Below are 144,179 nucleotides of genomic sequence, written 5' to 3'. Positions count from 1 at the left end.
GACTTGCGTTCTTTTTCTGAAGTCATCGAATTTTATTCATTTAAAAAAGTTTATTACAGGTAATCTATCTTTGCAATGAAGTCCTAAAATGAGAAGGCTAAAATCGACACATGATACCTGTTCCATACTTGTAACTTTATCGTTTGGCTGAACGAGCACTTTCCTGCTGCACTTTTGTTATTGTGCATTTATTATGTTAATAATCCATTAGATGTAAAATCTGGCAATTGGAAACAATAATAAATTTAATCTGTGGTAATTGGTAACTGATATATTCCACTACATGATGAATGCTTCCTCACAATATGTGCTCACTGTAATAACTGCTTCTATTCTCACTAAGAATAAATAATTAAAGGGTAGAGTTAATAAACGCATCTTATTTCTTACTATGCTAAACTACACATGCTATCTATGTATCTGTGTAGTGAGTGCCTTAAGCCACATTAGGCTCCAGAACTGCAGAAAACCAGGTCCAAGGTTTCACTGAATATAATGAACACTGCAGTGTGTGATCCACTGCTGAGCTAAAATTTCTCTGGGATATCACCTGTACCCTTCAACGAGATAATCCAACACCAGTGGCCTTACCATGCAAGAATTATAGCATTCGCCGACAATGTGGCATTTGTGATCAATGGAACAAGAGACTCCCTACAGGATAACTGCAACAAAATGCTTTCCATCTTCAGTACTCTCTGTAAACAGATCCAATTTCAAATCTCTCAAACTCTCAAGCTCTAATAATTCCTAAACCTGGCCACAATAAAACAAGAACCCCAATTATCAAAACTGACATCCACAAAATCAAATGTGTTTGCACCATAAAATATCTGGGACTCACCACTGACCACAAGTTCACATGGATTCCACACCTTTGAGAAAAGCGTACCACCACTGCAAAAACTGGAAAATCTCTCAAACCCATGGAAGGATACCAGTGGGGGCTCAACCATCACATAATGAAGCTACTCCTTAAAAACATAATTAACAAGACAGTCAACTACATGGCAGCCATATGGGCAGACTCCATGACTTCAAGAAAACAAAAATTATTAAATTCCATCTAACGCCCTATTAAATATTACAAGAGCTTTTCAAACAACATCCACAAACACACTCCAAGTCCTGGCGGAAGTGACACCACTCACAATAGAAGCAGAAATAGAAGCCACCACAACTACCATATTACAATTGAAAAAACCAGCAACCCTCCAAGACAAGGTATTCTGTCCTGATCAATATGAATACAAGCCAAAGAAATATCAAACTCACCCAGCCAAGACTCTCAAAAACTTAAGATGTAATCTGATTCAGCCACCTTCAAGACACCAATCTCGTTGCCTCACAGATGGCTGCAGCACCACCATAAGAACAAGAAATAGACCCTACTTTGAATTTCAAAGCCACCTAAGAGCTGACAATAGTGTATATCAGGCAGAACTCAATTCAGTATCAACTATCTCCTACAAGAACAAACCAATAATATCCACATAGTGACAGACAGTCGATCATCAATATATGCGATTAAAAATTCATGCACCACCTCAGGAGTTGCAGAAGAAATACAAGATACCATCACCTCCAGAAACAAAATCTTTATCATCACCTGGACAAGAGCGCACAGCAATTGTGAAGGCAATGAGAGAGCCGATTTCCTCACCAAAGCAAGCCACAATGGAACAGCTTGGAGATGAAATAAACATGCCATGGCCACAATCGGCCCTAAAATAGAAATTAAAACAGCATGCTTAACAGAATGGAAACTATAATGGTCACAAGGAATAACAGGCAGATGCACGCACAGCCTTCTACCACAGATAGACGAGAATGGCACCATATCCAATTTTTACCTGTCACAGTATTATCTCCGGCCACAGCCCCTTCCCCACATATTTTAGCAAAAGAAATCCCTCTACATCAGATGTGTCTGTATGTGGGGAGAGGGGTGATCCAAATCATTACCTTCTATAATGCCCACTAACATCAATTCATCATGTACAACACCCCAGTCAATCAGGAGTAGAATTCCAAAGGTTCAATTAAACATCGATATTCCTATAATAACATTAAAGAACTAATTGACAAGCTACGTCAACATGATCTAGAGTTGCGCCAGCCCTAAAAAAAAAAAAAAAAAAAAGGAACATCAAACAAGATGCACAACATTACTCAATGTGGCTCAATGCCCCAGTTTCTCAAGTTTCCACGGATCCATTGCTTCACAAACGATGCAAAGCAATGGATAATATCAAAAATCAGTAATCCACTGCTTCATGTGACATAGTACTCAGAATCCCACTGATACCATGTTCCACCAATTCAAAGAATAGTGTCCCGGCCAATGTTTCAGTGATTATCATGATTATGAACTCAAAGTATTACTAATGGTGACTAACTGCTCAGCACCACTCAGTGATTCGGTGTTTGAGTGATTAAGTGAATACAAACTCAGTTTCATCAGAGGTGACATTCATCAATGCATTATTTCCACAGCACTTCTCCATATAAGGAGTGCCTTCAATAACAATAAAAGCACAAAAATAGCATACCCATCACCAGAGACAGTGAACTATTTACTACTAATATGAACTCAATATCACCTAAATACAAATTACCATAAATATTATATTAACACAGTGCAACAATTACGAAATCATGAATAATTTTTTATACTTGTGAGCTGCTAAGTGCACTCAATATAATCCAAAACTGTGAGCTGCTAAGTGCACTCAATATAATCCAAAACTGTGAGCTGCTAAGTGCACTCAATATAATCCAAAACCGTGAGCTGCTAAGTGCACTCAATATAATCCAAAAGCCAATGTAAAAACACTGCAATACCACTACAACCACTAACCAACGTAAATATGACTTAAATCCACTATAATCAATCAATAATGTATGCAATCCAGCTCCAATGTAAAACTTCAAGTACAGCAATGTTACCATCTATTCAATGTATTCATAGATGTAAAAATATACTAAAAATGTAGCCTTTTTATAAGATCTTAAATAAATGCCTGAAAAGGGCACTTGTGTTCCCCGCAGTGGGAACGGTTCTCTAGAAAGGTTAGTGCACGGGAGGTCTATACCATTTTTGTCAATGGCGATGTCATGGTGCCCCCCCCATACTTGTTCCTGTCCTACTGAGCTAAAATGATGAAATCCCCAAAGCAAGGACCACAACACTATCAAAGTGCCAAACCAAGGACCACAACACTATAAAAGTGTTTGTGGAGATACACGTATTCTTGTGAGGTTAGTGTGTTAACCTTTTGACAGTCATCCAATGAGTTATCTACATTCTAGTAATGCATCGTAGTAGGCGAAAACTTGCAACACAAATGTACGACCAACAGATATCATGCATGCTTAGGAAGAAATAATTGCTTAATCTTACAGCTATGGAAGGTTTAATAAATAGGCTTATTTCAAATCTTAATTTAATTGCGCTTATATGGTCAAAGGGCACAATAACGTCATCTCAATCTTCTTCCGTTTTTTACAGTTCTATGAACTGGCATGTAAAGTAATGTACAACTGGACACATAAAAATGAAGTGCATAGTTTCAGAATTATTTCCATTACATGATTTTAACATAATTGAAAGGACTCTTACAAAATGATACAATTTGAATATTTTTGTTGATTACCTGGTTCTTTCATTCATTTTGCATTCAGGATGTAGGTTATTGTATTTAAATGCTGTAAACCTTTAACTGTTTAACAAATCTATTTTATTTTTTCACTTTTTACAAACAATACACTCAAAAATTTATGTACATTGCTCTTGAAGATATCATTTACAATTTTTATTTTTGTCTTTTTAATTATCATATCACAAATATGCTAACCTGCTTCCTGCGCACGTTCCTCTTCCTCCTCTCGCTCCCTGGCGAGCTGTCGGAGCTTTATCATGATGTTGCTCCCTATAAATGAAAATTTATTCATCACCATTAATAACAAAAATTTTAACTAAATGTGTCATGAATATATAGTTGTAATTAAAACAAGATAATTACAAACTTCTTAATGTAAAAGCAGCAGTTATTTTGGGGGGAGGCGTTAGCCCAGAAGGGCCATTAATTTCATTTTGGCATTTTGTGTTGAAAACTGTTGAAAAAATGTTGGTTTACTTTTCAAACTGCTGTCACCAAATATTAAAGACTTGTACTATATTAAAAAAATTATGAAGAATCTGCATAAATGTATGCATGTTTCTTGCATTGTGATGAAACAACAGTAATTAGAGCTATCAAATTTCGAATAACGGACGTTTCCATCTGTATATGGGCATCTGGAAGGCCAAATTTGGATTTTTTTTTATTATCCATTTCATATTTTGTAAATTGTACATGCTTAAAATGTAGGTAAATTGTTAATGCTATTTAGCCCAAAAAGGGTTATTAGTCTCGAAATGAGATTTTGTGGTGATTCACTATAAATGACATATCGCGCTTCATATTGTTGCTACCAAATATTTTCACCCTGTCTCATTATTAAATATTGAAGAGTCTATATGTATGTATGCATATTCCTTGCATTGCCAAAAATATCGACGGTATTTACAGCCATCAAATTTTGAATAACCTAGTCCTCCACCCAAACGTGTACACCTGGAAGTCAGAATTTAGAATTTATTCAACTGTTTTTATTTCACATTTTATAAACGTTTAATGAATTTTTAATTAACTGCGTCAACAATTTGAATACAAACAGTGGAAACGCTGTTCAAATTAAAGCATTTTTATTTTTATCTGCAGACTGTTGTCATTCAAAAAGTGGAGGATGTTTATCTTTCAATTTTAACTTCGAAACTGGGTTCTACGAAAGTAATGTGTTGCTTCTGCCTCAAATAGAAAACTTTTATCTTCCACTTGCTAGCATATTGCCATTCAGTTAAGTCTAAAATACTTTCAAATTTGATCTAGACATTTATTGCATAATAAAAAAGCAATTTAAAAGCAATAAACACAGTTATGAATACATTTTTCTACTTTTTAATGATACTGATTTATAAAAACATGCATTAAAATCATGAGATGTCTAATTAGAAATATTCATTAGAAGAGAAGTAGAATTTTTATTATCCATTTCATATTTTGTAAAATGTTAACAAATTTTTAATTAAAAAAACTCAAGGATTTCAAAGCAAGCAATGGCAGTATAGAAAAAAAAATTATCTCCAGCATGTGAGACTGCATATCGATAATTCTAAAGGATCTGCTCATTTTAAAATTATTTTGGGATATTGCTGTTGAACTCAATTTTATGGTTTAAGTGCAAAGAACATGATATTTAATAATTGAAGGTAACCCACAAAATATTTAAAAAAATGCCTCTTTGGGCATAATGTAAAATCTGAGTGTACACTAATAATAATGCTTTATTCACCCAAAATATTTCTCGAAAATAAGCCCCAGCATTATTTTACACGATTCTCAAACTAAAAGCCAAGGCTTGATGAAATTTTAAAGGCAGTCAATGAAAGGAAAAGTCAGAGCTGGCTCCGGTGCTTCTTAGTTTTGGGAATAAATCCTAATTCTAGCCAGAGCACACTGGAGCTTTAAATAAGAAGGCTTTGGCACTTCTTTAATGTAACAGAACAGCAATTTCAGTAGAAATTTGATCTTGAAAATTTTATTTTCAGAAATAAAATTATATTAAAAATTGATTCTAACTTCTGAATGCATAATTCTCTTTCCTTGGGAAATGAGCCCTTGTATGGAGGTGAAGATTTTTAAGGAAAGAGAAGCCCCCACCAACATGTTAAGGGGTTATTCTCCAGAAAGTACAATTAATTTATGAGAGCAGGTAAATTTTTCGTTCCTACGCTAGTGTCTTCCTGCGGAAAATAGCACATGCAGACTTTTGGAATGATGTAATCAAAGACGGGAAATGAAAATTGTCACTTGTTACTTTTTTTTTTCAACTAACCTTCGGATTCGGTGAAAGTTTGTTCTCCTGTCATATTCTGCTTGACAGCTAGAATTATATTCAGAGGAAATCATAGTCAGAAAATGTTGGACACTTCTTTTTTTTCATCCGTCAAAATTTTCTCTATATTCTGCTGCTGGTTATAACATTCTCTATACTTTCATTCGTGACGCTTTAACTTTTTTAACAATTTTTATTGGTGTGCTGGAAGAAGAATGGTCTTCATTTCTATTAACCCTTGCAGTAGTACATTATATTCAGAGCTTAAATTAAACTGGAAACCAGTACAGCTAATTCTTATTTTTTGTGCAAAATTGTAATTCCAGCTGAAGCTCCCAAATAAGTCAAGGTCTCATACTTTATTTTAATATTTAATTATTCACCATTTATTTAATAACTTATTATGTTTATGTCTTTATATTTTATTAAATTTTAATATTAATTTTTAATTACTCTAATCATTAATTATTCAATTTTGATAATTAATTTATTAATTACTTTCTACCCATTTTACTTATTTATTTCATTTTGTTTTTTTCCTGACAGTCTTCCATAGGGCTCAGGTACTTCTAATTTTAGAAATTAAGCCTTGAGGAAAGTTAAAGGTCAAAGGAAGCCGATATTCAAATATGCATTGGCAACGCACCAGCATAATTAAGGTCCTATTAAATAAAGAAAATTATTGATAAAATTCCTAACTGTTTCTTGATATAAAGCTATATTGTTTAGCAAGAAAGAAATCATAAAATAAGAGGAAAAATATACAAACATTATTTAACACTAGAACGGCAGTAGGGGTCATTTTGACCACTGAACATTTTTTACCGTTGATTACATTTGCTTTATTGGAAGAAATCATTTGGAATTTTTTTTACTTTTCCTAAATATATAACAAATATTTGTAAAACAAATTTCAGCATTCTAGGTTTGTTAGTTTTTGAAATAATGGCATGTATTCCTAGAATGGCGGACGGGAGTCATTTTGTCCCCTTTACTTTTATCCCTCTTTCTGCTGGAGGCATTGTCAAATAAGCCGTGAAAAACATTCATATTATATTCAGAGCTTAAATTAAACTGGAAACCAGTACAGCTAATTCTTATTTTTTGTTCAAAATTGTAATTCCAGCTGAAGCTCCCAAATAAGTCAAGGTCTCATACTTTATTTTAATATTTAATTATTCACCATTTATTTAATAACTTATTATGTTTTTCACATAATAACTTATTATGTGAAAAACATTCTGATAAGGAATTTTCAATTGCATTCATACTATCTCCCAGAGGGATAAACCCTGGGTGGTCTCACTACTTTGTAATGTCTACATAAGTTGTTGTTCCTTTGTTTGCAATTATCTATTTATTAAGAAAATACTGCAAAGAAAGTAGATGCAGTCTTTTTCATGCTTACTTTTTTTTCAGAAATAGTTTATTTTATAGATGTATTTTACTTACTGCAGATGATAACAGTTAGGACAGATGTTTTCTTGGTAATCCCAAATCAGTATTTCAGTACATATGAATTCCGTCAAGTTCATTATCCCCTTTCCTTTACGCTGTGAGAATCATATGCTAAAATACATACATTCCCTATCATTTTCTGATAATCTGATATTTTTCTACTTTTTCAACTTTTACAAAATATTTCTAATAAGTAGAAAAGAGGTCTTATGAACCTCTTTACAGAATTGACAACTGGCAACGCACCAGCATAATTAAGGTCCTATTAAATACTGAAAATTATTGATAAAATTCCTAACTGTTTCTTGATATAAAGCTATATTGTTTAGTAAGAAAGAAATCATAAAATAAGAGGAAAAATATACAAACATTATTTAACACTAGAACGGCGGTAGGGGTCATTTTGACCACTGAACATCGTCTGTCTTACGACAACCCCCTCATTTATTTCAAATGCATGGAAACTTAGTTCATACTTTTGGTAGCAGTAAAACTCACTACATCGTCCATGGTATTAGGTCCAGGAGGTCAGCCTTTGTGGGAATTGAGAGAATTTACTGCATAAAATGCAAATAAAAAAATTGGCGTTTCAATCTTTATTACTTTTGTGCAAGGTGTAACAGTATGGCTCACAAATATGTTGAGGAAGTCTTTGATTTAACCTAGGCATGAGATGATGAGGAGGAACAAGTGAACACTGTATGCATGGTTCATATATGGTTTCAGAAGGTTCAGGTATGTTCTATCACGAGAGAACTCTCCAACAATGCCATATGCCTGAAACCGGTCAAGGACGAAGATTAGCTAGTGGCAGTAACCATATCTCAGCCTACAGCCTGTAACTCATCCCTGCCCATAGACATAACAGTGTGAAGGAATGGCTTGTTTCATGCAATTTGTAAAAGCCAAGAACACGAGAGGAAATGAATGCACCATTCTCCTGAAGAACTCAGTGGAGCACGCAAACGAATCTATCATATCTGCTTTGGAGTGGCAGTTCTCCATGGCCATACCTGTGAAAGGCTTTCAATACCAAAGAGGTCTGAGGCTAAAGAGTTAATGGAACTGTTCATGTCACTTTCCATCACAAAAGCTTCGAGTCGATATTATACTCCACGTTTCAGCACTGATCAGAACACCCAAAGATGGGAGGTGGCCATCTCGCAGGGTGGAGGTTGCCAGATCATGAGAAGCCACATTTTAGAGCACTTCAGATTTCTGCAGTGAGTGGTGGCAAAAATGGACTTTTTATCATGGGCCACATTAATGGAGTTCTTTCCAAAATGGTGATCGATACAGGAGCAAATGTTACCCTCATTCAGAAAGATTTATCTCAACAGTTTAAAGATGAACTCATTTGGACACCATTCTGTATTTTTGGATACATCCTGATCCTCATTTAGAAGCTTTCCTATATGTGGCATCTGGTGATAAAATACACATAGATGGGAAGTTAAATGTAAACATCATGTTTGGAAATGCTGCCTACTATCACATAGTATATGTGGCGATCATTATACTCGAACTGGACTTTCTAAGGAAATGTATTTTTCCTTTCTCTTTAAAAATAACAAACTGCATTCAGCCTTTGAGGACATAACTATCCACCATCAGAAGAAATCCTTCTGCTTAATTCGGTCACAAGACAAATTACAACATCAGCATTGGCTAATTGAGACTCATGGAGTGACAATGAAGTCAGGAAAATCCACCTAGAAAATGGCAAAATTAAACCCGACTTAAATGCAGTCTTCAAACACAAAATCTATCTGAAAGAAAAGTGTGATCTACAGTCCGAGAACAAAACAATATTCAGCACTCTGAGACTCATTCCATATTCAAAACAGTGTCTTGTACCAGAAATACAAAGTTGGATTAGTCATTTCAAGCCCCTAGACAGCCACCTAAGAAGTAAGTTCATGTTCATCATATTTCTGGATATCCAGAAGAAATCTTCTGAATAGTATTATTGCACCGATGCATTAGCTTTCTTCTATCCAGAAGATCCTAGCTATTAGTCCACGAGACTACCAGCTATTCCACATCTCAGATGCTCTTTGGTCATGACCTTCATCTGCCTTGCAATGTCTTGTTTGGTCACCACCTCAGGATGTGCCTTCAATCACCCGAGGAGTACATCCAAGATCTTGAGGCACAGCTTGAAGTGATGCACAATTTTGAGCACTAGTCAAGAGCAAGTCAACTTGGTGACGAAGAAGATGAAGATCGATGCGACACCAGAGCTACAGGACATCAATTCAACAAAAGAGACATGGTGTGGTTGTGGAATCTGATTCAATGGAAAGGACTCGGTCCTAAACTAGTCACCTTGGGATGGTCCTTACACAGTCCTAAACAGGCTGAGCGACGTCATGGTTCAGATCTGTAAGGTCATCGATCTCTGAGCCTAAAGTCGTTCATTGCGACAGGTTAGCGCCTTGCTATAGCCGTAGTACATGGTGTATATAATGTAAATAGTACAAGACCGTGGTTCCTTTTTTTGTTTCAAAATTTGAAAATTTTTACCCTCATTTATTGATTTAGTATTTGATTTGTTTTATATTACTTATTGCATTTATTGTTGATGTTGTCTGTTACTGCACTGTAATGTGTATTATTGCACCGATGCTTTAGTTATAAGCATGGCTTCCTATTCAGGGATTGTACTGCCTAGGGCATGCAGTCCTTGGCAAGGGAGCAGTGTTACAAATTTTGTACTTAGATAGCTAATGTCAACCCCTTCACGCCAGGTAGCGCAAACGCGCGCTTATCGCGTAGGCCGGCAGTGTCTTACGCGAGCGCCTGTCCAGGGTCGGGGGCTTTTTTGCTATTAAGCCTAAATCCATGAAATTTCCGAAGTATCAATGCATTGTTTAATAATGCTCTATAGAGTATTTAAACGGCTTATGCTTTATAGATATTTTTATATATACTTTAAATACCTTATTTCTTGTTTAAATGCATATTTTACACATTTTATTTTCATTACTCACCATTTTATGACTTTTAACATTATACATCTGAAAACTAAATATATTTACTTAAAATTCTCTTTTCGTATGAAAAATTTAAAAACAGATGTACACACAATCCTACATTACATTCCTTGCACTCATAATAACTCATTTGCCGTTTTGAAGGATTTTTTGGGGAATGTGAACAAACGAAGCATCGTCGTCTCATTTTCAGTCTCTTCCGAACAAAGTTTTGGAAAATGTCTTTCAGTTAATCTGAGTGGATTTAATAATTGTGGGTTTCTTTATAATACTCATCAAAATTGTTAGAGCAAAGAAAACAAACATTTCTTCCACTGTAACAGGTAAATACTTCGAAGAAGGTGCTCCAGATTCATCCTCAGGATATTTGCTCCTCTGATACAGATTAGTCTCTTCAGTAATTAATTTCATTATTGTATCATCAAAATATTACCTAAAGAAATCAATTTCTTTTTCAACCGAATTATCCACTTTAATTCCAGGAACAGCTTTAAATGGTAATTCTGATAAATTTTCTATTGTGGATGACCATGGAGAAGTACTTGCTTTCGACGTACTCGGCATATAGATGTCCGAAATGTTCTCATTATCATTAGATTCACCAGATTCTTTATGATCAGAATATATCACAGTATCACTATCACTACTATCAGAATCTGTTTCAAAATCAATATCTGAAATAATTTGCATCATTTCTGCTATTTCATGCTCTGTTAAACATTTTTGATGCTTCGACATTGCAACGGTAAAAACAGAAAGAATTCACGTCTAACAAGATCTAATTACTTTCTAAAAACTGAACTGCAAACCAAAATACCCAACGCTTTAGCAAAAATAAAACTTCTCTACTTACAATAAACAACTACCATGTGGGAGTTTAAAGAGATGTCATAAAGTATGCCATTCGGAAACATTTATTTCCCCGTTTGTTTATATAATCAAAAACACGTGTATGCGAGTCATGCTTCTCTCATTTCGAGTAGAAGGTCTAATGTACATGTATCTGAAACCATATGGACATACAGTGCCATCTTGTGGCAGAAATTATAATTTTTAAAACGTTCCAGGACACTGGCACAAATATGTGACAGTTGGGACTGAACGGGAAAACGCTCTGGCACGCCCATAGAGCTGTAATGTACTAGAGAGAGAAATGGCAACCCTGAAGGGGAACAGGAATGAGAACCACGTGACATTTGGAACATTTCCCAAACCGTATTTCCCGCGAATCTTCCTTACCATTACAGTTCTATGGAAAATTGGTGAGAAGCAAGTGTTTTGCGTGTAAGCGCATTGTTTCAGACTTCAAAAATGATACTTTCGTGCTCCGCATATGGATGTAATTCCAGATATATGAAAGATGGAAGAGTAACATTTCACAAATGAGCTTTTTCTAATGTTTTAAAACCTAATTTTATAAAATGTAGAGGTTTTTTTATCCACTCTACTTGCCTTTTTCTAATAAAAAATAGATTTTCTAATTTTATATAATATATGCATACTTGAAATAACATTTAAATAAAAGTATCTTAATATATATGTATGTTTCTAATAACTGTTTTCTGAAAAAAATGTTAAAATTTTAGTAATACAATATAATTTTAATTAGTCTAGTATTCTGCTTTGGCGACATTTTTTATACGCCAACAGACTGCTTTGAATGCGTTTGTTTATATATTCTTTGTATGCGTTTGCTCATGCGGACATGTGCGAAGTAGTAATGTATGTATTTAATACTTGGTAATGTTGATGTAACACTGTGTAACAGAATATAGGTTAGTAGACCTAAGTAACAGAATATAGGTTATTATTTGTTTAAACAGAAGAATTTATAAAGAATACTGCTCAGCAATTATGAAAACTACAATATAAATTATAACATTATTATATACTATTTTCTTACATAAATATTCAATGGATCAAGAAAAAGAGTTATTAGCATCAATAATTTGAAAAACTTTAGAAATTAGAGATGAGTTTATCAGCCCAAATGGACCAATAGTCTTGAAATTTTGTGTTGCTTCACCTTAACGTGTTGTGCATGCTCATTCGGAAAAATATAAGATATTTATGTTTTAAAGTTAATCTCTGTTACTGATGAATAAGTTAAGATATTTAATAGCAACAGATGCAGTCCTTAATTTTTTTTTACTTTTGAATCTGATTCAGTTAAATAAAAATTCATGATATAAAAATTAAAAACATTTCATTCACACAGAATAATTTATAATATATATTTTTTCACTTTTCAGATATACCTAATGTTCCCATATTAGTTTAAATGTATATTCATCTAGCTACCAGCACAGACTTATTCACCTAGCAATGCTTCCGATGCCGAAGATTCGGCGACACTCAAGGAACAACCCAGAATGCTGCCTAAAATACGGGGAAAATCACTTGAAAATGTACCATAACTAAAGAAGACCAACCTTCACATTTTTGCGTTGGCTACATCAAAGGCATTTGACTATGTTATGTTATGAATATGTTAAGATAGACAATTCCAGTTTTCTCTTGTTTATGAAAGCCTTTGTGAATGAATTCAACTACATGGAGTAACTGGTGTACCGTGGTGTTGTTGAGACCGAAAGCCAAACTTCCAGAATAATCGCATTTTGATCACAGCTGAATTCATTCAGGCATTTACGAGGGTTTTAAAAAAAAAGTTGTAATTGAGCTAGCCTGTAATAGAGCAGTACATTTAAATTTTGTCCTGGTTTAGGAATGGGGACAACTGTTGCAATTTTCCAACAATCAGGAAAGTAGCTTTTCCTAAGAATAAGAAAAATAATCTAAACTATAAACATTATGGAAAAGTTTATGATCATGCAATTCAAAATAGAATCTATGCCTGGGCCTTTTTGCACTTCAGTTTTTCAATAAATTCTAGAACCAACATGGGATCAGTAGGCCTTACGTCAGGCGCATGAATTTGAGTTAAAAATTTTTCAACACCTGCATGTATGTTTCCCTGTATAATCAGACAACTACACTAGGTGTTGTTACTTGATGCAAACTGTATAGTAAGGCTGTCAGCTAAGCTTCAGATTTGTCACTGTCTGTAAATGCCATCTGTGCATTATTGACCATTTCAAGGCATGGATGGGTCGATATTGTTTGCATAATTGGGTGGCAGTGTGCCTAACCGATCTGCATTCAATTGCTAGGCACTCAATGTTTCTACTCTGCCTTTTTATGCATTTGGGTTTCAGTTCTTATCTGTTTCTGTATTCTGAAAAATTGGACATGGATACTGGGATCACATGACATTTGCCAAAGTTTTCACAAGAAATCCCACCACTTCCTTGAGTACAGACTCCAAATTTTGTATGCACCTGTCAAACCAGAGCCTAAGACTTGTACCACTTTAATTTCATGCTGAAAATATATATTACGGAGAGCAGCCAGATGAAGAACTGCAGTGGACCCTCTGACACAGTAGTAAATCAGGAAGGTAGGAGCTATGATCTGTACATGGTTACTCTAACACCTGATCTATGATCTGTACATGGTTACTCTGACACCTGATCTATGATCTCATGGTTACTCTGACATCATAAATTCAAACTTCCTGTTCCTATTCAGACAAAGCCATGCAGTATGACACAAATTTAGATCACCAGCAAAGAATATGTGATTTGAAACATTTAACAGTTTGTCAAAATCACTAACAAGAAAAATAGCCCTTCCACGTGCAGCTGATTGTGGAGGCAAGCAAGCAAAAACAGCTATTAGTGAGTGGAAAAGAAATTTGAATGCAAATTTTGATTACTGTCGCTTCCAAAACATTGAAATCGGCTGTTTGAGAAGATCAAACATTTCACATAGATATAGGTGCCCCCATTTGTATTTCTGCCATATGATAACCTGTAAGTTGAGTACATAACCATAATTCCCAATTTTGAGAATTACCTTGCCATCGGGCAAGGTCAATTCTTGAACCAAAAGCCCGTCAAGATCATGGTCTGATCATGCTAGTTAGAATGCTTTAAGATCTATAAGCTATCCACGAATCCTGAAACTTGTACAGTCCTGTAAGATAAAACCACCAAAAATGCAAATCATTTCTAGAAGGATGATTAAACAAAGTCCAAACATCTTACATGAAAAAGCAAACAACTGCAATGATGTTATCACCTGGTTCCAAGTACTTGCATTTCAAAGCAGTTATTATAACAGTTCGATATTGCTCGTACCCAAGTAGCACATGACGTTGCAAACTGGTCCAAGTGGTTGCAAAATGGTCGTGGTAACTTTTACGAAGTCTTTACAATGTTGCGAAGACATATAATATTTGCCGTTGGATCTTGGCAATTTGTCGACGTTGCTGAAACATTATAATATGACCTCGTTAGCATTTTTTTCATAGTTCATCAGCGTAACTTTTAGAATGAAAAAAGACTAAAATCTGCCCTATCAAGAACCTGAAGTCCGCATAAGATTTATTTTGCAATGTTTCATTACTTTATTTCATCTAAATATATTAATCTAAGGTAGATTCATCCAGTGAAATATAAATTTAATATAAATACTTTTGATTTATTAAATTTAATTAGTACTAAAATATGTGCTAAATAATTGTTTAAAATTTTGTTAAAATAACTAAAAACTAATAAATATTATAGCAAAATATTTAAAAATGGAAATAATCTATAAAGTTATTAAGTTTGTAGGGTTTATATTTATTTTAACTAACATTTATTTCAAGTTTAAACTATCTTTCCTGTCAAGCCTTCACTTTCCCCTAGAATTGCCAATGCTAGAGTATGTAAATTGTAGTAGAGCACACAGTATATTCAAATTTTAGCAGAAGTAAGTTGAGTTTAAATAGAAGAAAAACGAGATTGTAGGTGTGCTTCTTGAATCGCGAATGTGAAGGTCGCTAGGTAGAAATTTAAGAACCGCGCATTTCGGCCTGTGTGCCTATCTCGGCAGTTTTTGCTGAATCTTCAACTGCTTAACACTTTACCGACCGGCCGTCGATTAATCGATGTTTTGTTCTCAGCACATACCGACCAGCCATTGATTAATCGATGTTTGCTCCCCAGCGCTTACCGACCAGTCGTCGATTAATCGACTTTTGATCCCCAGCGCTTACCGACTGGTCGTCGATTAATCGACTTTTGATCTTTCTGTTAGATTTGGTTAGGTTAGATTGACAAGTAGCAAGCATTTCACATTCTTTATTCAGATAATCGGTGCTTTTTTGTAAGCTTTAGCCCTTAGGAATGAATGGAAAGGATAGTCTCGGCGAGTTTTCTCTCAATGACCTGTCAGATTGTCTTGACTGCCATTCAGTAAGTAGTACTGATGACGAAAGTGATAGCAGTAGTATAGCCATTCAAAAGCTACGTCCTGTACCATTAATATACAGTGATTCAGAAGATGAGGACATGAATAATAATGTTGAAGACAACAATGATACATGGTCAATGAACGACAAGAGTACAATTTTGGAACTTTTCGAAGGCAGCTCTGGCGTAAAAATTGTGCCAAGTTCCTTCGAAAGCGTAATGTATATTGTGAATTTATTCATTGGAAGTGACCTGATTCAGCACTTCGTGAGGGGGTCTAATAGATATCATTATCAAATTGTGGAAAAATATAGAATTGCATCAAAAACGAAAAAAATGGAAAGACGTCACAGTGACTGAAATGAAGAAATGTTTGGGCCTGATCATTCTCATGGGACAAGTAAAGAAGGACATTCTCTACAATTATTGGTCTACAGACCCATCTATTGAAATGCCATTCTTCTCGAAGGTTATGAGCAGGAACAGATTTTTACAAATAATGCAAAGCTGGCATTTTTGTAATAATAACGATATTGCTCCCAATTCGCATAGGCTGTTGAAGGTCCAGCCTGTCATTGACTATTTCAAGGAAAACCTAACAACGTATATAAACCAGATCAACAATTGTCTCTAGATGAACGTTTAATTCCGTGGAGAGGTAGACTGTCAATCAAAACATATAATCCGGCAAAAATTACAAAATATGGAATACTGGTTAGAGTGCTGTCTGAAGCTCGTACAGGATACGTATCCAACTTTTGTGTGTATGCTGCTGATGGAAAAAAATTAGAATAGACAGTATTATCGGTCATTGGACCGTATAAGAACGTGTGGCACCATATATATCAAGATAAATATTATAATAGTGTCAACATAGCTAAAATTTTTTTAAAAAATAAATTGCGAGTGTGCGGGATGATTCGAAAGAACAGAGGTCTTCCTCAAATACTTCAAACGGTCAAGCTTTCAACAGACTAACATCAATTTCTTAGAAATGGTCATATTTTATTACAAGTATGGAATAATGGCAAAAGGAATGTAAACATGATATCGACAATACATTTTGCACAAATGGCGGAATCTAGAAACAGAAGCAGGAGATCAGATTGCCCCATACAGAAGCCTATTTCAATAATAGATTATAATAAATATATGAAGGGCGTAGATCACGCAAATCAATATCTGTCCTATTACTCCATTTTTAGGAAAACAAAAAAATGGACGAAACGTGTCGTAATGTTCTTCATCAATTGTGCACTTTTTAACTCCTTTAAAGTAGATACAACTCTGAACGGACAGAAGATTACATATAAAAATTTTCTGCACAAAACGGCACTTTCATTGATAGAAGACTGTGAAACTGAAGAACAAGGTAAGGATCTACCTAATTTCGAACCCACAAGAACCACATCCCCATTTGATGATCCCGAAAGACTGGCAAATTTCGGAAAGCATAAACTAGTAAATATAGTGACCAGCGGTCAATGTAAACAACCCCTACGACAATGCAGAGTTTGTGCAAGTAAAAAAAAACTAAGCAGAACAGGTTTCACTTGTAAATACTGCAACGTCCCACTACACAAAGGTAACTGTTTCGAGCGCTATAATAGTTTAAAAAAATATTAAACCACTTCTTTTGTCAACAAATATTGTTATATGGATTATGGTATATTTTACGTAAATAATAAACTGAAAACGAATGTAATAGATAAAATAAATATTGTTTAACACTAATATGATTAAAGTAAAAGATTTTATTCAATTTTGTTACCCTACAATAACACGAAGCATACAATTTTACCAGAGTTTAAGAAAAGCACATATATTCCCGCACGTCAGTCTAGGCCGAAACCGAGCCGGTGTCTCAGACGGTCTGCGGCTGAGCGGGAGGTGAAAGGGCATAGTATGTTCCAACCGCTACCGGTCGGTAAAGTGTTAATTAATAAGCTCATTGAATCTCAGTGGTATTTTAGAACGCGGTTAGGTTAGTTTAAGATCTCAGAGTCTCATGGATAGTGATCTTGCTATTTTATTCATCCAGTCATTATTGTTCAGTTTTATGTTCTGTTTCAGTTAACCGCCGGGTTGGAGTAGTTTGTGAGCGTCAAGTGGACGCAGCTGTTATTTTTAAAGTTGAATAAAAAGGGCTTTAAACCCTTCTTACGTGTCTGTGTAAATTTACACTTAGTAGCAGTCACTACCACAGGTGCTGACAAGTTGGCGCCACACGACACTACAAGTTCGTGCCCATTTTTTGGTAAATTTTTAAATAATATAAAAGAAACACAATATAACCTTTTAATCAATCATATATTTTCCTCCATTATCTACAATGTCTCGCCATCTTACAGGCAGCTTTTTTATGCCATTACTGTAGAAAGACTCCGGTTCTGATGCATAAAAACTTTAAAGTTCATAGTGTACATCCCGTTTAGAATTTTTTTTTTTTCCAAGTAAAAATTTTGTAAGGCACGAAATAAGTGAAAATCACTTGAGGCAATATTTGGGGAGTAAGCAGGATGTGGCAAAAGCTTGTCCAAATTAAGGGGGCGATAAATGAAGCCATTGTGAGAGCCCGTGTTTGAGAAGGAGACGAGGAAAATTCGAGTTTGAATCATTTTTGGACTCACTTTTTTGACTAAGACTTGGACTTCGAACTTGGGATGAGCAGTAGAAAGGAGAAAAAGTAGTTCGTCATCGAGCAGTGCTTCCGGCGGGGAGCGGCATTTATGCTCCCCGTCCGTGGGTTTTCACAAAAATGTGAGGGGAAAAAGAACTGTTGAGCGAATAACTAAAATTAACAGAGACTTTGGTCTATATCTGTGTCCGCAAAGGTCAGGATGATGTCCTCTGAACTTCGACTTGAAAACAGAAGGAATTGTCACCTTAGACAAATGAAAACCTGAGTTAGCTGTTCTCTAAAATACCTAGCTTAACTGTCTATGTTTTCCTTGGTGGAGCTGAGAGTCTAGGCACACAGCTGTGTGGTCCCAGCTGTTCTCTTGCTTCCAGTGGGAATAATTTCTTCTATGGAAACCAGTAGCAGGCGTGAGAATGGACGGTGTAGCTGATGAAATTTTTTGTCGTGCCGTTCGAGTCTCTGTGGTGTGGATTTGCCAGGTGTTGTAAGGATAGAGTTAAAGTTCTCCTTCACTTCAAGATGTCTACTTAAAGATAAGTTTTTCTTGTGTTTTCATTTATTCCTATGATCTTAAGAAAATTCCAGAAACTTTCTGTTGAATTTAAAAATGAATCTATAAATTAATTCTAAATGGCTAAAAATTGTCACCCCTTTTCCCTGTCTTTCTTAAAGGGACAAAAATGAAAATCTTAATAAGTTAATTATGGTATAAAAATATCATTTGTTTGTGAAATCCTCCTTAGTATAGATGTTGAATGTTGAATTCCAGAAGTCCAAAGGGGCTTTGTCCCTGAAGGACTATTGTTTTCGTTTTGCGATTTTGCGTCGGACTCATAAACGTCGGTTCACTTTTCAAACTGTTGCCACAAAATGTTAGAGTCCTGCATTATATTTGAAGAAATTAAATAATGAAAAATCTGCATAAATGATTGTCTGTTTCTCGCTGTCCTCTGTCCTTATGTACAAAATGTCATGCAGAAACATCATTCAATTGCCTTCGATAGCGGTCAAAATAGATATTTTCGTGGAAATTATGATACCCAGAACTTTTCACAATTACAATACTTCTTTTACTTACGCTTTAGAAATATTTTACAAGCACCCAATGAACTTGCATGTACTGAAAAATATTCTACATTTCTTCATAATCCAATTCAATTGCTACTAAATATGAGAACTTTGCTCTCATTGAAATGCTTTTGAACAGAAAATGAGAAAGGGTAATTTGTTAAAGGGGGCTTCTTTTCTTCTTACAAACAATATGGTTAAATCATTCATAAGGATATTTAAAGATACTGTACTAGAAAAATGTAAAGCTTTTAACAATGTGTTCTTTAGTTTCATTTGCATGCTTAGTTATGGAAAGTATTACATGAAAATAATGCTAGAATTTACAAACCATCAAATCACGAAACCTCCTTGTATGGCTTCTAAATTAAAAGCAAATGCTAAGTACTTAGATGTCTACCACACTGATCAAAACATGTACTATGAGTCAGCTTCTGAAAATGAAAAGACATTTTATACTATTTTGTAAGGCATGGAAATGTGCGCTTGTGCTACTGGAACTCGAGGAAAATTCTGCAAACATCTCTGGGCTGCACATATGGAACTGAATGTAAATTTCACAAATCTGCCGAAGCTGCTTCCCAAAGATTTCAAAGAAATTGTATAATATGGCAATGGGGTATACATAACCCGAATTTTTCAAAAGCATGATAAATACACCAATTCCTGAATCAGATGATACCTCATTTGCCAAAAATGTTCATGTGCAAAACAGTCAATTAGATGCATTTAAAATTACAGGTGCATGATAGATGTACATAGATGTAGTACAAGATAATGAATGCATCAAAGCATGTTCAAGATTTATCTATAGCAGAGAAAAACCATTCTGCATTTTCTTCAGAAATTAAAAAATTGAATGCAAACTTCTCTAAACTTGTTAAAGTTGCAAATGAAAATTATTCAGAAGGTATCTTAAATGCCGTTTCTAAAATTAATGTACATCTTGATAAAATATCAACACCAAAGCAAGTTCTATCTTTGTACTCCAATAAACTATATCTTAAAAAAACTGGTAACATTAAAGTGCAATCAATGGCAGAGTCCAGAAGAAAAATTAGAGCAGGAGCAAAGAAAATACAGTCTGGTAGACCAAGCAATGAAGAACTTAAATGAATGAATCTCAAAAAAATGAAAACATGCTTTTGGACAAAATATTTTAGCTAATCAAACCAAACACCAAATCTCATGGGATGTTTTACGAAATGTTTTTTATAGAAAACTAAAAACTTTGATTTTATTATACTTAATCTATTTTAAAATAGAAAATTTACGAATAGAAATAATATTTAAAACATTCTTTGATATTTCAGGTCAATATGCAGTAACATTTTGTTTAAAAATATTATACTACTTTCTCAATATGGTGAATTTGTTATCAGCACTTCTCTAGCTTACTGGAAAAAAAAAAAAAAAAAAAAAAACGACTTTAATTTAAATAAGCTGATTATATGTGTTAATTTGAATGGAACAGTACCATTTTCTCAACATTTCCTAGCTATCCAGTTATAAGATATTTCTCCTGCTTTCTTAGCATGGGCGCGTATTCCAAAGGTCCGTGGTTCGATTCCCGGCGAAGGCGTTGCTCATTTTCCATCTTTCCTGCTATCAAAAAATACCTAACGTCTCTACACAGTCATTTTGACAAAAAAAATCCTAGTTTCCTAGTTTCCGGTGCCCACGGGATTTGGCTACTTTTGGCGACTTTAGGATGAGCAGTAAAAACGGGACATATACGATGAGCAGTAAATGGGTCATTCAAATAATATAGTTATATATAGTATATATTATGTTATATACACACATAGTATATAGTGTATAAGTATATAGACGTTCTTTGGATCATTTTTGGTGTTGGCGATAATTTTCAAAATCGCGCCACGGCTGCACCGTATACTAGGATTTTACCAAAAAAAGTCATTTTCAAGAAAAGCTTTAAATATGCTGGTCTACTAATTAGTCGTAAAAGACAGAAGTTTGAAGAAATAGATCGGTCTCTATTTAGTTTAATAATCAACATATATGAGCTATGGGCATAATATATTATACCTTAATTCACTTGACACTAATTTTTCACATTGGACAGCTGATGTATATCCATTTTCACATTAAGTCGCACTTTCCCGTTTTGAAAATACTCTGTTGCATGTTGTTTGGTTAAAAAGATAAGTCTGAAATTATTTTTTTCAAATGCAATTGAAAAAAAGATAACTTATATTGTTTTTTTACAAAATTTAAACCACTTCAGAATTAATCAGGTTTACATGAATACAAAGAAACACTGAAAACTGGGAGTGGCGAACAAATTTTTGCGGATCGCTATATTCGAAAAAATTTTATTTGACAACAAAAAATGTACGGCATTTCAAAATAATTTTGGATGTTTAATGAAATGAAAATGGGAATGATGGCCAAACATCTAATTAAATTTCTTCTTTTTAGTTGTAATAAAAATCTGACTAAATATCAAGAAGAGTTTATTAGATACTGGGGGGGGGAGTCCAGAATCATTCACTGCTTGTTTTGAAGAGCTGCACATACTCGGTGTCCATGTACACATCGACCTATTTGCACTTAAAAAAAAATCCCAGAATTGCACAAAAGTGGCATTGCCCACTCCTTTGGCTTTATCGATGTTACACATCGACCTATTTTCCAGTGGCGTAGCTAGGGTGGGGATAGGGGGGACATCTGTACCATGGCCGACTCCTGTAGTTGGCCATGTCTGTACCCGGGCGCAGCATTCAGGGGCGCCAAATTGATGTTACGAAATTTCAGAATGAAATCTTTTCCATTCTTGGCACAGAGAAAGGGGCGCAAAATTGTCACTTGTCCCCGGGCGCCGAAAACCCTAGCTACGCCTCTGCTATTTTCACTTAAAAAGTCAAAGAAAATTGACAAAAATTCAATTCTTCTTACTCTGGTAAAAAGCGCCAAACAAATAAGTGGGCGATTCTGCACTTTACCCAAATACAGTAACGATTTAAACGGTACGAAACAGCAACGATTTTATTTAAATTCGAAAAGGAGGGATAGAATTCGGAAATATGTAACCGGTAACGATGAAAAAACAAATAAAATGAAATAACTAAATACACCAACATAAATACGTAAATAGATAAAAATTCCCTTACCTTGAGGAGCTCCTAAGTGCGCTCATTTTCAATCCAAAATTTATTAAATATACTCAAAAATTTAAAATACTTATAAATGAATAAAATTAAATATAATATAAAGCAAAAGGTTAAATACAAGATATAAAGTTAAATAAATATAAAATGTTCAATATATAGAGTTAAATAAGTAAAATATAAATGTTAGATATATAATATATACAGTTAAATAAGTTAGTAAAAAGTAGTTAAAGTTAGTTAAATAATCAGGTTATATATATAATATAAAAATAAGTAATATATGATAAGTAATAAGTTATAAAGTAATAAGTTATAAAGTAATAAGTAAAGTAATAGATAATAAAGTTAATCAGTAATTGCGCCCTAGTCGATCTCAGTGTTCGAACTAGAAATGAGCGGGAATTCTTTCTGCGTTTCCGAAATCGCTCGGAATCACTCAGAATGTCCAATCACATAGTATTGCGCACTTTGTAGCCAATTAGAAAAATTGGTTAAAAATATCTGTAAAATTTCATTGGATAAAGTAGTATCGCTTATTAAGCAGCAAATTCGAACCGAAGGCAGGTGGTTTTTTTCCCTAAAAATAAACACTTCGTTTTAGAAGTGTGAACATTGTGACAGATGTTTTTAGAGATTGACACGAGTTTCACTTTATAGTTTTAGACAAAGGAAATAATTTGATTAGCTGGGAAGGGGGAAAGCTTTACTGTAGCAAACATATAATAAATGGCCGGGAAAAAACGTTCTATTCCCACCTGACAAGAAACTTTCATTTAAAATTAAGAAATCTTAGTAATATCGAACTCGGAATGTATAATTATGATTTTAAAGATATTTACAGCAAAAGAGCGTATGGCCATTTTAAACCAAAGTTTTATTACTGAAACTTAGTATATTTTTTGCTTACTTTATTCTCTTATACTGTTTTTGGACTTCTATGTCTTGAGTTTTCCTTCCACTGTTTTATATCATTTATGGTCTAGTTAAAATCCTAGTATATGGTACAGCCTTGGCACGATTTTGTAAACTGTCGCCAAAATGACTCGTTTACTGCTCATAACTATTGCGTTTACTGTTTCATCGTAATGTCGCCAAATCCTGTGTGTACTGTAAACTAGAATTAAAACATGTTCTTTTTCTCTCTCTCTCTCTCTCTATATATATACACATATGTAAATTATATCTAGTTATGTTGTGCACAATTTTAGGAATTTTTAACTTGTTATAGAAGTGTTAAGGCAACAGTGCCTAGGCACCCTGTTGTGTCCAAACAGCGTTCCACCGAGATACGCTAAGACGCTCTTAAATGTGATCACATTTGTCCAACCGGGATAGTGGTTAGTGACTCTGAGTGCCGTACCGAAAGACCCGGGTTCGAATTCCGGAGAAGGCATGGATGTTTGTAAATGTATAGTGTCTGTGCGGCATGGAGGTCACTTTAAATACGCGGCGAGCCGAAAGGCCTCTCGAAAGATTGTAAGTAGAGGAAGAGGAGTGGGAAACCCCGGATACGTCCCGAGGGGTGCTCTCCTTCGAAACTGGGGGCGGAACTGAGCCGTACTGTCGCCTGTATGGTGCTCAAAGCTCTTATACCTGTATGGTGCACCCTGTATGGTGCTCAGATTGCGCCAACGACAGGCGCAATCTGGCATTCCTTGACACGATGAATTTCCTGGATTTGTTTTGATGTTACTGTCAGACAAATGAAATCAGTCACATCAACAATGTTTGTCCATGGCTATTTTGGTAACATTAACCGAATGATAACACTGAACACTAGGAAAAATATTGCCCTTCAAAACAGAAATCAGAACTATATAAACAGGTACTTACGTAAAATTTTAAATAGGAAAAGACTGTCCGCATTTATGAAGGGTTCATACGTTTCTGGAAATTATTTGGTCGATGCAGAGTGCCAAATCTTAATATTCGGACGGCATCCCTCGCTGAATATATATATATGTAAAAATATAACGTAAAAACTGTGACCTTACTAGATGGTTTCAAGAGGGCTTTTAGTCTCGAAACAGGATTTTGCGTTGTTTCACTTTTCATTCGAGTCAGTTGTCATTCGGAAAAACGACTGTTATTTAATAACAGTCGTTTTTCCGTTATTAATTAATTCTGTTCTGTTAGTTATTATTTCTGTTATTAATGTAAAGTATTTAAAAGCATATAAAATATTTTCTTCCTGCTCTAAGCATGTGTGTTCGTGGTGTAGCTGGAAGCATGCTCGACGCGTATTCGGAAGGTCCGGATTTCGAATCCCGTCGAGGGCACTGCCCATTTTTCCCGTTCCTGGCATCGATGTAACTTAATGATAATATATGCAATAGATGCATCAATAGATTTTTAGCCCAAAGGTGCGTTCGCACAGAAGGGCTATTAATTTTGCTTTGGCATTTTCCGTCGATTCACTATAACCGGCGAATCACTTTTGAAATTGTTGCCACCAAATATTATCGATCTCTATTGTACTGAAGGAAATTTAATAATGAAGAACTGCATAAATGTATGTATGTTTCTTGCATTGTGAGAAAACAACGGTACTTAGAACTATCAAATTTCGAACAACGTTCGTCTCCACCCGAATATGGCGTCTGGAAGACCATATTTGGAATTCGTTTCATTATCTATTTCATATTTTGTAAAGCAGTTATGAGTTTTTCATTAAGAAACTCGACGATTGCAAAGCGAGAAACGGCAACACTGTACAGAGGAAGAAAAAAAAAATATCTCCAGCACGCGAGATTGTGTATCGAAAATTCTAAAGATACGCTTGTTCTTTTAAATATTTTGCGATATAGCTCTCGGACTGAATTTTATGGTTTAACTGCGAAGAAGTTGATATTTAATAAATTAAGGTAACACACAAAACGTTAAAAAAAGCCCCTTTGAACGTAATATAAAATCCAGATTTTTTTAATTTTTTATTTATGAATCGGATTGATTAAAAAATTGCTTTTAATTAATGATATGTCTAATAAAAAACATTCAATATTTTTACAGAATTACATTAAATATATTTTCAAATATATAAAATATGTTATGTTAGTCTAAAGGCATATTCATCTAATATCTTCTAAATTCTGTCTTTATTCCACTTGACCCATTTCTACCAATAAACTCTACTGATTAAAATTTAAAAGAACCCTTTTTAAAAAAAAAATGCATTCCGTAATACTTTGATCATGTCAACCGATGTATTTTTCATGCTTCTGCATACAAACTGGAGGGACTTCGGCAATTCGATAACAGTATCAAAACGATAACGTTAAGCGACATCTACTCTACTTTACTATATACAAAATCGAATGGGCTGGCAACAGGATAGTTTGCGTGATGTTGTTTTCCCCAAAGGTTGGACTTCTATTTCAACCCCAATTTTAACGAAGAACAGCCCGTGGGGTGGTCCGAGGTTCTTCCGCAACTGACGTTGAGGTTGTTACTCAAAAATTCGTTTTACAAAGTAGGAAACAAATAATGAAACAAATTCGAAATTCAAAATTCAGGCGTCCAGGTACTCATGTTCGGGTGGAGCATTACATCAAAACTGGATGGCTCTCTAGGTACCGTCGTTTTTCCACAATGTGAGAAACATACATACATTCATACAGATTCTTCATAATTTAATTTCTATAAATATAATACAGGAGTATTTGGTGGCAACAATTTAAAAAGTGATTCGCCGTTCATAGTAAAACGTTTTGAAACTAAGCCTTTCTCGCACCGCACATTTGGGTTACAAAAAGTAGGTTACGTTAACTGAATACACACAGCACAGTAGGGATATCAGCCTCAGGGATCGGACTCGTGGATCGGATACGTGGAGGACTTTCTCAGGAAACTAGCTCATATTCATGTTGCAGATAAGTGAGAAACTACCAGAAGTAGTAATGTAGCTAACTAGTTCAAGTAGTTTGCAACTTTATTCGAACTACCGGTATTGAGCGGGCACTGGTGGGGTGTGGGAAAGACTAAGAAAAAGATTGAATTTAAAAAAAAAAAAAAAAAAAATGTCCTTTCTTATTTCTTATTTTCGCATTACGGGCCAATATTTCCTCCATTTAATTCAACTAATTTAATTTAACCAATTAACATTCATTTAATTTTACCAAGGTTAAATAGTCCCCCCCCCAAAAAAAACTGAAACTTTTTAGAACGTCTCATTTCTACTTCATTACTTGTTTACTGTAACAGCTAACTCAAAGATATGTAATTCTTAATTTAGAAAAATTTAACCTTAGCCGAAACTTAGTCTTTCTGTAGAAAATTGTTTGGCGCGTTTTGTCTTGTCTCTGTCTTTCTGTATGACACTGACTTTCTTTGGCCCAAAAAGGGCTCTTAGTCAGGGAAAAACAATTTTTCGTTGTTTCACTTTTCGTTCGAGTCTGTTGCTTTTCGGAAAAACGTAAGATATTATTCTTTCATTTATCCGTTATTAATTAACAAGCTAAGCTTTTTAAAAGAAATAGATGCAGTTCTTAAGACTATTCTTTTATTTACATTTAAATATGTCTGATTTAAGTAAAAATGGATTTAATTCATCATATGTCTAATTATATAGAATTGTATTTCCTATTTTTTTACATTTTAAATACACAAAAGATGCAGAACGTTCCCGTGTTAGTCTAAATGCATATTCATGTAACATTTTTTGAAATGTTCCAATATTCCACATGGGATATCTCTGCTCGTAATCTCTACTTAAAACAAAAGCCCTTCTAGATGATTGTTAAAATTGTCCCTTTCAGATTTAATATTCGCGACATAAACAATAAAAAAAAATTATAAACTGAAGCACATTTTGACACTAAATCCAAGTAATCGTAAATTCTAATAAAAACTACCTTAAGCCGACTGAAGTTTTAAAAAAAATTAAAAAAAAAAAAAGCTCAAGGGAGCTTTAGCCTAGAAGGGCTGTCAGTCTCGAAAAGGCATTTTGCGCCGGTTCACTATAAAAGACGTGTCACTTTTTAAATTGTTGCCACCAAATACTACCGCCCTGTATTATATTTAAAGAAATTAAATAATGAAGAATCTGCATGAATGTATGCATGTTTCTCGCATTGTGAAAAAAAAACGGTACCTAGAGACAAAATTTGAACAACATAATTCTTCACCCGAACATGGGCACCAGGAAGCAAGGAATAAGAATTTATTTTATCGTCTATTCCATATTTTGTAAAAATTTAAGGAATTTTTGATTAAGAAACTCAACGATTTCAAAGCGAGTAGTGGCAACATTGTAGGGAGTAAAACATTTTTATCGCCAGCTTGCGAGACTTTCTTAAGATATGCCGTTATTAAACATTTTTAACCCAAAGCGGCGTTAGACGAAATGCTCTTGAAATGTGTGTTTGTAAATGAAAAACAGTCCAATATGCGAGTAATATAAAATCTGGAAGCTCTCGGATTTAAAAAGAAAAATTGCTTGCATTGGTTAAAATCCGAAGTGAAATTGGCTCGTATACATGTTTAGACACGGAGAAAACACTCATGCAGTCATGCCTGTCGCCGGGACTGGAACCCCGGTCCGAACTACCAGTATTTAGCGACTTTACCGCTCGGCAGCTGGTGAACTTCCTACGTTAACATTTTACTGCTATGAATCGAATTGGCGTAATTGTTATTGTGTAATTTTACTCTGATAAAAAGATCAGTTAAGTTCGTGGAATCTAAAAAGTGAATAATAAAAAAGATGCAAGACTCATCCTTTTTGTGGTCAGTTATACTTTATACTGATTTGTACTTCCTTAATTATATCCCTTTCTTATTTCACATAATTATAAAAATGAGGTCAAGTCGTTATAAAATTATAATAAATTTGCATCATCTGTCTCCACGGAAAACTTGTTACTTTTATTCGATTATTGAGGACCATTAAGGAAAATATTCTCTCGACGTTTGCATTGTGGGCTGATACAGTAAATACGCGTAAAAAATTTTTAATACAATGTTCGTATTTGCATATCTTTATTAGATCCGATCAATATGCTTTGTATGTGCAAGAAACTTTAGCCATTTTCAAAGTAGCCACCACTTTAAATGGTACTTTTTTTTTTTTCCTCTAATTAGTCTTAGAATATGGCAACCCTTAGCTACTATGAAAACACTCGAAACGAAAAAGCAGATGTAACGAAATTCATGACTCATAATATTCACTTCACTTGGGAGCGTTTTAAAAAACCAGCTGCAAAGTTCATGAACAGTATGCATGTTTCAGCTTTGGCGCCTAGCGAAAGAAGCTAAGTCAGCAGAATTTTATTCGTATTTTCTGCTATTATATGAGACTTGTGCGACCGTTAGAGACTCCCTGGCTGGGAAATTCAACTTTGCTCTCGCTTTTGCTTTTCATCTCAAAAAAAGAACTCAAACAAATCTGTAACGAAATGAATTTTTTTTTTTTTTTTTTTTTTTTTTTTTTGGGTTGGCTAGGCATAGATTAGGCTCTTTGCACATTTCTTAGAAGATTTTCAATGTATTTACAGAAATATTTTACCAAAAATTTTTGCGTTTTAAATGTTTCATTTAACAACGCTTATTCTTCACTATCTTTCTACACCGTAATTTCCAAGACAATAAAATAAAGTCTTTTTTTAATATCGAAAGAGGTATTTTATCCCATTCTTCTTGTAGAACTTGTAATGTTGTAGGTCGATGTTTAGACAACTCGCATTGGCATTCTAACAGTCGAGCAAAATAATATACATCAGGAGATTCAGTAGAGATATGAGTGAAGAGTATGACCTTGATCCCGTTTCTTGTTCCATTTTTTCCAGAAAATTAACAATGAATTAAAAAAAGCAACCATGTATCTGCTTGCTTTGTCTTGATGCAGTTCTACTTATTGATGGCATTGTGGGTGAAGAGAATGTATTTCATACTATTTGAAAACTGGATGTAAAATTTTGTTCCTGATAATATGTGGAGTTCACAGTTTTCTCTACTCTATTTAATTCTTATTTCCCGTTATATGGTTATATGAAAAGCGTAAATCCCTTTGAAAAACTCTCTTCATCCTTTGAACAAGATTCTAAGATTTTTTTTTTTTTTTCTTTTCCTCTTTGGTGATAATAAATGGATCTGTTTCTATTGAAGTCCTTTAAATATATCCAAGATTCATCTATTGTGACAGCATTTTTCCATTTTTCCCCCCGATAAATGTTTGTATTTGGCGGTATGTCCTGGAGAAAGACGGTGCACATTACTTTGTAGAGACATTAGGTATATTTGGAAGCAGGTAAGATGAAAAATTTGAAACGCCTTCGCCGGGAATCGAACCACGGACCTCTGGAATAAGCGCCCCGCGTTCAGACCACCACACCACGAAGAAAACCACGAAGGCATGCCAAGAAGGCGGGAGAAATATTTTATATACTCCCCCGGTTTTTAGGGGACCCAATAGCCAAATCCTGGGTGTGGAGATTGATCATCTACCACCCTTTTAATTCGGGCATCACTGTAGAGACATTAGGTATTTTGGGAAGCAGGAGAAATGAAAAATTAGCAACGCCTTCGCCAGGAATCGAACCGAGAACCTCTGGAATACGCGCCCAGCTTGCAGACCACCACACGATGAAGGCATGCCATGAAGGCGGGAGAAATACCGTATAACGTTTTTTCGCGCGTTTAAGATTCAAATTAGCATTAATCACTTTGTTTACAGTTGATAATGAGGATTCTTATGATTTTGCACTGACCTTTGACTTGGCCGATTTTCTTTTAACATTAAAGATCTTACGTTTGATAAAATTCGAAACATTCCGTTTTTTCCTTGGATGTGTCTTTTGCACAATGTTTCTTCTTGAAGCCAAACTTTGACTTCCCACCCTCTTTTATTGCCAATATTATCTAGCGTTGTTTTAGATACCGAAAAATCAAGGCTTTCGCAGCACCTTTTAATAACTATATAAGAATAAGTTTCTTTGGAAAGAGCTCAAACATAGCCTTACGCCCAATGCTTCTTCAAAAGCGCCATTTTGCATGAAAACAATGTTTTTAAGTAGCGCACGATAATTTACACTTTTAAAAATATAGCTGCAGTTATTCCCGCCCCCTCCTCAAGCAGGTGATTTTTGTTATAGCAAAATCGTCTAAAAAATGCGTGAAATAATTAATATTCGAAAAATTCCTATGATTCGGAATCCAACCTCACATTTAAAATTCAACAAAAATTTGATTTATTAATTAAATAAGTTGGTCCGATAAATGCGTGATCCGAAACAGACACAAAATAAATTACACGAATACTGAACAGACACACACACAAATAAATAATCTAAAGGGGTTAAGATTTAAAGATCATCTAAAAGGGCTCTTTTAAAGTTCAGTATGATTTACCAGTAGAGATTATCAATAGAGATGGCCTAGATGGAATAGCAAAACATTTTATAGGATATTAGATGAATACGCATTTAGACTAAAATGGGAATGTTATAACTTCGGTATATTTAAAGAGACAAAATATGTAATGTATTCTAAATATTAAATTAAATAGCGTTTAATTAGATGTCTCCTGAATTTAACTAATTTTTATTTATATTAAGCAGATTAAATATTAAAAAAAATTACATTAAGAGCTGCACTGATTGCTTTTAAATAGTTTAGTTACTTGCAGACCAATTAAATATGAAAGAATCATAAGTTTTTCCAAATGCCAATAGACTCGAATGAAAAGTGAAACAACGCATTAATATGAATCAACGCAAATTATATTTCGAGACAAATAGCCCTTTTGGATTAATAAAAAGAAAGGGGGAAAGAGGAAAGGAATATAAGTTTAATAAATATGTAAAAAGGAAAAAAAAATTTCTAAACTCTATTTACGGAATAATATTGAATACTACTAATTAACACAAATTATTTACACTGCTCCTTAATCATCGCTCTTTAATTTGTTAGTTTTTGTTCCCCAATTTCGTTTTTCCTTCGGTATATTTCCGTGAGGCCGAGCGGTAAAGTCGCTGAACACTGGTAGTTCGCTCCGAGGTTCAAATCACGCGAACGGGCTGGCTGCATGGGTGTTTCCGTGGTTTTTCCCATGTTTAACATGTATAAGATCTAGTTTTGCCTTAGCAAGTGCTCCACTAAGGCATCCCTCCCCTTAGGCAGTGAGATCGCTTCTATTTACGATTAATTAATTGAACAAATGATTAGAATTACGCAAACCAGGTAAACGTTGTCTACCTAAAGGGTTAGGTTACAAACATTAGGTTTTTGATATGAGCGTGGGCAACCTGCCTACGTGAAAGACTTTCTAAGGTAAATGGGACAGGTCACCACAAAATTAGCCAACTCCCTCATATGTAAACATATACGCATGGGTTACAGCTAATTTTTTTAATATAAAAGAAGTAACAGATGCTGCAGGGAAAAAATTGATGGCATAGCAAATTGTGTACCGCCTTTTTAAGACTACCAACTGATTGCTCATTTTGTGGAAATATCTACTATCCGCTAAGACCTAGCTGAGTTGGCCCGGAGATCAGTGGATTTTTTTATTTTTTTTTTTTTTTATTAAAGTTTTGTTTGTCACCGTTATTTATTAAATATCATGTTCTTCGCACTCAAACCATAAAATTCGTTTCAACAGCAATATAGCAAAATAATTTTAAAATGAGCATATCTTTAGAATTTCCCATACACAGTCTCGCGCGCTGGAGATAAAAATGCTTCCCCCCTCCGTATAGTGTTGCCATTGCTCGCTTTGAAATCGTTCAGTTATTAATCAAAAATTCGTTAAAGTTTTACAAAATATGAAATCGATAATAAAATGAATTCTAAATCCCAAATTAGGGCTTCTAGATGCCCATATTCGGTGGAGGATTACGTTATTAGTTCGACCCATTGGCACAATTTTTGGACAGATAGCTGGATATTTCGCGGACAGCAAATATTTCTTGCGGACCGGCGTTTGAGAAACACTGGTTTAGAACGCATTTTGTGTCTTGTGCGAATTAACATACAATGTCAAATTTTCTTTTTTCCTTTTGTAGTATGAAGTTTACGTAGACGTCTAGATTACAGGCCTAGAGGTTCTAGATTACTGAGTGCGTAATCTAGAGGTTCAGGTTCGAATCCCGGCGACGGCAGTGCGTAGCTAGGATGGGGCAAGGAAGGACAACTGCCACCGGACGCAGCAACCAGGGGGCGACAAATTGATATTACCAAATTTTAGAATGAAATATTTTCCATTCTTGCACATAGAAAGAAGCGCAAAATCTTCAGATGTCCCCGAGCGCTCAAAACCCTAGCTACGTCTCCGGGAGAGGGCACAGCTTATTTTTCATATGTATCCTTCTTCAAAAATCCTAACAACTCTACAGAGCGTTATGCAGCGAATATACCTAAAAATTTAAAAATGTAATCTGAAATTACAGGTGCCCGTTATGCATTTGGCTCCACGTTGGGCGCCAATGTTATGTAGCCGTTCCTCAATAGACGCTAATGCCGGCTAGCTTTAAAAGGATTTATTAACAGAGCACACAGGAACGGTTACAAACAAAAGAAATATACATAAAAATGAAACATATACCAAATGGAACATCAAACATTTGAATAACATAACATAGTAAACTATCATCATGGCGGCTGGAGGTCGACTGACGTTTTTTCATATCGCCACGAGATCGCGTTTAAATAAAATAGTTCGGTTACAGTTCATGAGTTCATGGCGTTGAATAAAATAGTTCAATTACACTTAAATAGTTCTGTTAAAATTTTGAGTTATTTCAAAGTAAAAAATTTACTATCTCCTCGAACTGCGCTGTTTAAATTCCACCCTGCGCTGGTGTTTCACTGCATAGCCGTGTCTCTTCGGTACAGCGGCGCAGAGGCGAATCAGGTTTACATTGCGTCTATGGAAGCTTCCATTCTTCTCCTTAGAGATTATTTGGTTTTAGGGGACCCAATAGCCAAATCCTGGGTGAGCAGAATCATCATCTAATACCCTTTTAGTTCGGGCGCCACTGTAGAGACATTAAGTAGTTTTGGAAAAGCCGGAGAAATGAAAAATTTGCAACCGCCTTCGCCGGGAATCGAACCACGGACCTCTGAAATACCGGCCCAGCGTGCAGAACCGCTACACCACGAAGGCATGCTAGGAAGGCGGGAGAAATACCTTATATACTCCTCCTTTTAAAGGGCGATTGGGGCTTTTAGGGGACCCAATCGCCAAATCCTGGGTGAGGAGAATCATCATCCAACACCCTTTTAGTTCGGACGCCACTGTAGAGACATTAGGTTAATTGGAAAAGCCAGAGAGATGAAAAATGAGCAATCGCTTTCGCCGGGAATCGAACCACGGACCTCTGGAATACCGGCCCAGCGTGCAGAACCACTACACCACGAAGGCACGCTAGGAAGGCAGGAGAAATACCTTATAAACCTAACATTTTCATTTGAAGTTCAATATGGGGTTTTTCTCCATACCTAACACCATTCGATTTCTATCACTCCCAAAAATGCTGAATTCATTTTCACCTACATATATCATAGGGTTTTACTTATATAGAAGCTTATGTCAACTCAATGGTTATTCAATGCTTAACTCGTAAGACAATAACAAACTTGTAAGAAAACGGACTTAAGTGCTTAAAAGCTTAACGCAGTGTCCTATCCCAGATCCTATTATATTGACAATAAGTTACCGCTCCAGCTTGAATTCAAATGACAGAATATTTTTTAATGTTAAAATAACTTTTTTATTGAACTGTTGAAATTAACAGGAGGCACTGCTTGGGCTACAGATAAAACTCTACCACTTACGGTACTTAAAATAACATAGAACTGAGCGTTTAAATTCAAGTAACGAAGGCTGATACTACCATGGAGGTAGGAAGTACCTCCATGGATACTACACACAAAATAATTTACTTGAATAAATAACGGCGCGCTTTCAAAAGTCGGCTACCAAAATGTCTAAAGCCGGAATAAATTCTGGCAGAGCTGGCAATAATACGTAACTGTAAGCGAGCTCTAATTCTGAAACATTCAAACCATCGACTTAAATAATCATTAACTAAGTTTCATTTTGATGAAGATTAATAGTAAAATTTCAAATCGTAACTGGTTAATTTTAACATAAAATCCTACAATCTGAGTGAATACGAAGAACCTTGAAGGTTTTTAAAACAAATCTTAACGAAGTGCAAATTTGCTTTTCAATTCGCTTCAAAGAGAAATGGTTTATTTCAAACTATTTGGGTCATGAAAATTATTTTTTCTTAAAATATGCCCAAATGTTTCTAAATTAGCAGATTTTCTAAATATTCGTTCAGGTTAACTGCTATCGTTTTAAAAGATTACTAATATTATTTTTAATGATTCCATCTCCCATGGGGCTAGTGAAATGCCTTGGACGCTTTGTTCGCAATTTGTTTTTAAACAAATTTTTTCTGCGGTATTTCGAAATAATATTCTGAATAGTAGATTTCATGCGTGCTACTACACTTATTATTCTCTTTAATTTTCCATGATTCTAAAAGCAAGTTGTAAATTTTCTCTCGTCAAAAAAATATCTCAGAATTTTTTCGACCCATTTTAACAAAGAAAAACTAGAACCTTATATTTTCAAAAGCTTAAAATTCTTCCAGCTGTTTTACAAGAAAAGCCTATCAGAATTGGTTCTTTATCATATCTATTACCGCATTGTTCCAAGATATTTTTAACTTTAATTTTTCAAACGATAAGATAATTAAAATAACAAAATATTTAAATATACAAAATAACTAATTCCTTTATTAGTTTTATTTAATTTCATCCATCGTAAAAGATATAGTACAGTATTACCTACAAAAAACATTTTTTAAAAAATAGTAGTTGAATTTTTAATTACTAAATGTCCTGTGCCCACTACCTTTCTCTTTTTTTACTTAAAAGGGCTATTGGTCTCGAAAAGAGATTTTGCGTCGTTTCTATTTGTTTCAAGTCTGTTCCCGTTCGCAAACGTGACATTGTTATTTCAGATTTAATCTAGTATCTGTTATTTCATGAACAAACTAAACTGTTTAAGACAAATGTTACTTCCCTCCCTTTTTAACTCGACTGATTTAAAAAAATAAGCATTTCGTTTACGATATATCTAATTAAAAACATTCAGTATTTTTATAGAATTGCTTTACACATCTTATAACTTTTTTAATGTAGAGAAGATACATATCATTCCCATGTTAGTCTAAATGCATATCCATCTAATTTCTTATCAAATGTTTTGTATTTCTGTCTGGGACATCTCGATCGATAATTATTACTACTAAAAAATATTAAACTGTAAAATAGTCCATTTGCGCAATCATTAAAATCTGAACCTTTTGAATTTTTTTTTTAACTTCCTCTATTCAAACGCGCTTATTCCTAGAGATAAACACAATTTTAGCCCAAAGGGGTTAGCCAAGAAAGGCTGTTAATTTTGTTTTGTTATTTTGCGTTGATTCACTATAAATGGCGAATCACTTTTTAAATTGTTGCCACCAAATATTACAGCCCTGTATTATATTTAAAGAAATTAAATAGTGAAGAATCTGTATGCTTGTTTCTCGCATTGAGATAAAACAACGGTACGTAGAGCCATCCAATTTTGAATAACGCACGTCTCCATCCGAATATAGGCAACTGGAGGCCCAAATTGTGAATATGGAATTTGCTTTATTATCTATGAGAGTTTTTGATTAGGAAACTCAACGATTTCAAAGAGAGCAATGGCAACAACAAAAAAAAAAAAAAACCCTCCTGCGCGTGAGATTGTGTTGTGGAAATTCTAAAGATATGCTCTTTTAAATATTTTGCGATACTGCTGTTAAATTCAATTTTATGGTTTAAGTGCGAAGAACAGGATATTTAATAAATAAGGGTAACACACAAAACTTTAAAAACGCCCTTTGGGCGTAATATAAAATCTGAAAGCTTTCAGTTAAATAATGAAGAATCTACATAAATGTGTGCACGTTTCTCGCATTGTGATAAAACAACGGTACCTAGAACCATTCAATTTTGAATGACGTAATCCTCCAGTGAATACTGGCATCTGGAAGCCCTAATTTGTAATTTTTTATATTATCTATTTCATATTGTGTCAGACATTAAATAATTTTTGATTAACAAACTCAACGATTTCTAAGCGAGCAATGACAACACTGTAAAAGAAAAAAAAAGGACATTTTTATCTCCAGCGCGCGAGACTGTGTATCGGAAATTCTAAAGATATGCTGATTTTAAAATTATTTTGCGATATCGCTGTTGAAATGAATTTTATGGTTTAAGTGGGAAGAATACGATATTTAATAAATAAAAGTAACACTCAAAACGTTAAAAAAACGCCCCTTTGGACGTAATTTAAAATCTGAAAAATTTCAGATTTTTTTTTTTTTTTTTTTTTTTTAAACCCGATGCCTGGATATAATTAACTTGTTACGTTACTTAAAAGTTTCATCTGCATGGGTAATCCAAAAGGCGACGAAACCATGGAGGTAGGAAAGGGAGGAGGGGCCAACCCGCGCTAAAAGTGAAGCACTGCTTTGAAGCTTGGGTCACCAGCTGGGGTGTTCTTTGTTTACATTCAGAAGCTCGCTTGACAAGATTCTGATAGTATTTCGACACACGACAGTTCCATAGAAATCGAAAAAGGGACACTTTCGCATGAAAGAAACATTCATAGTGTGATGGATAATAGCAATTTGTATAGTTTAGTGACATTTACGCAAAAATCACATCTTGGTTATTTTCCGATAACTAACAACAGCCATTTTGATTATGAATTTGTTTTATAAAATTATAAGCTGTTGCACTACAAAAATATATATTTTAAGAAAAATGTTATGCTTAAAGAATGAAAAATACCTTACGGTACATTTAAAATTGTATACGTCTTTCGATACCCTTGATAGAGTATTCGCTACTTTTATTTTATTTTCCAAACGTCAAAATGTTTTAAATAAAACAAATTTTTTTCACATCCATATATTATTGTAACATGTACCTTTTAAAATTTTTTAGAGGAAAGGCTTTACTGCTGCTCATTTTAAACCCATCGTTTTAATTTTATATATCTGAAAAATAATCACTTTGGGCTTACACGTTTTATAAATATAAAATTATGTATGTTAAAATATTTGTAATTAGGCACATAGGTCAGATTAAGTTTTTATTAAATAGAGTAACGCATGCAAGGGCTATCTGCCTAAAGAGAGAGATGCAATCGTGGAGGAATTTTGAAGAAAAACTGACCTTTGAGTGGGTATTAAAAATAATACTTATAATTTTCATTCAAATTATATTCATATATATTTTTTATGTAAAACTTTCGGGTGTATGCTAAATTAGTGTAAATTACTTTACACGAAAAATATAGTGAATGCACAGAAATTAAAGATTTCCACATGCCGGAAATGAAAAATAGGAAATATGTATGGGTATTTGTGCATGTGCTTGCAAAAAGCTTTGACAAAATACTTAAATATTCATTAAATTATTTATAAATGTATTTGAAATGAATTTATTCACTTATAAACAACTGTGAAAGTAATGCGAAGAAATCTAATTATTAAATGTATCTAATTTATAATGATTATAAATGTTATCTAAGTATATAATAACCTTAATATTGACTTGTAAACATAAATTGAAATCCTGTTGACAAATACGTTATAAAACTATTTAAGCAAGAATTGTTCGTATTGGAATGCAATCTGTTAAAAGGTTTTGTAAAGCAAATGCTATGAGATGCGCACTTAAGAACGTAATAAAGAGTTTTGGAATATGTATTGTTGAAATGAAGGGTAAAAAAAAAAATCTGATAAGTATAATTAAAAGAATTATTCCCTTTACATTTTATAACTCAGTTACAAGTTTTAAATAATACTTAAAAAATAAAAATAAAAAATAAATAAATAAATAAAAAACTTATTTTTTTCCCTTTCAGAAATGTTCAGAGAAAGTCAAGTACTATTTAATACCTATTTAATTCTCTAATTTAAAATGAACCGAATAGAGGATTAATTATAAATTGACTTACATTTTTCGATTTAAAAGATGCCTCAGAAGCCCAAAAATCATGTCATATTTAAGAAAGTATTTTAGGAAGAAGCTCTATAAATAGAAAAGAAATAATGCATAATTTTAATATTAATAATACAATAAACTTTGATCTTAATTTTTGTACCTTAACCGAATAAAATCGAATTACTTTAATTTTTTTTAATGTAATTAACGAAAACTTGTGAAAATATTTCATTCAAATTAAACCATTCTGAGAAAACTGTCCTGTGAAATGTATAGCATTTAATTCCGTTCAGAATGAAATGTTGTTTAAAAATATGTTGTTTTCACATACTTAGGACTCTGAAGTGTTGTAGAAAAAGAAAATATATACATTTATATGTATATTTACGACGTAATTACAAAATATTTACATCCTTACTTCCTACCTCCATGGACGAAACGCAGGGTTGAGAAGAATGGGGGGAAGCAGCTTCAAAAGCAATGAGGGAAGAAAATGAAGGAAGGTCAAATCAGCAGTTACTTCCTGCATTAAAGGTCAACAGATACATTTCGAAGGTTTTTTTTTTTTTTTTCCCCCAAGTATTCCAGTATCATAAAACGAACTACTCGCAAAACAAAAATGGGCGGGAAGAGTGAATCATCGGAAAAGGGAGTGAAAGATTTGTTTATATTTGGTGAAAAATTGTCCATGGCAGCAACTTTGTTTAAAATGAGAGGAGTGAAAACACAAAGGTCAGATTCCACTCCAAACATTCAGAATAATCAATTCGGCTTTCGTCAAGGACATTCAACAACTAATTCTCAAGTTTAGTAGAAAAAATTGCAGCTTTTAATAATAAATTCTGTTTCGTTGCTTGCTTCCTGGACTTCGAAAAAGGCGTTTGACAAAATTTGGCTTACTGGTTTACTCTACAAAATCATCCAATTTAAAAGCGACATTAATAAAGCATTTCTGCATAAATGAATGTCCCAATATTCCGCTTTTCGTTCCCATCATTGTAATAAATTGTGTTTTCATTCGTCCAAAGGGGCAATTTGCCCAGAAGGATTATTAATATCGTTTTGGCATTTTGCGTTGGCTCACTATCCAAATTGTTGCCACCAAATATTAGAGCCCTGTGTTATTTACTTCTATTTATTTATTTTTTCCAAATGACAGATTGTGAACAATTACAAATGTAACCCAGTCCATTAATCTATACAAGGCCGGATATGGTGGTCTCTTTATTATGGAGGCACCTAATAGGTGGGCCACCATCGCCTTTCCTATGAAGGGACGGACAGTTACAACCATGCCTTCTCCAGGATTCGAACACAGGCCCTTCGGCATCGCAGTCAGCTTCCCTGAGCACTATACCGAGTGGGCGGCGAGCCCTGTGTTATATTTGAAGAAATTAAATAATGAAGAATCTGCATGAATGTTATGTATGTTTTTCGCATTGTGATAAACATCGGTACCTAGAGTCATCAAGCTTTGAATATTGAACATTTCCACCCGAATATGGGCATTTGGAAGGCCAAATTTGTAATTTGTTTTATTATCGATGTTATATTTTGTAAAACTTTTAACAAATTTTTGATTAACAAACTCCGACTGTACGAAAAAATCATTTTTATCTCCACAGCCGAGACTGTGTATTGGAAATTCTAAAGCTATGCTCACTTTAAAATTATTGTGCAATATTGCTGTTGATAGTGGTGTGGTGGCGTATTTAATTACACATGGGGAAAACCACGAAAACACCCATGAAGCCAGCCCGTTCGCGGGATTCGAACCTCGGACCGAACTACCAGTGTTCAGCGACTTTACCGCTCAGCCGCTGGTGGGCCATATTGCTGTTGAACTGAATTTTATGGTTTAAGTGCGAAGAACATGATATTTAATAAATAAAGGTAAGATACAAAACGTTAAAAAAGCGCCCCTTTGGACGTAATGTAAAATATGAAAGCTTTCAGATTTTTTTTTTAAATTTATATTTATTTTATTTTTTTTTCCTTACAATTATTATTTGAAAATTTTACTACTAATTAGTAGTTTTCTTTCAAATAATAAACAAAAGCAAAAGATCAGATTTTCACTTTGAAGGTAGGCCGTTAAAAATATGAAACAGAAATTTTGCAATCGACTTTTTTACAGCTTGCTAGAAAGAAACCTTGCTTATGGATGATACTCATAGGATAAAAAATAACACTCACTATAAAAGTTAAATGATACTTCCCAGATAAAATGAATTTTAAACCATCAATTTACGCTGTATTGAGCAACACACTTCTTTCATAGCACATATAAGTAAAAGATATTTTTTGCCGTTATAACACAGAAGAGAGAGAGACTTCGCGATTTTTTAACTTTTTTCCAATTTGATTCTTTATAGCGAAAGCGTATAAACCGTATCCTAAATGATCTAGTTTTCGAAAGATTTCTGTTAATTCCCAACAAATCTAGTGAATTGTTAATTAAACGTAATCGCCTTGAATGAGAAGGAATTAATACATTGCAGTCGAACATTTCAAAGAATTATTTTCAACTGCTAATTAACCACTTAATTAAAGGTTAACTAGGCAAATGGTTTATTTCTAGTTAACGGCATCTTGTGCACAATTGGCAAGGAAGTCTTTAGGCTTTTTTTAACGCAGTATTTTTATCTGGTTTTTACAAAATTTCGTATTAAAATGCTGCGCAATTAACTTTCTCTCACACAAAATTTCCCTTTTCTATTTCCCTTTGTTCTCTCTAAGCTTGATCTTTCGACCTGCAGGCAGAGGCCCACTAGCGGCCAAGCGATAAAAGTCGCTGAACACTGGCAGTTCGAGCGAGGTTCGAATCCTGCGAACGGGCGAGGTTTGAATTCGCTCGCTGCATGGGCGTTCTCGTGGTTTTCCCCATGTGTAAACGTGTATACGAGCCAGTTTCCCTTCAAAAGTCCTCCACGAAGGCACCCCTTCCCTTAGGCAGATAGCCCTAGTGTGCTTTACCGTAATCTCAATACATTAATCAAAGTCAACACCCTGCGAGCAGAAAGACTTCTCTGTGTCTTAGGTTGAAGCATAAACAGAAAACTTGCTACTTAATGTGTCGTCCAGCGCCACCAGCGGCCGAGCGGTAAAAGCCGCTGAACACTGGTAGTTCGTTCCGGGGTTCGAGTCCCGGCGAACGGGCTAGCTGCATGAGCGTTTTCGTGGTTTTCCTCATGTGCAACGTGGATACGAGCCAGTTTCCCTTAAAAAGACCTCCACGGGACATCCCTCCCTTTTCGTGTAGTGACTAAGGGCGGAGCACGTAATAAGTAAAAACAATATGTCGTGCGACTTTTTTAATGTTTAAACATAAACGATTAAATAATTATAATTTCCGTCTAATCACTTAATTAAGTAAATTACTAATCGAACGTAATCAACTTTTAGCTAACAGATTACAGTTTAATATTTCAAAGACCTTAGCGGGGACAAAGAGCTCTTTACGTTCAAACGTAAACAAAAAGTTTGCTCGTTACAAGAACCTTTAAAAACGTAATTTAGTTATTAATTCTACGAAATTGAAAGGAACTAGATCGGAAGAAAACGCAGCCGACTTTTGTTTTATTCAGGGAGAATTATCAATTATTTTTATCGCTTATGAAACTTGAGATATATAATATCAATTAATCGATGTTAATATAACTGATAGTGAGCTCCTAAATGTTATAGATATGGATTATATCAAGAACTTCGCTCCTATAGTGAATGAAACACACACGATTCTGTACTGTTATATTTAGTTGTCAAACTCTATATTTACAAACAATTTGTTGTAAGCACAGCATTAAAAAGTCTGAAGTGCACATGACTTGGTTTATTTGATTCCGCGCAAGGAAATCATGTGGACTTCCTTGAGCGGAATATTAAATTATACGCATATTTTATTCTGCATATCATTGAAACTTATTTCCTCGAATCTCATTAGAGATAGATTTCTCATTCAATTAATTCAGTTCTCACTTCGCGACAAGACAAAAATACATAAAACCACAAAATATCTTTATTAAAAACTGAAAAATATAGAGAAACTTAAAACACCAAATACAATTAAAACAATTTTTACAATTAAAAATTATTGTTTCTACGCAAAAACAAGCAGTTAAGCCAGCGAGCAAGAAGGCAGATTTTTCGGTGCACAAAACTGAGTTTACTTTGGATCCCACACAGGAAAAAGACACTAAAGGTGCAGAAACTGAATTCACTATTTTGCAAGTTTCAAATGTAAACAAATATGGCAGCTATAGGAAAAAAATTAGGCGTAGCCGCACTTAAAAAAACTTTTAAATTTCTAGTAATTCTACAACTATTGCATGCAGATTAACTAAAGGCATAAGAACTTTAACTGGAAGATAAGAACAACATAATTCATTCATTTTTAAAGCAAAACATGCAAAATTTACCAACGTATAAAAATAATTAAAAAAAAAAAAAAAACTGAGCTCACGCAGCCGAGTAACAAAGTGGGTATATCTGCATATTTATTTACTTTTGGTGCAACCAAAAAGGTAGGTGCACAACTACATGTTATATCATATGTAAAATTTCAACGTTTTTGAGTCTACTCGTTTTTGATTTATGCGACCTACATACATACCACATACATACGCGCGTACGTACGTTCGGTCCAGACGTCACAAAAAAGAAAATCTGTCCTGAATCCTTTTTGTAACCCGTTTTGGGAAAAAGAGTCCTTTATTCTGTTCTCACCTACAGATGTCAGGCAAAAACATCGTTAATTGTATCCGATAGTAGTCAATATGGGTATTTGCATTGAAATAGGATACCCGAAAATTTTCACGATTGCAACACTTCTTACCAAAATGTAACTTACTTCGTTCGATTTACCTACAACTTACTTCGTACGTAGTTTCGATTGCAACTTAATTCGTTACAAAGAAGTAAAAAACAGAGATAACGAATTTAAGAGAGGTAAATTAAATACTGCTGGCGATTGAGACAATAGTTAGTTCATTTGCTTCTTCTTTGTAACGCAAACGTGAAATTTATTTGAAAGTAAATTGTCAACAAATTTTCGAAGAGGGCATTTTAAAAACTCTTGCCAAATTCAACGGAAAAATTGCATGTGAAAGAAACGATAAGCATGAAACAAACAAAATAAAATGTATGTATGGAAAAGAGGTAGCGCCATCTTCTCTTCTCTACGTATAATTAAAGAAAGTCAAGGTGTGTGTGTGTGATTATGGCAAAGCCTCGAGGGCTATCTGCCTAAGGGGAGGGATGTCTTCGTGGAGGACTTACTAAGGGAAACTGGCTCGTATACACGTTACACACGGGGAAAACCACGAAAACGCCCGTGCAGCCAGCCCGTTCGCGGGATTCGAACCTCGGACCGAACTACCAGTGTTCAGCGACTTTACCGCTCAGCCGCTGGTGGGCTGTATAATTAAAGAAAGAGTCTGTCTGTCTGTGTGTGTGTCTTTCGTTCGCGTTGCGCGTAAGCTAATAGACCCACTGCTACGAAATTTGGCACATAGGTGCATCTAGACAAGAAACCAGTGCACCTCGAAGCGATTTTTTTCGAAATTCGAATTCGAATTTTTTTATTTTATGTTTTGTGACGAAATCGCGTCATTTTGAGACATAATAGGCTATAGCAAAGCGAGATTTTACTCTACACACTCCATTTCCACATCGTCATGAAACGTGGGCTATTTTACGAACTTAAAATAAATTTCGTGTTTCAATAAATCCATTTAATACGAATTTATTTAACAAAGTGAGCTTAACACCTTTTCAACGGGATTTTTTCTAAAAAAGTTTATGTTTGAAAATGTACAGTTTATTTTTCTTTGATTTTTGGACACGTTAAACTTTCATCCTTGCGACTGCTTTTACAAAAAAGAATTTTGGAAAAATGATAATATTTTGTATTTAAAAAATTTTTTTTAAATGAAGCTTCCGAGTACACTTCTCACATCTTTAAAATTGTGATTTTGGCATCAATTTTCTTTCTTATTGTTGTTGATAGATTTTTGATGAAATCGCATCATTTTGAATAGTTTCATTCTTTTAGAAATATGGGTTTCAACAATTTTTCATAGTATTTCTATGTCAGTGTTTTTAAGAGATTGGCATATTTCATTGTCATTTTTTATATATACGTATAATACATTTTTATTGATGTTTTTTATAAAGTTGTTCTGCAGAGTAAAATTGTGCGCGGAATGTTTATTTTTAGTCCAAAGGGATTTGAATCCCGAAGGACTATTAGTTTCGTTTTGGCATTTTGCGTCGGACGGATAAATGTCGGTTCACTTTTCAAACTGTTGCCACAAAATGTTAGAGTCCTGCATTATATTTGAAGAAATTAAATAATGAAAAATCTGCATAAATGTATGTATATTTCTCGTATTGTGATAAAACAACGGTACATAGAGTCATCGAATTTTGAATAACGTAATCCTCCAACGAATATGAGCTTGTGGAAGACCAAATTTGAAATTTGAAATTTATTTTATGATCGATTTCCTATTTTTTAAAACTTTGACGAATTTTTTGATTAACAAACTCAAGGATTTCAAAGCGATCAATAGCAACGTTGTGCAGAAAAAACATTTTTATCTCCAGCGCGTGAGTCTCTGTATAGGAAATTCTAAAGATATGCTCGTTTTAAAACTATTTTGCGATATTGCTGTTGCACTGGATCTTATGGTTTAAGTGCGAGGAACATGATATTTAATAAAGAAAGGTAACACACAAAATGTTAAAAAACGCCTTTTTGGACGTAATTTAAAATCTGAAACATTTCAAATTTTGTTTTTATAAACTTTTTTTTTTTTTTTTTTTTTTTTTTTTTAATTTTGAGTTTCTTTCATGTTATTTTTTGCTTATTTCACTGTTTGTAAGATATTGTCTATTATAAAACTAATTCACGAAACTCGATAGATTGCCAGTTGCGACAATAATAAGGAAGAAATCCCTTCTCTTAAGTAGATAGCTCTCGAGTGCTTTGCATTGATTTTAAATGATAATAATGCAGTTCTACAACTAAACCTTAAACTTCTTATGAACTTCGAATATGTGAGTGTTGCAAGAATAGGGATATTCTATTTATTGTAAAAGCAATTACTTCCAACTTTTTACAGCTGACTACATAATGTAGCTGCTTTAGAAACTAGTAACCAGAAAGTTTGTGTTGCCACAAATATTTTTGTTATTTAATCCTCTTTGTGACAAAAATTTTCGTCATGTTTCCACCTTGCGTGCATGATATTTTAAAAATAGCTAATGGTATATACTTGAAATTTAATGGAATTCTTTATATGAGCGCTATTTTCTAACTGAACCAAAAATGTGATGAATATTTTAGTATTAAAAAATTTATGCTCGAAAACATTGCAGATGTTTTTAAATAAAATTCATTTTATAAACTGAACTCCAAATAAAATAAAAATTTAACATGAAATTCTTAGAATTTTAGGTTCAGAGTAGTTTCCAAATGCTATAAAAGCTATATATTAAATATGGAATTAAATGATGCAACAGACTGTTTTAAACTGTGCGCGCAAGGTGGAAACTTGACGAAACATTTTGTCACAAAGCGGATTAAAGAAGAAAAATATTTGTGGCAACACAAACTTTCTGATTAGTATTTCAGAAAGCAGCTATATTATGTAGTCAGCTGTAAAAAGTTGGAAGTAATTGCTTTTAAAATAAATAAGTTATTTAAATTCTAGCAACAGTCACCTATTCGAAGATCTTATGGGTTTTAAGGTGTATGAGTCCTCTTAAAGCACAGCATGGATAGCGAACTCCCTTTTCCTGCCTAAAATAAAGTTGAGCCTGTCGCACACAGTACCGCACATTTGCCTATATTAGGCAGAACGAGTGAATACTTAGTTGGGCATTGCGGTGGAGTTATAAAAGCTTAAAACAGTACTTTACAATACATATTTATTCTGATGCTCTCTCGACCCTACAAAGCTTGGCAAATCCGGAAACAAGCAATAGACTTCTTTTGCATATAAAAAACATTTATAACAAAATAAGAGAGAAAAATGGTACATATTTTCATTGGGTCAAGGCTCATATTGGTGTTACCGGGAATGAGAGGGCGGATATGTAAAAAAGAGGCAGCCCTGGGAGAGGGTGATATTTATGACGCTATTAATGATTCCAGAAGAATTACCTTGAGAAAAATAAAAGCAAGTATAATTGAGAAATGGGCTCGGGAATGGAATGGTTCAAATAAAAATAAGGGTTACTTGAGGATTTTGACCATAAAAAAGAAAAATGGATTTATTTAATAATATAGATACTATTCAAGTTATCACGGATCATGGTAGATTCCCGGCCTATTTAAAACGTTTTAATCTCCAGGGCAATGATCAATGCTTGGCTTGTGGGAAGTACGGAAATGTAGCTCATTTTGTGGAAGAATGTAAACTGACCGAGAGTGTGAGGACGAGATTTGGAAAAATAAATGAACAGAATGTAATTGAAAAAAGAAAATTCTTGAATAGCTAGGCAACAGAAATTATGAGGATTGTGAATGAAAACAAGACTATCATAGGAATAGGACATTAAATATTTTAATATTTTAATCTTTTTTGTTTGTTTGTCTGCGTCGGGTGTGCTGCGTTAACCACGAGGCCGATTATTGTCGGCCAGGAGGGTTGCAGCATACTCGTAAACTAAATTAAACTTAGTTGGGGAGACTGTAGAGTAATGCCTAATGAATGTAGAAGCTTTAAAACTGAAAAGCAAGTTTATTTAGTATGAAGCAAAGACAAAGTCCTGAGAAGATTCAAATAACATTCTTATTTAACGCTCGAAAGCAACAGAAAGCACCACTTGTGCTACATATGAACCTCCGCTACTTGCGGTATTTAACGTAACATTAAATTGAAAATTACATAATGCAGTCTGAGACTACACGCTTAAGATAGCTCAGGTAATGAACGGCGCGTATTTTAAAAGTCGGCTACCACGATGGCTAAAGCCGCAATCAAATTTTGGCAGAGCTGGCGGCAGTACGTAACTGCAACGCGGAGGCTCCCTGAAGCTTTTCAAACCTTCGGCTTCAATATAAAACAATTCCTTTTTATTCTGACGAGGAATGCGGAAAAATTTAAATCATAACAATTGGTTGCTTAACGTAAAATCCTACACCTTTAGAGTTTATTTTCCTCAGCAAGAAATTTGAAAAATTAGAAATCTCCTCGTCGGGATTCCAATTGCGGATCTTCCGGTTGCTAGCCGGATGTACTACCATGAAGCCACGAACACAGAGAATGAAATGATTTCTTACATTTTCGCCAACTTTATAGGCAAACCGGGGAGAGCCCGAGACCCAGTTGACCAAATGGTGAGGCGTTATCATCCATCTAGGGTCGGTGAAACCGATGATGTTAGAAGTTAATGAGGCATCTGGCAACATATTTTAGAGCTGACAGGGCCAAAAAATCTAGGTCCACCAGATTTGAGTTCGGATGCCATGGACAGATATTAGACCCTTTTAAGATCAGGAAACATTAGATATAAGCAATGTCCTTGTCAGGATTCAAACGAAGAATTTTCCACACTGTACTCACACCATAAATGCACACAACGGGGAAGGACGCGAGATGCGATAAATCTTTATATTCTCATTTCCTTAAACAAGAATGGAAAAAGCCAGAAACCCATTCGACCAAATAACAAATAATACTCCACCACACCGCACGTCACAGAAGAGGCATTAGATCATCCATACTCAATCTACAGACCACATACAGCCCAGCGAACACACGTGTATGGGCCGAAACGATATTTATGTACAGTTTTCGAAGCTTTCCACATACCGCTACTGTAGAATTTTATATTTCTTAAACGCATGTTTAAAACTCTAGCTTTGCATATCTAATGGCAAGAATTTTGTGACGCTGCTATTATAATACTAACAGCTATTACAATACAAATAGCTACTATTGCAATACTAACAGCTATTACAATACTAATAGCTACTATTACAATACTGACAGCTGCTGAATGTACGAAAAGTACATGAAAGACCCGAACTGTTTTATTAGTGTAATTACGTTTTCGATTATAGTAAACGTCGTTTCATGTGATCGCGGGTAATATCATCATTCGGATACTGTCATCCCAACCGCCTCTTCGTTTGTATACGAAAATAAGAAAAATGCATTGCTTACTGGGATCAATGGTTCGGTTAGTACGATCAAATATTACAGAATTATTTTTTCAAACTGAAGTGAAGTTGTCAAATACGATTAAAATAGATTACAAAAATTTCCACGCGACAGACAAATGTCCCCAAATAAGGAATTAGATGACCTAACAGCTTGGTTTGGATTTTAATAAACCATTTAAAATTAAGCAAAAGAAGCAACCTTAGTTTGACATTGATTTTTGTGAGCTTTCAGACTGAAGTCTCTTTTCTTCAGGAGCAGAAAAAAAACTTTTAGTAGAATTTTCCTCCCTTTTCCTTCTTCCTTGGGGGGAACCATGAAAACATCTAATAAAAGGTTGCTTTTTTTCGTTTTTCATTTCTTTTAAAGCCCAAAGCGGCGATTTGCACAGAAGGGCTATTGATTTCGTTTGGCATTTTGCCTTGATTCACTTTTTAAACTGTTGCCACCGAATATTAGAGCCCTTTATTATATTTAAAGAAATTAAATAATGAAGAAACTGCGTAAATGTATGTATTTTTCTCGCACTGTGATAAAACAACGGTACCTAGAGCCATCCAGTTCTGAATAACGTACGTCTCCACCCGAATACTGGCATCTGGAAGCCCGAATTTGTTTTATTATTTATTTCATATTTTGTAAAGCATTTATGAGTTTTTGATTAAGAAACTCAACGATTTCAAAGAGAGTAATGGCAACATTGTAAGGAAAAATTTTTATCTCCAGCGCGTGAGACTGTGTATCGGAAATTCTAAAGATATGCTGTTTTTAAATATTTTGTGATATTGCTATTGAATTGAATTTTATGTGCTTTTAAGTATGAAGAACATGTTATTGAAATAAGTAAAGGTAACACACAAAACGTTAAAAAAACGCCTGAGCATAATATAAAATCTGTTTAATTTCAGTTAAATAAAAAAGCTTTCAGATTTTTTTTTAACTGAAATAACTAACCCAAGATATGTTTCTTAAATTTAGAAAAATCTGACAACAGTCGAAATGAACTGATGACGAAAGTATAATTTCTAGCTAGGAGTCTTAAGAAGGGATACGCCGCCTAATTTTGCGCCGCAACGAAAAAGATCCAACACGAGTTGTTTCAGAGAGCAGCTGCAAAAAACGTTATTCATTTTTGCTTTCAGGTTTGGCGGAGGAGATATAGACAATACAAATTACTAGTATTTGGAGACGAAATTAGATCTGGAGTCATCGAAAATACCGACTTCCAACTCTATTCCCTGTCGTTCATGGCGTAGGAATGATGGCGCATCTAGTATCATTCTGTTTGATGCGTGTTCAGCTAATGAAAAAAAAAACTAATAAATAAAGGTTTAACCTTTGCCCATACCATTCATGTGGGAAAGTTATTCGAAAACAGAATGAAAGAGGTTCATTACAGTAGAGGATGCTTGGTTTGTGATCACGTTTGTCCACCACCATTTTGATAACATTAAAGGAATGAGAAAAAATGCTTTTCAAAACAGCCACGGAAATTTATCTTAAATATAACTAGAAACATTTCGATAAGCAAAAAGTCTTTAGTCTGAAAATGTTAGGCTAAAGTTCCTTTATGAACTGTTTATATTCATGATGTTTATGGATGTTACCGTCACTGACATCCATAAGTTTTAGCATTTTTCGTTGATTCACTACAGCCCACCAGCGGCCGAGCGGTAAAGTCGCTGAACACTGGTAGTTCGGTCCGAGGTTCGAATCCCGCGAACGGGCTGGCTGCATGGGCGTTTTCGTGGTTTTCCCCATGTGTAACGTGTATACGAGCCAGTTTCTCTTAGAAAACCCTCCACGAAGGCATCCCTCCTTTTAGGCAGATAGCCCTCGAGGCTTTGCCTTAATCACACACACATACGTTGATTCACTACAAGCGTTGTTTCACTTTTCAAATTCTTGCCACCAAATATTATCGTTCTGTATTATATTTAAAGAAATTAAACAGTGAAGAATCTGCATAAATGTATGTATGTTTCTCGCATTGTGATAAAACAATGGTACCTGAAGCCATCCAATTTTGAAGAACGTAATCCTCCTGCGAATATGGGCATCTGGAAGCTCAAATTTGGAGTTTGTTTTATTATCGATTTCATATTTTGTAAAACTTTAACAAACTCAAGGGCTTAAAAAGTGGCCAGTGGCAACGTTGTACACACACACACACACACACACACAAAAAAAAAAAAAAAAAAAAAAAAAAAAAAAAAAAAAAAAAAAACTTTTATCTCCAGCGCGCCAGGCCGTGTATAGGAAATTCTTAAGATAAGCTCATTTTATAATTATTTTGCGATATTGCTCTTGAACTGAATTTTATGTTTTGAGTGCGAAGAACACGATATTTAACAAATAAAGGTAACACACAAAACATTTAAAAAAGACCTCTTTGGACATAATTTAAAATATGAAATCTTTCAGAATCCCTCCCCCTATTAAAATCCGGCCTAGCGTTAAATTCTAACAACTCATCTTTATTAAGCCCACTTTAGATCCACTATTTGGATACATGTCTTTGTCATTTAGCAATTTCTGTATTTTATATTTATTTCATGATTTTAACTTTTATTTGGTTACTTGTTTAATTCGGTTTAAAAAATCGATGTTTTGATCCCATTAACAGAATTGTTGATCACAATAAGCGATGTAGTTTTTTATTGTGTGTTACCTGTTTTCGTATAAAAATGGAAAGGACGTCGACAATTCGATAACAATATCCGAATAAGATTAACCGCAATCACGTAAAGCGGCGACTACTGTATTTTTGTTCCGGAGGAAACAGTATAATAATTATTATGCAAAAATTCTTGCATGTCTAGTTTTTATCACCTCAAATGTGTCACAAACTCTGTAAAATACGACAAGTTACAGAAATAAATAAGTGACAAATTAATTAAAAAAGAAGTAAAAGTCTGAAAGCTTTGAGATTTTACATTACGCCCAAAGGGGGGGGGTTAACTTTTTGTGTATTACCTTTAGTTATTAAATTTCATGTTCTCCACTCTAAAACCATAAAATTCAATTCAACAGCAATATCGCAAAATATTTAAAAGAGCATTAAAATTTCCGATACACAGTCTCCCGCGCTGGAGATACCCCCCCCCGTACAGTGTTGCCATGGCTTGGTTTGAAATTGTTGAGTTTCTCAATCAAAAACTCATACTTTACAAAATATGAAATAGGTAATAAAACAAATTCAAAATTCGGGCTTCCAGATGCCCATATTCGAGTGGAGACGTTCGTTATTCAGAATTGGATGGCTCTATGTACCGTTGTTTCATCATAATGGGAGAAACATATATACATTGATGCAGATTCTTCATTAATTAATTTCTTTAAATATGATACTAATGTTTGGTGGCAGCAATTTAAAAAGTGACTACCCGTTTATAGTGAATCAACGCAATATACCAAAACGTAATTAATACCCCTTCTGGGCTAACGCCCTTTGGAATAAAAAGAAAAGAAGAGGAATCGGAATGTTCTTAATCTCACTAGCAACCTACGGTATAATACTATTAATTAATGTAATTGTTTATAAAATCTTTCGTAAAGCTATGTTACCCTACAAACATACAACAATATTAAAAAAATCAAAGTTCTGTAAAACTATTTCTTTCAGCCCATTTCTGTGAATTTTTCTCTCTTTGAGGCTGGTTAGTAAAATAACAGTCTAAAAGTCTTAGCAGATCAAAGCACACCACGTAAGAGTTATCTGCCTAAACGGAGCGATGCCTTAGTGGCACATTTTCTGAAGAAATCTGGCTCATGAGAAAACTATGAAAACATTATACAACCCATTCGCCAGGAATTCAACTCTGGTCGAATTACCAGATTTAAAAGATCTCATCCACTCGAGAAATTTTATGAACAGATTGGCACTTTGTAAGGTAAGATCAGTAACTGAAAAATCAGCATTACATTTCTTAATATTTACCTTGGCTTTGAATCTAACAAATTCTGGCAAGTGACTTGTGGACTATGAACCACTTGGAGGAAATCATGGCTAGACTGTGCTGCAGGCAGACTGCAAGTCTTGTCTGTGATTATTTCATATATAAAACCTATTGTTGCGTGCGTACGGGTACGTTATGAAATGAATGCACAAGTCCGATGAAAAATGAACAAAAATTTATTATTATCACAACAAAAATGCTTAAATTTTCTCAAATTATCATGCAATATTACAATATCTCACAGTAGTTATCTTTTAACTACTCAAATGTCCAATAGAACTGAATTCCAAAACAGCTAAAGAAAGCTAATCCGCGAATTCGCTACAGTCAACAAGAGCAGTTTTCTAAACAACAAGCTAAGTAATTACCACGAACTGAGAGGTTTTCCTCCTTTTATAAGATTTTTAAATCGCGTGTGAGAATTTTCTGGTACTTTCTCGAAATCAAAAAGACATTTATTTATTTAATGTTAAATGCACGTGTTCTTGTATTTTCAATTTTTCCGGCTTAGCTTTCTTTTAATATTCGTCACGCGCTGCACTGCGCGGGAAATAAAACCATTTAATTTATAATTGAACTAACATTAGCTTTTTAAATACCAAATTCGTAAGACTGCCCCCTTCCCAAGGACTGCACGTCCCGGGCAGTACAATCCCTGGACAGGAAGCTAAACTTACAACTGTGGCATAAATGCATTAATAAGCATCACATTACAATACTAAACAACATGAACAATAAATACAATAAATAAAACAAATCAAATGCTATCAAATACAAATCAAATCAAAAACACATCTAAAAACAAAAAGGACCATGGTCTTATACTATTTACAATTATTTACATTACGTACTATGGCCATAGTAATGAGCTAACCTGTCGTAATGAACTACTTTAGGTTTAGAGTTCGAAGACTTACGAATCCGAACCACGACGTCATTCAGCCTGTTTAGGACCGTGTACGGACAGTACCTCCTATATACGAAGCCAAGCCTCTAGGGTTGCTTGAACGGTCTGACGTCATCTAAGTCGTCATTCCTACCATCTTCCTCGCGGCAAAGAATGAAAGAATATACTTCGGTGTCGTAGCGTAGTGAACTGACTGTTGTTTGAAAGTGTAGTGTGCTCTAATAGAACATTTTTCATTTAAATTTATTTATTTTTTATTATGCCACATAAATGCTGTGTTGCAACATGCAAAGGAAATTATAAGAATGGCCCGAAGGTGGCTGTATTTAGTTTTCCTACGGAAGAACAACTGAGAAAACAATGGATTTGGAACTGCAAACGAAAAGATGGATTCAAGCCTACGAAACATTCAAAGGTAAGCATGCATTTCATTTTTAAATTAGAAAATTCCTGAAAGATTAATGTCATTGAAAGAAACATGACTTGAAAATGCGAGAACAAAAAATTCTCAATGCAAGGGAAATAATTTACTAAAGTTCCATTGTATTCAACCATAGAAAATAAAACGAAGTTTTAATTACTTTCTATACAAGCATAGTTATATATTTATTTACTAGGCAGAAATTTCTCTTATCCCATTATGAATGAGTATTATTAATGAATTCTTTCAGTAATTTATATTTTCGGCGTCGGGATCTTTATAACACGCACATTGATTTGGGATTGATTAATCTTTCAGGAATTTATGTTATACAGAGCTTATACTGAATTTTAAAGTGATTATAAAATGGACCCTTTTCTCAATAACTAGTCAATAGAAAATCCACCAACCTTATAAAGTTCATATTATAACTTTAAGTAGATAAATATAAAATGCTTCAAGTCGTAATTTTAAAGCCGTTAATTTAAAGTTGTTTTAGATATAAGTATTTAACTGTTTGGGTATACTATTTCTTTTGATTTAGATAAGTCTCGTTTCACCTATTTTATTTTTATTTTTTTTCTTTTTAAAACTGAATGTATGCAATGCCCCTTTATTATATGCTAGGAGCATTTGAAAATGCATTTTGCTTGTAACTCATGTGAACAGGAAATTAATGCTAATTATGCAATGTTCTAAACTTTATTAATTCTAAAATCCTTAAAAAAATTATGAAATATATGTAAAAGAAAACAATCGTATAAATGGACTAGTTTTGACAGTAATTATTTTAATTTCTGGAATAAGTTACAAGGTGTTTAAATTAAACTGTCTTGTTCAAATAATATTGCCTAAGATTGTAAGCTTACTAGTTTTCACTACATGTTAGCATAAATCCTAATTAGCCTATTAAATTGTTTCATGCACACACACATCTATAAAAGTACGAGTTTCTTATGCCAATAACACCTACCTTGTTACAGTGGTTCACTTGCTACTGGCAGTAAGTTCTTGTGGGCTTGAAATTTACATTAATTTCTTATCTAAAAACACTTATATAAGGGGTTTTGTTTATTTATACTTGTTGCAGTGGAATATGAAAATGTTTCATTGTATTAATAAGTTATATAACTTTTAAAATTTTTGAAAAAAGTTAAGAAAATTATATGGAAAATAAGCAATCTAGTGAGCCTTCCACAGTAATATAATGTCAAACACGATTGATGAATGTGAATATTTCACTCCAAAATTACATAAGAATAGCCTAAAATATTTAATTACTGCAAATAAACTGTTAAATATACAAATTCTTGTTTTTTTCTTTGTGTATCATATTTTAGCACTTATACATGTTTTCAATAATTCAAGAAAAATGAATTTTTTTAATGACTAATGATGTTTTATGCTCTTAAATATAAACATTCATAGGCACACAAGTAAATTTGTACTTCTGGTTGTGAAATATCATTTGTAAAAATCATTTATCATTATATTTAGTCATATATCATTTGTAAAAATGTTTAGAAAAAGAGCCAGTAACTTTATATTTGAATGGTACGAATGAATGTGGTTAATCTTATTCTTATCCATCAACTGATGGTTAATCTTATTCTTTTTATAATTGTATTATCACCATTTTGAATGTAATTCCATAACCAAGTGTTGTTTTCAAATAACTGAAGAAAGAAATATTTAGGATGTAGCAATTATATATACATGAGCAATTGTATGTTACCTGAGGATGTATCAATTAAATATTACTTATGTTATATGCATTTGACATATGACAACAAACATGTGCTAATTATTTGCACTTTTCAAAACTTTTTGACAGCATCCATGGCTCTTTTTAGCCCAAAAGAGTTAGTTTTGTTTTAAGATTTTGCATTATTCACTCTAAATGGCTGCATCACTTTTTTGCGTTGTGCACTTTAAATGGCTATATCTCTTCAAATTGTTACCATCCAAACATTATCGCCCTGTATTATTTTTAAAGAAATTAAATGATGAACGTTTTCCACAATGGTAACCCTTCCCTTAAGCAGATAGCTCTTGAGTGCTTTGCCATGATTAAATAAAAATACATTAAAACCCTTATTAGACTGTGCATGTATTTAAAGGATGGCGAATGCTTAAGATTTTATAATTGTTTAACCTTTTGATGCATGTTTATTTATTTGTTCTTTTTCATATTAAAAGGTGTGTGAACTTCACTTCAAGCAAGAGGATGTTCTGAGGCAAACTGAATTCTTTGATGAGAAAACTGGAAATAAGATCATTATACCATTGTCATATCCTCGTTTAAAGAATGGTGCAATTCCAAGTCTGTTTCCTGATGGTCCGAGTCATCTTAGTTCCAGTGTTTCATCAAGGGAATCACCAGAGCATAAAAGACTCAAAAGAGAACAAGATGCACTCGAAAATCCTTAGCCTGTAGCTTAGCTGAAAAGGAAGAGTATGAACGAAAACAAATGTTTTATAATTTAGATGAACTAAAAATTTGTTTTAATACTGTGAATTTACCAGATAACTGGATAGTTATACACAGGCCTATACATACTATGATTCTTAATATTTCTAATGACAATCATCCAAGAATTCTAAAATCATTATTTATTGATTGTAATTTGAATATATCTGTAGCAATTAGAAATATACCTATTAAATCACTGAAGCAATATGTAATCCCATCAAAAATTAACAACCTTAAAGATCTTTTAAGTATTTTAGAGAAATTAGACCTATTTGCCTCAAATGATTCATCTGAAGACAGTATTCAAAATTATTTACAAATTGTAAATGAATTAATGACAATTTTAAAAGAGAAAATTCCACATAAAAACAATGAAATAAATTTTTTCGTTGAGCAACTATCAAACTTGAATTCAGAAAAACAACAATATAGGTATTCTGCAGACTTTCTAATATTTTCCACTTTACTTCACACAATTTCACCACATGCATATAATTTTATTCGAAATTCAGAAAATATTATTATGCCTCATCCACAGACCATTCAGAAAATTTTTTCAGATTTTAATATATATCCAATAAATGAACAATACAACCAAAAGTTCCTAAGCTACATAAAATTTAAATTTCAAGAACTATCAGAAAAAGATCTGCTTGTTATTTTAATGATTGATGAAATTCATCTAAATCAAGCATTTGATTATAAAGGTGGTAATTTGTGTGGAATGGCATATAATTGCAAAAATGCTGCGTCTAGTGCATATGTTTTCATGATTCGCAGCCTATTATCTGTTTATAAGGATGTTGGACATATTTTGCCGGTGAAAACACTTAGTGCGGATAATTTGTATATTTATATTAAAAAAATTGTTGTGGGATAGAAAATATTGGGTTTAAAATTATTGCTATTGTCACTGACAATAATTCGATTAATAAAAAGGCTGTCGTCTCTGTTTTCCGAACAACCTAAAGTTAGTATTGTTTATCAAAACCCTGTTGACAAATCTAGGCCAATGTTTTTTATTATTGATACAGTGCATATTTTAAAATGCATTAGAAATAACTGGATAAATCAAAAAAATAATAATCAGAGTATGTTTTTCCCAAGTTTTGATGATGCTTCACATATTGAAACTGCATCTTTTTCTTGTATTAAAAAATTACATGAATCTGAAACTGGTAAGTTATTAAAGTATGCTTATGGTCTGACAATAAAAGCTCTATACCCAACTAACTTAGAAAAACAAAGTGTAAAGCTTGCATTGCAGATTTTTAATGATAATGTTGTTGAAGCATTATCTGGAAACTTTATTAAAATAATAAACACATGGTGGTCAATTGTAAATGTGAAATCTATTTTTAAAGGGGTTCATAAAAATAATGTATTTGAAACACCTTTCACTGTGGCAGAAAATGATGAAAAATATGTTTTTATGAATAACTTTTTGAATTGGCTAGATAGTTGGAAAAATTTGAATTTAACCTCTGGTTGCCTAACCAAAGAAACTCACTTTGCAGTATACCATACAACGTATGCTTTAATTGAGATATCAAGGTATTGTATAAATGAGTTGGGTTTTAAATACCTTTTACTTGGAAAAATACAAACAGATATGTTAGAGGCTAGATTTGGTAAGTACAGGCAACTGGCTGGAGCTCACCATAATATTTCTATCAGACAGGTTTATGAAATAGAGGGTAAATTAAGACTTCAGAGTACATTACCAACCCTAATAAATTCTTCAAAATTTGGAAATATTCCTCTTCATGTATCTGATTTTAAAGACACTGAAGAACAAACTTTTGATGACATGATGTACAAACATTCATAGATGAAATAACAGTTGAAGATAGTGATATACACAACATAAAATTGGATGTACCTATTTTGACTTATATAGCTGGATATTGCTGTTATAGTATGCTAAAAAAGTTAAAATGTGATGTATGTAAATCCAATATTACTATTGATAAGGAGTTAGCTTTAGAAAACGATGAAAATATTCATTCATGGATTAAGGTTTTTGATAGAGGTCTTATGTATCCTCATCCTGTTACATACAATTTTATTGTTGTTAAGAAACTTATTTCAGATGAATATGAGCAAAAATTTTTATTTTCGGCAAATCCACGAGTTACAGTGTGTAAAATTACTCTAAATTTACTTCATGAAAAATTTTTTTTAGAGTTGAATGACTGTCCTAAACTTCATGACCCTCAAATTATTTTGAAAAACATCATACAAGCATCAACGAATATTTTTCTAAATAATTACTGCAAAAAGTTGAATGATAATCTTTTAAGTAACAATTTAAATAAGCAACGGAAATTGAAAACATTAAAAAAATAATTTATGCATACAGCAGAAATGACATATACTATGTTTATAAGTTAGTAAACTTTATAAAATAAGATAGTGACACTAATCTATTGTTTCTTATTATCTTCAGACTTAACTTGTAATTCATTTTATTTAAATGAATATTTTTTGCAGAATGTAGATAGTATGTTAAATAAAAAAATAGTGCTTTTTCTATTTGTGTTGTGAAATCTTTACCAACTCTTTCAAAATGCATGCACACACACACACAAAAAAAAAAAAAAAAGCATTTGTAATAGTTAACTAATTATGACAGTAAAGTGCTAAAGTTGTTAAGTCTCTTATATAATATCATTTTGTGCAAAATAGGTGTATTTATTGTAAACTAGAGAAATATTGATTTTTGAAGATAAAATACTTTGCCAATTAATATTAATATTGTTTAGATTTTGAAATCAGTATCTTGCAATTTTTAATGTTATTTTAATTGAAGCAGACATGTTTATTACATTAATTTTACACTGTAAGAAGAAAATAAATACAATTTGGTTTTACCTACAATTCCATATGAGTCATTTTTATAGATATTCATGCATTTTTATGGAGGAAATTCACTGTATTCTTATACAATATTTTCATTGTAATACATGCTAAATTCTGTCAAAACTAAAATTAAATACTTTGGAATTAAAATTTCTAATGATGTGGTTGTACATATACAGGGGAAAACTTATCAAAAATAAATTGAGTAAAAAAATATTTTTAATCCTTCTCAGCTGTAAGGCTTCATGCAGTTATACTAAACTATTTTGATATTAAAAAGACTTAACTGTAATAAAAAATAAGTAGCATCAAGTTACATAAATAAATAGTCATCCCACCCTTTTTCCCACTGTAGTATGCAATGCCATTTCCTATTACTTCCAGTTATAAATTTACTAGTACAAAAAATTCAGGCCAAAAAAAATAAATAAAATCCTTTTTATATGTTTTGCATCCTAATTGTGTTGCTTTCCTTTAATAAAAATCTGAATTATTTTGAAAATTTTAAATCTTACTTTACATCTTAACAATCAGGCTATATTTATTTTCATTTCTAATAGGAAAATACATAAAACTTGTTATTCTTTCAATTCTAAGAATTGAGGACATTTGATCTATTTAGATGTTTTAAAAGTTCCTACTGATTACCCTGATAAAAATTCCAGTAAGTACATATATAAACTTCATATTTATCATTTGCTAAAAAATTCTCAAATAAGTTACAATGAAATGCTTTCAGGAACAAAAATTTACAAGTTACAAAAAAAATTATATGCACATAATTAGACAAAAGGGATGTTACAAATAAGAATAAGAAACAATAAGAATTTTGAATTCCTAGCAAGTGTCAAGTTTGTTGAATTTTTACAATTTTTCTTTTTTTTTATTATTGGGGAAGATGCAGTTATGTATTCTCATATAATGATCTAATTTAAAATGCCTAAATATATGAAATGTTTTGCTACCGTATTTTAAAACTACCAATGAATAAATATTGATAGATGCTAAAAAATAGTATTTTTCAAATCATTCTCCAGGTTTCTCATCTGTTAAGAAATTCAGTCCCACACTGAAGTGAAAAAAAAGCGGAAAATGACTAAACAATTATGTGTAAATTTGTATTTACGAGAAACAGAAAGTGCCGTTAAAAATTGATTAAAATTAATTTAAGGATTTTTAGTGTTAATCAACTGTAAACTTGCTTAATTATGCGTTATCCTCTTTGTTAAGGAAGAAAATATTTAATAAAATATATATTCTTCAGAAAGCAAACCAGCATCAGCCAGATATTCAGTATATATTTATTACTACTAATCTGAAGTATGTTGAATTAATTTCTTTACTATACTGTTATTATTTTAAGCGTAAAAATATATAAGGAAAGTAAGGTTAGGTATTTGAAATTAGAAAATGCAGTCGATGAAATCAAATCGGAATATATATATTTGCACGCACACACACACACACACATATATATATATATATATTTAAAACCAAACGATATAGTAAGCCTTATGCAAGGAAATAAAAACTACTTTTCATTTTCTCTCCTCTTAAAGGAATAACAGCGATAAGTGGTTTCATGTGGCAACCATGCTTTCTGTACATAAGGACGACTTTAGTGACGTAGTGTGCGGCGTGCCGTGGCTTCGTTTATAGGAGGTACTGGAACGAACCATCCCAAGGTGACTGTAATTTCGGACAGAGTCCCTTCCGTCGAGTCGGATTCCACAACCACACCTTGTCTCCTTCGTGGAATTGATGTTCAGTAGTTCTTGTGTCGTATCGGGTCTTCATCTTCTCCGTCGCCAAGCTGACTCGCTCTTGTGCAAAGTTGTGCATCACTTCACTCTCTCTTGCTTGGCAAAAAGCCACAACTTAAGTACTTGGCGTTAGCAAGACAAATTTGCATAAATAAGTTAACGATTTTAATTCTGGCCGGAAGTAGAAAATTAGAAGTGATAGTAAAGATTTAAAATAAAATAAACGTTAGTAGAACTTAGGATCCTTACAACCATACCTCTAAATTTACTGCTTTATGTTTTGAAAAAAGTGAGATATGAAACCGCAATTGAAGCTATTCCCTCTAGATGCATATCCACCAAATCTCCTGATGTGTCTCCTATGGATTAATGTGCATTTGTACTTTTAAAACAAGCTCTTTATACGTGGCATCCCCAAACATTGGACGGACTGTGGAACATTGTGAACGAGAAGTGGCATAAAATCAACCTTGATGTTTTCAGGAAAAGGCTTTTCTCTTACAAATCAAGATGTAATATGATGGTTCAACAAAAGGGCTCTCAGCCGGAATATATTAGAAAATGAAATTATAACGTTTGTTTATACATATAATTCTTTGCAAAATCCTTAAAAGGATACCTGAAAACCCCCTGCACTCAGTCATTTGCGATAGTTACGTTAAATTTTAAACTTCAGACTAAACGTTTCAGGATTATTCATAGAGTTTCCTTTATTCTCATTTTTATTAATAATGCCTCATAAATATTTATTCAAATATATGAAAGTATATGAAAGGTTCATTTTCTAATTTATAAAATACGCTGTTTTTAAATATTTTTAACCCAGAGGGACATTAGCCCGAATTGTGTCCAACGTTTATGTCTGCAAATGAAAAAATGATGCCTTTGGGCGCAATACAAAGTCTGAAAGCTTTCAGTTTAATATTTGTTTTGGGTGTATCTGTGGGGTGTAAATTCTTTAACTTCCAGTATATATCCAATCGAGACATTTTTATAAAAGTTATTTAAATTAATTTCTTCCAAATTTCATGTCATGATTGATTTGTTTGAGTAAAAGTTAGGTTATTTGAAAAGGGCAAAGAAAAGGATGGTTACCTGCCTGGCGCGAGGGATGGCTTAGTGGAGAACGTTCTATGGGAAATCTTCTCATATACATCGAGATAAGGAAAACTGCAGAATCCAACCATGCACCCAGCACGTCGGCGGGGAATCAAACAGGGTAAAACTCTTAGCATTCTTAAACAGAGGGCATATTGCTATGGGACACATATTGAAAATACTTCGTTTGAAAAGAAAGCAGTATATTCTCATTTATTATTACTAGTAAGTTTTGACATGAAGGCCACAGAGAGAAAAACATGTAAAATACAAAATAACATCCTTATTCGTGTTTTAATGATAATCTGGAGGTTTTTTATACGAAATGCCGACAAATCACATAGGAAAAACGAAAAGGAAGTAGCAGACAACAAGGGAAAACATGCCTAAGAAAAATTTCAATAATAGCTACAGCTTAACTTAATTCAATGAGAAGTTATATTTAAAATAGAGCATACTGGTAAATCATAACTGAATATGGTGTGTAAACTAGTAAATTAATTTAAGAGCAGAAGAAAAACAAATTTAGCAACGGCATTTAACTGAAAATAATATTTTAATTTCAGGTTACCATATAATTTAATTTAAATTTTGCAGTTCTGAAATGTAGCTCTAGAAAAGAATTTTAAAATGATTTTCTGTTTCCATTTCAGCTGTAGCGCAATCGATTGGACTGAAAACATCTTTCCTCTCTCTTATCGAAAAAGGCAATTTCTTCCGTCCAAATCCAATGCTCAGTCAATAAGGACGTCACTTAGTCAGTCATTGGTCAGTCAATGTTCAATTTTTGTTCAGTCACTGGTCAGGCAAAGAGATCTTCACTTTCTCAGTCGATTTTCAGTGTATGTCCAATTTTTATTCTGTCACTGGTCAGTTAATCAGATCGTCACTCAGTCACTAGGCTGTCAATGAGATCGTCACTTAGTCAATGTCCAATTTTTATTCAGTCACTAGTCAGGCAAGGAGATCTTCAGTTTCTCAGTTCCTGTTCAGTGCATGTCCAAATTTTAGTCTGTCAGTGCTCAGTCAATGAGATCGTCACTCAGTCACTGCTCAGTCAATGTCCAAATTTAGTCAGTCTCCGGCCTGTCAAAGAGATAGTCAGTTAGTCAGTCACTGGTCAGACAATGTCCAATTTTTAGTCACGGGCAATCAAGGAGACCGTCACATAGTCAGTCAATGTCCGATTTTTAGGCAGGCCCTGGTCAGTCAATGTGATCGTCAGTTAGTGACTGGTCAGAAAATGTCTAATTTTTAGTCAGTCACTGGTCAGACAATGTCCTACTTTTATTCAATGAGATTGTCATTTAGTCAGTCACTGGTCAATGTCCAATTTTTAGGCAAGTACTGGTCAGTCGAGATTGGTGTCATGGCAAACAAATCTATCACGAATACAAACTGAAATTGTGTAAACTTATCTCAGATCTATATAATATGTTTTAAGTCCTTTGTTTATTTTTAATTTTTTAAAGCAGAAATATTTCAGTAATGTTTTTCTTATGTTTGAAATTTTGAAACGCTTGCTATGATTCGAAGAAGGATGTTGAGTGCACTCGTCATCAAAAAAGATAACAGGGCCGGTACCAACGACGAGATCAACGAGCTGTTCTTCAGAATCTTCAGTTGGTTTCAGTTCTGTTCTGTCTTCTTGATCCAGTTTGCCATTCATTTTTGGTTCATTATTTGTGTTAAGGAGATTACCAGAATCGATGTCTCTTTGTGTTCCAAGATCGTTATGCGATACAATGCATTCAGCATCCAATGATTCAATAGAGGCATTCAAACTGAATTCTTCCTGGTTCAAGATGGTTATACTGCTATTCGTGCCTATTTGATTACCTGAGTTATCAGGTTTGGAAAATCAAAACCCTTTTCTGTTTCCTGTTGGAGGTAATTAAATTGCTTTTCATCGCTGATATTGTGCACATCATAAGAATTATTATCGAAATCTTTGGAAAAATGGCCGATGTGGTCAGTATCACTATCAATATGCAACTTAAGAAGATTATTATCAAAAGCTTCGAGGAGATCGGTGTCACTGTCTATGTCCACATCAAAGGAATCATCATTAAATTCATTAATATCAGCATATGAATCAAGGAAATCTAAATTACGTACCGTGTTTCCGGCATTAAACTTGTGTTCATTACGGTTAATAAAGTTTTCCTCATTATTTTCCCGAATTCTCTCTTCTCTTCGAGAAAACAAAAGGAAGGCAGTCGCAAAACAAATAAGTATGCCCAATAGGCTGTCGATAAGGGGTGTTGGTATAAAAACATTACACAATACTGTCAAAAAAAAAGAACTCCATTTCTAAAAATGGTTGGAATGCGATTTCAGCATGAAAAATAACAAGCAAATAAGCTCCACACCTAAGATTTTAGCACCACTAGATTTGATATCTCTAATGATTATGGTTTATAAGCACTGTTAAAAATGTATACATTAACTTTGTTTTAATTCAACAAAGCCTAAAACAATTATTGGTAAATTCATTGTTCCGAACGTTATTAAAAGGATTCTTTGAATATGTAACAATGAAAGGTATTCTGATATATAACTCTACTCACAATAGAGGGAAGATTCTATGAGTCTGTCTTTCGTTCGGTCTGCGTGTAAGCTGATAGACCCAGGCCTACGAATTTGCTACATAGGTGCATACAGACAAGAGCCAGTGCACCTCGAAACGAGGTTTCCAAAATTCGAATGACTTTTTAAATTTTATTTTTTTATTTTTGTTTTATTCATTTTTTTGATGAAATCGGTAATTCTCTCTCATTACATCAGCAATAAGGGCACGCAACCATTATTGCTGTTGTATCCCTGTCGCCACTTGTTGATGATATCAGCACTGTTGCCATTCGGAAAAATGAGGACGAAAATAAGCGTTTTAAGAACTTTTAATTAATATCTCTGCTTTTTGCTATTTTTTGGGATAAAGGTGGAAGCGGAACACGAACCAACGCTAAACTGCCGCTGCCATACATATTCAAATAAATGTTTCTTTTTTGGGAGTTTCTTGCAATACAAAGCATAAACGTAATACTTATATGTACATATATATATATATATATATATAACCAGAGATTAATATTATTAAAACGAAAATACTTGAATACTCTGGGAAAATATTTTTTATACAAAAAGTACTTTCAAAACATGAATTTGTCTTGGATTTATTAGTGCAAAGCACAGAGAATCATGTTTACCTGCCACTCTGATGGAAAGGGTTCCATCTACCTTTGACTGGGTAAAAATGAAGCTAAATATATGCACAATACAAAAATATATAAAACTATTTTTAATTCTTTAATAGTCACCTCTTTAAGATAAAATCAACTGGTTAGCGTAACATGAACTTACGCTTTACAATTAGCGAGAACGATACACCAAAATGAGTTTTGGTGATCGACGTACTGAGTGTACATAGTGTTTTTTCTACTTTTCATTATTTACCCTTTATTACATTTACTTAATTATTGCTGATAAATCGATATGGACTTTGTGAAACCTTGGGGCAGCACATTGATGTTTATTATGCGTTACAAATTTCAACAACTGGTCTGTGCAACTATGCTCCGCTCACTCATGTTACATGCCTCAACAACTACGGCCACGATATTCGTTAGCTTCAAGACACGGAGCAAGGAGGACGCTACTGCCGTAGCACTAACGAGGATAAAGTTAAGCCAACGGGTTTATGCTACAGGTGTGCTAATTTGCTTTTACGATGTGAAAGTTACGCTTCAGATATTTTAAATCGCTATTTTACACAAGTTATCCCACTGTTACATATTGCCACATTGGATGTTATTCCGAACTTCAAGTGAAAAGGTTTGTTCCAACATTGGGATTTATTTTTGACTTTTATATGATACCCACTAAGGACAGATATAGATAGGTAACGATTTCAGGGTATTGTACCTCTTAAATAAGCGAAGACCTATGAACTATGACCTATATGTTATTAGAGGGAATGTAATTAGCGCTAGGAAGGCTTATAAATAATAACCTCAATCATATGCTTACATACGAAACCATTACAACAGACGACATTTTGACATCATAACAGGCGACGACATTTCATACGACCATCATAACAGACATTCTGAACATGGAAAACGAGTGAATAGAACATAACACTTCAATTCTCTACATTCCTCAATAATAAGATATACTAATTTGGAAAGATGCTCAGTAGAATTCAAGTCAGGGCTTTTAAGTAACCAATTTATGACAGAGAAGTCAGAGGAATGCTCTTCCATCCAACCAACCAGTAGCCAACCCTAACCTTTGAGAGGCGCAGTTATCTTTTTGAGATACTCCCTTTCCGTGTGAATGACAGGGACATAAATGGATGGAGATGATAGCTCATCTACTGCACGTACAGAATCATACTGAGGAAGGTAAGAACAAGTACTAAAGATCCCAAACACAACCAGAAGAAAGCATCCCAGACCATGATTAAGCCTCCACGGCCTTGTACAGTTCCAATCTGTGACACCGGATTCATACATTCATGATTCTCTCGCCATATTCTGAGCCTCCCATCGGTATTAATTAGAGGGATCGAAACTCATCACTCCTACACATTTCATAGTGTCTATTCTCTATATTCTGTTGGCCAGGTAAGAATGGCAACTCGATGGCATGCATTTAGGAAAGGTACCCTAGTGTGTCTACGGCTTCCGAAGGCCATATGGTGAAGGGAGCGATACACGATCTTTTTACTCACTGTACGACTGTCGCTTGCTTTAGCTAAGTGGTAATTTGGGCTAATATTTGGCTTCATTGACCATTGTAATATCTTATTATTTAATAAATAAATATAATTATTGTTGAAGTGGCAACGCCATATTTGTATCAAACCGTTACTCAGCAACGAGAGATATTGTTTTAAAAAAGATTTTGTATTCTGAAGATTTTACAGCTAGGAGTAGTATGAAATTTTGCCACTTAAGAATTGTATAAAATTGGTATATCACCGAGAACTAGAAATAAATTTTATGTTCTACTAAGAAGATTGTCTGTTTTGTAAATTACTGCAAAATACATTACAGTCTTAATAAATTGGAGGTTCCACCGAGATACTGGAAATTAGGAGTGCAATTATCAATTTCGATGGTGCTGGTCTCCTAATCCCAGAAATTTGCTGAATTTTTTAGAACAAGTTTGCTAATACCAATTGCCAAGTTTTTTTTTATTTCAAGGAGAAATGGATGTAAGAAGTCTGCCGTTATAAAGCCAGATTTAAAGCGGATCATTCAAAGGTTATCTTCTGTGCTTCTGTAACTTGCGTCCGAACAAAAACTGTCAAAAATAGGATACTGCTGATCTCTGAAGATAAGATTAACTTTTGGTTTTCTTAAAAAAGCTTTTATTGAATTTTAATACTTTATTTCAGAATTATAGTTTATCGTGTAAGATTTTGTTTAAAATAACTGACCCCAAAATTATTCAGCTTGAATTTATAATTGATATTTGTGGTATAGAAGTATTTTGAAATTATTATTTATGCTTTACTTTTATTTGTATTGAATTTTTATGTTGATAAATGATATTTTAAGCCATCCCGGCATTTATAAAAAAAAAGAACTGCTAGCTGAATTTTTGAATTTGTTGCCAATCAGGCGCGTGAAAATAAGTAATAACGTCAAACTGACGTAGAGTGAATTGATTATATTGCAGAATTGGCAAAGTCTGAGTTCTCGCCATCCAGGCGTGTATTAGATAGTAACGTCACCCCGACGTATTACAGATTGTATATTCTAAAAGTTGTATTGCCAAACTGGCAAAAATTGTTTTTGTTATCGCCAACCAGGCGTGGAGATAGATAGTAAAGTCGTCAAACTGACGTGGGTAAAATTCCATTGTATTGCCTAACTGGCAAAGGTGTTTATATAGTTATAACTAACGAGGCTTGTGAATAGTGAGTTAAAACGTCAACCCGACGTTGTATTATAGTATTTTGTGCCAATATGGCAAAGTTGTTTAAATAGCTCTCTCCAATTGGTTAGTGTGAATTTCGTATTCGAGAAATTAAATCTCGCCAGAAATTATATATTTTTAATACAAGTACGAGCTTTTAGATTTTATTTCAAAAGGAAGCCTATTAAAGGTAACTTGTGTCAACATGTCATTCTTAGCTGGGAGTAAAAAACAGGATTTAAAAGTATTAGCAGCAGAGTTAGGTTTAACCGTGTAACCTGAATTTAAGATTGCTCAGTTGCATAAACTGATTACTGAAAGTCCCGGTTATGATGAGGAGTTTACTCGAGAACTACTGGCTGCAATTAGAGAAGAAAGGGAAAAAAAGGAAGAATGCGAAAGAGGAAGAGAAAAAGAACGCGAAAGAGAAGAAAGAGAAAAAGAACGCGAAAGACAAGAGAGAGAAAGAGAAAGAAGAGAAGGACGCGAAAGGGAAGAAAGAGAAAGGGAACGCGCAAGAGAAGAAAGAGAAAAGGAACGCGAAAGAGAAGAAAGAGAAAGAAAAGAAGAGCGTGAAAAAAAAAGAAAGAGAAAGAAAAGAAGAGCGTGAAAGAGAAGAGCGAATTAGAGCCTTTGAGCTACAGAAACTTCAGTTGGAAGCAATGGCTGCAACAGTGCAACCGGTACAAACAACGCAGTTACCTGAGCAGCCTTTAAAAATCAGAATTCACGATGTCATGCCACGTTTCAACCCTAAAGAAGATGAAATAAGTTTATTTCTGGTGTTATTTGAGCGTCAAGCTAAAATAATGAATATACCTGCTGAAAATCAAGTGACTCAACTTATTTCATTGCTGCCTCCCGACATTGTTCAGCTTATTGCTAGAGAACCAGAAGAGGACGCGAAAAAGTATGAATACGTAAAAACTTTACTGTTACAACGATTTAAATTAAGTGCGGAAAAATTTCGACAACTATTTAATAAACATTAAAAATCTACTGAAAGTACTTGGTATGATTTCTACTATGAATTAAAAAATTATTTAAAAGGATGGCTTAACGGATTAAACATTAAAACTTTTGAACAGCTAAAAGATCTCATGCTGGTTGATCAAATAAAAAAGCGTACCTCTCCTGATTTCAATGAACATTTTATGGATCAATGGACAACCATCATTTCACCTACTGAAATAGTTAAGAAAATTGAAGATTTTGAAGATGTGAGAAAAACAATAAAACCGAAATTTTCTACCAATCAGACTGAGAAATTTAACAAAGGATCATTTAAACCGCGTTATGATAATTTTGTGAAAAAAATAGAGCAACCGCCTCATTTAAAGCATTCTGATAGATGGGATGATTCAAAATACAAGAAAGATCATCAGCAAAGGAATCAGTTCCAAAACAAAAACCAAGAGAATTTATATGACAAAAGATACCGACCACGTTGTTTCGAGTATGGATCATATGAACATTTTAAGCCTCAGTGCCCTCGCTTAAAACCAAATGAAAAGATAAATTGCGTATTTTCGAATGATGATTTGTTAAAGACGTATACAATTAACGGTTTAGTTAATGGGTATGAAATGCCTATTCTTCGAGACACAGGAGCCACAGTAGATGTTATATCTCGAAAATATGTAGATAAAGCAAAAATGATTGGAGAACATGTCTGGGTACAATATCTCTTAAATGACCATTTAGTATGTCTCCCGTTAGCTGAAATTGAAATTAATGGCGAACTTGGTCATATAAAGACAAAAGCAGCTGTTGTTACAAATGATCCTGGCAGATATGTATTGGGTAACAAAACTGCTCAGTTGTTCAAAGATAAACAGTTCTTAAATTTAGAAAGAATAAATGCGGTTTTGACACGATCTCAAGTGAAACGATCTCGAGAAGGAGATCGAAGTAGAGACACCGAAATGGGGAAAAAAGAAGAACTGTCTGTTACTGAGTCTGACGAAGCTATTTTACCGCAAGCTGATGAGAAAGACAAGGAAATTAAGAAAACAATTAATTCTAATTCAAAGGAATTAATTGAATCTCAGCATCAAAGCAGAGATCTAGCCTCAATGCTTAGCGAAGCTAAAGGTGAAAATTTCGAAAATGATTTCAAAGTAAAGGAGAAAAAGAAATTAGATAAAAATGGAAATGAAAGGGAAGTAATTGTTATTCCTGAAAAATATAGGGATCAAATGCAGAACTACACAACTTTTATTCAGAACCAAACAAATAATAGTACTAAAACTCAAGGTAATTGGGTCAATACTCACCCTCCTAAAAGTCAAGCTCCTGTCAATGCTTCACAGAAACCTGACAAACAATCTAAGCGTTCATCTCTTGATGAGGAAACTGAAGTTATTTATATGGAAGTTGACTCACCTTATTTACCTGGTGATTCATCTTCTATGGATCATGTGTATGATTATTCCTCTACAAGTTCCCCAGTTCCTTCTTCTCCGAAAAGTAAAGATGTGTTTGACAGTTCGTTAGGAGCAGATCAAAGATATTCTTATAAAAGAACTCATGAAGGTGCTTCTAAAGCTGAGAAATTAGAAATAAATTCAGAATATAAGCTCGCGTCAGAAACCTTAGCAAAGAGGCATAAACATGATAGAGGATACTCAAAGTTGCCACATTCAATGAGAATGCAAGTAGCAGATAAGAACAAAGAATCATCTCGCAAAGAGCAAAATCTATCTTACAAGAAAGAACTGACAAAATTAAACGATTCTCAGTTAAAAGTTCCAGATGAATTGCCAAGTTTTGGAGTTGAGATGCCAGTCAAAGAGAAGTTTTTAAAGAAACTAAACACACAAGAGCGAGTTGTTGAAGAAGAAAAACTGCCACAAAAGCCTCTGTCACACTCACCAGATTTCAGTAAGAAGTTTACAGAAACTGAAAAAAAGTACTCTACCACAGAAAAGGAATGCGCCGCCATAATATTTGTTGTAAAGAAACTTCAATGTTATTTAGACGGCCATACTAAATTCCTCATCAAAACCGATCATAATCCCTTAGTTTGGCTCAAAAATAATGTGAGTTTAAATCCACGACTTATGAGATGGGCACTAGTACTACAACCCTACAATTACACGATCGTTCATCGAAGTGGTAAAAACCATAAAAATGTAGACGCATTAAGTCGTACTCCCTGGCCTGATTAAATAATTTGTTTCTCTATATAGATAAAAAAATATTTTGTTCCTTCCTCTCTTCTTCAGTGTATGCTATTATGCTATTTCTTGTTTAATTCTCCTTTAAATGCTTGTATTTTAATTCTGTGTTGTGCTGATATTATTGTTTTAAAAACTGTAAACTTTAATTTATAAAAATATAAATTAAAGTTTATCTGGAGGGGGGAGACGTTGTAATATCTTGTTATTTAATAAATAAATATAATTATTGTTGAAGTGGCAACGCCATATTTGTATCAAAACGTTACTCAGCAACGAGGCATATTGTTTTAAAAAAGATTTTGTATTCTGAAGATTTTACAGCTAGGAGTAGTATGAAATTTTGCCACTTAAAAATTGGGTACTTTTCCGTTTTGCCGGCGCAAGCGATAAAGTCGCCAATAATGATACAACCGATGCCAAACGGAATATTTTCGCTGGTAACCTTTTACGCCTCATTTTGAAAACAAGTCGCAGCTTTTTCTTATCAGATTGATTGTTTCTTTCAATACTGGCATATAATTACACAGAATTTTTATCAGATAGTTCAGTTTTATGTCTAAGGCCATTTTCGGTAGTCATTAGTCATTAGTCAATTAGGATGCAATCACAGCGCTTACCCGAAGCCGAAAATATAGAAAAGGTAAAGTCAAGGGTTAAATTCATCAATTCTAATGAGAATGCATTAGCGAAGTAAAGCACTGCAGTTTTACATAATTTCTGAGTAAGCTATTCGTACGAATTGGAATATTTCTTGCATTTAAACTTAATTTCCAAATTTAGATTTAACTTGAAATTAATGTAGATAATTGCTGAGAGCATTAGATTTTTGTAGAGTAGTTTACGTGAGATGAGATCGCTTGGGGTCACGTGATATGAACGGGCGAATCAGAATGTTGAACCATGAAAGCATAGTAAATTTTTAATTGATGTCTTTTTAGAAATTTATTGTCTTTATTTATTGGCTTTTTATAAAATTTTAAGTGATATTAAAATGTTTATGCCTTCAAAAAAAGAATTCTTAGAACTAACATTTTTTAAATCTTTTTTATGTGTATACTGTATGCTGTCGCAATAAATTCTGCTTGGCGAGATTTGCGCCAACGAAACGGAAAAGTACCAAAAATTGTATAAAATTTGTCTATCACCGAGAACTAGAAATAAAATTTATGTTCTACTAAGAAGATTGTCTGTTTTGTAAATTACTGCAAAATACATTACACCATGTACAATACGGCTGAGACTTCTCATACCACGATTGTTCTAAGTTAAATGTGCTTTGCACTTTGCAGAGTCGCTACTTCTTTTTCCCACCATGCGTGTATTCTCGGTATGCTCTTGACACTGTCGACCGTTAAAATCCTATCCCGCTGAGGATTTTAGAAATTGTATAACCCATGCGACGAGAGATTACTATCTGCCCGATATTGAAATTTTACATATACTGGTATATGAAACAAGTGATTATCGACAAGCATAGTGTATGTGCATTTACCACAACTCCTTCACGTAAGCCCAGATGCAGCGCAGCGCTATTCAATTTGCATAGCCATGTCTATCCCTAATTTAGTGGCACTTCAGTGTAGTTAAAACTCATGAAGCTTGGGCATACGTGTAACGATTGCAAGAGATAAACATGAATTTATTGCCGAAAAAGAGGAGCAAAAGACTTAATATATTGGTTCCGAGAAAAAAAAAAAAATTTTTTTTTTTTTCTAAAGGTTTTATTGTTCTTACTGGATTCTTTTATAAGGGGAAACTTAAAATAAGGAAAGTAGAAAAAAATATCAAAATCAATTCGGATTACAATCAGAAATAACTTTAAACACCTATATGAAAAGACGAAATTCCATCTCTTTATCCAAACAATCTTGACTGTATTAAGTTCCATCAGGATAAGGCTACAAACCATACCTCTAAATCTACCGCTTTATGTTTTGCAAAAAGTGATTTTTGAAACCGCAATTGAAACCATCCCCTCTAGATGCATATCCACCAAATCTCCTGATGTGTCTCCTATGGATTAATGTGCATTTGTACATTTAAAACAAGCTGTTTATACGTGGCATCCCCAAACATTGGACGGACTGTGGAACATTGTGAACGAGAAGTGGCATAAAATCAACCTTGATGTTTTCAGGAAAAGGCTTTTCTCTTACAAATCAAGATGTAATATGATGGTTCAACAAAAGGGCTCTCAGCCGGAATATATTAGAAAATGAAATTATAACGTTTGTTTATATATATAATTCTTTGCAAAATCCTTAGAAGGATACCTGAAAACCCCCTGCACTCAGTCATTTGCGATAGTTACGTTAAATTTTAAACTTCAGACTAAACGTTTCAGGATTATTCATAGAGTTTCCTTTATTCTCATTTATATTAATAATGCTTCATAAATATTTATTCAAATATATGAAAGTATATGAAAGGTTCATTTTCTAATTTATAAAATACGCTGTTTTTAAATATTTTTAACCCAGAGGGACATTAGCCCGAATTCTGTCCAAACGTTTATGTCTGCAAATGAAAGAATGATGCCTTTGGGCGCAATACAAAGTCTGAAAGCTTTCAGTTTAATATTTGTTTTGGGTGTATCTGTGGGGTGAAAATTCTTTAACTTCCAGTATATATCCAATCGAGACATTTTTATAAAAGTTATTTAAATAATTTTTCTTCCAAATTTCATGTCATGATTGATTTGTTTGAGTAAAAGTTAGGTTATTTGAAAAGGGCAAAGAAAAGGATGGTTACCTGCCTGGCGCGAGGGATGGCTTAGCGAGAACGTTCTATGGGAAATCTTCTCATATACATCGAGATAAGGAAAACTGCAGAATCCAACCATGCAGCCAGCACGTCGGCGGGGAATCAAACAGGGTAAAACTCTTAGCATTCTTAAACAGAGGGCATATTGCTATGGGACACATATTGAAAATACTTCGTTTGAAAAGAAAGCAGTATATTCTCATTTATTATTACTAGTAAGTTTTGACATGAAGGCCACAGAGAGAAAAACATGTAAAATACAAAATAACATCCTTATTCGTGTTTTAATGATAATCTGGAGGTTTTTTATACGAAATGCCGACAAATCACATAGGAAAAACGAAAAGGAAGTAGCAGACAACAAGGGAAAACATGCCTAAGAAAAATTTCAATAATAGCTACAGCTTAACTTAATTCAATGAGAAGTTATATTTAAAATAGAGCATACTGGTAAATCATAACTGAATATGGTGTGTAAACTAGTAAATTAATTTAAGAGCACAAGAAAAACAAATTTAGCAACGGCATTTAACTGCAAATAATATTTTAATTTCAGGTTACCATATAATTTAATTTAAATTTTGCAGTTCTGAAATGTAGCTCTAGAAAAGAATTTTAAAATGATTTTCTGTTTCCATTTCAGCTGTAGCGCAATCGATTGGACTGAAAACATCTTTCCTCTCTCTTATCGAAAAAGGCAATTTCTTCCGTCCAAATCCAATGCTCAGTCAATAAGGACGTCACTTAGTCAGTCATTGGTCAGTCAATGTTCAAATTTTATTCAGTCACTGGTCAGGCAAAGAGATCTTCACTTTCTCAGTCGATTTTCAGTGAATGTCCAATTTTTATTCTGTCACTGGTCAGTTAATCAGATCGTCACTCAGTCACTAGGCTGTCAATGAGATTGTCACTTAGTCAATGTCCAATTTTTATTCAGTCACTAGTCAGGCAAGGAGATCTTCACTTTCTCAGTTCCTGTTCAGTGCATGTCCAAATTTTAGTCTGTCAGTGCTCAGTCAATGAGATCGTCACTCAGTCACTGCTCAGTCAATGTACAAATTTAGTCAGTCTCAGGCCTGTCAAAGAGATAGTCAGTTAGTCAGTCACTGGTCAGACAATGTCCAATTTTTAGTCAGTCAACGGGCAATCAAGGAGACCGTCACATAGTCAGTCAATGTCCGATTTTTAGGCAGGCCCTGGTCAGTCAATGTGATCGTCAGTTAGTGACTGGTCAGAAAATGTCTAATTTTTAGTCAGTCACTGATCAGACAATGTCCTACTTTTATTCAATGAGATTGTCATTTAGTCAGTCACTGGTCAATGTCCAATTTTTAGGCAAGTACTGGTCAGTCGAGATTGGTGTCATGGCAAACAAATCTATCACGAATACAAACTGAAATTGTGTAAACTTATCTCAGATCTATATAATATGTTTTCAGTCCTTTGTTTATTTTTAATTTTTTAAAGCAGAAATATTTCAGTAATGTTTTTCTTATGTTTGAAATTTTGAAACGCTTGCTATGATTCGAAGAAGGATGTTGAGTGTACTCGTCATCAAAGCAGATAACAGGGCCGGTACCAACGACGAGATCAACGAGCTGTTCTTCAGAATCTTCAGTTGGTTTCAGTTCTGTTCTGTCTTCTTGATCCAGTTTGCCATTCATTTTTGGTTCATTATTTGTGTTAAGGAGATTACCAGAATCGATGTCTCTTTGTGCTCCAAGATCGTTATGCGATACAATGCATTCAGCATCCAATGATTCAATAGAGGCATTCAAACTGAATTCTTCCTGGTTCAAGATGGTTATACTGCTATTCGTGCCTATTTGATTACCTGAGTTATCAGGTTTTGGAAAATCAAAATCCTTTTCTGTTTCCTGTTGGAGGTAATTAAATTGCTTTTCATCGCTGATATTGTGCACATCATAAGAATTATTATCGAAATCTTCGGAAAAATGGCCGATGTGGTCAGTATCACTATCAATATGCAACTTAAGAAGATTATTATCAAAAGCTTCGAGGAGATCGGTGTCACTGTCTATGTCCACATCAAAGGAATCATCATTAAATTCATTAATATCAGCATATGAATCAAGGAAATCTAAATTACGTACCGTGTTTCCGGCATTAAACTTGTGTTCATTACGGTTAATAAAGTTCTCCTCATTATTTTCCCGAATTCTCTCTTCTCTTCGAGAAAACAAAAGGAAGGCAGTCGCAAAACAAATAAGTATGCCCAATAGGCTGTCGATAAAGGGTGTTGGTATAAAAACGTAACACAATACTGTCAAAAAAAAGAACTCCATTTCTAAAAATGGTTCGAATGCGATTTCAGCATCAAAAATAACAAGCAAATAAGCTCCACACGTAAGATTTTAGCACCACTAGATTTGATATCTCTAATGATTATGGTTTATAAGCATTGTTAAAAATGTATACATTAACTTTGTTTTAATTCAACAAAGCCTAAACAATTATTGGTAAATTCATTGTTTCGAACGTTATTAAAAGGATTCTTTGAATATGTAACAATGAAAGGTATTCTGATATATAACTCTACTCACAATAGAGGGAAGATTCTATGAATCTGTCTTTCGTTCGCTCTGCGTGTAAGCTGATAGACCCAGGCCTACGAATTTGCTACATAGGTGTATCCAGACAAGAGCCAGTGCACCTCGAAACGAGGTTTCCAAAATTCGAATGACTTTTTAAATTTTATTTTTTTTTATTTTTGTTTTATTCATTTTTTTGATAAAATCGGTAATTCTCTCTCATTACATCAGCAATAATGGCACGCAACCATTATTGCTGTTGTATCCCTGCCGCCATTGTTGATGATATCAGCACTGTTGCCATTCGGAAAAATGAGGACGAAAATTAGCGTTTTAAGAACTTTTAATTAATATCTCTGCTTTTTGCTATTTTTTGGGATAAAAGTGGAAGCGGAAAACGAACCAACGCTAAATTGCCGCTGCCATACATATTCAAATAAATGTTTCTTTTTGGGGAGTTTCTTGCAATACAAAGCATAAACGTAATACTTATATGTACATAACGAAAATACTTAAATACTCTGAGAAAATATTTTTTATACAAAAAGTACTTTCAAAACATGAATTTGTCTTGGATTTATTAGTGCAAAGCACAGAGAATCATGTTTACCTGCCACTCTGATGAAAAGGGTTTCATCTACCTTTGATTGGGTAAAAATGAAGCTAAATATATGCACAATACAAAAATATATAAAACTATTTTTAATTCTTTAATAGTCACCTCTTTAAGATAAAATCAACTGGTTAGCGTAACATGAACTTACGTTATACAATTAGCGAGAACGATACACCAAAATGAGTTTTGGTGATCGATGTACTGAGTGTACATAGTGTTTTTTCTACTTTTCATTATTTTCCTTTTATTACATTTACTTAATTATTGCTGATAAATCGATATGGACTTTGCGAAACCTTGGGGCAGCACATTGATGTTTATTATGCGTTAAAAATTTCAACAACTGGTCTGTGCAACTATGCTCCGCTCACTCATGTTACCTGCCTCAACAACTACGGCCACGATATTCCGTTAGCTTCAAGACACGGAGCAAGGAGAACGCTACAGCCGTAGCACTAATGAAGATAAAGTTAAGCCAACGGGTTTATGCTACAGATGTGCTAATTTGCTTTTACGATGTGAAAGTTACGCTTCAGATATTTTAAATCGCTATTTTACACAAGTTATCCCACTGTTACATATTGCCACATTGGATGTTATTCCGAACTTCAAGTGAAAAGGTTTGTTCAACATTGGGATTTATTTTTGACTTTTATATGATACCCACTAAGGACAGATATAGATAGGTAACGATTTCAGGGTATTGTACCTCTTAAATAAGCGAAGACCTATGAACTATGACCTATATGTTGTTAGAGGAAATGTATTTAGCGCTAGGAAGGCTTATAAATAATAAGCTCAATCATATGCTTACATACGAAACTATCACAACAGACGACATTTTGACATCATAACAGGCGACGACATTTCATACGACCATCATAACAGACATTCTGAACATGGAAAACGAGTGAATAGAACATAACACTTCAATTCTCTACATTCCTCAATAATAAGATATACTAATTTGGAAAGATGCTCAGTAGAATTCAAGTCAGGGCTTTTAAGTAAGCAATTTATGACAGAGAAGTCAGAGGAATGCTCTTCCATCCAACCAACTAGTAGCCAACCGTAACCTTTGAGAGGCGCAGTTATCTTTCTGAGATACTCCCTTTCCGTGTGAATGACAGGGACATAAATGGATGGAGATGATAGCTCATCAACTCCACGTACAGAATCATATTGAGGGAGGTAAGAACAAGTACTAAAGATCCCAAACACAACCAGAAGAAAGCATCCCAGACCATGATTAAGCCTCCAGGCCTTGTACAGTTCCAATCTGTCACACCGGATTCATACATTCATGATTCTCTCGCCATATTCTGAGCCTCCCATCGGTATTAATTAGAGGGATCGAGACTCATCACTCCTACACATTTCATGTCCACTAGTGTCTATTCTCTATATTCTCTTGCCCAGGTAAGAATGGCAACTCGATGGCATGCATTTAGGAAAGGTACCCTAGTGTGTCTACGGCTTCCGAAGCCCATATGTTGAAGGGAGCGATACACGATCTTTTTACTGACTGTACGACTGTCGCTTGCTTTAGCTAGGTGGTAATTTGGGCTAATATTTGGCTTCATTGACCATGTACAATACGGCTGAGACTTCTCATACCACGATTGTTCTAACTTAAATGTGCTTTGCACTTTGCAGAGTCGCTACTTCTTTTTCCCACCATCCGTGTATTCTCGGTATGCTCTTGACACTGTCGACCGTTAAAATCCTATCCCGCTGAGGATTATAGAAATTGTATGGCCCAAGCGACGAGAGATTACTATCTGCCCGATATTGAAATTTTACCTATACTGGTATAAGAAACAACTGATTATCGAGAAGCATAGTGTATGTGCATTTATCACAACTCCCTCACGTAAGCCCAGATGCGGCGCAGCGCTATTCAATTTGCATAGCCATGTCTATCCCTAATTTAGTGGCACTTCAGTGTAGTTACAACTCATGAAGCTTGGGGATACGTGTAACGATTGCAAGAGATAAACATGAATTTATTGCCGAAAAAGAGGAGCAAAAGACTTAATATATTGGTTCAGAGAAAAAAATTTTTTTTTTTTTTCTAAAGGTTTTATTGTTCTTACTGGATTCTTTTATAAGGGGAAACTTAAAATAAGGAAAGTAGAAAAAAATATCAAAATCAATTCGGATTACAATCAGAAATAACTTTAAACACCTATATTAAAAGACGAAATTCCATCACTTAATCCAAACAATCTTGACTGTATTAAGTTCCATCAGGATAAGGCTACAAACCATACCTCTAAATCTACCGCTTTATGTTTTGCAAAAAGTGATATATGAAACCGCAATTGAAGCCATTCCCTCTAGATGCATATCCACCAAATCTCCTGATGTGTCTCCTATGGATTAATGTGCATTTGTACTTTTAAAACAAGCTCTTTATACGTGGCATCCCCAAACATTGGACGGACTGTGGAACATTGTGAACGAGAAGTGGCATAAAATCAACCTTGATGTTTTCAGGAAAAGGCTTTTCTCTTACAAATCAAGATGTAATATGATGGTTCAACAAAAGGGCTCTCAGCCGGAATATATTAGAAAATGAAATTATAACGTTTGTTTATATATATAATTCTTTGCAAAATCCTTAAAAGGATACCTGAAAACCCCCTGCACTCAGTCATTTGCGATAGTTACGTTAAATTTTAAACTTCAGACTAAACATTTCAGGATTATTCATAGTTTCCTTTATTTACATTTTTATTAATAATGCTTCATAAATATTTTTTCAAATATATGAAAGTATATGAAAGGTTCATTTTCTAATTTATAAAATACGCTGTTTTTAAATATTTTTAACCCAGAGGGACATTAGCCCGAATTCTGTCCAAACGTTTATGTCTGCAAATGAAAAAATGATGCCTTTGGGCGCAATACAAAGTCTGAAAGCTTTCAGTTTAATATTTGTTTTGGGTGTATCTGTGGGGTGTAAATTCTTTAACTTCCAGTATATATCCAATCGAGACATTTTTATAAAAGTTATTTAAATTAATTTCTTCCAAATTTCATGTCATGATTGATTTGTTTGAGTAAAAGTTAGGTTATTTGAAAAGGGCAAAGAAAAGGATGGTTACCTGCCTGGCGCGAGGGATGGCTTAGCGGAGAACGTTCTATGGGAAATCTTCTTATATATATCGAGATAAGGAAAACTGCAGAATCCAACCATGCAGCCAGCACGTTGGCGGGGAATCAAACAGGGTAAAACTCTTAGCATTCTTAAACAGAGGGCATATTGCTATGGGACACATATTGAAAATACTTCGTTTGAAAAGAAAGCAGTATATTTCTAGTAAGTTTTGACATGAAGGCCACAGAGAGAAAAAAATGTAAAATACAAAATAACATCCATATTCGGGTTTTAATGATAATCTGGAGGTTTTTTATACGAAATGCCGACAAATCACATAGGAAAAACGAAAAGGAAGCAGCAGATAACAAGGGAAAATATGCCTAAGAAAAATTTCAATAATAGCTACAGCTTAACTTAATTCAATGAGAAGTTATATTTAAAATAGAGCATATTGGTAAATCATAACTGAATATGGTGTGTAAACTAGTAAATTAATTTAAGAGCACAAGAAAAACAAATTTAGCAACGGCATTTAACTGAAAATAATATTTTAATTTCAGGTTACCATATAATTTAATTTAAATTTTGCAGTTCTGAAATGTAGCTCTAGAAAAGAATTTTAAAATGATTTTCTGTTTCCATTTCAGCTGTAGCGCAATCGATTGGACTGAAAACATCTTTCCTGTCTCTTATCGAAAAAGGCAATTTCTTCCGTCCAAATCCAATGCTCAGTCAATAAGGACGTCACTTAGTCAGTCATTGGTCAGTCAATGTCCAATTTTTAGTCAGTCAACGGGCAATCAAGGAGACCGTCACATAGTCAGTCAATGTCCAATTTTTAGGCAGGCCCTGGTCAGTCAATGTGATCGTCAGTTAGTGACTGGTCAGAAAATGTCTAATTTTTAGTTAGTCACTGGTCAGACAATGTCCTACTTTTATTCAATGAGATTGTCATTTAGTCAGTCACTGGTCAATGTCCAATTTTTAGGCAAGTACTGGTCAGTCGAGATTGGTGTCATGGCAAACAAATCTATCACGAATACAAACTGAAATTGTGTAAACTTATCTCAGATCTATATAATATGTTTTAAGTCCTTTGTTTATTTTTAATTTTTTAAAGCAGAAATATTTCAGTAATGTTTTTCTTATGTTTGAAATTTTGAAACTCTTGCTATGATTCGAAGAAGGATGTTGAGTGTACTCGTCATCAAAGCAGATAACAGGGCCGGTACCAACGACGAGATCAACGAGCTGTTCTTCAGAATCTTCAGTTGGTTTCAGTTCTGTTCTGTCTTCTTCATCCAGTTTGCCATTCATTTTTGGTTCATTATTTGTGTTAAGGAGATTACCAGAATCGATGTCTCTTTGTCTTCTAAGATTGTTATGCGATACAATGCATTCAGCATCCAATGATTCAATAGAGGCATTCAAACTGAATTCTTCCTGGTTCAAGATGGTTATGCTGCTATTCGTGCCTATTTGATTAACTGAGTTATCAGGTTTTGGAAAATCAAAATCCTTTTCTGTTTCCTGTTGGAAGTAATCAAATTGCTTTTCATCGCTGATATTGTGCACATTATAAGAATTATTATCCAAATCTTTGGAAAAATGGCCGATGTGGTCAGTATCACTATCAATATGCAACTTAAGAAGATTATTATCAAAAGCTTCGAGGAGATCGGTGTCACTGTCTATGTCCACATCAAAGGAATCATCATTAAATTCATTAATATCAGCATATGAATCAAGGAAATCTAAATTACGTACCGTGTTTCCGGCATTAAACTTGTGTTCATTACGGTTAATAAAGTTTTCCTCATTATTTTCCCGAATTCTCTCTTCTCTTCGAGAAAACAAAAGGAAGGCAGTCGCAAAACAAATAAGTATGCCCAATAGGCTGTCGATAAAGGGTGTTGGTATAAAAACGTAACACAATACTGTCAAAAAAAAGAACTCCATTTCTAAAAATGGTTCGAATGCGATTTCAGCATTAAAAATAACAATCAAATAAGCTCCACACGTAAGATTTTAGCACCACTAGATTTGATATCTCTAATGATTATGGATTATAAGCATTGTTAAAAATGTATACATTAACTTTGTTTTAATTCAACAAAGCCTAAACAATTATTGGTAAATTCATTGTTTCGAACGTTATTAAAAGGATTCTTTGAATATGTAACAATGAAAGGTACTCTGATATATAACTCTACTCACAATAGAGGGGAGATTCTATGAGTCTGTCTTTCGTTCGGTCTGCGTGTAAGCTGATAGACCCAGGCCTACGAATTTGCTACATAGGTGCATCCAGACAAGAGCCAGTGCACCTCGAAACGAGGTTTCCAAAATTCGAATGACTTTTTAAATTTTATTTTTTTATTTTTGTTTTATTCATTTTTTTGATAAAATCGGTAATTCTCTCTCATTACATCAGCAATAATGGCACGCAACCATTATTGCTGTTGTATCCCTGCCGCCATTGTTGATGATATCAGCACTGTTGCCATTCGGAAAAATGAGGACGAAAATTAGCGTTTTAAGAACTTTTAATTAATATCTCTGCTTTTTGCTATTTTTTGGGATAAAAGTGGAAGCGGAAAACGAACCAACGCTAAATTGCCGCTGCCATACATATTCAAATAAATGTTTCTTTTTGGGGAGTTTCTTGCAATACAAAGCATAAACGTAATACTTATATGTACATATATATATATATAACCAGAGATTAATATTATTAAAACGAAAATACTTGAATACTCTGAGAAAATATTTTTTATACAAAAAGTACTTTCAAAACATGAATTTGTCTTGGATTTATTAGTGCAAAGCACAGAGAATCATGTTTACCTGCCACTCTGATGGAAAGGGTTTCATCTACCTTTGACTGGGTAAAAATGAAGCTAAATATATGCACAATACAAAAATATATAAAACTATTTTTAATTCTTTAATAGTCACCTCTTTAAGATAAAATCAACTGGTTAGCGTAACATGAACTTACGTTATACAATTAGCGAGAACGATACACCAAAATGAGTTTTGGTGATCGATGTACTGAGTGTACATAGTGTTTTTTCTACTTTTCATTATTTACCCTTTATTACATTTACTTAATTATTGCTGATAAATCGATATGGACTTTGCGAAACCTTGGGGCAGCACATTGATGTTTATTATGAGTTAAAAATTTCAACAACTGGTCTGTGCAACTATGCTCCGCTCACTCATGTTACATGCCTCAACAGCTACGGCCACGATATTCCGTTAGCTTCAAGACACGGAGCAAGAAGGACGCTACAGCCGTAGCACTAACGAGGATAAATTTAAGCCAACGGGTTTATGCTACAGATGTGCTAATTTGCTTTTACGATGTGAAAGTTACGCTTCAGATATTTTAAATCGCTATTTTACACAAGTTATCCCACTGTTACATATTGCCACATTGGATGTTATTCCGAACTTCAAGTGAAAAGGTCTGTTCCAACATTGGGATTTATTTTTGACTTTTATATGATACCCACTAAGGACAGATATAGATAGGTAACGATTTCAGGGTATTGTACCTCTTAAATGAGCAAAGACCTATGAACTATGACCTATATGTTGTTAGAGGAAATGTATTTAGCGCTAGGAAGCGTTATAAATAATAAGCTCAATCATATGCTTACATACGAAACTATCACAACAGACGACATTTCATACGACCATCATAACAGACATTCTGAACATGGAAAACGAGTGAATAGAACATAACACTTCAATTCTCTACATTCCTCAATAATAAGATATACTAATTTGGAAAGATGCTCAGTAGAATTCAAGTAAGGGCTTTTAAGTAACCAATTTATGACAGAGAAGTCAGAGGAATGCTCTTCCATCCAACCAACTAGTAGCCAACCGTAACCTTTGAGAGGCGCAGTTATCTTTCTGAGATACTCCATTTCCGTGTGAATGACAGGGACATAAATGGATGGAGATGATAGCTCATCAACTCCACGTACAGAATCATATTGAGGGAGGTAAGAACAAGTACTAAAGATCCCAAACACAACCAGAAGAAAGCATCCCAGACCATGATTAAGCCTCCAGGCCTTGTACAGTTCCAATCTGTCACACCGGATTCATACTCGTACATTCATGATTCTCTCGCCATATTCTGAGCCTCCCATCGGTATTAATTAGAAGGATCGAGACTCATCACTCCTACACATTTCATGTCCACTAGTGTCTATTCTCTATATTCTCTTGCCCAGGTAAGAATGGCAACTCGATGGCATGCATTTAGGAAAGGTACCCTAGTGTGTCTACGGCTTCCGAAGCCCATATGGTGAAGGGAGCGATACACGATCTTTTTACTGACTGTACGACTGTCGCTTGCTTTAGCTAGGTGGTAATTTGGGCTAATATTTGGCTTCATTGACCATGTACAATACGGCTGAGACTTCTCATACCACGATTGTTCTAACTTAAATGTGCTTTGCACTTTGCAGAGTCGCTACTTCTTTTTCCCACCATCCGTGTATTCTCGGTATGCTCTTGACACTGTCGACCGTTAAAATCCTATCCCGCTGAGGATTATAGAAATTGTATGGCCCAAGCGACGAGAGATTACTATCTGCCCGATATTGAAATTTTACCTATACTGGTATAAGAAACAACTGATTATCGAGAAGCATAGTGTATGTGCATTTATCACAACTCCCTCACGTAAGCCCAGATGCGGCGCAGCGCTATTCAATTTGCATAGCCATGTCTATCCCTAATTTAGTGGCACTTCAGTGTAGTTACAACTCATGAAGCTTGGGCATACGTGTAACGATTGCAAGAGATAAACATGAATTTATTGCCGAAAAAGAGGAGCAAAAGACTTAATATATTGGTTCAGAGAAAAAAAAAATTTTTTCCTAAAGGTTTTATTGTTCTTACTGGTTTTATTGTTCTTTTATAAGGGAAAATTTAAAATAAGGAAAGTAGAAAAAAATATCAAAATCAATTCGGATTACAATCAGAAATAACTTTAAACACCTATATTAAAAGACGAAATTTCATCTCTTTATCCAAACAATCTTGACGGTATTAAGTTCCATCAGGATTAGGCTAGAAACCATACCTCTAAATCTACTCTTTATATTTTGAAAAAATTGAGATATGAAACCGGAATTGAAGCTATTCCCTCTAGATGCATATCCTCCAAATCTCCTGATGTGTCTCCTATAGATTAATGTGCATTTGTACTTTAAAAACAATCACTTGTACCTTGCAAAACATGCCCACCGTCAAAAACAAGTTCACCGCTCCTCAGCATCCTCCCCGGGGGGCGATATCGTCCCAATTGAGAACCAATGTTCAATCACTTGACTAGCTAATATTTACTGCATTTTCCCCTCGTTTCTTCTCAGGTTACTTGGATCATAGCAAAACACACGCGGGATGCTTTCGTGGAGGAAACTTATTCGCATTTACTTACATATGAGAAAAATCACGAAATTTCTCTTGAAACTAACTCGTTCGCTGGGATTTGAACCCCGGTCGAACTATAAGAGTGTTAACCGATCCTACCGCTGGAACGCTGATGGGTATGTATTTTCTTTAAGAATTTAGAACACAAATGACCTTCAGTTTCCTTATATCACCAAAGTCTTCTACCGTTTCATATAAAAATAAAATTACTAAAAATATGTGTGAAAAGACATGTAAATATTTTGGTTGAATTTGGATTCAATTTAATTACCTTCATTTCAGGCTATAATTTACGTAATAGCACACTAAATATTTGAATTTATGAACTCATGAGGATTACCCGCCCCCAAAAAGTTCGAGAATAATAAAAGTTCATGATGGCCAAGAGCCTCGAGTGGCCGTGCGGTGAAGGTCGCTGAACTTTGGTAGTTCGAATCCCGCGAACGGGCTGGCTGCATGGTCGTTTTCGTGGTTTTACCCATGCATAACGTGTATACGAGCCAGTTTTCCTTAGAAAGACCTCCACAAAGGCCTCCCTCCGCTTAGGCGGCCCTCGAGGCTTTGCCGTAATCATATAAACCAAACCATCATGATGGTAAAGCCATTTAAATAAACGTACATTGTTCTACGCCAGTGCTGTAATTCGACATTCCACAAAAATGTGTCTCGCTCAGATAACCAATATCGACTCACTAGCGGCCGAGCGCTAAAATCGCTGGACACTGGTAGTTCCGACCTGGGTTCGAATCCAGGCGAACGGGCTGGCTGCATGGTCGTTTTCGTGGTTTTCCCCATGTTTAACATGCATACGAGCCAGTTTCCCTAGGAAAGTCCTCCACGAAGGCATCATTCCTCTTACGCAGACACCCCTACTGTTCTTTGCCATAATAATAAACTAGAATATGTATTCATCTCCTGCAAAAGGGAGAAAATTACAGCCAGTGCAGAAAATTTTTAGATTCACTTTTGCAGATTAAATTTCCCATAAAATAAAGAAACAGTTTTCAGTACACATAAATCATTATTTGAATGGATGTAAATACTTACTGTAGACTACATAAACCTTATTTCCAGCTTAATGTAAAATATTTTCCCCTTAAAATTTATATAATAAAAAACAGTTAATTCATATTACTTCGAATACTTGCTTACTTACATAGTTAAAATAAAATCGGGTGTAAAGTTTATGCATATTTATCATTAATACTACATTTTACCTATTAACATTTAAAACTATTACAAGACTAAATTACTCCTGAATGCTTATTTATAAGCCTTCAGCCCTTATATTTGATCAAACTCGACTCATTTGGAAAGTATTAAATCATGTGTTTGTTCTCTTGCAAAATCCTGTGAACTCTGTGATTTCTTGAAAAACCGAAACTGAAAATTATACTTATGATTGCTAAATATTATATTCGTAAGATTATTAGCTCAGAAGGGCTATTCATTTCAAAACGCCATTTTGCATCGATTCACTTTTCAAACTGTTGTCAAGAAATATTATCGTAATGTATTATATTTAAAGAAACTAAATAATGAAAAATCTGCATGAATGTTTCTCGCATCGTGAAGAAACAACGGTACCTAGGGCCATATAATTTTGAAAAACGTAGTCCTCCAACCGAACACGGACCGGAATTTTTAATTTGTTTTATTATCTAGTTCATATTTTGTAAAACTTTAACGAATTTTTTATTAACAAGCTCAATGATTTTAAAGCGAGCAATGGCAACACTGTACGGGAAAAAAAAAAAAAAAAAAATCTCCAGCGCGCGATACTGTGTATCGGAAATTCTAAAGATATGCTCATTTTAAAATTATTTTCCATTATTGCTGTCAAAGTGAATTTTACGGTTTAAGTGCGAAGAACACGATATTTAATAAATAAAGGTAATCCACAAAACGTTAAAAAAACGCCCCAATCTACAAAACGTTAAAAAAAAACGCCCCTTTGAGAGTAATGTAAATTCTGAAAGGTCATATTTTTTTTTTAATTAAAAAAAATATTAAATTTAGTTTTCTTATTTGGACTAATTTTACTATAATCTTAAAGACAGCCTGAAATTCTCAAACGTACACATTTTCAAAACATAAAGGTATAAATGCAATGGGACTCGGAGACAAGAAACAAGCAGTGCTATTGGCAAAATAAAGTCGGATTCCCCCCCCCCCCCCGAACAGGGGCACCTTGAAGCCCGAATTTTTAATTCATTTTATTATGTTGTAAAGTTTATTTTAATTTTATAACAATTATTTTTAATTTTTAAACCCTTTCCTTTAAATTCTTGTTTCCCCATTACAAACCCCCTACCAGAATGAGTTTTTAGTAACGCGTTGCATGTAAATGAGATAGAAGGAGTATTTAAAGAAGGTTCAGTCTAATCGCGGCATACATTATATATAATCTTCTTTTGTTATTTATTACACTGTAATGTATTTTGCTTACTGCACTTTTGGATGAATTCAATCCAAATCGCGTGATACACGCGATCATGAACTCTGATTTGATATGCTGTCATCAGTAATGATTTATTACGCTGTCCAAGTTAATCTGCATAGCCATTAGAACTAACTCTTCTACTCTTCTAAGACTGTTTTATGTATGGCTTATGTATCAACTAGCCAACGAACGGAAACACCAAACATTATATTTAAAAAGTGCACAGAATTTTACTCTGCGGAAAAACAACTTTATCAAAAACAAAACAAAAAAAAAAAAATTTAATTAAAATGTATTACATATAAAAAAATCACAATGAAATAAGCAATACCCCTTAATACAGACATTAATTATCCTAATAAATAAATTAACCAACTTCCTTTGTAAGGATCCTAAGTTTTACTAACGTTTATTTTATTTTAAATCTTTACTATCATTTCTTATTTTCTACTTCCGGCCAGAATTAAAAGCTTTTAACTTATTTATGCAAATTTGTCTTGCTAACGCCAAGTACTTAAGTTGTGGCTTTTTGCCAAGCAAGAGAGAGGAAGGAGTTATTAGAAGCAGGCCGCTGGCCATAGTAGTTTTACTCGTTTGCTGGTTGCCTTCAAGGCCAGAGGTTTAATCCTCTTGATAATTTTAAACGTATCGTAGTTTTAGCAGCTCTTTGTACTACATACGGCTTTTTGTTAATTAACGGCCAATCTTAAAGTAGGCACTTGTATATTAATCCAAAGTTAGTTTAGTTAGAGTTTTAGTTAATATTTTTATATTCTTACGTTCAGACCACAAGTGGTTGGTCTCTGTATTCCGAAGTTCCGGAAAGCTCTGTAAAGATAGAAAAATAAAGGGTTTCGTATACCCTTCCTGTGTGTATTGTCTACTTCACAATTTATCGAGCATAGCTTGAGTAAGCTCCCTGTTCCGAGTCAGGACAGTTCATGTTTCCAAAGCAAGTAAAGAGGAATACCAGTCCTGATACCCTTGCAAAATCCTAACAGTTCAAATGGTATAAAGAATGGGTGTGTAAAGTGCGGCCCAAACGCAAATTATGAAAGTATTTAAATTTACACATTTTTATTTTTAAAAATGTTTGAATTTGATTCATATATAATCGATTCATTCACATTGATTTTATAAAGATTACTTACCCCACAATAAATATCCTAATTTTCACAATCATGCTTTATTAATGTCTTCAGCTTTTGGAAGTACCTATATTTGTGAACAATTATTTCAAAAATGAAGCATACAAAAAACAAAAATAGGACAGACAAACATCTTGAAAATGCATTAAGAATTGCAACCTCGTCTATTGAACCCGATATCGATTTGCTTGTTCAACAAAAGCAAATTCATCCATCTCATTAGCTTGAATTTTTTCTATCTTTATGAAATCCAAACTAAATGAAACAAAACTTTTACAAATTAATCATAAATATGTACCTATACATGCCTAATTCAAATTTAAAAAAATCAATAATAAAAAGAAGTTAATTTGTTTTAATAAAACAACATAGAGCTCATTTTTATTTCAATTTGTTAAAAAATATATTTCATAAAAAAATCATGCAAAACTTTTTATATAATTAAAACATAATATAAAAAATTGCAATGAAATAAGCAATAAATCTCCATATTTTCAAGAGAAAACAGTCAGTCCAATATCCAAAGCAATGAATGAAAAACTGTTGCCAAAACCCCATTTCCAAAAGAATAAAACTATCATCAAAAAGCTTTCAATCTAAATTCTGCTTTGTAGATGACATGATTCAAAATATACAAACCTCTTTGCCATTAGCTAATAAAGAGAGAGAGAGAGAGAAAAGGAAATTCTTTCTGTTGTGCCTCGCGAGAATAAGAAGATTGCGATGTGAGTGTTGGGCGTCCAAAAATCAAAAGAAAATAAGCAGCACTTAATCTCATATTTTCAACAATCAGCAGTCCAGTATACAAAGCATTGAATGAAAAACCACATTTCTAAAAGAATGAAGCTATTCAAAATTATGCGATTTCATCAAGAAAGATAAAGTAAAACAAATCTGATTTGAATTTTGAAAAAATCGCTTCGAGGTGCACTGGCTCTTGTCTAGATGCACCGATGTACCAAATTTCATAGCCCTGGATCTATCAGCTTACGCGCAGCACAAACAAAAGACACACACACAAACTCTTTTTTTTTTTCTTTTATTACATGTAGGTTTGGTTTGGTTTATTTAATTATGACAAAGCACACTAGGACTATCTGCCTAAGGGAAGGGATGCCTTCGTGGAGGACTTTCTAAGGGAAGCTGGCTCGTATACACGTTACACATGGGGAAAACCACGAAAACGCCCATGCACAGCACATGCAGCCAGCCCGTTCGCAGGATTTGAACCTCAGACCGAACTACCAGTGTTCAGCGACTTTATCGCTCGGCCGCTGGTGGGCCTCTAGTAGAGAAGAGATTAATCACCCTCCATCCATCCTAACTGTCCTCCTAGACTCATTGACCAAGTAATCGCTCTAATTCAAGCGCCCACTTGTACACACCAAGACAGCCGGAAAACAACATGCATTTAGCAAGTTAATCATGGTGACTAGCGGAACTTTGAACTTCAGCAGGAGAGCTTAGACCTTAGTGGGGCGTGTTTGCCGTCCGGCTACTCAGTTATTAAGCCCAATATCCTATGCTCGGCCGTATTGTACGTATCTGTTGATAATCGCCAGCTAATTTAATTTAGGGCCAACTAGTTGGGTTATTGTGTCTAGCTTCGGCTACGTCTGTTTAATTTAGTGTTAGGTTATTTTCTTAGAGCTTGCTTTAGAAGGCCAAATGGAGGCTAGTAGAGGAAATGAGAGTTCTGGATCAAGAGCTTAGGGAGCGGGAGTTGAGAGAGCTCCCGAGAAGGAAGGCTCAGCCGTGGAAGGGACGCTTATCTGAAAATGGGGACAGGGAGCCTTATCAGGAAGTGGATGCGAGTAGAGTAGTTGCTACGTCACAGAAAAAGGACGTGTGCTTAGATTATTTTCTTTTTTTAATTTGGTGATTATAGGCATTTAGTAGTTATATGATAATTTGTAAACTTGCTTATTTATATTGAGTTCTTAAAAACGTATATCAAGTAGGTGTTTTAAGTGACTGATACAGATATTATCTTGAAACAGATATTAGCATATAATAAAATGTTTCCTTCACAGTGTAACCTCTTCCGAAGATAATTATTTTCTTACTTTTATTTATCCTATGACTGAATATATGCAAAACTGCTACATGTCATCACAATTTAATAAGAGATTATATTTTACCGATTTATCGGAGGTGATTTCCCTTCGTTAATAAATTTTTAGCCTTTGTGTTTTTTCTTCGTATTGATTATCTCCTAGTTACCCTGAACGAGGATTATTTTCGAATTTAATGATTGAGTGATCCTATACACTCAGAATTTTACCTTATTTCTTAAATCTTCTGTTCATAATATTACATATACTTTCCGTAATCTTCATTACATTACTCATTTTTATTCTTAAATTCATTTTACCCAGAGTTTTTTCAGACTTGTTAGGCAATACTTTTAACTTACTCGTTATATTTTATGAGTGCAATTACTAAAACACGCATTTTCGTGTATTATATTATTCAATGTAATTTTTAACTTTTTTCGTTCTTTTCAACGTTAGCGATCTTCAACATATTCTGTATTTTAACTTATTTCATGCATTTTCTAATCATATAGATGACTTGTATTTAATTTTAGATGTAACATTTCTAGCTTGTTTTGTACATTTTAACCTTCACACTATTTAATATACTCAAATTTTTAACCAGTTTATATTTTCACACTATATACATGACTTTTACTTGATTTCTCTCATACATCTTAACCTCCATGATTTCCAATATAGTCCTAATTTTAACATAATTGCTATATTTTCACATCATATAGACTTTTATTTAATTTTAGGTGTAAATTTTAACTTCCAACATACTCTGAATTTTAACTAATTTGCTATATTTTTACACTATGTACATGACTTTCATTTAATTTATAGCTACTTTCATACGTTTTAACCTTCGTAATTTCAAATATACTTTACATTTTAGTTTAATTCCTATATTTTCTGACCATATATATGAATTTTGTTTAATTTTAGATGTAATTTTTAACTTGTTTCGTACATTTTAAACCTTCGTAATTTTTAAAGTACTCTAATTTTGAACTTGCTTATTACATTTTAATACCATATAACTAACTTATTTAATTCTAGATGTAAATTTTAACACCTTTTCTATTTTTTATCGCTTTTAGTTTTCAACATTCTAAGAATTTTAACTCATTTGTTATATTTTCACATGACTTTCCTTTAATTTGTAACGACTTTCATACGTTTTAACCTTCCTAATTTCAAACAGGCTCTTAATTTTAGCTTAATTCCTCTATTTTCTTACCATGTATATGAGCTTTATTTAATTTTAGATATTATTTTTAACATGTTTCGTACATTTTATAACTTCATAATTTTTAGAGTACTCTAATTTTGAACTTTTTTATTACATTTTCCTGCCATACGCATGAACTTTAGTTAATTTTAGATGTAATTTTCATACTTTTCCGGCACTGGGTTTCTTTCTAGTTTCCAACATACTCTAAAGTTTAACTCTGTTTTATAATTTTTTATTGTAATTGCGCTTGTGATATTACTATTTCAGCTAAATTAACACGCTTAAATTTCTTAAAAATAGAGATCGATTTCAATTAAGCATTTTATTTTACAACCTTTAACTGTTATTCATATCCAATTCGTTGAATAGCCCTTACTTAGTCCATATTTTATAGTACTATTTTAATTTGCCAATTCTACAATTTATCATTCTGTAGTACTCTTACCATGACTTATCCTACTACTTTACTTCATTATTAACTTCATTCGCATTTTCAAACTTTAACATTTCCTGCATATTCTGGCATTTCCTTTTAATTCTTAATACCCTTTATATCTGAATATATGTTTTTATGCTCTTCAGTGTTACCAATGTTCAGTTTTGAATCTTGATTCTCATTAAGCTAGTTTGATAGATTCCGAATTTTTAGAATGAAATCTCAACTTTCATCCATAATTTTAGACCCATATTCATTCTTTCATGTACTCATAGAAAATTCTTTCTCATTATTTTGAACGCTCAGTACCTTTTAATTCAGTAATTTGTACTAATTGAATGCCTTCTACATCACTTTAAATGTCTTGACTATGTAAATTTTCACTTTATTACCTTTCCCTACACTAAGTACGGATATTTCTGCCTTCATGAACGGCTTTCATGTGAAATGGACGAAATTTGACGTTACATGTATAAAAGAAATTTCTAAAATAAATATTTCCAGTATTGAATAAGAGGTGAATGACCATCGATTTTATCCATTGGTTACAATTTCATCTCTTGAAAGTTTGTTTTATTGATATGCATTTATTTCTAACGCATAGTGTTAATACATTTTTTTTAACTTAGCCCAGTTCCAACTTAATTCACTAGACAATTTCATATATAGACTATTTTTCAATTTCTTAGACTAAAATGTTCTTTTCGCAAATGTCAGTTTGCATTAATTTATTTTCTTATGAATGAAATCTTTTGAAGTACTTTACAAAACATATATCATTACCAATATTTACAGAAGGAACCAAAGAGTAAGAGACATTTTACCCAAATCTCTACTACAATTTCGAATATTTTAACCTTCTTCATCACAAATACAGAAATTTCTTCGTACAATACTCACCATAGCAGTTAAACATTCCTTACTAATACACATTTAACAAGTAATAACTCATTTTCAATAAAAAATTACACCCAAATAAGTATTACGTTTTCTTATAATTGTACATATATGTTTGCATTACAGGAACTTTCTATGCATTTTCGAGAACTGTAATTTGCTAAATATTACCTTTTTCTGAGTGAAAAACTCCAAAGACCACCTAAATCATTCATCTTTTCCTGCAGTATTCCCACAGTACACAATAACTATCTTAGAACTATTTTCTTAATACTAAGAACTAAATATGAAATAAACATTTTTCACTGTAGAATATTTAAGCTTTTACCCAAATCAGAATATAATCTTTACTGAATTTAAGTTATTTACCCAGAATTCCCAAGAAAATGTGCGATGGAAAGCAATATATTTACCTAAAAATGAGTCTTAATACATTTTTATTGGTTCCAGATTTACTATCAGTGGGAAAAACCTGAAGTTCACTTTATATACCCTCGTCAGTATACACAGAAAAGTCATGAACCTTTCTGTAGTACAATTAGCCCTTTACATACGTTTAATATTAATCTAAATAATTTAATTAACTTTCAACTAGGATTTTTAAAAGAAAAGAATACTTATGCGATGCATTATTAAATTACTCCCACGCGTTGTTAAGGAAAATGCAATTAAATATTCACGTACACACTAAGAAAATTCCACTCGTTAGGAACAGTAAAACCTTACCAATACTTAAACGAAATGTAAAATCGTGTAATGCATTAATATAAAACCTGAGTAACAAATCATATCTTATAAGCAGTATACGGTTAAAAAGAATTTTCTTATAACTTATCAACTTTTAAGAAGTAAGAGTAAGGTAATGAACCAACTTTTTAGAAATGCTCTTTTATTTTCTAAATCTACCCTTTTGTAGTAACAAGAAAATTCAGTGATACCCCTATTTTATTTTTATGTAGCATGTGCATTTCTCCTAACAGATGAAAATCCAGATATCTCACTTTTCCAAAGATTTAGCTTTAGACTTACTTTCATAGGAAAAGGAAAATAATTTTACTTAAAAAACAGAATATCTTCTACTAAAAGACCTTGAAAAAAATCGCGATCACATCTGTATGTAGCACTCAGTGATTTAGTTTCAAACCAAATTTTGATATTGTTTAATCCTGCAAGCAACAATTTTCACCTTCGAGTTAAATTTTATACGACTGCAACAGATTTTTCAATAACTTTCATACTCACAATGTGTAAAAGACTTCTAGTTTTGACTATTTTTATTTCTAATATTGAGAAATACATTGACTATTTTCAGGAAACGTCATTTCACAATCATATTTTACCACTCTGAAACTTTTTAATAATACTTTCTATCATAACGACAACCAGATACTACATTATTTTTTTTACAAAAACATGAACATTTTTTTTTTTTTTTTCTCTTCTAGAGATACTAATAAATTCTGCTATAGAAAGAAGATTCAATTCCTATTATAACTCTATATACTATTTTCAAAGAGAAAATACACTCTAGATGATAACATATCACCCATATATTTTTAAAAATTTAGAACAATTTCAGTAAGGCAAATTATCTACAGAGTTTTCAAACGCGGATATATTTCTGAAAGAAACTACCTAACATACCGCTCATTTACTTCTAAACCATTTAAATAAAACCAAACAATTAATAAAATATTTGAATTTTTGATAAAGTTTAGTACATCTATCTATACAGTTATTTAATTCATGAAGTACCAAATTTTGAAAATAATAAGAGTAAAAACATCACTATTTTAGAATTTAGGAAGAGATCTTCAATAATGAGAGTGAACATATACCGAACTTCATGCAAGATTTTTATCGTTTCATACCAAACATTTCACTATTTCGTAGATTCTAAGAACATAGCCCAATCTTTTTCAAAGAATATATATCATTTCACATTAATTAGAGAGTGCCATACGAGTTTAATTGCAGGTGCTTACTGAATGACGCTAAACCTTTCAAGGAAAAAATCAAATAATTTTCATCTTTCATGAAAATTTTTGAATAACAATATTTCATAAGAGCTAGAAGACTTAGTGCAATGAAACTGTATCAAAAATAGAAAACTATTTTCCAAAATATGAATTTCCATTGGAAATTTTAGATATTCTTATGTAAAGTTATATCCGAAGTTATATCACTTCAGTCGAACTTGAAGACCAACCAGATTTATTACATGATTTGATACATTTCTCGTATTTTTTCCGAAAATAGAAGTTTATATTTTTCATACGCAAACTATTACAACGAATTACTGACATTTTATTCCCATATTACTTACCATTTTTTACTGCACAAAACTATTGTAAGTTCCATGTTCGAAGCTCAGCATCCATAAATTTCACATAATACTACAGTTACACAGTGCAAATTATAAGATTTAAGATTAATTTCATACGTAAGCGATGATACAATAGAGAATATGGAAAAGGCATTAGTGATATGGATAAAAGACCAAAATCAAAAATGGATTCCAACTGATACTAATGCTATTACAAATAAAGATTTATAAAACACTTAAGAACCAGTAACAGTCGACTTCACTAGGAGGGCGGAGAAGGAAAGTATCTTTTTCTGTAAGTCATGGTTGGTTTGAGAGATTTAAACAAAGACATTCTTTACATAATCTAAGATTGAAATTAGAAAGCACATCTGCTGATTCGGATGCAGCACAACAATATCCAGCAAAATTTGGTGAAATCATTGGTGTCAACTCCTACACTTCTGATCAGATCTTCAATGCTCATGGGTCTGGGTTGTTCTGGAAAAAAATGCCTGAAAGAATTTATTAGCTAAAGCTTGCAAATCAGCTAGTGGTCATAAGGTAGCGAAAAGTCGTATTACAATTGTTTTCTGTTGCAGCACTTCAGGCGATTATATAATGAAACCATTGTTTATTAACAAATAAAAAAACTACACTCATTTAAAGGAATAAACATAAATAACCTTCCCGTTTATTGGATGGCTAATAAAAAAAGCATGTGTCACAGCCATAGCTTTCAATGAATGGTTTCTTAACATGTTTGTCCTAGATGTTAAAACTTATTTAAGTAAAAACGGATTGCCTTTTAAGGCTCTTCTATTAATTGATAATGTACCTATCATCCTCAAGATTTACAACACAAAAATATAGAAGTTGTCTGTTTACCAAAGAATACAACTTCCTTATTACAGCCATTAGATCAAGGAATAATTTTGACTTTTAAGGCATTGTATGTCAAACAAATTTTCAGGTATATTTTAGAACAAATGGAGAATGATGAATCTCTTACTCTTACGGATGACTGAAAGAAATTTACAATCTTAGATTGTGTTAAGCATGTTGGACTGTCATATACTTAGATTAAACAATCAACGCTTAACGCAAGCTGGAAAGCAATGTGGTCGGATGGTGCTAAAGACGAGAATGATAGATTACCATTAGATCACGAATATTCTCAGACCTAAATTGGTCCAAACTAATAAGAAGGTTTTGAGGATTTAGCTCAGGCAGATATTAAAGAAATAATGGCTGGTGAAGAACTAAATGAGGATGAGTTAGTTAACATAATTCATGAAACAAACATGATGAAGACAATGATTCTGATGAAGAGCAATCTTAACCAGTTGCATTCACAGCAAGAGCCATCAGCGTAGGACTTGAATTGGGAAGAAAATTAGGTAATCATTTTTTACAATATGATACAAATGTTGAATGAGCTCTCCGATTCCAATGGGAGCTTAGTAAGTGCTTAAATCAATATGAGGAGGTTTACAAAGATTTAAGGAAAAACCATAGGCAATTGTTAATTACGGATTTCACTACAAAGTCTTGTTGATCTGAAATCTTCCCTAATCCGTCAAACCATTGAAGCAGAATCTTATCAAGAATGATCGTGTGATGAAAATGACATCGTACCAATCAAGAAGAAAAGTGATTAATTCATTAAAGTGATTAAACTTATAATAATTTTTTGAATGATCTTATATTTTCCTAATGTAAAATAAATTAAATATGCACTTCTATTATCTACATATATTTGTTATTTTATGAACAAAGAATAATGCTATTTATTTTAAGATGTCTTAATTTTGTTTTATCTAACTAAATTATGCACATTTAATGTTTTTCTCATTTTACATAGCAAAATCCAAGATTTCGATTTACATGGTTTTGTGCGGAAACCATCTTCCATGTAAATCGAGGGATAGGTGTATATAACGTGCATCTGATTTTCTTGCAGACGTTGGCTGATGGGCTCGGGGTCCAGGTATATTGTGAATTTTAGGTTTCGTTCGAAGTAAATTCAAAGCGATTTCTCTTCTAAAATTCATGCAAATGATTTCTAATATGGAGTTTTTGTGTAAATGTGTGCAAAATTCACTCAGCAGCCACAATCATATTCAGCATTTTGATAAATAAGTTCTAATACCATTTTTTGCTACGAAACTGGTCGATAACGTCTAAGAAGTCAATCCAACAGGTCTACTCCACCCATTCCTTCACTATATAATTTTATAACGTGAGGTTGGAGAACATAAACTTCCTTTTTTTTAAGCTTGGACACATCTTTTTGCTCTTTCTAATGGTTTGTGAGTGATAACATTTGATGAAATAGTTACAACAGAACTGTAGTTTCAACGGCACATATATACAAATTACCCAATTTGAAATTTTGACATTTCTTTTGCTGTTTTAAGAGGAATTTGTTCCATTCTCGAATCTTGTACTGTGCCATTTGCCTTTGTTAGACAAATCTGTCAGCAGACTGTGCGATGAAAAAAAATTATGGAAAAATACTTTGTTTCTCTAGATTTCAAAGACAACTTTTGATCTAAGCTGCAAATTTACATTTTTCAACTTTTCGGAGAACCTAATAAATCCTTATGAAGCAGATGTGGTCATTTCTAACAAAAGAAACAAGCAGATATCGGAGCTCAAAACAGGGAACTACAGCTGAAACCAATTACCACATCCTCCTTGGTGAGAGAGGTCATACCCTCTTCCAGTCCTCTGCCCCATCCTTTCTACAGAAATAAATGACACACCATTAATGCCTCTAAAAAAGGGCATGTTTACGAGATACGAGCACTGAATGTATTTAAAAATGTAATAAAGAAAAATATACGTGTGATATCACTGATTTTGCATATCATTACGTGCCAATTTTACACAGTCTTGAGGAAATATTTCTCATTATTATTTGAATTTCTTTTATTAACTTATTAAACTTGTCCTTTTCAAGTATGATGGGGAAATGTTTGGGTGGATTTGAATTTTTAGGAATTTTATAAAAAATTTTTGTTAAGTACTGTAAAAATCGTAAAAAAAGCTAATTTTTAGAAATTTTTTTATGCTGAAATATTCATGTTTAAAAAATAAATCATACCTTCTATAGTAAACGGCAATTTTTTCAAACTGACAGATATATTTTATTTTTTAAAAAATATTAAACATGATGTTCCAAAAAAGGAACACTGGCATGTAAAAGGTTAATAATTCTATTTTAAATATGCTAATGAGTTAATTCAGTTCATAAAATTCTAACTATTGTTTTCAAAGAAGATAATATAATAAACAATATACTAGAAAACAAATTACGATTTTATTACTTTGCAACTTTAGTGCAAGAGGCAATTAATTCATTACTTATAATTACCTCATATAGATGTAGTAAAACTGCTCCATTATAGTGATAAGACTGCATTTTTATTGTAATAAGATGACTTGGTAGAAGTAAGTTGCAATGGACTGGCGGTGGTTCTCTGCATCATAACCTGAAGACATGATTGCATAGTTAGAACAATGGATGCATAAAAAAAACTTGCAGACATGGCCTAAATTCCACAAATAATTTTAGTTCTGGATAATGCATATTATCACTGTGATTGCAGTATGCACCTCCCAGTTTTGTACAGATTACATCATTTTAAAGGATGAAAATTAGAAAAGTAATCTCTGTGGCAAGGCAAAAATAACAGAGCAATAATTTTTGTAACTAATCAAAAAAACATCCGTCATCTAATCTGCGTTGCGCACTCATCGATGAAGTTTGAACCCAACACCTGTACATTAAACTGCCATGTGATCTGAAATGGAATGCTGTATAAAAGCTTAAATGCGTTGCAACTCTCTCTTTTCTGTCATCCCTTCTGCTTCCAGAAGACTGTGCCTCCTTGCTGCAGAGTTTACTTTTCACATCGATTTTGTGTGTCTGCGCATACTGAAAAGTGTGCACATCTTCTGAAAGATTCTAACAGTGTTTATAGTGAAAAAAGTGTCAGCGAATATTCAAGTTTGGTGCTTTAATTTTGTGTTTAGTACTGTAAATTCTTCAGAAAAATTATAATTCAATGGTAATTATTTTGCAAATTTTTCAATGTTCAGTTTTCAGAAAAAAGTAAAATTTAATAATGAAAACAAGATCACATTCAAAAGAAAATGAAGAAGAAACTGAAACTGACACAATCAGTGTGGATAAATTTCCGTGAGCCATATTCGATGGAACAAATCATGACATTCCAATAAATAAATACTTTTTATTGTTTGAAAAGAAATGTGACTCTAAAAATGTCACCGCGAAAGATAAAGCCTTACTGTTTTTTTGAACGTTTAAAAGACGAGCCCTTAGCATTTTATTTAAGAGAATATGTTGAGTTAGAATGGAAAGAAGTAAGGAATAAATTTCTTATGTATTTTGCTAGTGCAGAAACCATCACTTTTAGTGACTTTATTAACTGCACTTACTCCAAATTCACTGAGATTGACAAATATTATAGACAAAAGTTAAAATTGGCATCAAGTCTAAAATTAGATAACAAAATTATCATCAATATGTTAAATCAGGGTCTGCCTGAACAGCAGAAAATGTAAGCACAATCCAAGATTAGATCAACACTGCTAGGAAATTGTTTCTTAGTTCAAGTTTGTCTACCTCAGCTTCATTGGGAGAACAAAAATTTGCAATTCCAAGACCAAGTATACATCCAAGTTTTTACAAGTTTAGATGTAGGTTTTTAAGACCATTTTTCAATCCTAGGTATAATGTTCCACAAACATCGAGAAATTCCCAGCCACGTCAACTGTCTTATCTGCATAGATCATTTCCTTCTTTAAGTCTAAACAATCAAAATTGTCAACAAATCAAACCAAAAAAAGAAGTGAAATTATTTTAAAGTTAAGGTATAAATTAGTTAAAAAGAAGTCCTCGCAATTCTGGGCACAGGGTCTCAGTCAGGTAAATGTGCTATCTGAAAATATTTAAAATTCTATTGATGCAAAAATTAAACTTACTCAAAATAATCCTAATACTAAATTATGTTTATTATCCACAGGTCTTGTTGTAACTAAAGTAATTAAATTACTATGCAAAATAGGTAAAATTAGTAATACTATAGTATTTTATGTTGTGAATTCTAATTTATCTTATTTATTATTATCATTATCTTGTGTTTCCTTATTTAAATAGCAATTAAATTTAAATAATTATGAAGTGTATCAATTTAAATGCATGATAAGTAAAGTTATTCAATTAAATAAACATTCTCAGACTAAATTTGTATGTAAGAATAGTGTTAAGTACTAAAAATTTTTATAATTATGCTGAAAATAGTGAATTTGATCAATAGCAAAAATTATTAAGTAACTATAATCATATATTTGCTAAAAACAAATATGATGTGGCTGTATGAATATAGAACCTCCATGAGTATTCTTAACTTCAGAATTACCCATAGCCTCTCGATCCTATAGAGCCCCTAAAGATAGTGAAATTAATAGATAAATAGATGAATTATTACATTGCTAGTATCATGAAAACCATCTTTTAGTCCTTATGCTGCACCTGTAACTTTAGCTTTGTTAACTGATGATGAGAGATGAACAAGTATAATCCAGGTTATGTATTGGTTATTTGAAACTTGATCAAATTACCAAAACAGACTGTAAACCTATTCCTAGAATTGATGTTGTGTTAGATAAGTTAACAAATGCAAACATTTTTTCCACATTGGACTTAACATCAGGTTATTAGCATATAAAATTAAATGATAAAGTTACTGAAAAATTGGCATTTACTACAAATTTTGTTATTTATGAATTTACTAGATTATCTTTTGGTTGGAAAATTTTCTCAGCTGTTTTTCAAACAGCTCTTGGACAAATTTTAAACAAATGTCAGATTCAATTTCCTTTAAATTATTTTGATGACATTATAGTGTTTTCCGCACATTTTGATGAACATCTTAAAATAATGTTTGATATATATGAAAAACAGAATATAAAATTAAAACAACTAAGTGTAATTTTGCTAAAGAAAAAATAAATTTTCTAGGATATGACGTTCAAACAGGAAAATATTAGCTCAGTAATGCAAATATTGAGGTTATTAAAAAATTACAACCCCCCTAAATATGTTAAAGAATTACAAAGATTTTTGGGAAAAGTATATCATAAATTTATTCAAAATTATGCAATAATTAGAGCTCCTTTAACAAATTTACTTAAAAAAGATACTCCTTATAAGTGGACTAACGACTGTCAAATAGCTTTTCAAAAATTAAAAGATGTGTTCATTTCAAGACCCAGTCTAGCTTTGTTTAATCCAAAATATCCCTGTCATGTATTTTTAGATGCATCTAAAGAAGCTGCTGGTGCAGTTTTAGAACAAGATCCAGATGTTAACCTACATCCAATTGCTTCCCATTCTAGAAAATTAAGGTCTTATGAACAAAATTATGCAATTACTGAATCAAAATTTTTAGCAATTATTGATGCCATAGATAATTTTTATTATTATTTACATGATAATCATTTCACTGTACATCCTGATCATGCTGCTTTAGTTTGGCTTAATAATATTAAACATCCTACAGGTAGGTTATTCAGATGGTCTTCGAAATGATCTATGTATGACTTTGATATTAAGTACAAAAAAGGTTTTACTAATGTTGAAGCTGATACGTTAACTAGAAACCTTATTTGTCAACATTTAAGTTTGCAGGTTAATTTATTATCATTAGAAGAAATTAAAGAACATCAAAATTTAGATAATGTCTCTAATCCTAAGTATAAGAAAATTAATGATGTATTAATTACTAAAAAACAAGGATTATATAAAATTGTAATACCCATATCTCTCAGAACTAAATTACTCGAAAGGTTTCACTTACAATTTGGTGATATTGTGTCCTCAATGTCAAATTTATTATCTCTTCAATTATTGACCAGGAACTGTTCAAGATGTTAGAAATTACTGTAAACATTGTGAAGTATGTCAGTTTAATAAGAAAAGTAACAAAAAAGAATTGGGTTAATACAATTTTTACCATCCCTTGAGGAACCTTTTGAAATATTGTCTATTGATACTGTTGGTGGATTAAATTATTATAACTCTACTAAAAACTTAACATTATTATCGACCATGCTATTCAGTATACTTGGACTTTTGTTTCCAAAAGTGTAACTACTGATTCTTATACAAATTGTTTAAGACAAATTTTTCAAATTCAAATACCAAAGAAAATTTTAAGTGATAGAAATGCTGCTTTTACGTCTTCAAAATTTAAGCACTTGCAAGGTATATCCTAATTTTATAACAGTTATTTTTAAGTTAAAGCTAATCTCCTGTCTCTTGCAGCTTCAGCTTGAGTTTTTAGAATCATGTTAAATACAAATTACAAGGAGTACTATTTAAGTCGATGTTCCACTGACTTCGAGAGAGAGAATTAGAATTCCTGAATAGCGTGTGTTTGCTTACGTCTCTCTAAGCTGTTACTATGCTCCCGTATTACGTGCCCTTGATAGCTTCGCTAGCTAATTTAATATTAGAAGCCAACTTAGAAACTGTGTTAGCTTTGGCTAAATCTCTTTAGTTAGACATTAGCTAAGTTCTTATTTCTTACATTTTTGAGTTAAGCCTAAGGCTTTGTTGTACGTCCTGAGAAAAGGACCAATTTTATTTTGAGCAATAAAGGATAATTAACCCTTCTTGAGTTTAAGTTTCTATTTTTAGACTTGAGCAATTATTCACTTAGTAGTTCACTAGGTTTTTCAACACTTAGTTAATAGATAAAAGCAAGGAAACCTACAGTGATGCCCTAAGCATTTTTGATGAACCATGCCGTTGGAAAATGAAGACCTTCCAAATGTTGCAGTCACCAGCAAACCTTATGGAGGGATTATGTTTCATCGTAGAAACCATGTGAGCAGCTATGAAGCTAGCAATAACATTCGATGGCCAATGTTCCATGATGACTTTCTTAGAGCAGCTGAATCAGCATTTTACTTTACATCCCAAAAACCAGCTGCAGAAAGTTACATTTGCTACAGCTAACCTAAAATGCCAGGCCCTGAGTTGGTTCAAGGGTATCGGTTCAAGGGTATCAGGTTCAAGGGTATTGCTCGTTCAAGGGAACCGAGCAAAGTTGGAGGCAGAGCTAGTTAGTAAATATCAGACAAGCGTCGAAGCTTTGATGGACTTTATTCTTTGAAAAATTAAAATATTTAATTTATTGTATGGAAAAAAGCCAGATAAGGAATTAATCAAAGTGATTTTGCCTAGCCTGCTGCCGTCGATTCAAGATTTCCCGGAGGTAGAAAAATGGCCAGACCTTGGAAAACCTATTTCAGCTGGCTGTGAAGTTCCAAAGTAAATGAGCTGCTGAAAACACATGTTCAGAAAACTTCCGCCAGTATTCGAGGTTTTCGCCTTAACAGAAACCTCAAAGTAAGCAGAATTCTTACTGGCAGGCGGGGAAAGCTGAAAAAGAAGATAACAAGAAGACGGGTTAGTCGAAAGTATTTGGAGATCACAGTAAGAAGCTGCAGAAGCAAGGGATTTAAACTGATCAGGGCAGCCGAGAAGAGGGCCAGGTCAACCCCTGGAACAACAGGGGGAAAAAAAAAAAAAAAACATTGGAAATTAAATTAAATATGGTAGTTATACAAAAATTGTTCCTTGCCGGAAATTCATATTTTATTGAACAACGTCCCTACTACTGCCTTACTGGACACTGCAGCGCAATGCAGCTTTTTGGAGCAAGACTTCTTTAAAAGGAATTTTCGCCATTACGATAGTTTAAAACTACAAGACAAAGGGAAATTGCTGCCTAAGGAAAACAGTGTTGTCTGCATTGGAAAAGTAAGGCTGCACATGCAAACAAAGAATGAGATATGAAAAGTTAATTTTCTGGTAGTGAAAGACCTATTAACTTCAGTTATTTTGGAGGTTGACTTTTAATGCACAGCAAGTGCAAAATTTAATTTTAAGAACTCTATTTTACAGGTCCAGATGGATACTGTTGAAGAAGAAGAGCGGGCCATGCCAGATGTTGACCTCAACCATCTTCAGGAAGAGGAGAAAAAGAAAATGAAAAATTTGGTAAGAAAATTTTGTAAATTATTCGATGAGAAACCTGGTTTCTGTCAGGTCGTGCAGCACGAGACAGATGTAGGAAACACTCCCCCAGTCCGGTCTAAGGTGTGATCTTAGCGATAAGACCACGTGAAGGAAGAAATCCTGGAACAGCATATTAAACAGATGCTGGCAAATAAAATAATTGTTCCGATTAGCAACTCCTACGGAAGCCCGGTAGTTTTATATAGAACGAAAAATGGCCTTGCATACCCAGATCTGAATTCATGGAGTGTTTTTTTAATTTGATACAACACTTACAGGAGAGTTAGAGGCGAGTCTGTTAAATTATCTGTGGCTTAAGCAATAATATACAAAATGAATCAATAAATTTGATAAGAAATGCAATTTTATGCAAAATTGTAGAAATAACAAAAATTACTAAATATTTCCCATTATTGGCAATTGTACTACAGGCATAAGTGTCTGTACGCCAACGTGAACTGTCTGTGCAGTCGATATTTGTGGTGGCAGAAAACTTTCATTAAAACCCAATACATTTAAATTTTTACACCAGAACAGTTTATTAACGATGTTGTTCTCTTTGAAATTGCAGCAACACTTTTGAGCAGATTTCTTTAAGTACCACCACTTCTTTTTAACTTTATTTTAGACTTTTCACATTATTGTTTTTCATTATTGGATACTGCAGTTTTAGGTCTAATATGGACTTTTTTCTTTCTTTCTGAAAGGGAAACGAAGTTTAAATGAATGCAGTTATAAAAGAATTTCAAAGTATTCGATAAATATAAAAAATTTATTTACATGGAAAAGTTAAGGCCAATAACTGAAGTAATTCTTATATATACAAGTCTTGTTCGAAACATCATAACAGTTTCAGTTCCCGCTTCAGAAGGCTGCCGCAGATTTTCTGCACAAGGGACAAGTACCATTCTGTAATTGAGATTTAAATTATACAAAATAATAAATAAAATATACTTAAGCATGGTTAAAAAAATTATGGGAGAACAGAGACAAAATACATTGAATACATGAGATTGCATATGCAAGCAGATGTATGAACAATATCCACATACATTTATCTTTAAACGAGGATGGCATTTACTTACCATTCTAAACCACTGAAGAATACGTTCCTTAGGATAAAAATGGCTGCATGGCAAACATTTCGCTTTCTCCGTTTCACAAAGATCTTTTAAACACACACGAAAATTTATTCTCTTATCTGAGGAAGAAATGTAATTAAGAAATTTTTAAAAAAAAACCATTCTATAAAAGAATTGTTTCATATAATCTATAAAGGAAAATATACTTGTTCTAACTTTAAAATTAAACTGATTTATTGAACTCAGTAGTAGTAAAAGAAAAATTATTCAGATTTCTACCATAAAAGTAAAATTTATTAAAAAATTTTTTCAATGTAACAAATTTCATGAATAAGTAAATCTTTCTTTATTTATAAATCAAAACAATTTCTATTATAAGCATTAATATACCATCAAATGAAAACAACACGAGCGTTCTTCCCTGCCTTAATGATCTAGCACCTCTGTTTTTGGAAAGCATAATTTAAGTATACAATTTTCTAACCATTATTTCTTATAATAATTAATAGCTGTATCATAACGGTTTAATGCTCTGTGCCCTGAAAAGTCCTTACCTGGCTTTTATTTTTGTGTGGGTTGTACACATATACTTCCAACTACAAAACTGTTTAAAATGATGCAAGTGTTCATATTTTGCAATTTAAAGTTGAAAGACATCAATTTGGTAAAAATTATGAAATTTTACTTTTCATATCTCCCTCCAGTTCCTATACTTGTTTGAAAAATTTCAGAATAAAACAAAAAAAATGCTTGAATCTCATACAACAAAACTGATAAAGATATTCGATATTAAAATCGGAGATCCTAATGAGGAGCTGTACACAAATGAAAAAACAAAATTTTTATATTTGTACATAACTAAAAATAAAATTTCAGTTAGGAAAAAGATTCTTAATTAATATGCATTTCTATGGATATTATTCTGAAAAATACTGATCAATATAAAATTTTGCAAAATGCAGATCTCGTATACAAAATCTTGTAGAATTTCTATTATATATAATTTCCATTACACACACATATAGACTATATCGACAAAAATCTTTACGTAGTACAGTACTCACAACTTATTAAAATTATTTTCGTTCCAAGCACATTCGAGTTTTATTACAAACGATATCAGTTTTAAACATTCAATGTAAAATAATAACTACCAATTAATTAATTAATTTAAAAGCAATAATTCAAAATTAACACAAAAATTAAACTATTTATGTAGTTTTGAAACTTGTTTTTTTACAAAACTATTTTTATAAAACAGGTGAAATTTTATCCCATACAAATGACTGTTCTATGTGTTCATATCCCCCTCAAATTGTTTAAAAAGTTTTTAAATTGCACACTGTAAAAAAAAAAAAAAAAAAAAAAAAAAAGGTCGCTCTTTACAGGCAAAAGTTTTGTAAAGTTACAGAAATTAAAACGTTACATGAGAATTTCCTGAAACGTAAACAGACCGAAATATAACTGTGTTGGAAGCAGACGATTTAAGAGTACACTTACAGGCAAAGACTAAGGTTTCAGTTTGGAACACTTGGATCAGGTAACCGATTGGAGAGCGGAGCGGGGGGATCTCAGCCAATCAGGAGAAAACAACAATAATTACTTTAAAGATAGTAGCAGATATATACATGGCTGCCTGTGTGTTTGTAACGTTCCTGAGCGTTAAGTAAATCTTTCATAATTACTGTTTGAAGTATTGTTATTTATTTTATGGATAATTCTTATGCACTTTACACTGTTATATATATTGATCCAGTATTTTAACATTTAGCCCTTGCTACTAGTACATATCAATACCCATAATATGTATTCTATTTAAGATGCTCGTAATATGTATTCTATTCTTTATACTTAACCAAAGAATATGTGTTCTATAAATATTCTTTGGTCTAACGGCAGGATGATTTGTACTAGAACGAGTATCTAGCAAGCACATGCACTATCTACATTGAATATAGTGCAAAATACTTATTCTAAATATAGATTTAATAATAGTATTTGTGATTGTGAATCCAATAAATTCAGCCTTCAATTGACCATTTTATTTATAACCAGTATTTTTTATACAACCAGCAGTAATTAATTGAAACAGTGATATCGTATTAATTTCGTATGAAAATTTTATAATTCCAAAATGAAGTAATTACATTTGATTAAAAATTTATCATATGATAATTTTCGTAATGTTTTGTTTTCCTGCCTAGGGGCAACTTCGTTATTCTATATATTTTAGTATATTAATATCAACAGGGAAAAAGTGAAAATGACCTAAAATATTTTTCTAGCAATACGTTAACCCATTTATGCCTAGCGCTCCATTAATGTAACGGTAGTTGTGAACAAAAACAACATATTGCACTTTATTCCCCAGAATATCATTTCATTAATATTTTATAAACTACAAGTTTTATTAAACTCTGTAACTGCCATTGCATATTTATAATGTTTTAAACATATAATATAACATGCAAATCATAAAGTAACTTCTTTTAAAAAAACAAATTGTGACTATGTGGAATTTTAAACCATTCTGTATGTGTATGTCAGTATTAAAAATCAATTAATAATAATAATTTTTTAATAAAACATTAATTTTAGAATTAACAATATAAACATACATAAATACAATGTCAATTCAAGCCACTTTTCCTTATAAATTCCTCCATAAGTACATGCGTCCCTTTAGGCAACTAGCTTTACATGCTTTGCCATGTTCCAGCAAACCAAATTATACAAATATGCAAAAAACTGTACTTTTAAGTTAATGCAAGATATAAAATTCTACATATTTGTAAGCTACATTAGTTTACTTACAGCTTGGCATTTAGTTATCCAATGATTTGCTAGTAACAACTAATGTAGAATGCAAATATCTTTTAAATAAAAGAAAATTAGAAGGGTCTGATTTTTAGATATTTTTAGACCTCTCGAATACGCATCGAGTGTGCTATCATTACATAACAAAGGCATGATGGGAGGAGGGAGAAAATACCTATACAGTAACTGAAGGTAATATTTCTTGCTTCTGTTATTGCTAATGCAAAAAGAAAAGCAACGGTATGAAAGACCTGAAGTGTATTTATAATTTAAGCAATTTGCAGTTGCAGAATGTCCAGTATTCCAAGGGACCTTTCTTAAAAATATTTATTTAAAAAAATATTTAAACATAAAATTTACAAACTTTGTAGATGTGGAATATCACTCTTAATTTATTAATTAATTTAATAGTATTTTGCATAACACTGGTAATAATTATTAGTTAAATTTTATGCAGTTTCTGATCTGAGTTTAACTTTGTAATGTTAATTTTATATATAAATTCAAATGTTCTGTTTGGTAAAGTAGAAATTCTGGAATATTTCAAAAAGAACAAAAATGTACTCTATCTACTAGGACAAGTGAATTTTTTTTTTTTTTTTTTTTTTTTAAGCTGAAAACAAATTTCTGTGAAAAATTAAAATTATAATTCTAAATGCAAAACGAAGGAATAAATTTGAAAATTATCAGATAAACCCCAATGTTGGTAATTTTTGCAATTTTTTAGAAAATTTTTTATACTTTTCTGAATGAAATACGCTATTTTTTATTAATATTAATTACTACAACTAAATTACTGTGATTTAAATACATAATTTGGCTTAAAATTTATTTGAATTTAATTTTCTAATTTATTTCAATTGAGTATATTTCATATAACATAAGTCTAAAAATAAACTTAATTCTCATCCTGTTTACTGAAATAATTTTTTAAAGATAAATGTCATTTGTTTTCCTTAGATTTTTTTCATGAAGATACATGTTTATATATGTGGGGAGATAGAGGTATTACCATATTTACTCACAGAATTTTTTCCCTTTTTTTTATTAATTTTATAGTAAGAAAATCGAGAGAGGAAAATTGTTCTATCAATTTAATTTTGAAAGACGTGATTACAGTAAGAATATACCAAATAAAACATATTTAAGGATTTTGTAACTAATTATTTATTTAAAAGAAACCTACTTTAATGCATTTGTAATATTAGCATTTCAGTACCTAATAAGATAATTTCATTTCTGCTTCCCTCTGCTTTTAATTTCATCCACTGCTATTATTGTCCAGGGCTATTCCCTACATCTCAAAGCATTTACTACTTCTAAAATTGCAGTTTGTGTCATCTTCTGAAGCATGCAAGTCATCACCATTCAGTCTGTCTTACCACATGCAATAATTTTTCAAACTTTTAAAATGGATTCGTCCACATACTCATTGTTTTTGTCATGCTAAGAAAGACAAACTTTTGCTTATTACCTGCAAAGGCCATGCTGAACCTTGTCATATCTAAGTGTTGGATTTTATGCCAGCCTAATACAAAAAATTACCCTTAAAGTGAGCAAGCACCAATCGATACTCACTCTGCAATTTTGCCACATCAGCTGCATAGTCAAATTCTCTAATTATTTATATAAGATTTGAGGCCTAATGAGTAGCAAAGATGACAGCAAGAATGGGAGAAATCAGAGTTATAGAGAAGTAGAAATGAGATAACTTATTAAATGTTGTAATTATGTGGATTCTTATTGAAATGCAAGTTTTTTTTAAAGAAATAAAATTATGATAGTTACTAGTAGCTTATCCATGATTACTTTGCATTTATATTCTTACTTTACAATTTTCTTTGGAAGTTAAAATTGTTTCCTAATTTTCCCCTCTCCATTTCAGATGATAAAATTAGTATATATATATATATATATATATATTATTAAAAAAAAAAAAAAAAGGAATACTGCACGAACAGCATTAGATAGCCCCATTTTTCTTGAAGCTGTTCACTGTTATTCTTTTATTAATCAGAGCCCATGCACCCAAAATCCAAGGCAAATTAGTTATTAAGATGAAAACGACACCTACATGAATGAATGTTTTAAAATTTAAGGGAAACTCACTGTATGAAAGACTGAAGGAAGGTGAAAATTAGGTAAATAATTTTAAAAATTTCAGAAGCCTGTGATAAAAAGAAAGCTAGGAAGAAATAAGTGAGTAAATACATTACTTAGGGTTTGAGATTCAGTGATTCATTTGGCACAAATTTCTAATATTGCTTTAGAAATTTAAAGGTAATAGATAATTTAATATTTTTTCAATGCTAGAAAATTTTTTCTGAAATTAAGTATACTCAGGGTTCGTACACATTTCTGCACATGGAAATTAAGCACTTTTAGGGACCATTAATGAAAAAAATTAAGGACCTATGAGCAAATGGGAACTGAATAAATTCAATTAAAAATATTATTCTATGCCTGAATTTCACTTTTGTAATACCATCCTAAAAATAAAATAGATCCCCAAGTAGTATGCATTATTACTAAACATGAATTAACATAATTATTAATAAGTTTAAGAATAAAATAAAGTTCATGCAGTTTATCAAGTAGCATTAAATATTTTACACTTATAATAGGTTGGACATATTTGAAAGATGATAAGTGACATTTACGTTTTACTAATAGTTAGCTGTATGTTGATTTTTTTATGTGTTATTTTGTCACATACTTGATAAGTCTAGATCAAAGGTTCTCAACCGGTGGTATGCAAGAAAAAAAATAGGTGGTACACAAAGAAGAAAAATATTTTTAACTATTTATTTCAAAAATTAAAATCCCAACATCCTAATTGAGTTTTTTTCTCTAACACTCGTAAATTTATGCGATCTGAGCTTTGTTCAAGATTGGTGGTGGTAGTAGTACTTTGTAGTGGTGGTACTAAAGGTTTTCAATTTTTGTTTAGATGGTACACATTAGTCAAAAGGTTGAGAACTGCTGGTCTAGAGGTTTAGTAAATAGCAGGTAGATTTTATGTCAAATGGCATAAGTTAAAATGAGAAGAAAGATCATAATCAGCATGATTCATAACAAAAGACTGAATGTTATCACCGCTACTGCTTGTCTAAAGAGAGACCTGCTAATTAGAACAAACTCGAAAGACCTGGTGTAGGCACGGTTAGCAAGTGTTGAAAGTTATTTAGACTCTGTTTGATGCAGTTAGTGTCATAGCTTTGTGCAGAATTCCAGGGATTGTAACACAGTTAATATACTTTCAGGTTCCAATAAGCCATTCAAGCACCAGAGGTAATAACTTATTTTGTATTATTTTAAGTCTTACTAGATGCAAAGAATAAGTTTTACTTGAATTTATGCATTTCTGTGTTTTATCTTGTAACCACAGTGAATATTAATGAAAGGAAATAATTCGCTTTAATATGTAGAGATAATTTTTAAGGGTAAGCAGTTAGTTATAAATAATTAAATTAGGTAAATAGGTAACCTTAGTCATTATGGATTTACATGGCCACTATTATTATTTTTTAACAATATTTGTTAAAAAAGCCCTATTAAAATCAAAATCTAATAAAATTTCACAGTTTAAAATACATGTAATTTATGACACTGATTCTTAAATGATATTAGAATAATTACACATTAAAAGCTACAAAACACTTATGTTTTGTAACAATAACACTTAATATTTATCCGTCATTTTAATTTGAAGACTTCTCAAAAACATTTTGGCTAATTTATATCGATTTCCTTCTCTTTAAGCATCTTTTCTAACAATAATTAAAGATTTGCCTCAATATGCAAACCAATGCTCTCACTAGTTTCTGCGTGCTTTATCTCCTAACTTGTCAACCACTCCATCATGTACCTATGAGAGTTTACTTGATTTGGTAAAAGTTAAATAGTCCCAAACCCCGATAGATGTGAAGCAAATTATCACTATGTCTGAAAGTAACTACAATATCAGACAAAGGTTTAAATAAGCCTCTTATTTAAAAAGAACTTCGAACAAACATAAAGGCATGTTCTGATGCTAACAAAGTCAATCACAATGACGTAATTAAACAAGAACAGTCAAATTCAAACTAAAAATGTGGATTAGTGGTCAAAGATTATACAATTTAATTTAATCTGGCTCAGTAACTCTACCATATAATGAAATAGAAATGGAAAATTATAGTAAAGGCTGAAATCATAAATAATTGGGTAATTTACATAATAATAACTGCACGTATCTTTGAAGAATAATTTTCTTTATGTATTCAATTTCTTTCTTCAACACGTTTCCTTTTCATTTTAGAATTTTTGGATTTAATTAAGGATTTCTGTTATTCTAAAAAACACTAAATGCATTTAGAATGTACAGAAAAAGTGGCTAATTTTATTTCTTTAGTAACGTGAATACTCAGAAGAAATGTGAAATATATATGGTAAAGGCCAGTTACAGAGCTGATGTAGCAGAATTTTTAGAATTAAATGACACACCAAACAACAAAATCTAGAAATGGCAAAACTTTTAGAATTTAGAGCTGGCATTGGAAGCATTTAGAAAGGCACTAGGCAACAGAATATATATCCAAAGAGATTGCATCAAGTGGGAAAATGCCTATGTGTATTTTGTATTTTGCATGGGCGCAGCCCCGGCCCCCCTAGCCGATTTAAATCGGCCACATGGCCAAAACGGGACAGGCCCGTCCAACACAAAAACGAGAAGCCACCGAGCCGGCCATGCTCAAAATTTACACAAGGAAAACCACAATTCAAAATTTACCTGAAAAGACTTAATATTTAAACAACCGAGAAACCAAAGCCCGAGATCCGAGTAACAAAAAAGGTTAAAAAAGGAAACATAACAAACACAAAATTACGAGAGCAAATGGTTGCAATTTTATTGCCTATGTGTATGGTATATTAAGACATATTAGATTAATCTTTTAAATTGCAAGTTTTCAATTTCTTTATGAATAAAAAAATCCCTTTCTATAATGCCTGCCCATGTGAAAAGATTAGAAGCATTTTTGATATTTTACATGCTTGTGTCTAGTGAAAAGTAGAGAAAATAAAGAGAAGATAAACATGTTAAGATTCTAATATCAGAAGTAAAACATTCAGATATTATATATTTTTTTGTTGTTGTTGTTCTTCCAGATGTTCTCTAAAAAGTAAGAAACTCATTGCAAACTTTCTGTAAAATACATCCATTACGTGTTGATACCATGGAGACATTTTTTAAATCTTCTAGAATCGTGGGTCTATAAATCTTGCCTTCAAATCCTTCTAAACTGCAATGTCTAAAACGCTAAAAAAAATTATCCCTACCATTTCTGTAACAGCAAAAAATCAGAAATAATTTTTTTTTTTGGGGGGAAAAAAAAAAAAAAAAAAAGGAGGAGGGAAGAAGTATAAAATTAATTTTATAGAGAAAACTGATGCACATTCTGAGAATTTTGAATATTCTGAGACAATTACATGGGAAAAACTCTTACTAAGAAAAAATTAAAAACAAGACATGTTTAATTAATTACATAACTAATTTTGCTTTTGCTAAGAGCTGTTTCGTAAATTGTGCTTTATAGCATTATACCTAGTTTATTTTTCAGATTCAAAATATTGTATAATAAGTTGCCAAAATGAAACTTTATAATATGACACCAAAAAATAAAAATGTTTTATTTTAATGTTATTTTTTAAATATTTCAATATATTACCATCATTTTATTGAAATTTATCAATGCTTTAAAAAAAACGTCGAAAAAGCCTCAAATCTCGGAATTAAAAAGTTTCTATAGAAACTAAGCTTAAAATCGCCAAAATGTTGAAAAGTCGCCAAATTTAGAACCGTTTTATAAAAGAATTCACATTTCCAAAAGTGAAAAGTTGTTTAAGAGCTCTTTATTAGAAAAAATGAATTTCGAAATGCTTATATTTCACTTCTTGCTTAGAAACTCGAGTATCCCATCATTTATATTAGAAATAGAAACAAATTGTAACTCATGAACGCATTCAAAAGATAACCATATATACAGCAGTGAATCGCCAAAAACATTCCTCCAAAATGCTAATTTCAAAATGGCAGTCGTAAAAACAGAGAGAAATTTCAGATGATTAAAATTAATGACCTTCTGCTAATTTTGGCCATAATTAAGGACTTTTAAGAACCAAAAATTGATTCCAAAAATCTAAGGACTCTTAAGGATTGTAGAAACCCTGAGGGCCACACAAAGAGTCGCAAAGAATTTATGAATGATAAAAGAAAAGATCAAAGTAGTCTATTGAATGTTTTATAGATACGGGATGCAGTACTATTCTAATGAAGACTTCCGTCTTCGAAATTACGATTGCCGATACAAACGGAAAGGGAAAAAAAAAAAATATTTGGAATCGAGAATGTATATCCCACATCTGCAGTGACCTCGTGTTAAAGCTCAGGTTTATCAACAAAAATCAAAACAACCCCAAATTTGTTTATCCTAAATGATCAGACACAGCTGCATGACATGTATCAGAAGAGATATTTTAATTTATAAATATCTCTCCCGATACATGCCATGCAGCCAACATTTATGTCATTATTTTAACATAAGGGTTGGCTTATGTCACAATAAAGTGATATGTCTAACATACGATACCCTAATAAAATTCCATTTGTGCAACTGAAAAACGAAATGGAGTGTGAACACATTAAGAAACCAATGCTATGAATGTTATATGCTAAGAAACCAATGGAAGTAACAGGATAAACTTTGTGCATGCTGTAACCCCATATATAAATCATGAACTGATATTATTTCAAAACACACATGGAAGTCCGGATTCAGTAAAGGAAGTTACTAATTGGTAGGGTAAATATTCCCAGTTATGAACACAGGACACAATTGCAGATTAAAAGGAAACCAGGGTAATAGATATAACAGAAGATTGGGAATTAAAGGAAATAGATATGCCTAGTATAAACAAAGATGATGAACAAAACCATGTATATTCTATTTCTCAAAATATTCAACCAATTAAGATAGCTGATATAAAATTTGCTGATGAAAGAACTGATATCTTGAAGTTATTAAATGAATTTAGAGATTGCTTTGCTCTTAATTTAAATGAATTAGGATGCATGGATGTAATAAAAATGGACATCAAGGAAACGGACGGAAGGAAGCCTGTAGCTTCTCGCCCCTACAAAGCAAATACAGCTGAACATAATGTGATAAAAGAAATTGCTAAATGGAAAGATAATGGGATAGTTTCCGAAACTAGATCCCCTTATGCTTATCCAGCGTTACTAGTAAAGAAACAACCGGACAACATTGAGTGGTGATTGATTACTGCAGACTTTACAATTAGACAATAAAAGATAAGTTCCCTTTCCCTCGAATATTTGATAGTTTAGAGTGTTTAGGAGGATGTAAAATTTACACTACTGTGGATTTAATCCATGGCTATTTGCAAATACTGTTTAGAAGAAGACATTGAAGACAACGCTCAGTACTCCTGATGAAACAGGACAGTCCGAAAGAATGACATTTGGGTTTGCAAATGCTCCTGCTCAGTTTCAGCATCAAAAGTCGCATGTCCTAGGCCCCTTGTTGAATACTAAGGTGTTACGTTATGTAGATGATATACTTATTCCTGCAAAATCTTGGGAAGAGATGATTTTCAAATTACAAGAGGTACTAGAATGCCTAAGATGGGCAAATTTAATCTTGAAATTATTAACATGCGAATTTGTGAGTAGTTGATTTTTTGGGTTTTATTACAAAACGAAGGTGGTGTAAGACCAGACTGTTGAAAAATAAAAGCCATAACATAATTTCCAGAACCAAAGAATATACACGAAGTGCGAAGGTTCTCGGGTCTAACTGGATTTTTCAGACGATTTGTGCCGAAGTATGCAACATGGTGAAGATGGAAAATGGCAATCTTGTTTTGTTGCATTAGCAAGAAAACAACAAAAGCAGAGAAGAAGTACCATTCCAGCAAATTGGAGTTAATAGCAATCGTATGGATGTTAGATAGGTTAAAACAGTTCTTAATTAGCATAAAATTTACAATTATTACCGACTGCCAAGCCCTTATGAATGTGAATTCATAAGGGCTTGGCATATGAATATGAATATGAATATGAATGCGAGGAATTCAAATTAAGGACTTCCTACCGAATTTGGTCGAAATCAATAACTTTTAAGGACCAGAAATAGATTCCAAAAAAATCTAAGGACTCTTTAAGGACCATACGAACTCTGCTGAGGCTTATCCAGGGCCAGTGCTAGACATTTTGTGGCTCAATGCAGTCTCTGTGGGTCTGAAATTCCACTGCCAAGCTTCTGTCTAAATTCTGAAAATTTTGCAAGCAAAAAACAATTATTCGCCAGGTTGGCATCAGTGCCAAAATGATATTACAAATTAGGATTCTCCACATATTTTATTATGGAAAAATATAAAATTTGTAAGCATAAAAAAATGACAAAGTGAAGAGAGGGGAAGGTTGCTGGTGATCGAAATATTTGGATTTTAGATCATTCCGGGTATCGGATATCAAGATTTTGTACTTTCTACTGAATTTTTCATTCCTACACTCAGTAAGAAAATTTCCTATTATATAGTATTCTCAAAAAGACCTCACAGAATTACAATTGAAGGGAAAAATCCATGTTGAATCATTTTAATTAAATTTATACTTTAAGGCCAAAAATCATGAATATTTCATTTTAAATATTTCAAAATATTTCATTTTAAAATTTGAGATTTTTTGCCAAAAATCTCAAATTTTAAAATGAAATACCTTCGTCAATTTTGCTGCATTATTATGAAAAAATATAAAATTTGTAAGCATAAAAAATGACAAAGTGAAGAGAGGGGAAGGTTGCTGGTGATCGAAATATTTGGATTTTAGATCACTCCGGGTATCGGACATCCAGATTTTGTACTTTCCACTGAATTTTTCATTCCTTCACTCAGTAAGAAAAATTTTTATTATATAGTATTCTCAAAAAGACTTCATAGAACTACAATTGAAGGGAAAAATCCATGTTGAATCATTTTAATTAAATTTATACTCCAAGGCAAGCCAAAAATGATGCCAAAAATCTCCAATTTTAAAATGAAATAAATTGCTCAATTTTTGCAGCAATTTATTTTTTGTGAGTATAAAAATTTTCCTAAATTTAACTACAGGGACAGAGGGACTTACATACTAAACTGGATTTAAAAATTTAAAAGTGCCAAATATTAGCATCATTTGAAATGTTTTTGTATTACAATACATCGTTTGAAATCTGGACGTCCAATATCCAAAGGTATGGACAACCAGCTAAAAATACATTAAAAATACAGAATGAAAGATAGAAAGAGGAACAGTTGTTAATTTATTATATTCAATAACAAAACTAGGCTCATCAAGGATTACTCATGGTTACATGAAATCAAAGTAAAAAATTTTATGCGTTTGGTGAGTTTCTGTTTACGAAAAATGGCCAACAGGAAAATTAAAGTACTAAACAACTCTACAAGCAATTCAAACAGCTTAAAATTAAGAGTTCTGAAAATCATGTTGAAAAGATAATAATCGGGTAAAAAATGCTAAGCTTCGAGCATGTAATACTACATGGATTTTACATGGCTTTACATAATTTTTTCATTATACCAAAATCAGAAAAATGTTTTAATAAAATTAATGCATGTTTTACAGCCAATGGAACTCAAAAGCATGAAACCGACTACAAATCAAACATTTAATGACATTTAGAAAACAAAAAACCATTAATTACTTTGAATAAAAAGGGGATAAATGCCTTAAAAAACAGTTTTTGAGAAACATGTCTTACTAATTTCTTTTCTCCGAGGAAGAAATTATAAATCAGTATTACCTTAAGAAACACACTACACAGATGCAAGTATTTAGCAAAATATTCAGGTATGATATGAATCTAATAGTTGTTTTAATTAATACAATTTGATGATAATTAGCATAATGGAATAAGATAAGCACAGGATATCATAATACAGAAATGTTTCATTATAAGTAAGGAGGAAAAAAAAGTTTGATGTGAAGTTAAATGATTAAAATGGAAGCATATAGAGTTAAAATGCTTACCAATCTGCTCCTTTGATAGTTACATTTTCAGTTCAAGCCATTCGTAACTGTAGGAAAAAAAGGAATTATAATTAATAGCAAGAATTAATCATAAACATGCCACAAGAATGGGTGTTATTTAAACATGGAATCGTTAAATATTCTTAGCTACTTAGAAAGAAAGTGAAAAATTGCTGTAAGTCATAAAAAATGTGATTATTCAAAGAGTTTTATATGAAAAACAAAATAATTAAGAAATAATTTAACTATTTTAAAGAATGTTCCTTCAACAAGAATCCGAAATTTATTAAAAGGTTTATTTAGCACATTTAAACTATCATTTTAATAACATGATTAAAATTTTGGTGGTTACCTTCATACATATATATAGTTGGTAATCATGAATCAGTTAGGAGTAGATAAGTGTAGAGAATAATGTTACATCAGTAACATTCATGCAAGGAAGTGGACACAAGGATTCACAATATTGCGCTTTTCGCAACATCCAGATATTCAGATCTAAAGGACTATTTTAAACTACTAAAATTTTAAACCACACAAAAGGGGAAAAATGGGATAGCTATATCTCCTTATCTACTGGGCCAATTGACAAAATTCAGATTGAGTTTTCTTACATTTAAAAAACAAGACTTAACAGTTGTTCTAACAAAGGTATAACTTCAACACAAAATCAGACTTTTCTGAAAAAACATACAATTTTTTTTCTATATTTCGATTCTACACCTCAAATTATGCCAAAATGCCACATTTTGTAAAAATATCATGCATAGTTTTTTAAAAAATCAGCTCTTAAAATGTTAGCTACTCACTGTTAATTGAATTTGGTAGATATTTATAAAATTTACTTGATTTTTCTAAAATTAAATTTACTTGATTCTTTCTTTCACAATCCAAAATTTAGTTTCAATCCAAATAAAATTTGCACACTTTTTCTGATTTATTTTTTAAATTTGTATTTCTTAACAATTTTTATAAATTTTTTGAAAAAAAATCTGAATTATAACCTATAAAATTTTTACGATCATCTTTAAAAGTAGAAGTATTTCTAGGTATATCTTCAAAAATATTAGTTTTTTATTAAACATTTCTGAAGACACATATGAATTTATATAATGGCCGCACTTTGAAATTTTACATCCTTTTTTGGCGGGGGGAGGGAGACATTACCCGTAACTATGGTTTCCAAATTTTGTTACGATCTTCAATGAGTTTCCACATCTATTTTTAACTTAGCATTTCCAAAAACAATTTTACAGAAAATTAATCAGATGAAATCCTTTCAATTTTACTTATGTTGAACAATAAATACAGTACAAAGTCCGAAATCCAGACGTCCATTATCCGGAATGATCTAAAATCTGGACCCCAAAGCCACAAACATTTTTTTTTTTTTTTAATGCTTTACGCATGCGAATTTGATTTTTTCTTCCATAATAAAATATGGAGATTTTCACTTGAAAATTCCAATTCTTAATTTCCCTTAAGGCACTAAATAAAATACCTTGTTATGGAAAAACAATCACGTAACGGCGGTATCGAGTGCCGGCCCTAGATAAAGCCTTAAGTATATGTGGAAGTTTATTTATTCAGGACTCAGATTATTTTGAAGCATGTGCAAGAAATAAACATAGGTATAGTTGTTGTGTAATTTGAAGAAAAAGGCTAGAGGGCGCTGTTGCTCGCTTAGTTGTAAGAGAATAAAGTTTGTTCATGTTGAAGGCGGCGGCCTAAGAATACGCTCTGTATATAGTAATTAAAATATTGTTAAAAATGAAAAAGTGTTAAAATTAGTAAACCCACTGAACCACCATTATCTGACTTGGAGATGCACAAAATTATTAGATGGTGCATCGGCGTAAGGAATTAAGGCTTTGTGAAGATTTTAGGTGTTCGATCCAAGTGTTTCGATTTCAATGGATATTTCATATTCAAGGGACAATGGAATTCCAAATAAAGGTAGGGAAATCTTAAATTAATTATTTAGTGATTATTTGTAGTACATTAGTAAGTATTTATTATTGCTGTCGTGGGTGTATTTAAATTAAATAAAATGGAAGAGAAGTTAGATAGATTGAAACGTAAACGTTCCACATTGAGATCATCTGTTAGTAGGTTAATTAAAGTGATTGAAGATAAATTAAAAATTGAAGGGGATGAAAATTTGATTAAAGAATTACGAGAATTGTTTGAATTATTAACCGAAAAGAAAAATAATTTGAGAACGCTTGATGATGAAATACAAGAGTTAATTGATGTTAACTTAATTGAAGAAGATTGTAGTATAAGCGAAGAATACAATGGCAAATGTATAATTGCTTGTAGTCAAATTAAGCAGTTTCTAGGTGCGGTTACCGCAGTACCGCCAGCGAGGAATCCCCAAAGTTCTGATTTAAACCAGTCTAGTGGTAATGGAATTTTGCATGTAAGTTCCAGTTCTAGTGGGAGTAGTACGCTGAAATTACCAAAATTAATGATTGATAAATTTTGGGGAGACCCCAAACAATGGAATGAATTTTGGAATAGTTTCGAAAATTCGATACATAAAAACGAAACGCTTTCAAAAATACAAAAATTTGTATACTTAAAAACATTCTTAACGGGACAAGCTTCGAATGTTGTGTCAGGCTTTGAGTTAACAGAAAGTAATTATGATAGTTGTGTAGCATTACTAAAGGACAGATATGGTCGAAAAGACCTGATCATTAATTCATTCATGAATAAAATTCTCAATTTAGAAGCTGTTAAAAATTCTGCTAACGTAAAGGCTTTACGTAAATTATATGACGAATTAGAAGTTTCGATTCGTAATTTGGAAACTTTAGAAGTAACTTCTGGCTCATATGGACATTTATTAATTCCAATATTATTAAAATTAATTCCGGACGATTTAGTTTTGGAATTTAATCGGCAAAGAGGATCGAAAGATAAAGTTGAAGTTTCGGAATTAACACAATTTATTAAAACGGAAATAGAATGCAGGGAAGTTTCAAATCTAGTATTAAGCGAAAGGAAAAATCCTGTGCCTCCGCGAGTCTATCAATCAAAATATGAAACTAGAAAATATATAAAAAATACACCCACGGCTGCATTTCATACTGCAGTTAACCAAAAATGCATCTTTTGTGATAATTTGCACGAGTCATTTAAATGCGAAGTGAGTGTTTCTGATAAATTAAAGAAACTAAGATTCGAAAACTGCTGCTTTTCTTGTTTTAAAAAATTCCATACATCAGAAAGGTGCAGAAATAAAACTAAATGTAATAAATGTGGCGGTATGTATCACAATGAATCGATTTGTACTAATAAATCCCTTGTAAACAAAAAGTTGGAACAAGGTTATTCCAAAAATGAAACTGAATCTCTGACTTTGAATTCTGAGGAAAGAAATAAAGTTCAAAACTTAAAATTGATTGCTTCTGTTCCTCAAGGTGATAATAATAATGACTGTAATTCTAGGGAAATATTATTACAAACTTGTACAGTTTATGCTTGTTCTAAGTATAAATCAAAATTAACTAGATTAATTCTTGATCAAGGCAGTCACAGATCCTTTATAACGAAAAAATTGGCCGACCATTTAAAACTTACTCCAATCCGTTATGAAAGACTTTCTGTTTATTCATTTGGTGCGACGAAGGCAATGAATCATTCCTATCCGGTCGTTGAAATCGAAATTCAGAATTGGAAACAAAATAATAAAATAAAAATTGAATGTTTGATCTCGGATGTTATTTCCTCGGCGTCCATCAGTGTGCCTAGTAAACAAATTGCAGACTTCATGGAGCATATGGGGTTGCAGATCGCCGATTGTGCAAGAAAAAATAATAGATGTTGAGATATTAATTGGAGGGGATGAATTCTGGAATGTAGTTTATTCTGAAAGAATTAAAATATCTGAAGGGTTGTACGCAGTCAGTTCTGTGTTTGGTTGGGTTGCCGCAGGAATCCAGAAAAATAAAACAAACAAAAATTGTTCTGAAAATTTAGCGGTAATGACAAACACTGTTGTGTTGAAAGATTTAAAAGGTTTTTGGGAATTAGAACATATGGGAATTAATGATTCTGATGATTATTCCGATATTGACTGCGAAACAGACCAGTTTGAAAGAAATTTGCAGTTTAAAAACGGAAGATATGAGGCAAATTTAATCTGGAAATACAGTCCGAATAATCTAGGAAATAATTTTGAGGTAGCTAAGAAACGATTCGCAAACTTTCACAATAAACTAAGTAAAACTCCGGAGATTTTTCGGGAATATTAAAATATAATTGAGAACCAGATATTAGAAGGAATTGTGGAGGAATGTCCAAATAATGATACAAATTTGGGATATTTTATGCCTCACCGAGCAGTGATACGACCTAGTGAAACTACTAAGGTAAGAATTGTGTACGATGCTAGCTCAAGGACAGAGGACACGAATTCGTTAAATGACTGCCTTGAATCGGGACCTAATCTAAATCCAAATATACTAGACATTATGTTAAATTTTCGTAAGTTTAAGATAGCGTTTTGTGGAGACGTTGAAAAAGCCTTTTTGATGATAGGAATTGCTGAAGGTGATAGAAAATTTCTAAAATTTCTTTGGTTTAATGAAAATAATGACTCCTTTAAGATTATGCAAATGTGTCGCGTAGCTTTCGGTTTGACTATATCTCCTTTCATTTTGGTCGCCACTATAAAATATCACATTCGAAAATATAAAGATAAAATGCCAGACAGTTTCCAAATGTTAAATTCTTCTGTCTATGTCGATGACCTATATTTTGGAGCAGGAACGGTTGAAGATGCATATCGGTTATCTGTAGATGCGGTTAATATATTTAAGGATGCTGGGATGAATTTCAGAAAATTAAGAACTAATTCTAAAGCATTAAACGATTTATGGGTCTTAAATGGGATTAAGGAATCAGATAACAAATTAACTAGTGAATCGAATTTCTTAGGCATGATTTGGAATTCCATTGAAGACAATATAAAGTTAAATTTAAAAAATTTAATTGACTTTTCTTCTGGAAACGATTTTGCTACAAAAAGGAAACTTTTGCAAAGTATCGCCCAAATATACGATCCATTTGGATTTATTGCACCCTTTGTTATTCGGGCAAAAATTATTATGCAAGAAATCTGGTGTTCCGGTTCTGACTGGGATGAGGTTCTTCCTGCAGAGATTAAGGACAAATTCAACATTTGGCGGGAGGAACTTAATGATTTAACTGAAATATCGATTCAGCGAAATTTCTTTGATGACGATCCAATGAATATAAGCCTTCACCTATTTTCGGACGCTAGTCCTAAAGCATGTGGGGCCATCGCATATTTCAGATATTGTACGAGTGATTCTAAAATTAAAACTTCCTTTATCATGTCGAAATGCAGAGTTGCACCTTTAAGAGCAATCACGCTTCCTCGTTTAGAGTTAATGGGAGCACTCGTGGCTGCTCGAATGTATAAATATTTGAAAAAATTGTTTGGTGATTTAATTGAGGATGTTTATTTTTGGAGTGATTCCGAAATCGCCATTACTTGGATTAAAGGTTCGCCAAATAATTGGAAACCATTTATCGCCAATCGTGTTACAGAAATACAGAGTATATGCAACAACAAATTGTGGAACCACTGCGAAGGAAAACAAAATCCTTCCGATTTACTGACTCGAGGAATTAGTGCTCAGTCACTAATTAAGAATGATCTGTGGTGGCATGGGCCACACTGGTTACGTTTTCCTACTGAAAACTTTCCAAAACAAAAGAAATTAAAACCAAATTCAGAATCGTTGGAGTTAAGAAAAAGTATTATTTTGACTGCACCTGTAATTAACAATGAATCCCCAATTTTGCATATAGAAAAATTCAGTTCTTTAGGAAAATTACTTCGAATTACTGCCTATGTATTTAGATTTATTGGGAGACTTCGGAAAAGGTCTACAGAGAATGGACCTTTAAGTGCTTTTGAGATTAAAGCAGCTGAACATTATTGGGTAAAAATTACGCAACGAGAATCGTATCAAGCGGAAATAATTAAGTTATCAGATAAAAAATCAATTCTCGATTCTTCCATCTACTCCCTTAATCCAAGGCTTGATGAGGAGGGAATTCTTCAGTTGAAAGGTCGCATTCAATTTGCAGACTGTCACGAGAATTTAAAACATCCTATTCTATTACCCTCAAAATGCAAGTTTACCGAGTTGATCATCACGGACTCGCATGAAAGGGTATTCCATGCTGGAGTTAATTCGACACTAACTCAGATCAGAGACAAATATTGGATCATTAAGGGAAGACAGCGTGTTAAGACTATCATCAGCAAATGTGTGATATGCAAACGATATAGTGCTCGTCCTGGGGTACAGGATATCGCTCCACTTCCTCCAGACAGAATCCAAGAGTCGCCTCCATTTGCTGTGACCGGGTTGGACTTCGCCGGTCCATTTTTTACGAAAGACAGGCAAGGTAAAGTTTACATGCTGTTGTTAACGTGTGAGGTCACTCGTGCCTTACATATAGAGATAGTAACTGATCTCAGCACTGAAAGTTTTTTGCTAGCTTTCCAAAGATTTTTAGCTCGCCGAGGACTGTGTACCATCGTGTACTCCGATAATGCCAAGACTTTTAAAAGAGCTGATAGAGAACTAAAACATATTTTTAAAACTTTGAGTGACTCATCTGTGAAAGAATTATTTTCTGCTAGAGGCATAAATTGGAAATTTATTATTGAGAGGGGTCCATGGTGGGGAGGGTTTTGGGAGCGTATGGTACGAACCATAAAATCCAGCTTGCGAAAAATTATTGGTCGATCATCCCTTACTGTGAAAGAGCTTGAAACAGTGCTCATTGAAATCGAGGCAATGATTAATTGTAGACCAATTACCTACGTGTTTACCGATCCCAATGAACCTTCTCCACTAACACCCTCTCATTTTCTGGTTGGTAGACGATTGCTATCTCTGCCTGCTAATAAAATAACATCAAATAATTTGATTGGGTCAAGAAATTCAATTATTAAACGATATAAATACCATCAAGATATTTTAAATCATTTTTGGAAGCATTGGAGATCAGAGTATCTTTTTAATCTGAGATTTGCCAATATTTGTCCTCCACACTCTAACGCATCTCACTTTAAAATCAACGATATTGTCTTGATTCATGACGACAAACATCCCAGAAATCTTTGGACAATAGGTAAAATTTTGGAATTAATGCCAGGCAGAGATGGTAAAATAAGATCTTGCATAATTAAAACACCTACTGGTACCTTAAAAAAAGCCTATACAATTGTTATATAATATGGAACTTAACTAATGTTTGTATTTTGTATTTTTAGGTTTGATTCTCCTGACCTTGCTGATAGGTATCATTTAATGTTTTGTAAAATTTTATGTGCTTATAATTATGTATGCATGTTTGTTATATTTAACCATTTCTCCAGGATTTATTGTCGAAATATTAATTGAATATTCTAGGATTTATTATTGAAAGATGAACTCTCCACCGAGTTCAGGTGGGGAGTGTTGTGTAATTTGAAGAAAAAGGCTAGAGGGCGCTGTTGCTCGCTTAGTTGTAAGAGAATAAAGTTTGTTCATGTTGAAGGCGGCGGCCTAAGAATACGCTCTGTATATAGTAATTAAAATATTGTTAAAAATGAAAAAGTGTTAAAATTAGTAAACCCACTGAATCACCATTATCTGACTTGGAGATGCACAAAATTATTAGAATAGTAAATAACTAAACTAATACAGTTCAGGCTTAATTCAGTACTCTATAGGAGCAAGACAAAATTTAGCGAAACAGCTTGGCTTTCGTCGTCAAGATTGTGATACACAGCCAATAATGTATAATCGATGCTATTAAGTTAGGCTAAAATTATCTTTACTGATTCTAAGGCATTTCAATTAATGCAGCAGACTGCGCTGCGCTCTGCTCTTCTAATTTGATCCAGCTTATTATTTTTTGCAGACTCTTTTTATTACGGCAATTTTATAAAAACTAAGCTTGAACTTTCAATTAAGTCGAAAAGTGTTTCCAATTCTGGAGTTGCCAAAGGATATCCATAGCGAAACTAAGTTTTCATGTCCATTAAACAAAAAGTGGAATTTCTGCAAAATATGGATAAAGGCATATCCGTCTCAAAATTATGCGAGGAATATGGCATTGGAAAGTCCACTATATATGAGACAAGAAAAAATAAAAAGGAACTTTTTGAATTTTTTGTGGAAGCATCTTAAACAACTTGCATTGAAAGAAATGTTTCATAAAGTAAACAAATGAATATTAAGCTTTCTTTTGTAAATTTTAATACCCTTTAGATCATAATTCTTCTTTATTTCATAAATTACGGTTTCATATTTTTAATTTTATAATTTCTGCATGCAATCCTACCAGATTTAAACTGATGATCTATAATCCGGAATCGCCGAAGTCCCGACGAGTCTGTATTAACGGCTTTTGACTGTATATAACAAAACATCACTGTTGCCACAAAAAATCTACATTATAAGGAACATATTAAATTGTGTATTAACTGAGTTCGTGCACGTTCCTGAACAGGCCCATTTCCTTCCAATGGATTCACACTCCATCATTGATACAGAATTGTATTGAATTTTAATTGTATAATTTCTGCATGCCATCTTACCAGATTTAAATTGATGATCTATTATCCAGAAAAATCCCAAATCTGGAATCGCTGAAGTCCCGACCAGTCCGGATTTCAGACTTTGTACTGTATTTATTAATACCATATGAAGAGATACTTTTAAGAATATTACTCAAATTTTTAATGCATTTTATTTTCACTTTTTTTAAGTGTTTGTTAGAGTAAATTTTTAATTTTGCAATGTTATTGTCTGTTATTTTACTTAATTTTATATACAACAAAATTTATTTTGTAGATTTCAAAATTGTGCATCATATACATATTTAATACTTCTAAATATATAAAACAATACATAAAAAATATAAATAAAACATGCTTATCTTCTACTACAGATATGTTTAACAGCAACAAAATTTAATAATAAGATTTTTCTTTTCTTTCACGGTTGCAGCAAATGCAAGAAATAAAAATAATTCTGAAGACATTTTTTATGTTGAAAGGTATTTAGTGGCATTAACTGCACAAGATATTTTTAAGCAAGTTGTAGCTTCTATTTAAAAGAGCCACTGATATTATCATCCAAGACTCATATTTTCAAACTACAGTTAATTTTTATATAAACATGAGGTTTAGAATAATCACTTTCCTAAAAATCAAATAATGACACAAACATCACATTCTTTGGAGCCTGAATTAATCAGAATCACAGAAGTTTAGTGGTTATGTAGAAACTATCCGCAGCAGGACAACTCAGAAAGTTCTGGGAACAAGTAAAATATACACAAAAAATTTTGGAATCATTTACCATGATCTCTATTAAATAAATTTAAGATGATTTCTCAAAATAAAAATTCCACTTTTTAAAAAGTTAAATCCTGGAAAGCACTTTCCTGTTTTCACACATGTGCTTAAAATTCTAATTTAGAATGCAATTGTCAAAAACTGAATCATTGCCTATGAAAAAATACTTCATTTTCAGATTAGATATCAATTCCCCTCCCCCCTCAGTAGTACATAGAGTTCAAACTGCAAAATGTCCTGCAAAAAAGAAATAAAAATGCATTTCAATAGTCAGTACATAACGGAATATGCTATACAATATTTACATATATGTTGCTTCAAAGCACTAAACTGGGACGTAAATTTCTTCTGAAATTTAAGATGAATATGAAAAAGGTACACAATAAATAATTATTAAACTAACTTGAAGACCTTTAACCAAGAATTTAAACATGCTGCTAATTAATGTACACAGAATCATAACCTCTAGTGCAGTAATACGAAATAGCAAATGTAATAAACAGTAACTCTTTAATCAACATTAAGAAAACTGCTGAAACTGAACATGAAACACAAAGTTAATAATTTCAAAAACAGTAATAAAAAAAGTGTTTCAAACCTTTACATGTATACACACTTTTGGGCATAATAGCAATTCAGCCTTTTAGGGCATAGTGCATGCTGCAGGAAAGGTTTGAGATGGCACACAAAGTTGTCTCAGTTCACCAGTTCCTTTGGCCAGTGAAGGCAAACTCATTAGTCAACAGAGTCAATTATCAACAGTTCAACACTGAAATCTCTTTACAAAGCCATATTTTTTAAACTTAAATTACATAGACATTTATACTGTTATACACTTAATTAGATGCTGGCTTTTAGTGAGAACGTTTTCGATCTGATTAAGGTACGTTCGCTAAGTTTCGACTTTTTTCCAACTCTCCCATCCATACTTAACTTGTATTCTTGTTTCGTGTATCTTCTTCCATTCATTCTCTGTATATGTCTAAATCATCTTGTACCTTTCTCAATATTACATCTTTTTTCGCTCCACAACACTCCCTAAAATTAACTCAATACTTCAGTTTTTAAGTCTTAGTTAAACTATATATGTATGTTGAATAAAATTTGATATTATACTTAATAATGATACTATTTATTGATAAAAGAGAATTGTAAGATAGCAAAAAACTTAAATCACAATAATGACTAACAGAACACTAATGTGAACAATGGCCTTGCATCTCCTTGAAAAGTTTGCATTTTGTATGTTGTTTTTAATTTTAAGCATTATTCCAAGTTTTCATGAATAAGAGGACTTCTCGATTTACTCTTGACAAAAAGTTCATGTTTGAAAATGATTGTTCGTATGAATATGTAGACTCAAATAAGGAAAACATCAAACGTTAGTTTTTTAAGCTGATTATATGTGTCGGGAATAATATTATTCCACATGTTAAAAATCAGCATATCTTCCTTCTCCAGGTTACTCGTGCTGTGAACTAAGCACACATTATTTTTCTCAATGTTTCTGTGTCTGAGATGTTCAAATTTCAAGTTCCGTATATATATATATATATATATTTTTTTTTTAATCCAGCAATTGATTTCAGAGTTGCCAATGTGAATACTAAACAGAAAAATTCAATTCTGTTTCACTAGTATTAAGGGGTTTTTAAACAAAGGCTAACGTTGCTTTGCTAATTCTGAATTCCTGAAACCTGCTGAGAAAAACTTCTCTCGTATCTAAAACTGTTAATTTGAAATAGCAAATGTCAATATTAGATCTATTTTCTTGGGGATGTTTCAACAGGCTTGGAAAGTGAATCAAAGTTTCTGTTTCAAAATCTTGAGCAAAAAGAGATAATTTGCTTTTAAATGAAATACTTACCATCGTAAATGAAATAGCTTCTTACAACATCAGAAAAATTGTGTTTCCTTTCTTCTGTAGTTTTTTTCATTAAGCTGATTTAGATGAGATGTAATGTCTACCATAAAATAAAATTTTTGGATCCACTGATCATTCATTAGTTCTAGATTATAAACACTCTTTTCAAGGAGAAATGCTTTAATTTCTGTTAATAAGGATGCAAAATGTTTCAAAACATTTCCTCTTGATAACCAATGCACTTTATTATTCAGCAGAAGATCTGAGTACTTGCTCTCTATTTCAACTAAAAATTCCTTAACTGGTGATGATTAAAAACTTTAGTTATAATGGGGTTCATAATAATATAATCATGAATTCCATAACTTTGCAAATTTCTTCTGGAAATGTCTGCGCACAAAGCACTTTTTGATGAATGATACGAGGGTAAGTAAGATCTTGTTACTGATTTTTCCTTTCAAAATAATAACAAATACATTTCTTACGCCGGTCATTCTTTTTGCCCTGTCTGTTGCAATTGAGACAAGTTTATCGAGTGGAATATGATGTTTATGAATACATCCAATTACAGCAATTGCAATATCTTCTTCACGTGTTTGACTTTCTTCTTCACGTGTTTGAAGGGCAGTGGGTTTTTGGGGGAATAGAGCACAAATCAGGTCGCTGTTTTTTAGTTGCTGTGCCAGACAGAACAGCGGATACTCTTCTCGCTTTAATTAAGGATTGGATCAAACCGGGAACCCAGATTATTTCGGACTGCTGGAAAGCTTATGACCGTTTGAGCAAAGAAGGTTTTAATCACTTGCAAGTTAACCATTCGCTCCATTTCGTAGATCCTGAAACCGGAGCTCATACTATCACAGTTGAAAGACAATGGCGTGACTTCAAAAATTCTTTGCCGGTTTACAATCGTCGAGGAGATTTTGAAGGATACATAGCCTGGTATTTGTTTAGGAAAATTTGCTCTGCATTGAATGAGCATCCATATGTTAAATTTCTTGAAATTATTAGAGACATAGACTGGGAAGATTGGCATGTACTTCAGGGAGGGGCGGTTAAAGGATCTTCGAAATCTTAAAAACAATACCTATTATTGGATTTTTTTTTCAAATTTTTTTGTTATTTTTCATCTTCATGATCCATTAATTTGGCTCTAAATTGCTTTATCTATTTATAATTTTTTTTTTTTTTTTTTTAATTTTTTTATTTCTGCCCTTGATATTACATTTTCCAAATTTTTTTCATTGATATCTAAATTATGATTCCGATTTTTTTTTTGTGATACTTATCAATAAACAACAGATTAAATGATTCAAGAAAAATGTAAGTACATATTTTTCTTTTATTTTATAATTGTATACTTCAATTTTTGTTAAAAAAATTCATACACTATTTTTAAAAATTGCTGAGATAATTATTGTCACATATGTTTTACTGTTAATTATATTCTATACATTTATATTTTTATATTTTTTTATATAAGGTATTTTAAAGTATTTGAATTTAATAATATTCTAATTCTTTTAAATGTTGGATGATGGTTTTTAATTCGATATTCAATTTCAGTAATAATTTAATCTAATTAAACGTTGGCACAATGTTTTATAGCAGTGTTTTTATTCTCTTCTTTGCTATATGAAAGTAATAACCAAACCAAAACCGAAAGTAATAACCTTACTTTAGTATTTTATACTCATAGTAAATGTATTTATTTACACTTGCCTGCCATCTTAAAAAACGGCATTTTCAACAAAAAATTAATCTATTACTTCTAACGATATTTATTTTTTTTTTAAGTTTCGAATACTTTGAAAACAGCGTTTTTCAAGATGGCTGACGTTTGTAAAAATCGTGCCAACATATGCGCCAACGTAAATCGCCAAAAATCTGTGCAACCGTCTAACAAAGTAGCACCCAAGCTGTTACCCGGATGGGCACTGATGCGTTGGTGAATGTCCCCCTGCAAGATTGTTTGCCATACATGCTCCAATATTCAAGTTAGATCACTCTGATCTACAATGGTACAAGATGCTTGCTCATCAGAGCCCAGACATACTCTATTGAAAAGAGACATTTGGCAACCATGCCTGCCATAGAAGTGTTGAAAAAACACAAAGACTACCATAAGTAAAAAGGTGCAAGGTTGAGCATTATCCTATGGAAATATATGTTCAGAGGTACGTGAAAGGAATGGCAACACTATGGGGTGCTGAATCTTGTATTCGATGCTGTAAGGATGTCATGTAATGACAACCACCGAGGTCCAGCTAACAAATGAAATAACCATACCATAACTTCTGGCTGATAGACTCTGTGGAGAACAACAATTAGGTGAGTATGCCACCACCGTTCTGGGCATCTCCAGAAACATCTTCACTGGTCATTGGGGTTCATCACTGAATATAATTCTATTTCAGTCTGCGAGATCCCAGGCCAAATGCACTTCCCACCACAGCAGACATGCTTGACGGTGTGGAACAGTGAGGGGCAGTCAGTGCCATGATTTCAGCCCCCATTTACCAAGTTTTTATATTAACAGTCACTCTGATGTTCTGGTTACTTGTTGAATCATTCATAAGCACCGATTGGACAATCAGGCTGTTCTCGCATTCTGTTGTTACTCTCAGTCAACCGCTACTTTTTTGAAGCTCCGTACAACCATGCTTCGCCTGTTCCTAACAACATCATCAAAAATGGTAACATCGCTCTGACCCAATTTCCTAGCAACCCCTGCTATTTGACCATCTTGCTGTTGTTAATACAACTGCAGGTCCTCTCTCAAATGGTGACATTTGCTCATAATGCTTGAGAAGCCATCTGCAAAGCATTGGTACAGTCCATGTGGGTTGACAGAACAGACTGGCATGGAAATTATGCCTTAGCATTAGAATGCCCTGTTATTTTATATACCATCCGGATGCTCTGTAGTAATGAGCTGGAGCTCCAACTAGTCAGTCATTAGCTGCCAAAAGTTATCATAAGGTATGGGCATATACAATTGCGCCCCATTCATATAATACCACATTGATGCGTCACTTTTTAGAGTGTACAAATGAATTAAAAGCTATTTAACATTTAAGGCTATTTTTAGACATTTTGAGCAGCTATGTGAAGGAAATAGGGAAAAAACCTTACAGAAGTATAGAAGACTGAATTTCTCTACTGAAAGCTATAACTAATTCCCTTTATGCTGTTCATACCGTAACCTATATTGTAATCTGAACTCCATCCACAATGCAAGCCATTTGTTTTGCAATGATGCTCAGCTTCCTTTCTTGTACAATCTACTATGCACTTAACCAGAGCAGTTGCTTTACTCCTTCTGCATGTAATTTTTTTCCTATGACAGAATTGGCAAACACTGATCGAAACACAGATCAGTGCTTCACCAGAAATGATGAGAATGAAAACCCTGCATTTGTAACAAAATTGCCATAATTTTTTATAGAAAAATGAGGGCACTGCTTTTGAAGTAGATTTTATTTTTAATGCAGTTTTTATGTTAATTAGACTCCATATGTCACCTTCAGTCACCATGGCTTGCACGAGTAACTGAAAAGTCAAAATTGCACACAGAAGACAATACACAATTTTCTGAAAATTTTTAAGTTGCCTTTCTCCACTTTATCTGCACTTTGGAAGAACTTTTTTTTTTCCTCCCAAAATGACTTAAGTATGCTTACTGCATAGTTTTAAATAAAAATACACACAAAAACCAAACACATGTGCTCAATGGCTTCAACAGGTACAGTACTAGAGTCCAATAACACTCGCACAGTGCGATGTCAGCATAATGATTTAACTGTGACAAACCAATTCTACTCTATCAGTACAATTGCTGCAGCCAGTAACACATATTAATCATGACATCAACACAATCATACATGTTTATCAATCACTTTTGCTTACTCATGTAGTCACTTGACTCAAACTTGGAATTTTCTGTAGCAATTTTTGTCATATCTTAAAAAGCATAAAATTAACTTTAGACCAAAACTCAGTCACATCATCATAATAGCGGATTTGAGTTCTGAATTATTCATGGGAAACAGGACAACCATTTAAGTCCCAAGATCCTTCAAAAAAGTATTAAAAAGTTCAAGTCAAGAATTTGTATGCTAAATTAAATACTGTTAAGAAAAACAAGTTTGAAAACATCATTAACCAACATATAGACTGAAAAGAATTATATCAGACTTATTGTGTCAAGATGTGGACCAAAAGATAGTTCTAATTTATGGTTAAGACAAGATAAGCATCATCATTTACATACTTAACCCACTCTTAAGATTACTGATCCTGACTCTGCCAGTCACTTATGAAAAAATGAAGATACAAATATTTCAAACTAAATGATCCTGCTTACATTTACAATTACAGAAGTGATCTTAGGATCCAGCTTGTACAGCCATTATATCCTACATTATATAAAGTGCAGAAACAAAACATTTTGAACACTACCCAATCACCTAAAGGGGAATAAAATATTATGGTTTTGAATTCGATTTACACAAGCCTGATTTCATCATCTACTACAATGTTTTAAAAATATGAGTTATGTTCTTTATGCTAAGCTTGTACCGTATGCATTAAATGATGCTTAAACAATATATTTTGTAAACTTTAAAACATAAACCAACTGCAGTAACACATTATTAAATAATATGATAAAGGTAGGTTAGGTTATTTGAATATGGGAAAGCTACAAGGGCTGTCTGCCTAAGAGGGAGGACAATTTGAGACAAGCTGGCTTGTATTTATCAGCCTGTCCCCATGAGTTTTGACCCAAACTGGATCAAACTGTCAGTATTCAATAGTGTGGGCCACTGGTGAGGCAATACAATAAAGAATATGCCAACATTAATGTATTGCGGAAAGAACATACTCATCAGCATTTGTATCCATATCTTCTTCAATAAAAAAAACTCAACATTTTCATATTCATCATCTTCATCAGACTCCCGTTCACAGAATTCAACATGGGCAGGCTCATTTTCATATGCATAAAGAGGTACAGGCATTGATAACAAGCTAAAAATAATAAAATTTACAATATCAATAGAAACAGATGCTGCCAAAATATAAAACAGGTTTTAAAATTTTTAAATTAAAAGGAAATAGTGCTCTTTTTCTGATGAAACATTACATTAAATATTTATTCCCAGTCAGAACGAATAAATTAAAAAATAAAGCACAATGAAACAAATTAAAACTCTCAAAAATTACAATAAAAAATTCATATTATACAGTGTCAAACATTCCTCTCTACATACATATAATTCTAAGTTAAATTTAAAGATTCACTTCATTCAAGGTAATTATCAGCATGGCTTTACCCAAATATTAATTAATTTACCATTCTTCTAGTGTATTTATTGGGAAATTAATTGACTTAGCAAAATAAGAAAATGAGCAAAATTTAAAGTTAGAACTCTTTTCACAATCAATCCTATCTTTTTAAGTTAGAAGGAAAAATTAGTCACCAAAATCAGGTAAAGACAAATTATCAAATACAGTACAAAGTCCGAGATCCGGACTCGTCTGCAATCCCAAATTTTAGGTCATCAGTTTACATTTAGTAAGATAGCATGTAGAAATTATCAAATTAAAAGTATGAATAGTTGTTTACAAAATAATGATGCATTTATGACTTTAAGAGAATGAAAGTTTACAATAAATAAATAAACTTCGATATTTATTTGCTTAAGATAAAATAACCCGCTGAGCAAGTATTAATTTAGGATTCAAACAAAACAAAAAAAATCAGTGTTACATCTGCAAATTTTCACAGGACTAGTTTCAATGGTTTTAGCGAACCATCGAAACTTAAAATAATTTACATTTAGAGAAATGTTTATTATATTAAACATTTCTCTAAATGTAAATTATTTAAGTTGCATTGTCACTTTCTCTTTATTTTTACAGATAGATATTATTCTTTATTCAATTGCCAGTCCTCCAACTGCCCTCTCGAAAATTCCCACTAAATCGTCAGTTGAAATCTTTTCATTCTCGTAAACCTCTCTACTTTTTCCACTATCAGTAGCGATATTTTCTGAATTTAGAACCATACTAGATTCCGCCATGTGTTAGTTGATTAATGATTGGGACACTGTGATCACAGATGAATAACATCAATATCCAATATACCAGTTTAATATCAACATAAAAGATTACCAGGTCAATCTTTGGATTATGGTAACTTGGTGATTTTTTGGCGAAAATTTGGTGACCAACCCTGCTACAGCAACCTGCTAGTTTTTGTTTGAACGCCATTTTGTTTTCATGAAGTAAAGGCATTTTTTTTTTTTTTACTCAACATTTTTTCCAACAATCTGCTAGCCGAATTACGCTTATGCTAGAACTTTTATGGAACAAAAGTGCTTAATCATGATGAAGATTAGGTGCGAAATTGGGAGAAAGTGCAGAATCGCAAACTGCTTGCCACGTTTTCAAGAATTGCACATACACGGTATCCATGTACATGTCGACCTATTTTCAATCAAAACAAATCCCAGAATTGCACAAAAATGGCATTGCGTAAACTCTTGACTTTATCCATGTACACTGCTAAAGTCCTAGCTAGTAACCTTTATCGTCTTACCAAAATGTCGCCAAACTACCTGTTACCATATTCCAAAGATTAGCCGATTACCATCCTGTTTGGTATATAGTTACTAGTATTTTTTTAAAAAAAATCTTAGGTATTGCTGCTCAAGATATTTCTAAACTGTCATAAGTTAATACTCACTGATGAAATATGTCATGAGTTAATACTTGGTGATGAAAGCTTAAAATAATGAAAAATTATTTCCCAGTTTGGCATCAGGGTTATAAGTTATTTGGTAGTTATTTGGTATAAGTTATTTCTAAACTGTCATAAGTTAATACTCACTGATGAAATATGTCATGAGTTAATACTTGGTGATGAAAGCTTAAAATAATGAAAAATTATTTCCCAGTTTGGCATCAGGGTTATAAGTTATTTGGTAGGTGTAAATTTGGCAGAGAACTTTGGTAGTGTTTCAGTTTGCGACATATGCCAAGCAAAAAGCTGTTTGTAGAGCCAAATTATTGATAATAGAATATGCCTATAGTGTAGTGGCTCACGTTTGTTTTCTAACACTTATGCTTTTCACCTTTACTTGCAAATGTCTGTTATTAAATATTACCAAAATGGCTTTTTATTTCCCATAGAACATATCACTATATTGACTATGGTAAGGAGCTAGCCTGTTATAATGAACGACTTTAGGCTTGGAATTTGATGACTTAGGGATCAGAACTACAACATTGTTCAGCCTGTGTAAGTACCATCCCAAGGTGACTATTTAGGAGAGAGTCCTTTCCATCAAATCGGATTCCTCAAACAAACCTTGTCTCCTTCCTTCAATCGATGTCCTGTAGCTCTCGTGTCATATCGAGTCTTCATCTTCTCTGTTGCCAAGTTAACTCACTCTTGTGCAAAATCATGTATAATTTTGAACCATAGCTGGACATCTTGGATGTACTCTTCAGGGAATGAAGGCGCATCCAAAGGACAACAAACAAGAGATCACTAGACAGACGAAGGTCGCAATTGAAGAGCATATGGGATGAGAAATAAGCCAGTGGTCTCATGGACAGCACTGGCAATAGGTCAGTAAGAATAGTGGTAGTGTCTTGTCCTAGTCCTTTTCGTTTTTGGAAACCATCAGGGAGAGGTTATTAAGGATGGTTCAATTAAACCTCTTTACCATACCGTCTGACTGAGGATGTAAAAGTGTCGATTGGGTTTTGTCGACGACAAGTAGCTTGCAGAGTTCTTTAATTACAGTTGAGCTAAAATTTCTTCTTTTACAGGAATGTAACTGAAGAGGCAATCTGAATCTGGAAATCCAGTGCTGTAACATTACATCTGCTACCGTGATAGCCTCTTGATCGGGAATAGGATGATACACTTCAGGCCACTTGGTAAAGTAACCAGTGACAATAAGGACGTATTTGTTGCCATCAGCAGTTTGTGGCAGATGTCCCAGGATGTCAAAGGCAATACATCCAAAAGGTATTCCTACATTGTAATTTTGTAGCTTCCCTTGGTTGCATTTCTTCGTTCTTTCCGACCAGCACAGGCATCGCAAGATCGGCACCACTTTTGCACGTCATCCTTTGCATTACTGCAATAGAACTCTTGAACTCTCTGCAAAGTCTTTTCTGTTAAAGTTAATTCGCTATTGTGCAAAATCATGTATCATTTTGAACCATGCCTGAACATCTTGGATGTACCCAAAGTGGTCCAATTCAAATTTCTGGTATAAGACACTGTTTCAAATATGGAGCGAGTCCCAGAAAGCCCAGTATTATTTTGCCGTAGAACTATCGATTGAAATGTCCTGTCAGGTAGGTTTTGTGTTTGAAAACTCCATTAAGTCAATTATAGGTTTAATGTCACTGTCCTGCAGCTGGTCTTTCCTGACTTCTTTGTCACTGCATAGGTCTCAATCAGCCGATGTTGATTTCATACGACCGGTTTAAGCAGCTTGTATTTCCCATTGACCTTGACACAATATGAGCAGCTTTTTAGAGCAGGGTCTTCTAAACAGGGCACATCGACATTTACATGTGATGATCCCTTCTGATGACAGACAGTCATGTCATATTCCTGGAGTCTGTATCTACCAGTCTATTTGGATTTCAAAATTCTTGAAATTTAAAAGACAGGTCAATGATGCATGATCCCATGTGGAGCAGGAATTTTCTGCTGCAGAGATAATGATGGAAATGTCCTATAGCCTTAACTATGGCAAGCAAAACACGTGTTAGGATTGGAACAGATGTTAGAACCTCCTTCAGGTTGCTAAATGCTAAATCCACACAAACTTTTTGTTTGCTGTCTGTGAAGTGGTCTTGCGATGTATGAAAAATTCTTCACAAATCTCCTATAGTAGTTGCAAAGACCCAGGAAACTTCTCAGCTGATGCACATTTTCGGGGTGTCTCCGGCCTTCAACCACTGACACCTTTTCTGGATGTGTACCCACCTTCAGCAGAGATGACACGTCCGATGTAAGTCACTTCTTGTCTGAATAATTTGCATTTGGCAGGACTCAACTTTAGACTGGCTTCATTCACTTTCTGAAGTACCTTTCTAAGATTTTCTAAATGTTCTTCATAACTCTTCCCGACGATGATGATCATCCAAGTATATGAGACAAGCTTCACAGGAAAGACCTCTCAGCACAGTCTCCATGAGGCACATGAATGTCGCTAACGCATTACATAATCCAAATGGTGTCCAAGAATATAATCAATTTTAGGAAGAGGGCAGCTGTCTTTCTTTGTACCCTCGTTTAACCCTTTGATGCACGGTGGTCGTGCCCTGAAACCACCATTTTCAGATTTTTTTTTTCTCCTCTTTTTTCCGAAATTTTTGAGTGAAAATGAATTGATTACTGATCTTTTACATCTAAATAACACAAAATGACTGTAAAATGATATATGTTTTAGGTATTAATACTTCAGATCGGATGCCTTTTAAAATTCGTTTTCGATGAGACAAAATAACTTCCTTTTATTAATATATACAACTTTAAATTTCAAAAGTTAGTCATCGCACATCAGGATTTCTGTCATAAACAATAAATAATTGCAGTAATTAAACTGCATATATATAAAAAACCTCTATATATGTGGCATTTGCTATGTGGTTTCAGGGCGCGACCACTGCACCACTAGAGCATTGTGTCACAATGCTTACAATCCTCTAGAGGCTTGGTGGTCACGCCTTGAAACCACTGGCGTTTGTTTCTCAATGACGTTCGCTTGCTTTTCAAATAGGAATGTTTATTTTTACCCGGATATAGATAAAGGGTTTTGAAACCACAGAGTTTAAGTTTAATTCATTCAATGAAATTTATTTATTTCTAGGAAACATTTTCCTTAATAAAGGCTAAAAATTGAAAACTAGGAAGCATAAAGTTACCAGTAAGAAATCTCTAACAAAGTGAAAGACCATCCACATAATCCAATTGCTATATTAATTAATCTCAAAATAAATAAGAAATATTGACTTCCAGTTAACAGTTACAGAAAGAGGCTCTCTGCAGAAGCATATATGTTTTATGAAAAGAAATTTTCCCTAAATATATTAATGATTACTATTTTTATGTCATAATTTATCAGTTCTAAAGATAGCAAAAAAAGAAAAAGAATTTTCAGGAAAGCTTAACTTTGAACATTTCTATTATTTTGTGAAAGCAAAAAAAATCTGTTTATTTTACAATTTTTAATTAACATAATCTAATATTTTAAAGCATATGCATAACTTTATGATAAGAAACATATTCATGGAAGGGTTATTTCACATTAGGAAAAGCTTCTATCATTCTACAACTTTTATTTATTTTTAATTAAAACAAATTTTAAGACTATTTAACAGGAAGAAAGAAATAAAATGGAATGGAAATACCCCTATTATAAATAATCAATAAAAGTCCTGAATTTTTTTAAAAAAGTGTGGAAATTTTTCTCTTTTTAAATATTTAACATCACTGGATAAATAGTAGCATTTAGGTTGATTAGCATATTTCAGCTAAATATTCACCGTATCCTTAACTCTTACTATCTATCAAATATACCTAATATTAAAAGTTTGAAAAACATTATTATAATTAAACTGTCTTGGTCTAAACATCTTACCAGATTAATAAAGTTCTGCTTCAAGTAAGAGAAAACCAGTTATGTAATTAATTGATAATACTGTATTATATTCTACAGGATATCTTTGTTGGTTTTCCAAGAGGTTTTTCCTTTCGAATTCTGTCCTGCTTCAGAAAATATGTTATAGTGTCAAAAGCTGTTAAATACATGATTTTAGAAATTTTCAGAAAGATCATTTGAGAAATTTTACTAAAAAATTTCCTTTTTCTACTTGCAAACCAAAAACAAATTTAAGAGTTTCTAGTTTATTTACAGCGTGAACTCCGTCTAAGGTATTTTGTGCGTTATGGCATTTTGTCCCATTTTTAACGAGCATTTTAAGCACACGGTTCTGAAGAATAATGGTCAACTTAATATAATATGTGACATGACGAAAATATGGTCAGCCTATTTTTGAAGTTATACTTTACATCTGGATTTATTGTATTGAAGACTAAGAAAACGCATAATTCAAGGAAACTAACGTTTTATAATTTTAGTTTCGCACATTTAAATATTCTGGCACTTTTTTAGGAAACTAAACATATTCGACTACATTTGCACATCAAAAATTTTAATTTACTCGTATATTGAATTCCTGTGTACAAACGGAACACAAATATTAATATTTTGTATAGTTGAAAAAAAATATATAAGTGAATACATACAAAACAAGCCTTTTGAAGCTTCCTTCTCCATATCCATAATCATCTGCTAATAAGACACACGTGAAGTTATAGAACTTTTAAAATCAAAAGCCCGCGGTACACAACAGATTTGTTCTTTGGTGTAACCAAAACCACAACCGGCGAATCAGCTTTACGCTGCAACGCAGTGTTGCCAAATCGCGCAATTTTTTTGGAAATTTGCTACTTTTGACAAAACTATGCTGCCAAAATTTATGTGCTTGTGATTTTGCGAAATTTTCGCTGCTCTTTTTTCTTAAACGCACACATGTTAAAATATATTTTCTCTTAAAATTAATTTATAATAAAAAATTCCCCCCCCCCTCACTTGTTCCACCAGATACGTCATGAGGCTTGCAGAAGTAAGGAAATACCTCAGCAACAGATAAGAGCTATTAATACAGATGAATAAGACAACAGAATAATATATGAAACCTAGATCTGGAGAGAATAACGAATATATTGTTCCGGATTTTGTGTTTTAGTTAGCAATTTTTAGTAGAATTTTAATTAAAATCGTTTTATTTCACCGTGTAATGCAGCGTATGAAGAGTTTTAAGAGAAGCTACGCCGAAAAAGTAAAAATACTGGAGCACGCGGTGCTTGTAATAATAGATATCTGGTAATGTACGAGTATATTTAATCCGAATAAATGTAATTGACTACTGTGCTAGCTGTGACCGTTAATTCTAATCTTTTGCTTTACAGAAACTGGTGCACAATTGAAAAGTTTTAAAACGTCGCGGAGAAATATCTCAGTTCAGTTGTTTACATAACTGTTTTGTTGAGTGTAGCGAATTTGCAGTGAGATCGGATTAGCTTTCTCTGAGCTTTGGATTGCGTTTTATTTGATGTTTTAGTAGTTTAAAATGTAACTACTGCGTGATATTGTGCGCATATCTAAGAGGAAAAATCCAGCATTGTGTTTTAATTCTTGTGATAAGAATAAATTTCGGCGCCCCTCTGGCCTAGGCTCCCTTATACAGTGAACAATTTTGCCACCCCCATGCGGCGGCCTTTATAGCAGTTCTTTCAATCATGGCCGTAAGAATGTACAACGTTCTTCAATTCATTAAAAAAATATGACTTATTTTGATATCGGATTTCTAACTTTAACATTAGGTTAAGTGTCATTAGGTTAACTGGAAGCAGAAAAGATGAAAAATATGCAACAGTTTTCGCCGGGAATCGAACTACGGACCTTTGAAATACCGGTTCAGAGCGCAGAACCAGTACACCACGAAGGCATGCTACAGAAGTTTGAGAAATACCTTCCTTATATACTCTCCTTTTTAAAGGGCGACTAGGGTTTTAGGGAACCTAGTCGCCAAATCCTGGGTGCGGAGAATCATCATCCACAACCCTTTTAGTTCGGGCGCCACTTGTAGAGTCATTAGGATTTATTTGGAAGCAGGCAACCAATATAAAAAATGAGCAACCGCCTTCGCCGGGAATCGAACCACGGGCACCAGTCCAGCGTGCTACCGTTACGCCACGAAGGCACGCTAGGGAAGTGGGAGAAATACCTTATAACTTGGCATGTTTTGATTGTCAATAAAATACATTCGCTAGATTTGGCGCGAGGTTAAATGAGCACGTTTACTAAATTTGGCGCTTTTGCGCATATATTTTCGCTGCAATTTTTTACAGTCCCTAAAATGGAAAAGAACCAATTTTATTTTTATTATTGGTTTCTTTAAATTTGAAATTACAATCATTTAGTTGGAATACTTTTCCCTCCTTGAACATTTGCATATCTTGACATTTGCATGTTATGGGTGATAACGAACAGTAGTATTTTTTTATTTATTACATGAGTTATGAGAACTAGTTATTATGTAAGAATTTAAAGTACTCTTTTTTTCATCAGTATCTGATTCAGAAGTATATGTATGTGCGTATATAAGTGTAAACACACACAGACACAAATGTATATACATATATACATTTCTGCACCCGGTCCTAATAACAGAACAGTACGGAATTAAATTTAACTTACACCATTTGAAATAAAATTACTGCAGAGATTTGCATTGTTCAAGTACTTTTCCCCTACACTCTATTATATGTACGTACGAAGGATGTGTTTATGCACATACCTATATACGCACATACATTTCTGAATCCGGAAGAGTGATACCATATA

General features: G+C 33.0%; 1 protein-coding gene and 1 long non-coding RNA gene across 4 annotated transcripts; one reads left to right on the top strand and one right to left on the bottom strand.

Moving 5' to 3' along the window:
* Positions 1-53,650: 53,650 nt before the first annotated feature.
* Positions 53,651-59,033, top strand: LOC146994858 (THAP domain-containing protein 2-like). Its single transcript, XM_085824590.1, has 2 exons — positions 53,651-53,986; positions 56,192-59,033. The coding sequence occupies exons 1-2, from the start codon at positions 53,831-53,833 to the stop codon at positions 56,420-56,422; spliced, it is 387 nt and encodes a 128-aa protein (XP_085680716.1). The 5' UTR covers positions 53,651-53,830; the 3' UTR covers positions 56,423-59,033.
* Positions 59,034-62,996: 3,963 nt separating this feature from the next.
* On the bottom strand, positions 62,997-142,175 carry LOC146994857 (uncharacterized). Of its 3 annotated transcripts, none has more exons than XR_015043273.1 (7): positions 142,016-142,175; positions 135,557-135,702; positions 119,408-119,454; positions 106,504-106,619; positions 106,199-106,327; positions 99,680-99,797; positions 62,997-63,274 (listed from the first exon to the last, which is right to left on the bottom strand). It is a non-coding gene; the product is annotated as an uncharacterized LOC146994857 (long non-coding RNA). The 3 variants fall into 3 exon arrangements; XR_015043274.1 differs by lacking the exon at positions 62,997-63,274 and adding an exon at positions 99,032-99,047; XR_015043275.1 differs by lacking the exons at positions 62,997-63,274; positions 99,680-99,797 and adding an exon at positions 106,100-106,118 and having other exon boundaries at positions 142,016-142,174.
* Between the last annotated feature and the right edge of the window lie 2,004 nt (positions 142,176-144,179).

Source organism: Stegodyphus dumicola, chromosome 10, assembly GCF_044657685.1.
Source record: "Stegodyphus dumicola isolate Sdum_Otavi_A_Nest chromosome 10, ASM4465768v1".
Lineage (NCBI taxonomy): Eukaryota > Metazoa > Arthropoda > Arachnida > Araneae > Eresidae > Stegodyphus > Stegodyphus dumicola.
The sequence above is the reverse complement of the archived record's forward strand: the minus strand, read 5'-3'. Positions and strand labels throughout refer to the sequence as shown.

Bases quoted from the DNA above. Each gene is read 5' to 3' on its own strand.
- LOC146994858 (XM_085824590.1), top strand. From the start codon at position 53,831: ATGCCACATAAATGCTGTGTTGCAACATGCAAAGGAAATTATAAGAAT. The intron at 53,987-56,191 runs GTAAGCATGCAT...TCATATTAAAAG, and splicing joins AGCCTACGAAACATTCAAAG to GTGTGTGAACTTCACTTCAA.